Raw genomic sequence first — 144,179 nt, forward strand, 5'->3', positions numbered from 1 at the left:
ATCAATAAATGTCATTCATAGATTTTTGTGGGCTTAAGGGAATGCTTTGATTGCATGTGCTGACCTCATAAATAAATCAGACCATAGGAGTACTATGCATTAATTCCTGTTCAAGTGCAATACCTAGAGCTGAAGTAAAGCGTGTAGTGTTTTATGGAATAAACATCCACTCCCAGCTTTACAGTTACTACTGAAGAAAAATTCACCACCAAAGTTACACAGAATCACAGAATAGGTAAGGTTGGAAGGGACCTCTGGAGATATCTAGTCCAACTCCCTTGCTCAAACAGGGTCACCTAGAGCATGGTAGACAGGGTTGCAGCCAGGTGGGCCTTGAAGATCTACAGAGAAGGAGACTCCATAACCTCTCTGGGCAACCTGGTCCAGGGCTCCGTCACTCTCACAGGGAAGAAATTCCCCCTCATGGTCAGGTGGGACTTCCTGTGCTTCAATTACTGCCCATTTCCTCTTGTCCTGTCACACGGGACAACTGAAAAGAGTTTGTCCCCGTCCCCTTGACACCCTCCCTTCAGGTACTTGTACACATTGATCAGATCCACCCTCCGTCTTCTCTTCCCCAGGCTGAACAGGCCCAGCTCTCACAGCCGTTCCTCATAGGGCAGGTGCTCCAGCCCTCTGAGCATCCTTGTCGCCCTACGCTGGACTCTCTCCAGTAGCTCCATGTCTCTCTTGTAGTGGGGAGCCCAGAACTGGACACAGTCCTCGAGATGAGGCCTCCCCAGGGCTGAGTAGAGGGGCAGGATCACCTCCCTCCACCTGCTGGCAACACTCTTCCCAATGCACCCCAGGAGACCATTGGCCTTCCTGATTAATCCTCTTTACTGTTAATTTTGCCTTCTTTCGTGCTGAAATAAGGTATTGGTTTTGTCATACCTTTGTGTCCTGGATTGAAGAGTTCTGCTATCAGATTTCTTTGATGCACGCGGGTGCTTACAGACACGATCTCTCCTTGGTGACTTCAGAGATGGAGAACTCCAGGACACCAGAGTATTTCCTGCTTTCTTAGCCACTCTCACTGCTCCTCTCCCAATCCTTTCCAGGTTTTTGGCCTTACCCTTAAAGCAACAATATGAGCAATGGACAAATTATTCTGGGAATGGTTTCATTAATGTCAAAAGGAGAGACATTATAGTACAACTCCGACTCACTATTCCATATTTCTATCCAAGAACTGCATTATTCCTTTTGACTGCAGTGTCACCTGGGATCTCGTTAATAGTTGATTATCCACCAGGGCCCTAAGTCTTTTCCAGAGTCACTTTTTCCCAGGCTAGCAAACCCATACCATTAGTGTAGTTTGCATTCTTTGTTCCTATATACATGGCCTTTGGCCATTTGAAGTAGATATTGTTTTGCTGAGACCAAACTCTCTGTATCATTGCTCATTAGCCTTATTCCTCCCCCCTCTCATGTCACCAACAGACTTTCATGGTGATAATATTATTTTCCCAGTCATTTGTGAAAATTCCAAGCAGGAGAATTCTCTGATGAACCTGGGGAAACTTAGGTCCTCAGAGATGGCCCCTTACTAGTAAGCATGTTTCTAGCCTTACAGTTTAACTGCTCTTTAATATACGGTACAATTTCTAGGCTGGTGTGTTTTTTAACATTTTGGGAGCTTTTATCTTTTGAATTTATGAAACAAAATGTCTTGTGGTACCAGATTGAGTGTCATATAGGCATCCAAAAATATTGTATTTATAATATTACTCAATCAATCAAACTCATGAAAAATAGCATCAAGTTAGGTTTGCAAAATCTATCTTCTACAACACATGCCAATGAGTTTTAATTAGAGCTTTTTTTTTTCATTTCTTTATTAGTTCAGTCCTATATCAGTCATAGGATGATCTTGTACTGGTTCACTTCAATATAGTATTTTTTCCCCATTTGGATTTGCTTCATTCCCCTTTATAAAGAAAGAAAAAGATATGTCATGAAATCTGTTGCATTTCCAGTGATATTTTCTTTCTTTTCTACTTGACATTTAAGGTTTAGTGTTGATTATATAGGATATAATTTTTTAATAAATCTTAGAATAACTCTAAATATACCTAACATAATTATATTACTGGTTCTATGGTAAAAGTGTTTTCTTTTCTTTGCTCATTGTTTTGTCTTGGAAAAAAATAAAACCCCTAATTAGTTGCAGAAATGAAATCTGAAATTAACTCCTAAAATATTGAAAGAACTAAAAAGGAAAATTGACAAAACAAATTTTGTAAGATTTTGATAAGAGATGTTTGTCTTTAGCAAAAAGAAAAAATGTTTGTATCTATGAAAACAGATTTTCTGCAGGAAAACAGTGATTAAACCTAAATTACTTTCAGAATCCTAAATACCTTCATATTTCATCTATATTCATACAGTATTAAATGAGTCTAATTACTGCTAATGTTAAAGGAATCTCAGAGGAAAAATTACTTATTAGTGAGTTTAGCACATTTTTAGTATTTGATAATTCTATAAATTTCCATCTATAAAAAAAATTAGTTAGGTCATCTAGTCATTTTATTGTCTTGATGCTTGATGTCTTCATGAATTCCTTGGCACAACAGTGAGATGTCCTATTCCCTCCTCAGGGATCTGTTGAGAAGCTGGGAGTTTCATTTGTTTCTGCAATTAAATATCTTAATTCTTGACAGAAGGAATATGTTCTGAATTTTTGGTATTTTTTCTTAAATTACTCAAAAAGCCTTACAGTAAGGGTGAAATTAATTTCCCGTAACGCTACACATCCACTTCGTAGATGTCTCCATCTGTTCTAATTGCCCTGGGTTCCTTTACAGTCAGTGGAGGTGCTTTTAGGGCACAATTCATCCGAGTGAGCTTAGATATCTATTTTGGGAGAGATGAATTGCACCTTAGAAGAGTCTGTTTTTCTCCTTGATTAAAACGGGAGCCAAAGGTTACCAGCTTAAATGTAGATACATCCACTGCACACGTCTAAAGCCAGGTGAGGTGAGTTGCCACGCTGGGAGACTCCTGGCCTGTTTTGCAGAATGGCTTTTAAGATGCTAAAAGACAGTGTTACTTTTCCAAATCTTCTCACCACGGGATGTCTCTCTGGCACATGGGAGAAGGAAGGACTAGGTTATCTGTTGAAATTTACAGAATATTTGTTTGAAATGGAAAGCTAGTATTTCTTTTTAAGTTTCTCCAAGTGTGCCTAGACAGGGAACATATTCCTAGTGTCGCTAAGTCCTTGAGGATTCGTATTCTCTTTAAAATCTCTTTTGTATCACCCAGAAGTTGAAAGGAAGATATAGTACAAATAAAAAGCACCCTTAAAGGTGGGAGAGAAGTTGATTTTACATCTATACAACAAGCTAAACCATCTCCATCTAGCTAATATATCCCAGAGAAGACTAAGCAACAGTTAACTGCATCGTAAAACTGTGGAAGGTTTCTAATGAAGGAAGAGTATCGCAGGTGAATCAGGGGCATGGAAGTTGCAGATACACAAATTCAAAGTAGAAATATGGTTAAAACATGTTTAACATGGAATTTAATTTATTATTGGAACAATGATATACCCAAAGTAAATTTAAAGGTTATGCTCTAATATAGCTAGAAGTGATTCAATGAAGATACTGCAGGATTAATTTCTACAGCCTGTTAAAGTACATCGTGGTAAGTGGCCCTGTAAGGGTCTTGCAGAAGTCACTGACACAGTCCCTGTAGTGTTCTTTAGGAGTAGAATTTTAGTGTAAGATTATTATACTGAGTACCTAAAAATTTTATAACATCTAAGTTTTGAGCTTTCTTCCAGAATGTGCATATTTTATAGAGGGAACCAGTTTATATTTCTGAGCTAATTTTGTATGATGATCACTGGGCAGAGATATAGATCACAACTATATAAAAATAGCTAACAATAAAGAAACACAATTGAATGGAAAATAGATACCAGGGGACTGTTCCACTGTACATACCACTTATCACATTCAGTAAGTGCAATACTATATAAAATGGAACAGACTGTATATATTCTGAGCAAATTAAAATTCATTTTTTAATTTTCTGTCCATTTATTGAATGTACCAGTCACAGAAGTAAATACTGCTGGAATACACTGTATTTAATATTTTTTTTTTAAGTATAGATTTCTGTGACTTTTAGAATAGCCTTCATTTTAGACGAACAGGGAATTAGGACACATTTGCGCATATGTTTATTTCTGCCTGTCATGTTGTTTGGTATTTGTCTTCAAGACACATGGAGATGGCTCCTCTTTTTGAACAGAACACAAATGTCTTATATATTAAATATCATCAGGTGTCCAGAGCTGCAGTGAACAGTCAGTTTTATGCTTGCCTGTAAGAAACAGCTTTTTGGAAGAAAGAGCAGAGGAAATTCTACGATCTTTAAGCTTTTTTTTTAAAAAAAAAATACATTTATATATATATATATATATATATATGTATATCTGAAATTCTACCATAAGGAAAATGTCAGGAGTATCTGAATCAAGATAGAATAACAATAAGCATCATCCACCTCTAGTGAAAGCAGGTGGTTCATTTCTGTGTAGGCATGGAAAGTGGATTTTCTATTAGTGCAGTATTCATAATACCATTTGAACAGACTTTTTCTAAGTTATTCATTATACTGTATATTGCAAGCCTTCCGTGCAGAGGGAGAGGGGGAAAAAAATAGTTTGCTTTGCTTCAGCGTAGTATTCATAATGTCATTTGAACAGACTTTCTCTAAGTTGTGCATTACTTATATATTTTGCAAGCTTCCCGACTGATGAATAAAAATAGATCTTTTTTTTCTGGTTTTCCAAGTAGTAGGGGCGTGTCCTTGAAATGCAGGCTCAACTCCTCTTTTTCTCGGTTTATGGATTATTGTTCCACCTGGGAGCAATTTAAACAAGTCCTGATTGGACTGTAATCCAGGCAGAATTAAACCATGACTCCTACTCTGACTTGGGGAACATTAGAAGAAAAGATCCTGGACTCCGAACAGGCAACCTGCTTTCCAGCTGATGGTGTTTTTAACAGATTAATTGCTTTTTGTTCTGACGAGGGAGAAGCCATGTAGAAAAGCCACCGCGTTCGCCCGCTGGGAGAGCTGACGGAGGGCTCTCTTGTAGGTGAGAGCTGATCGGCAGTATCAGCAAGGAGACTGAAGGAGCATTATAAAATAAATTTAAAAAAAATGCAAAAAAAATCATTTGCATAAAAAACAGGATACGAAATACGAGTGATTCGCATTTCCATTGTAACAGCAGAGCGCCAAAGGAATGACGATCGGGAAGGACTTGTGGAAATCATCTCCAAGCTCGGAGGGCTGCTTCTTTATTCCGGCTGATTAGACATTGTTTCAGATAAATAAATAAGTAAAATAAATAAATAAATAAAAAGCCCCTGTGAGTGACATTTTCTGTCAGCCCAAGCTGTGCCGAGGATCAACAGACTTTTTAAAATAAAAAAGATCACACCGAACTACTGAATTTCTTGGTAACAGAAAGGATTGCAGTGGCTGCTTCACCCAATATCTGATTAATCTGGTTTATTAGTCTCTTCATTATACTGACGATCAGGAAGAATTTAGCTCTTATTCGGCACTCCATCTGCAATGCTTATATTTTTTTTTCTGCATAATGGATTTTAAAGTTAGTTGCTATGTAGGTATTTTAAGTCAGTGTCACACAAGCAGATAGAAAATAACAAGGTGTACTGCAGAGAATCTATTCCAATTTTGTGTTAATTACTGCATAGTAAGGAACTGAAGAAATGACCTTTCTAAATTTATAGAGTGTTCTGTGCAAAAACCAATGGTATTCTCCTTCAGACCCCACCTATGAGAGTGCTTTCACTAAAAAAATAAGATAGAAAGTTAAGCTCTTCTGAAATATATCCTTGGTTGAAAGATACTGTATTACGGGAGAACCTGGATGTGGTTGAAACTATGGAGTGCTAAAGAGCATAATGAAAAACACAGTGTTTCAGAGTTCTTTTCCAGAGGAGCTCTCAGAGTGACTTGCACCTATAGAAAACTGGCTATATTCATTTGTCTTTTTACTCCAACAATGAATTAGAGATAGTGCTGATTTGGATCTAGTTTTATGGATTTAAAAATATCTTATTGAGGAATAGCAGAGCCAAAGATCTATTAATTTGCAACAGTATTTTGTTTTTGTTGTTTTTTTTTTTTTTGCATAAATGTAAAAAATGTCATGTTATTGCTGATGAAAATGTCATTGTGTTACTGACTGGTGATTTGTGGGAATCATTTACGGGTTTTGCTTTGAAGCTGCTTATATGCCTGGTGCAAGGTGGGCCTCATGCACATTGCACTGGCACCTCCAAATTTCTTAGTGCATGACTCAGAGAGGAGTACTAGCTGTGCACTACAAGTCAGCTGTGAAAAAATACAGCCTAAGAACTTTTTAAGAACCCACAGCTGAGGCAAAAGTGACTGTCTTGGGGCTTGTGAAAGGCACTATGGTCATGTTTATTGGTACGATTAACATCTTATTTCTAACACAACTCAGTGAGCCACAGATACAACTTGTGCAAAAACCTTTCTCCTTCAGTAATTTGCAGATCCCAGAGGACTCTTGTTCTGTCAGCCATGGCTGCTTTGCTAAACAGCCTTCTAATCAGCTGCAGGAAACCCGGAAAAAAAATGTATTATGATGCTTTGTATTAATTTATCAGGTTCCTTAATAAGCTTTAAATAAACAAAGTTATCAAACTAAATAACATTCAGGGAAAGATGACGAATTTTGCATCTGAGGCTGGTTAAAATTCTCCTTGACAAAGAAAAAAAAATGCATTCAACTAGTGGAGAATGTATAAGACGTATACAGTCCAGTAGGTATAGCCCAGCAGTCAAGCTACCAGTCCCGAACACAGGAAATCAGTGTTTGGTTAAACACTTCTGCTACCTCCTTTAAAAAAGCCAAAATGGGCTAGAAACTAGGAGATCAGAATTACAGAGAGAAACTTTTGGGGTATTTTGAAGTACCTTTGCTGACTGAAATCTATGGTCACTAACAATTTCTAACCTGGCTAGGTTCTTTTTGAAAATTCCTCCAAGCTCTGCAATGCATGGTTTGCTATCCGAGCACCAGGGAACCATCAGCCTCCTCGTTCTTTTAGATCCTTACAGCTATCTGTACAGGTATAGATACACAGCATTTCAAGAGAAATGTCGATAATTTGACCAAGAAAAGTGTTCCAAAGGTTTTTGAGGCCCTCAGGTATTATGTTTTTTGTGTAAATACCCAGACTAGATAAAAAACATATCTGTGAAACAGTTAACCTGTTTGTAAAGATCACTGTAATTCCTAAATAGCATGTCAGAAATATACAAAAATATAACATCTATATATTTTTTGTCACTTTGACCATGCCTATGCTATTGAATGTAGCCTCATAGAAAGTAGCAGGTTCAACCTCTCCACTAAATAGCAAAGGTTCGGCATGAGGATGAAGCTGTAGTCATTTCTTGGGCTAATATACACATATTAAAGAAAAGAAAGAAAAGTAAATGCTGCTTGTTTCATGTATATAATAGCTGCTCAGGAGGGATACACCTTTGAAAGCGGGTCATAGCCATGGTTGAAATCAGCACAGAAGGAGAAAGAACAGAGGGAAGCTAAAGGTCTTTAGGAGACTTCCTCTCACTTAAGAGATAATAGTTGTGGAATTACTTTCTCACATTGAGTAGCAGTGTAACAGTTTTCATACTATAAGTCTGGTGTAACATTTCTCGGGTTTCTCATATGAGATATTTGCTCTCTCAATATCATCTGTGGGTGGACAGCACTATCTTGACATTCTTTGTCCCCTGGTCTTTGGCTCTCCTGAGATCTTTGCGCTCATATGAAGGCATCCATGAGGGACAACTAAAAAGCAAATATATTACCACTAGATTCAACTTTGCTGTAAAGGGATCTCTGTCCCTGCAGGAAAATAAGCAAGGTGCTGAAAACTGAAAGAGGCTGAAAATCATTTCTGTGGGTAGAAAGGACTTCTGTTCCCTTCTCTTCCCTTTCTCTCCTTTCCTTTCCCTTCTCTTCCCTTCCTTTCCCTTCTCTTCCTTTCCCTTCCCTTCTTTTCCTCATGTGAAAATGACACAATAATAAAAGAATCTTCTGTACTTAAACCCCTAAAAGATATACTTCAAGGTAAAGGCCTGCGTTAGTAGGGCTACATAGTAGATTAAATATAATTGGTATTTTAATGGAAAATGAAAAGAGCTCTTGAAATTCTTTTCTTTATATTTCACAAATGACTAGATTGATTCTTGTCTGTTCTCCTTCTCAAGAGAAAACAGTCCCCTTCTCATATTATCTTGCCTTAAACGAAGCAATACTCAGTAATCACTTTCCAGACTGCTGTTTCTTCCTTCCTTATGTACATGAGAACTCTTTGAAGATCTTTATATTGTGGTCTGGCATCGACTGGATTCGGTTTCTTCTTCATTCCTAAAGGAAATCAAATCCATTGGAACAACCACCCAGATTATAACACTGTTTCCATGAGCTAGCCCAATGCAGTTGCTCCTCAGTAGCTTCACTGACGGTGTCCAGTTGACACCAGCGGAGGAGCTGAGCCAATGCCACATTGCTGGTGCACCTGTGGGTCTTGCACCTTGTCGAGTAGCAGTGGTACCCAGAGCAATGAGTATAGCCCATAACATGTTGCACTTCCCACTGATAAGACTCCCTTGACCACCAGCCTGTAAATAGATGCAGAAGGACGCTAGAAAGCGTGCAAAAGATCCATATATTTACAAAAAGCTCCAAGAAGTAAGCTTTTCCATGCAACAGTAATTCCCCAAAATTGTACATAAAGCCTTAGACTCTTCGATGCCCAGAAACTTTGTTGTCTTCCATAGTAAACTCAACTTATTAAGAAAGTAGCCAAAAATGTAGTGATCTTTATCCACTTAGAGTTTGCATAAATAACTAGAAAGACAAATGACAGTGGAGACTGATGAGATGAAATAACGCACGAGTCATGCAGCAGTTAGAGGTGATTTAAGAAGTAATGTGTGGAGAGGGCCAACCTAGACTTTGTCACTGATAATAAGAGGGAAACAAGATGAAAGTGACAATGTTGGATCCACACTCCTTTTGTCTGCACGTTGCTCCTCACAGCATCTTCATTACGACAGGAAGGTTTTTGTCATTGAGGTTCTGGGTCAAGTCCTGCTGATAACACAAATGAAGTCCACATTTCTATTGAGCTTTCACCTGGCAGATTTTTATACATGAGATATCATGAATACAATGAAAATATAAAAAACAATTCTGCTTTTAATGAGATTGATCATCAACGAGGCCACAGCTACATTCAGCGGTGTTCTCTGTGGAAAATGGTTTCCTAGCACATTGCCATCACGATCAAGCACCATTACTTCTCTTGAGCTGGCTTCTGCATTTCAGCATGCTACTTTGGGGATTATATCACTCCAGAAAGATTGTAACACGTAATTTAAAAGAATAGGTTTATACAGAGATTATTTTTAACGCAATAATAGCAGATCAATCTAGGACTTCATCTCGGCATTTCAAAAGCATACACACTGGCAGTGTCTAAATGGCACAGCACAACGTGGAGCTGGGAATAGACCAGATGCTGCTATTTCTTACCCTTCAGCTATGCTTCTTTAAATTTTATTAGAACATAATAAGCTCGACTAAAAATATGCTTTAATATGTCTGCATTAGTTAACAGCCTGGTAGGAATTCTAATTATTATTGAGTTTATCATAGACTACTACAATATGCCCTTTCTTTAAATTCCTAGAGACCACTTAAGCTGCAGATTGTTAGTTGTATAAATATTTGTTGATATTAAAGATGCATAATTCATTTGTTTCCCCCCAAAAGCTCTGTAGCTGTTTTTGAAACACTGTGCAAATGTTGCTGTTTTAGTGAAATCTCTGCTGCTTAGCTGGTTACGGTGACTGTGATTCCAGTGGGTAGGTGAAGAGTTAGGAATTCTGAGTTTTAAAGACTGTTCTGCTCTTCTTTTTTAAAATTATCCTAGAGTATTCACTTAAGTATTTTGCCTTTATTTATTTAAAAAGGAAGAAGAAAAAAGTAGCTTCTTGCAAGACATAGGACATGTAGGACATATAATTGGCAAAATAATGTAAAAGCATCATTTGCGTTGAGTGTTCATCCAGAGTTTTTTTTACTCATAAGTCACAGTGGTATTCCTGATATTTTTACTTTTTCACATGCAGGTGCTGTAGTAATTCACTGTGTTACCATTAACCAGGACTATACTGGGGTAGAGAAATCACCCCTATTGCCCTGGGCTGGCAAGGAGAATGCTCTTACTGTCCTATGTCATACAATGCAGCCCGTGAACTTCCACAGAAAGTAGGGTCATTGGGTACTATTTCATTATAAATATTTTTTTAATTACAAATCATAAACAAATGAAGTGTTGCAAATCACCCTTACTGCCTTTTTCTCTTTGTGACTGTGAAGTTCTCCTTGTTCTTTCAGCTGAGCTTTATCTTTCTCTACTCAGTTTGCAAAGATTAATATGAAATAACACAAAAATGTTGATTTTCCTTTTAAGTCTTACCCTGCTTTGAGTGGTGCTACTAACTTATTTTTTTTAATAATTTCCAAACCTTTATGTAAGCTACTGAGCTCCAGTCTTTGATATGAGCAGTCTCTGCACCCATACTAGCCTCAGCTGGTTTTCATATATGATCCTTGAGGGCTCTTTCTCTCTTCTACCTGGAGATCTGTGAACTACAGCTTGTATAAATAAAAAATGCATATATTGCACTTCAAAATATATTTTGATGTAAATGCTGCTTGACAGATATCTGTGAGTCTTTAATATAAAATAATAGTATTCTAGCTCTGACTTTTTAGCTTATTTGCTATATTATTATATGTTCATTCTCTGATCACTGACCCCAGTGGCCTTTTCTGGCTCAAAAAATTACACTTTCACTTCTTTTACTTTTTGTCTGCTAAAAAACATCCAACAATAACCTTTTTAAAAATATATATTTTAGCAGATATGTCCTCTTCAAATAGAAACCTTGGAAATACTCTTGCTTATTAGAACCAAAAGAGATTTTCTCCTCTTTTGAGTGAAGCTTTATTAACTCTTTCCTTCCCTTAGTTATCTAACTTTCCTTTCTCCACGTCTGTCCTATCAACTTTCTTCATTTAGGAAAGCCTGGTGTCTTGCTCCTTTCTCGATAACTAGGAATATTCAGCAAAGAAAAGACAAAAGTGGGATGTGACATGAGTCACATGATGTGATGATGACTTGCCAAAGGAAGGAGAGAGGAATAAAAAAATTCACTATAACAAAATAAAACAATGAAACCTGTCATGTCCTAATGAAAAAAGCTGAAGGAATTTCTCCTTACAAACTAATTCCTCTCTAAATGCACAGCTGAACTATTATTTAGGGGCAAAATTTTGTCTTTCTCTTCTGAATCCCGCTTTTTATACTCATGTTAAACCGTAATATGTTCAGATTATTCGCTGTGATCCACCATCACGTACTTGTTTATTCTCTTCCTTTTGATGTTCAATTTTAATTCCCTTCTCACCCAAGTACTCCTTCACTTGATTAGTCTTTATGTAATGCTTTTACTACATTGCTGAGCTTTCCTTTTTTATTCTCATTTTTTTTCTTTTTTTTCTTTTTTTTTTTTTTCTTCTCTTTTTCCCCTCTCTAGTAATCTACAATGCTCTATTTTTGCTCTCTTCTTTCCCCTACATGTTCTTTTGGGAAATCTCATTAAATACAAATTTGTCTCCCACTGTGCTGAGAAATGACAAATTCTGACTTATGCTTCTCTGCCCGGCTGAAATCCCATGCCAGCTCTCCAGCTTCTCCTGTGGCTGCTCCAAGATGTGCATGACTAGAGCAAGGTTCTCCGTATTTAGGTTGCCTCAATGCCTCCTTTCTTGACTGTTGAAGATAATTTAAAGTAATTTCGTATACTTCTTATCACAACTGACAAAACACAAGGTCATTCACAGCGTCCCAGACAGAGGGAGTAAACTTCCCAAATATGCCAACTCAGCCCTTTCCATGCATAAGCATAGTCTTGGTGGACTTCTGAAACACCTCAAGGCATCAGTCTGCACTAGCTAAACCACAGTGTGACTCAAATGATAAGATAACATTGCAAAAAAGCAGAGGTGGAGGAACAAAATATATCTTTTTCTTTTTTTTTAATATAGCTTTTTCTTTTTTTTTAATATAGCTTTAAATACTTTTAATTGGAGAGAGCTTCAGTGGTACAAGGCAATAGTTTCTTTTCTAAATAATTTCAAGTGTATAGATGCCAAAATGCTGTGTGCTAATTTATTAATTATAATTCATTAAAAAGGCAAATGGAATTTGCACCTTGGGAATTAACTCTTCCTCAGATAGTTCTCAATGAATAGAGTTTTACATACATATTTATTGTAAAAATTCTCTGCTGAGTGCCTAATTCCCTTTCCTTCTATGACAGCCTGGATATATAATGAACAGAGATGTTATGTTACACTTTCTTGCCTTTTGGTGTTTTCCAGAAAAAGTGAAGTTTAAGCTGATCTTGCTTTAACACATTGCAAAAGTACATACTTGTTGAAGAAATATGTTATTGTACTAATATTCAAGGGTTTTTTTATATTGTAGGCTGTGTAACACTGTGCCCTTTTACAAAAACATTTATATATCATTTCTTGCAATCTATAGAAAATTTGAATTTAACACACACAAAATTTTTTGTATATGTCTATAGATGTAAATATATAAAATTCATAGTAGAAACCTCCAAAATACCTTTAAAACAGATATACTGATCAGGTTTTGCCTTTTCTTCTCACCTACGAACAATCTTAGTAGGGAGCAAGGCCAAACAGCTTCATCCCAATTTTGTTCTCACTAGATAGTTTTTGTTCTGATACACCACTGGGATAAGAATGGTAATACCACTTTCAAAACACAGAGTAGAGAGTAGAGCCTCTACATACTACATCATGCCTCATGAGCACAACAAGTTAGATATTGCTCTAATTTGTGGATATCCTCATTTTATTCCTTTCTTTGGAGAACCTTGCCTGCTGAGGAGCTCACAGAGGTTGTCAAAGAGGTCTGGGACCTCTCACAGGAATGCTAATGCAGCAAAGCCTGTGGTAGTTACCAAGGCCATGGACAAAGCAATGAGACTGTTTTACATAACACTCTTTCCCAAAACTATCTCACACAAATATCTGAAATGCAGAGCTCAATATGAAAGAACATAATGAGGTTGCAGTCTCTGGGAGCTCTGGGGCCAGGAGATTCCTCTTTCCTGGAGACGTGGGAGTCCCTCCATCCCAGCCTGAAGGATGTGGCCTCTGCTCTCCTGTCCATAAGTTCAGCCAGTAACAAGGCTGAGTGTGTATCACACACACACACACACACACACACAGAGGACAGTAACATGGCCAACAACACAGACTGCCACAGTTGGGATGATGCCTTCAACAGCACCCACACATACCACTAGGAGAACTCACATAAAACATAGGTACATGCACATGTTAAGTTAGAGGAATATATAAACACACTGGTTCTCCTAGCTGCTGACACGCAGGACACACGGGTTCTCTGACCCATGGTCTCATGCCAGTTGTGGTCCCTGGGACCCACTCTGACTCCAGTTGCTGGTACTACACACAGGTGTGGGAGACACCATCTTCCCAGGTCTGGTTCTAGGTGCTGACCCCAAATTCACTCACTTTTTTCTCTCCTGTTGCTGTCAACTAGACAGCTAGACCTTGAAGGGTTGACATATGGGGTACAGAGTGAGATTACTATAAAGACAGATAAAAAAGGCTGTAACAAGAAGACAGGCTAGATTGCGGTGATCAGGTGCAGGGCTCAGTCAGACAAGCCAACTTACTGACAGCTGCCTACACACAATTGGCCTTTTTTATACTCCCCCCTCTCTATCCCATCTGCTCCCCCATTCCTCCCCAGTCCTCTTCCCTAAACATTCCTTGATAAGTTTTTCATCTTCTTATAAGCCCCTTAAATATCCAAAATTGTCATTTTCATCTTGTTTCCGTCTTATTATCAGCTACAAAGTCCAGGTTGGCCCTCTCCAAAGCTACACTTGTAGTTTTTTACCAGCTTGTCAATTAGTGGCTGAAGAGTTTTGGACTTCATCATTGTCTCTGTTATCACTCATCTATCAAGTTTATATCTATGTGTGTTTTGATCATTGCTTTCCCTTTTTACTTTTTATTCCCTTTGAATGGAAAGGGTCCTTGATCTAATAACTTTAATGAAGCAGATGCTTTCACATTCCACATACCCTTACACTCAGACCATTAAGATAAATGGAGATTGGTTCAGCTGATAGAACTGTTGGGATGTGGATAAATAAGCAACAAAGTCCATCCAAGTCTCTACATCTTTCTGCGGACTATAGCCCACATAACAACTCTGCTGTAACTGGAGATATGTGTGGGAGAAACTAAACATCCCTGACAAGTTCACAGAATCACAGAATCACAAAATGGTTGAGGTTGGAAGGGACCTCTGGAGATCATCTAGTCCAACCTCCCTGCTCAAGCAGGATCACCTAGAACATGTTGGCTAGGATCATGTCCAGGTGGATTTTGAATATCTCCAGAGAAGGAGACTCCACAACCTCCTTGGGCAACCTGTTCCAGTGCTCTGTCACTCTCACAGTAGAGAAGTTCTTCTTCACATTCAGGCAGAACTTCCTCTGTTTCAGTTTGCCCTGTGTCCTGTCGCATAGCACCACCAAAAAGAGTCCAGCCCCATCCTCATACACCCTCTCTTAAGGTATTAATAGACATTGATAAGATAAGCTCACTTGAACCAAGTGTATTTTAACAACGATTCATCAAAGAACCCAAAGTCTCTTAGAAATCAACAAATCTCTGTAAGATATTAAGAATCATATCCTGTCTCACTCTTCATACAAAGAACTAATAGGATCTGTGGAAAGCTATAGGTCTCAGTTTAGAAGAAAATGACATACTGGAAACTGAAACAGAATAGTCATGGAATAATGTTTTCTGTCTAACCTGAAAAAAAATCATCTCTAAAGCCTAAGCAGTATTCATACTGCTTTTTGATAAGCTGAATCAACCCACAATTAGCAAGCAGACACTATATGTGTGGGTTTGCACACTATTTCTCAGCTGGGAAGCATTTCCATAGGAAAGTAATTGATATTTGTCTTGTAGGTAACAGATGGAGTTTGCAATAGAAATATTTTTTTTATATTGCCTGCTACGCTTAATATGATTTTCTACTTTAAAAATAAAGCCTTAAAATATTTTTATTTATGCATAGTAGTTCTGCTACTTAAAGTGCAGCTGCTGCCAGAAAGCAAAACATGTCAGAATGAGTAAGGAAAGGAATTGAGAAGAATATGCAAAGATTGTTCCATTCTACACACCAGTTCTGTCCCATCTTACATGTAGAATAGACCACTAGACTTACACTGACTGTTGCAGAATTTGACATTCAGCAGAGGTGAGTTGCATGGAAAAACTAATGTAAAAGCTGGGAATTTCTACAATGTAAAAAATACAGTAGGCAATAAGGCATGAGATAGTGGAGTTCAAGATTCTGTGTGGAGGAAGCAGCGTAATTCCCCAGACATCTGGAGAGCAGACTTGGACCTCTTCAGGTAACTACTTGGAGGAATCCCATGGGTCAAGTCCCTAGAAGGAAGGGGGTCCAGGACAGCTGGCTAGTATTCAGCATCACTTTCTCCAAGCTCAAGAGAGGTGTCTCCCAAGGAGAAAGAAGTGCAGCAAAAGGGGCAGGAGAACTGCATGGATGAACAGGAGCTCCTGGCAAAACTCAAACAGAAGAAGAAAGTACACAGAATGTGGAAGAAGGGACAGGCTACTTGGGAGGATTATAAAAATGTTGTCAGAATATGCAGAGATGCAAAGAGGAAGGCCACAGCCCATTTGGAATGAAATCTGGCAAGGAATGTCAAGAGCAATGAGAAGGGCTTCCTGAAATACATTGGCAGCTAAAGAAAGACTGGGGAAAATGCAGGCCTGCCGCTGAATGGGGTGGGAGCCCTGGTGAGGAAGGATTCAGAGAAGATGGAATTACTAAATGCCTTCTTTGCTTCAGTTTTTAGTGCCCTCAAGAATCCCAGAACCTGGAGATGAGAGAGAAAGTCTGGAGAAAGGATGACTTTCTTTTGGTTAAGGAGGATTGGGTTAAAGATCATTTGGGCAAACTTGAAACCCGCAGATCCATGGGCCCTGATAGGATGCACACACAAGTACTGAGGGAGCTGGTGAATGTTGTTGCCAAGCTGCTCTCCATTATCTTGGAAAAGTCATGGAGAACGGGAGAGGTGCCTGAGGACTGGAAGAAAGCCAGTGTCACTCCAGTCTTCAAGAAGGGCAAGAAGGAGGACCCAGGCAACTCTAGGCCAGTCAGCCTCACCTCCATCCCTGGAAAGGTGATGGAACAGCTCATTCTGGATGCCATCTCCAGACATATGGAGGAAAAGAAGGTGAGCAGAGGTAGCCAGCATGGATTCACCAAGGGGAAATCCTGCTGAACCAACCTGAGAGCCTTCTGTGATGGACTGACTGGTTGGGTAGATGAGGGGAGAGCAGTGGACATTGTCTACCTTGACTTCAGCAAGGCTTTTGACACTGTCTCCCATAACATCCTCCTAGAGAAGCTCAGGAAGTGTGGGTTAGACGAGTGGACAGTGAGGTGGATTGAGAACTGGCTGAAAGGCAGACCTCAGAGGGTTGTCATCAGCAGCGCAATTTAGTTGGAGGTCTGTAGCTAGAACTGTCCCCCAGGGCTCGGTTCTAAGTCCTATCTAGTTCAACTTATTCATCAGTGACCTAGATGAAGGGACCTGGATGATTCTGTGATTCTGTGATATGTCAAGCGGTTTTATCCCTTTGTCATCTTGGCTGCTCTTTATTGGCCTAAGTACTGTAAATGGAGACCAAACTGGACACAGTACTCCTGGTGTGGTCGTGGGACCACAGGTACCAGGCAGAGGGGAAGAATGAGTTCCCTGACCTCCAGGCAATTTTTTTATTAGTAAAGCCTGGTACGTGGTTGGCGTTCTTCAGCATAAAGGCACACTATTGACTCATGTTCAACTTGTCACCAGGATCTGCAGGTCTTTTTCTGCAAAGCTGCTTTCTATGCATTAGTTCACAGCCTTTGCTGTTACACAGGATTATTCTGTCTCAGGTGCAGCACTTTGCATTTGCCTTTGTTGAACATCATGACGTTCCTCTGTGCCTGTTTCTCCAGCTGATTAAGGTCCCTCTGAACATCTACCCTGAAGCCCAGTTTATTGAGCGCTCCACCCCCAATTTGATTTCATCCAAAAACTTTCTGAGGTGCATTCTGCCCTGCTGCCCACGTCATTGACAATGACTTTAAGAACTGACCCCTAAGGAATGCCACTAGTAACTAGCAATTAGTTGGGTTTTACAATGTTGATCACAACTTTTTGAGGCTGACAGTTGACATGTGATTTTACATATTCTTCTAAAGTATCTGATGCTGGCCAGATATACAGAAATGTCTCTGAACATGATAACCTTAACCAGTGATCCAGTATGATCTTCTAGCAAAGACCTCTGTGTGCTCTCTGTGTGTCATATGGCTTAGCAGGCTTTGACCTCTGGAACTGTATGTTTCCTGATTTTTAGATCACATGCAGAACTATTTAAAAAACAAAATCTATGTCTATTATAAATGTTCACATTTATATGGGATGTATAAATGTTTTGACCATTTCTCAGTCTATTTTTATCAGAAATATTTAGATATTTGAAGAGTCAGAAACATTCAGGTCTATCTTGTTGTCTCAGGTCATAATGAGTGTTTGTGTTGGCTTCTTATCGCAGAATTCTGTGAAACTTATTTTTCACCAAGAAGTTCTGATTGGTGAGAGTATTTATTTCAAAATGCTACAGCCACTCCCTGTCACAAGCGAGTGAGTGTGATTTGCTTCTCTGACCCTGCCTGTTGTTGTACTGCTGTGCTGTTTAGTTCCTGAGAAATGACAGATCGGGATATGAGTATTGCAAATCAAATGTGGAAACTGTTTACTCTGGGGAAATTTGGGCAGTTAGTATAGTATATTACTTTACTTCAATCTAAGCAATGAGCCATTCATTGCTCTTAAAATAATGTAAAAATGAAGCTTAGGGTGATACTTCGACGTGCTGCAAATACTAATATTCTTAAGAAATATTGATGGAATTTAATGTTTCATATACTAAGAGATGGGAAAAAAATGACTGGTCTGTCTTTCTAGTAGTATAAAGGCAAGAAGTAGGATGTGTACTCAACTGTTTTAGTGTCATGATGGCATGGGTATTTCTTGCCATAGTATCTGCTACAGAATCATGTGAAGTTTGTTTGTTCCCCTCCCCAAGTAAGTAGAATGTTATTATTTGAAGTGAGTTTAAATTTGTTCAGAGTGTTTGGCATGAATTATTTTCTTGCCATGAAAGTTTCATTTCAGTTTCATCTAGAAATATTTGTTATTGTTTTTTAGTAGCATGCTCAGGATAGTGGGAGTAGAGAGAGTATTCAAAGTCTTAGCTGGACTGTAGAATAAGAGAAGTTCTGTATGAAAAACAGCTTTTCTAAGATACAGGCCAGATGGTAGCTTTGGGACTTCAAAACTGAGAGAAGGAGCTGGAGCTGTGTCAAGAGAAATAGTTAAACAAAAATAAAAAATAAGAAAGGAATTCTAAAGAAATGAGGCAGGAGGGATTGTCAGGTCAAATCAGCAAAAGCAACTATTTGTGTCACCATTTTCATGTGCATTTTTGAGGTAATAACCTAATAAACAAATCTAAAGCAAGGTTGCTTGAGGGACAAGGCACACACACTGCATGTTTGGAACCCTCCCCTAAGCAAACATCATTCACTGCACTTAGGCTGTGAGATGTTTTCAACCTGTGACATGATAACACAACATTTGAAATTTCCATCAAGTTTGAAGGAAGAATTAAGGTTGTTGCCTACCCAAACCGATGGGATAGAAACAACATACGTATCAAAATGGCAGGACAGCCCAGTGCATGGAAAGACAAGTTATTTTCTATCTATGGACCAAGAAATCTCCTATCCTGGTATGACTGCACAAGTTTGGAGCCTGAGCTGAGGTGTCTCCACTCTGCAATGCCAACTTCAAGTGCCAGAACCATCTTCAAACACTTTGAAGTATAATCATAGAATCAGTAAGGTTGGAAGGGACCTCTGGAGATCATCTAGTACAACCTCCCTGCTCAGCAGGGTTACCTAGAGCATGTCAGACAGGGTTGCATCCAGGCGGGCCTTGAATCTCTCCAGAGAAGGAGACTCCACCACCTCTCTGGGCAACCTGGTCCAGGGCTCCGTCACTCTCACAGGGAAGAAATTCCCCCTCACGGTCAGGCAGAACTTCCCGAACTTCAATTTCTGCCCATTGCCTCTTGTCCTGTCACATGGGACAACTGAAAAGAGTTTGTCCCCGTCCCCTTGACACCCTCCCTTCAGGTACTTGTACACATTGATCAGATCCCCCCTCAGTCTTCTCTTCCCCATGCTGAAGAGGCCCAGCTCTCGCAGCTGTTCCTCGTAGGGCAGGTGTTCCAGCCCTCTGAGCATCCTTGTCGCCCTACGCTGGACTCTCTCCAGGAGCTCCATGACCCCCTTGTAGTGGGGAGCCCAGAACTGGACACAGTCCTCGAGATGAGGCCTCCCCAGGGCTGAGTGGAGGGGCAGGATCACCTCCCTCCACCTGCTGGCAACAGTCTTCCCAATGAACGCCAGGAGACCATTGGACTTCTTGGCCACAAGGGCACATTGCTGGCTCATGGTCAACCTGTCATCCACCAGCACTCCCAGCTCCTTTTCCGAAGAGCTGCTCTCCACAAGGTCAGACCCCAGCTTGGACTGGTGCCAGGGGGGTTTTTTCCCTAGGTGCAGGACTCTGCACTTGCCCTTGTTGAACCTCAGGAGGTTCCTCTCCGCCCAACTCTCCAGCCTGTCCAGGTCTCTCTGAAGGGCAGCACAGCCCTCAGGTGTGTCACCCACTCCTCCCAGCTTGGCATCATCCGCATACTTGCTGAGGAGGCACTCTGTCCCCTCATCCAGGTCTTTGATGAAAAAGTTAAACAGGATGGGACCCAGTACTGAGCCCTGGCGGACACCACTAGCCACAGGCCTCCAACTAGACTCCACGCCACTGATGACGACCCTCTGAGTTCTACCTTTCTGACAGTTCTTAATCCACCTCACTCTCCACTCGTCTAACCCACACTTCCTGAGCTTCTCTAGGAGGATGTGATGAGAGACAGTGCCAAAAGCCTTGCTGAAGTCAAGGTAGACAATGTCCACTGCTCTCCCCTCATCTACCCAACCAGTCAGTCCATCAGAGAAGGCTCTCGGGTTCGTTAAGCAGAATTTCCCCTTGGTGAATCCATGCTGGCTACTTCTGCTCACCTTCTTTTCCTCCATATGTCTGGAGATGACATCCAGAATGAGCTGTTCCATCACCTTTCCAGGGATGGAGGTGAGGCTGACTGGCCTAGAGTTGCCTGGGTCCTCCTTCTTGCCCTTCTTGAAGACTGGAGTGACACTGGCTTTCTTCCAGTCCTCAGGCACCTCTCCTGTTCTCCATGACTTTTCCAAGATAATGGAGAGCAGCTTGGCAACAACATCCGCCAGCTCCCTCAGTACTTGTGTGTGCATCCTGTCCGGGCCCATGGATTTGTGGATGTGTAGCCTGCCCAGAAGGTCTCTAATCCTATCCTCATAATACTGTGATAAAGTGAAAATACCTTAGGAGGTAATGGAATTTTTCTTTTTTTCAGAACTGACAGTCTCATCTTCAGACATAAAAGTCAGCCAGGACTGCCTAGAGTTAACCTTCTTGCACAGATGGGGAGCATTAACCAAAGCAACAAGCTTTATAATCCTCAACAATAGTTAACAGCAATCAAACCACGACTGTTCTAAGTCAGCTGCCATTTTGTTATGTAATCCCAAAAGAAAAAGGTGTACCGATCCTTTTACTTCTTGCAGAAAGTTGCACAAAATACTGTTATAGCTCTATATAAAAGAGTTTTATGGTCAAAGCCAGGTCAATCCAAATCAGATGTATGGCAAACACCTTAAGAAGCAGCCATTGGAAGTGAGAGGTAGCCTTAGCTGAACACTGTTCAAAGCTGGAATATGTTGACGCTGCCATGAATTGATCTGAAAACTAGTGATATGTGCTAGTGAAATGTGAACTTGCTGGAGATGTTTCCAAATAACACACGTTTTACAATAGTTTAAGGATTGATGGCGAGCCAGGAGTGTCTACAGGGCTTAGGGAAGCTAACTGTAGCTGCTGGCTAACTGTTTAATGCTGAGGTTCTACCTAAATTTGTAAGACAAAGAGGAGCAAAAGTTTATGAGTCTGACTTGCTTGTGATAACAAGGAAGGATAACAGTGCGCAGAGTTAGGGAGCTGGATTCATTCCTGTGTAGATATGTCAAACCTGCAGCATTTAGGAGATATGTTTCCTATCTATAAAACTAGAAGGGAAAAATTCCCTTATTGACAAAAGATGGAGTATTACCATCTGGAATTACCGAATGGATTTTCTGAGCAGGATTTTCAAAATTGCTTTGAGCATTTTGGAGAACAACACATTAGGCTGGGGAAGTGGAAAGAGAAGAAGAATTCAGCAGCTGAGAAATGTAAAGCCGTAGCTCTCCTCTGAAATGTGCCGTTGACTCAGAGAGTCCCTGAGCACACCGACAAGGTGTGTGAGAAAGTACTCCAGGGCACGCTTCTGTTTTCACTCTGTGTTCTCCCGTGTTTTAGGAAAAAACTACCATTTCATGAATATTGAGTTTATGATGTGCTAGAGAGGTTATGAAAGTCTTTAGAGAACATATCAATACATTTGCTACTTAATAACTTCAACAAGCGGTTAATGTATTTTAAACGGATATAATAAAAATTCTCAATCAATTTATTTCATAAAGAACTTATTTAAGAGGTGATTTTTTTGCATGATCTACACGTACTTAAGTGAGGAAAAGATTTTTTTGATGATGATGGCTCTTTATTTACTGGAAAGATGTAATAAGTTTCAGTGGATAGAAGTTGGTGCTAGGTAAGCTCAGACTAGAAAAAAGCTACATGTTCTAAGTGAAACTAATTAAGTAAGTGTTTGAAAAAAGATTTCCTAGGTACATAATGGATTCCTTACCATTTAAAGTCTCAAAATCAGGTCTGGATATCTTTCAAATACGAGATAAAAGTTTACATGTGTGTGTTCAAATAGAAGCTGTAATTTGATCCAGGAATTAGTGAGTGAAGCTCTTCACACATGCCTGCGCAGAGATCAGATAGCTATTTTAACAGTTTGTTCTGACTTTAAATCTATAAAATCTAGGAAAACGCTGAATACGTCCCTTTACATTACTCAGAAACTCCTCAGATTTTTGCCCACAATGGAAATGCAGCGACAGCTTTGGATAAGACGGCCGGGGTAAGGCAAAGTGTATGAGACAAAAGAGGTGACACATCTGCACCCTCCCGAGCTTGCCTTCTAACAGAGGTTTCAAGACGGTTATCTGCAACACTAGAATTAAGTTTGCCCTTGCAATGGGTCTCCAGAGTGTAAGATAGATACATGAGTGATCACAACACAGAAGATATCTGCATTTCCCATTGCTGCTCGATTCACTGCTGAATCGTTGGTTCACGATATGGAAATGTTGCCATATCTTAGACTGTAATCCTTGCCATGTTTTCCTTTTCCGCAAAGAGGATAAAAGTGTTGTGATTGCTTAAAAGGAAACTGTAGATATGACACAGAAAGTGATGACGGAGAGTTTTATTACATGGTCAGGATCAGTAAGTCTGTATTTTTTCTTCTTCTTTTTTTCCACTATATCTTCCTCCTGATAAATAAATAAATAAATAAAAAGACTCATGAGATTAGCATTTGAAATACCAGATGAACGTACAGACTCAACCTGAAGGCTAAATCAATGGAATTGGAAATCGGAAGCTTTCCTCACTTTCTGTTTACAGTGTGGATGAAAGGTAAAAGAGATGGTAGATCTTTTCCTCCTATGAGAAGATCCATCAGTATCCACCCTACTCGTTCTGTTTCACAATATAGCACATTTTTAGTTTAGCTCAGTTGATGTACAAACATCCTGCCCACCTTGTTTATTGGCTCCTGATTTCCTTTAGAAAGGATTAGAAGTTTAAACATTCACTTGAATCTAGAAACAAGAAATCTTCTTCAAATCTGTTTTTTAAACACAAGAATTGATATGTCTAACTCAAATTTTAAAGAGATGCTGCATGAAATGTTCAAAGACTTAAACTTTTGTAACAGTGAATGCAGATTAATGCTATTGCTTCCATTTAATGAATTGCAAACACTTTAGAAAGAAGGTCAGACTTGAACCATGCTGTGTAGATATGTATAGAACTTTCTGCATTTTGATTTCATTGCTATTTAAATATTAGATTTTTCCTACAGGAGAACAAATGTCTGTATAGGCAAATTGCTTATGCATATTCCATTTTGGGTGTGCAGCTGAAGAATATCTGATGCAGTGTCACAGAGCAATGAATAATACTGTAATGTACTTCCACTCCAGAAGGTATGAGCTCGATTAGAGCTGACAAGGATGTTATTTGGTCATCACTTCCTTTAGACGTTTTACCTCCTCAACTTTTCAGGGGCCAAAGAAAAGCTGAACTCTCCCAGCTGCTGACCATCTTCAGCTGAGAGGATTTCTTGAATGTGTTGTGGCTCATCTATTTAGTAAATCATAGAAGGTGCCTTTTCCAAATGCATCTTCAAGAGCTCCACACAGTATTCAAGGTGTGAGCAAAACAGATATCTGCAGAGAGACACTATCATGTTGTCTGACTTATTCTCTAATTCCTTTCTATTAATTCCTAACATTTGATTGATTTCTTGACTGTTGCTCTCTCTCACAACCTCAAAGCAACATAATACTTCCTGGTTTTAAGTGTGAAAATTTCTAAATTTTCTCAAAACAAGCATCAAGAAGCACAGAGAAAAACACCATTTTAAAAAGGCCTTAGAAAACTTCCTGAATTCTCAGAGTTGGGACTCAATATTCTTTCTGAAGGAAATACTCAGGGCCTTTTTTTTATTATTTCTTGAGTGCATGTACAGAAGATCCAATCTTATTTGGCTTATATAGGTTTGGGTGTAAAATAGCCTTGCTTAAGAATAGATTTAATCACGGGTAGTATAGCTGAAGAACAACAATATCTGTAAGGCATAATAAGGAAGTTTAGTTTTAAGAGCTCATGTGTTTTCAAAGGAGCTGAACTATCAAGAATGTGCAAAATGGGGAGAAAATTTCCCCTACTTTGAGTTATGAAGGTGGTCACTGAGGAATAAACATTAGGAATCTTGACATATATCTGCTACTTAACAGTAGATATTTTTCTAGTCCATTACATGAGCTCTCCAAAGAGCTGTGGAGGATCAAGTCCCTGAAGTGTCTATTCATCAGTGCCATTAGTAAATGTGACAGGAAAAACATGAATTTCATTTATTTAGCTGAATATCATTATTAAGCACTCAGTTGCATTTAACTCAACTTCCTTGCTTTTTCTTAAATGTTGTGAGAAGAACATCAGTGAGACATCAGTATGGTAGCCAATACTGATCAGTGTAGCCCACGCTCACACGTGCACCATGACCATTCTGGAAGGGTTTGGACTTAGCAGAGGCAGAATTTATCCCATCTAACTTTGCATATCTTACATTGGATCTAGTTATTCAGGCTCCAATCATAATTAAGAAGGAAAAACAGGGAATTTTAAGGTGAAATACCTCTTCTAAAGGTACCTATAAGATTGTCTCATACTGTGACAGTGCTATTCACTCTTCATGACTGTAAAGGGAGCCAAGAGTGATTAGCTCAGATGTAGACACCCAACCTTGGCGAGATGAATTTCACTCTAGGGTCTCTGCTGTCCATACTGTTGACTGCAGAAGTAAGTCATTTTCAGGTTGAACACTTTTGAACACGAGCTTTATACAAAGCCCTATGTCTTTATGGCTTTAGAGTCATTATAAACTCTGTAGTTATCAAGCTGTGTGAGCAGTAATGAAAGAAATCCTGAGCTGGAAGCCCCATTGCTAGAGACTTTTGCATCTCACTCTACTCAGGAATCTTGAGATCTTTGCTCTGTGGTGAATATAACCTTATTTTGTATTAACATTAATTTGTTCTGGTCCAACTCGCAGTCGTGAGCATTTTACCTTGCTATATGAAACTGCAGTACCACAAAAGTCTTCTTTCCAGTAGAGAAAACCCCCCAGGACAGAGAGTTTCACCAAGTTCTGCCACTGTGTTCTCTGCCCCCCAAAGATTACTCTTTCTTTGGATCTCTTTGTGGATCTGTGAAAGCAAATAAATGTTTATTTTGTAGAATTTTCTAGGCTCCTTTTTCCTATAGCTTTTTAACAGTCTTGTCTTCTATACAGTGTTAACTCAAGTAGCAGCTTCCCTATCTGGACTTTGCTCAGACATACAGATCTCTAAAAATGGGACACCTAGGCTATTAACTGGAGCATGGGTTGACATCTGAATGTAGGGATTTTGAAGAAAATGATGCAATAACGTTTCAGCTGCCGAGTGCTACTTAATACGACCCTACTGTTGAAGTGTTAGTTTGCAATATAATTATAATAAGTTAAGAGGAATGGATGCTACTGTGAAAGAGCATTGAGGATGCTGGCAAGAGACCAATTTTATGGTGGTTTGTATGTTGGAAGAAGGTGTTTGTTTGCAAGGAAATTAACTGAAGATGTCAGTTAATCATAAAATGGTGTTCTTTGAGGTATGATCAGAAAGGTTAACTAAAGTTAGTCTCCTAATCTGATTCATTCTCTGGAGAATCCCTCCTTAAACTGACTGTAGTGGAAGCCTGGGGAAATTAGTCGTCCAATTAGGTTAGCCTTTGTGAATACCCCTCTGTGAGATATAGCAAAGCGATATGTGTAAGTAGGTATTATTAGAGTCTTTAAGCAGTGACTGCTCAGTCATATCATACTTAACGTTATAGGCAGACAAAATGGCTGCAATCATAAATTTGTTTCGAAAAAGAGCTCTAATACTTCCCTTTTCAGCACCCCCCCCCCAAAAAAAAAAAAAAAAAAAAAAGAAAAATAAAAAAGAAAAAAATCTAAAGAGGAATCAAAGTGCAAGCGACCTGGCTCCCAGGAGTAACTTGAATGGCAGTAGATACTTATATAGAAGATCAGTTTGTTCCACCTGCTTTAAAGCCTGAAAGTCTTCCACGATATGCTTTTTTTTTTTTTTTTTTTTCCTTAATCCCGTTTGTGTGATTTAGTAACAAAATGGATAGGAGAAATTATGTGCCTAAGTGAGAAGGTGCAGGAGAATGATCTATATATATACACATGTTGATTTGCCAGGTAATTATTTCAACAGCCTTTCAGTTTCATTAGGGATTCTGGTACAAGTCAGAATGTCACTTATTTTTATTTAAAGGTTACAGGAAGGAAAATGAGAACTGACATCTTCTGCAAGCAGGCCTGATTTATCAAGTATCAGCTGCATCTCCACTGTTGCTCAAAACCACGTTAGCTTGGCGTTTTTCCTAGAAGAGATCTTTTCTGAGGGGCAGTGACCGAGCAGTTTGCCTTGTTCGGTTCTGCTTATAACACTTCCCCCACACCACCACCAATTATGCTTCTCTAATTAGTCACTGTGAATATTTATAACAGTGTTAGGTATTGCAGCAGTACCTGTAAATCCAGAGTAGTGCCTGGTGGTGTTAACCCCATCCTAGACCGTGACTGTCTGATTTAGGAGTCAATAACTTATAGTACAAATGTCAGAGACAGCACAGGTGTATATTCTGAAAGGCACACAGCAAATCTAGCATGCTGCTCCAAATTAGGGCTCTCTGAGAAAGCCTTTCACTAAGTTGCAAACTCAGCACAGCCAGGAATTTCATTATGCATTGAAGCAATGCATTTCTGATCAGCATCACCTTCTTTCTTTGAAATGCAGCATTTTCCAGGTCCTATTGAGTTTCTCCCAAATTTTATTTTTCTCTTGATTCAGAGAGGTGAAATACAGTCTGCACGTCACCATGAAAGGCTGGCCAATCCCTGCCCAGAGGTGCTTAGAATCTGAAAATCTGTGTGCCTCTCTTACAGACTCTGTCATTGACTCCTTGTCTGAAAGTAAAGTTGCTTATCTCTATATTTTTAGCTCAGCTCTTTTTGATAAAGATTGTTACGAAGGGTGGAAATCATCACATCTGATTTAAGGTACCTGCGTGGTGTAGACATGAAGGTTTGATGAAGGTACCTCTAGCCATCTGAGATGCCAGGGCCCCCAGCTGCCTTACCGAAAGGATAGTTTCCTGTAGGTCCTGATTTGTTATCTACCACATCTGTAGATTTACTGGGCACCCTAAAGTCCCCCATTTGATGCCAGGTGCCTGTATTAAGGCAAACTGAGTCAAGCTTTCCAAGTGGGATTCAGTGTCATGTTTGGATACTTACGTATGAGATGCGCATGCCTACATGGGAGTATCTACTTGCAAACTGGGTGTCTGAACTCCCAACACAGCAGAGAGCAGAGGTTCAATTCAGTTGCTTAAATCCAGGTGCCCACCACAATTTGACACACATAAGTGCATCCAGGATATTCTCAGGATGCCCGCAATCTTCTGGAGCAGCATCTGGAATCCAGGCAGAAAATGCTAGGACATCTCACACCTATTCAAGACTGGGCAACCGGATCTCTCCATTGATCAACGCAGTCAGGGAATCTTAGGGAACTATTCAGTTCACCTTTAAGCAGACATTTAGGGCATGATGCGGTGGCCTGGACATGGGCGTTTGCTGCCATTCCAGAGGTACTGCAGGTGTATCCAGGACATTCACATGATGCTGGGAGGTCTGACGCAGGATCTCTGGGAGACGTGGTTTCTGGGAATAGCAGCTGAGGGCCAGGTGGGTTACCTGACCATGTTTTTAATGGTAGTAGATCACTATGTTAGAGCAACTGAGCTGAGTCTTTACTGGCTCATTGACTGAATTGCCTTTTACACTCTCTGACTGTAAGGAGAGTGCATTGCTCTTCTAAGGCACCTAAATGTAGATGCCGCCTTCTCAGTTTGAATCCTATTCTGCATCTGAACTAGGCTCCTAATGGAGCAAAATTTTAGAGGTCTGTGTGTCCTGCCCTGTCCATCTCATGTGCTAGGCCAGACAAGGAAACAGACTTGATTCTGCAAGTTTTATCTACACTGTACAGCAGAAGTCCCGCAGAAGTTGTGTCCATCTGTCTGTGCTCTCTTAAGGTGCAAATGAGTGAGCAGCAGTGGGACATAGACGAACTGAAGGAAAAGTCCAGGGAACTTTTGTAGCATGCCTCTAAGAACCTATTCTGAAGGGTGTTAATACTATACATTGTGTGGGTGTATCAACTACAGCAAGAAAGGATACAGTTTTTGGAAAATATTTTTTTCCATTCACAAGGAAATTAAGTGTAAACACCTGTGAAAGAAATGAGAAAGAGGAAAAAATGAAAAACACGGAAAGCATGGCTTTGTTTGACTACTAATTCTAAACTGAGTTCCAGTTGGGATCACATTACGAAGTAGCCCCTTCCCATCAGAAATGCTTCCTTTAGCAGTGAGATCATGATGCAAAGTTATTCATACAACTTCTCACCCCTGTTTATCTTCTGATCTTGTCCATATGAGGAAAAAAAAGAATCTCTACTGCTTCAGTAGAACACCTTTTGCAACTCCTGAGAATTCACTGCAAAATTATCAGTCAATCAGTCTTTTTTTTTTTTTTTTTTTTTTTTTTTTTTTTTAGCTATTGCTGCAACTCTCTACTTCCTCTGGAGGTCAGAGGTACTATTTTAGGAGGGTGGTTTTCTATTTTTTTTTGCAAATTATTGTTATAGATAATGGAAAATGGCAGCAGGTTTTGCTCGCAGTGGGATGTATCTGTAAGTAATTATTGAGGAAGACTAGAATTTAGTATGCCTGATTGTCTCTTCTTTTAAACCTATAAATAAAAACTAAGAGCAATTAGGGCTAAAGGGCAATCTGGATGTAATTTGTGTGCAATGCCTAACACAGCAGGACACTAATTCAAATGGTGTTGTATACAGTGATATGATATTTCCACAATTCTCTAATTCCCAGATTTGAGCAAATGCTATAAAAAGTTATTTTTAACCAAAATGGATCTCTGGGAGTGCTTGAATTGCATTAATGTCTTTAGAGATATTTAGTACAGGTGGGAACTTAAAAGATATTATCAAAGCTCTGGCAAACATGATGACTTTCTGAGACAGCTTTAGCCCAAATAAAAACCCAGCTACTTAAAGACTGACCCATCTATAAAATACAGTCACCAATGCAAGGTCTAAAGGACAAAAATAATGTATTCAAAAGTTAATTCTCTCAGAAAAAGCTATTAGACTTGCAAGAAAAGTAGAATATAAAGAGGTAGGAAAGCCTCCAGCATCAGTGGAAACACTAACAAGAATGATTTATTATAAATAAAAGACATTCTGAATGACATATCAAAGCACAATAGCCTCTAGCTGTGCAGGGAATGGGCTACCCAATTTTGCAAGTCAGACTGAAAACAAATGGTGTTTGATGCTGTTCATAACATGTTAGATACTTAATTCTGAACTGCAAAATGTCCAACTTTTTATGTTTGAAATACAACTGTATAAATTGGAACTAGCATATAGTATTTATACAGTTTAATAGTACAACTGGGGGAAAAAAAAAGTTGTAATAAAAGATTGTACACACGAAAACATAAACTAACTGATAGAAAAATTTTGCATATTTGTGGCCTGCAATTTGTCTTCCGTTTAAAAGGTAGAATGAAAAAAAAATCTTGCAGCAGGCATCCTTACATGTTTAACTGCTCTGCAGTGGCAGAGATCACCCTATTGTTTCAGAGAGCATGCAGATCACTATTAATGACTACTACATTTTTTTTTAACATATAAAACATACAAAGTTTGGGTGTTGGTAGATGTGGATCTGTGACTTTGGTCCAGCAGTGAAACTTGACGTTTAGGTTTTTGTTGAAACTTTTGCTTTCTCATCCAGCAAGTCAAGAGGCTTCTAATAAGCAACTTCGACTTGCTGAAATTTGTACTTGTTGTGATCAACTTCTGAAAACTCAGAGGCAAGCCAGATAGCTCAACTGCCTCAGCAAAGCTTTGGAGGTTCTTGTGCACAGGATGAGGAATCTCCCCCACCTTCCGTTTTTTACTCCATAATGCCTGTCACAAACCATCTAATAATAGTTCATCTCCAAAGGTCAGCAGTGGGGAGAGTAACTCTGTTTTAGACCTTTAGATTCCTTCTTCATGTAGGTCTTACTCCTCTCTCCTGGGGAGGCTATAAACTATCCTTATTTACACTGTGATCTGTCTTTGTTTATTTTGTTTTTTCTTCTTTTCTTCTGCCCCATGTAAAGCTAAATGCAGTTACTCCAGCAGGTCAGCCCCCAGCTTGTACTGGTGCAGTTACTTCTCCCTAGGTGCAGGACTCTGCACTTGTCCTTGTTGAACCTCATGAGGTTCCTCTCCACCCAGCTCTCCAGCCTGTCCAGGTCTCTCTGAATGGCAGAACATCATGGAGCAGCTGAAGCGACCACCTTGGTGGTTAACAAGAAAATAGCTCCATGACTGTCTGTAAGGTCCATTTCAATGAGTGAGACAGGTGTCAAATTCGACATCAGTCCAAATCCTGAAATCTAGTTTGCCAGTCCGACCGTCCGAGGGAGGGTTAGTGACAGATAACAACAAGGCATGTCTCCAATGATCCTACTCTTGTAACAAGATGTTGTGCAGCAGATGTTCTCACTGTGCAGGTGGTTCTCATTTTCTGCAAGCCCTTATACAATCTCTGATTGTTTTGCTTACCTATATCCAGCCTAAGCAACCTGGCAGCTTTTAGTCTTCTACTGTCTGGTGATGGCTGGATCTTCTCAGCAAAGTATATGGGGAAAACCCATGTGTCTATGTGTAAGACTTGCATATCGTGCAAACATACTTAATGCAGGGAATGAAAGCTCATCCCTTTACTGGAAATTTAAAGTTTTCTTACTGTTTACCAAGGAACCGAAATACTATCTAGAAGTTATGCATCCGCGGCCAGATCTCTGCTTTCTACAGTTCTGCAGACTGAGTACTCTGAGAGCTGCAATGATTCTCATGTTTTGTTCCGGAAAAGGGATGGAGAAAAAAAGGCATATACTTTTCTTCCTAGCTATGACTGGCCTGTACTGGTGCTTAGATCTGAGACAGGGCTGATATGCTGTCTCTAATTTATTTTGGCCATCTGCTTTTCCTACTTCTAATTGGTGTGTGCTGAGGAGGGGGGATGGATATTCTTAAATAGCATTTAGGCTGAAGATGCTCTTGGACTCACTAAAAACAGATTGAAATGCAATGTTTGTTCTTCAGTGGGCAGACTAGGCCGTATCTCAGCAACCGTTTCATGTTTGGCAAGATTATTCTTTTTGCATAAAGTGGGCACACGTGCTACGGTTGTTATTGGTAGAAAGGATGCATTAGTAAAAATGAAGAAAGAGCTGAACACATTTTTTTTAGTGGGTTCAGCACCCTTATGAAATATTTATGCTGTGGCCTGCAAATACTGCAGTTTCTTTGTAAATATTAAGCTTTTTGTGACCTCTTAGATGTAAGGTGCTTAAGATGTAGGTGCTTAAGATGTAAAGAGTATATCTAAGCAGTGGTCCTGACTACTGGTCATGCACTCTGTTTCCTGGCTCTGAAACAGCAGACGGTCTACGAGTTGTTCCCTTTACTTCTCCCATCAGCTCAGTGCGGACCACAAGAAAGGTGCTGAAGTTTGTTTTGCAGTATTATCCTTACCATACAGCCATGTTTTCTTTCAGTGAGAGCTATTAGCATTAAAGTCTGAAGCCTCATCAAAAAACAAAGCTTCACAACTATGCAGCAGCCCAAGTTCAGGACCACTGCCACCTACCAGATTGCAGAAGCAGAGGGCAGACAAACGCAGCTGAAGTAAAAGCTGAGGATTTCATCATTATTAGATTGTTCTTCTTTTTTCTCCTAGACTTTCTGGGTGGGAATCAAGTTAACTACCTGGCAGTCCAGCCTGAATTTTCCTCCTCAGCAGCCTATGGGAAGACATGAGCATTCCCAGAGGATGAAGCACCTCATCCTAAGACAGTTTTCAGATATAAATTATATGATTTGCTTTCAGAGGTGCTTCTGTATCAATTTCAGAGGGGAACCTGAGTGACAAGCTTAGGCAAAGCTTTAGGCAACTGCAACTCAGCAACATAAATCTCCTTTTTTTCTTTCTTTCTTTTTTTTTTTTTTTTTCCAAATCAATTACAGTTTTCTGGGGAGATTGCCATTGTCTTTTCAAGGAGTACCACACAGTAGATGGAAAAAATGCAGCTTTCATCTATTGTATGAAAATATTTTTATTAATATAGATTGATCAACCTTTTTTGACATAGTAAAATCCACGTACCTGTCATTAGTTTACCGTGTTATTTTCTCCTGGCTCTTCCTCTCAACAGTTTTCCCAATTAAAATAGCTTGCAGAAAGAGCTACATTCTTCTAATAGAGGTGATATGAAAATTTTGTAACTTGTCTCATGCTAATACTGTATTTGGATATATCATTCATAATAGCCTTCAAAAATCTATGGTTTATTCTGTCTCTATGCTTTTACAGGACCCTGGAAATAGTATATGGATTCTGTTAAAGTATCGCGCAAGCATTGGATGAAATCTCTGACCAGCAAACAGCTGTACTGGTAAGCAGATCATATACTCTTTCTTTTCTTTTGCAATATTCAGCATTGATCTATGAAAGAAAGGCTTCGATCATATTCAGTCAAATGTCAAAATAATAAAAAAATACTTTAAATGTTTTCAGTTCCCTTCGCCAAGGAATTTCAGCATCACCAAAGCTACGTGCGTGCTCTCCCCTAGAGAAATGTTTTCAGTCGTTGCCTGTCAGCCTTTCGTGCCGTTGTGCATCATGAGGTTTTGTATACTGCTTTATTTAGCTATGAGGTGGTCTCTCATAAGGAAAGCGTGAAGTTCAGTTTCGTAGATTTGTGCAAGAGTAAGAAAACTTCTATTCCCCCCCTTTTCATATTTAGAGTGTTCTGGTTGTATTCCTTGTCTGTACTGCTGTTTTGGTTAGTTGTGATACTAAAGAATGTTTGTGGAGCTATAAATATCAATGCAGTTTTTATTCTTAGGTGATTAATGTATCATCTCACTTATTAAGGGTATCTAATTAGAGAATATCAAGAAAATCACACATCTTTTAAAGGAAGTAGTTATAAGGTCGGAAGCCTGGAAGACCTGAGCTCTAGTCCCATTACTACATCTGGTTTATTGTATGACCTTGAGTGAGTCATTTCTGAAGAGGGAACCGTGTTTCTGTAAGGGGACACAGTAATGTATGAACTGAATTACTCCTCTTTACATAACTGGGGAACTCATTAATTAGCTGTTAAGGATGACTAAACCCATTAAGCGCGAGTAGATATTTCTTCCAAAAAAAACAACAAAAATGAAATAATATAAAATATAATGTTATTTTCTAATAGAGTTGATTTAGCTCTTGATTTCCAATGCTGTCCTCACTTCTGATTGCTACTTCTATCAATTGTGTGTAAAATCCGCTCTTTAGATGTGATCAGGGATCCTGTGTCTGACACTAAGGCAAAGCTTTATGGATTTACAGTGAAGAGACCCAAGGTGAAATCACCAGATTTGACTGACCAGACTGCTGTATCTGGAGGTACATATTCCACACGCTGATGAAACGCAAAGGACTTTATATTAGACATCAGTGGCCAAAATATTTGCCACTTTGAAATGACATCAGCTGAAAACAAATGGGTCTTCCCTTTTAAATTTTTACTGAGACGAGAACAAACTTCTTGAGAAACGAATTTTCCCTACAGTTGTGCACATTACCTGGATCTGTATAAGGAAAAAGACATATAAATCTTTACTAGATAGAAGGTTGTTTAGTTCCACGTGCATAGACTTCAAGCTCAATTGGTCAAGTCTCTGAGCAACCTGATCCAGTTAGACCTGTTTTGAGCATGGCCGGACTAGGCCTCCAGAGGTCCCTTCCAACCTGAATTATTCCGTGAATCTGTATAACGAGCATGATATATATGATGGCCAGGAAGCCAGTATATGACATGTACTCACGGACATATATAACTTAATCTTTGAAAGCAATTACATAATTAGATGTCCAATGGACTAGATCAACTAAACTCTAGAGGTCCTAGTGCTAGGGAAAAAAAAAAAAAAAAAAAAAAAGAGGAACAGCAATTTCTTTAGCAAGGTTAGGATCCAACTGTGGGAGATAATTAGGTACCTAATAAGATAGGTGTGCATATAATTTGTCCTGCGGTTTTTGGATTTTCCTTTAAACGCTTTTGTTTTAGAGTCTGACTTGTTCTCAGAAGTCTGTGTGAACACTGACTGCTTTGATCACTGGAGGAAACAGGCTTTTACATGCTGGGCATAACTTAAGCTCACTTTGGGAACCATGACTGATTTTACAGAGGAAACTGTGGCTCAGTGTCCAGGCTGTCTAGCAGGGGGATATAATACATCACAAAGCAAAGCCAAGGGAAGAGTTACCATGCTGTTTTTAAAATGGAAAAAGTCTGCAAGAAATGTGAAATAATCCTGCTCTGCTTAGCATTGGCACAACCTCAGGGATGTCCATCCTAGAAAAAGAAAGTATACACCAGCCGAGGATAGCCCTGAGAGGAGAAACAGGGATGGGCTATCACAGGTTTATGAGTGAGACCTAAGAGAAAGGTGGAAATGCTTGCGATGGTTTAGAGCTTCAAATGTGTGAGAGACTGTTTTTTTTTTTCCTAAAAAAAAAAAAAAAAAAAAAAAAAAAAAGGAAAAAAGTGGATATTCTATTCCTCATATTCATTCTGGACATAGCAAGAGGAAGCAAATTTAAACTGAGCCTGGTTCAAGCCAGGTAGCAAGAGAAAGCTAAGAAAGGCTGGGGAAAGTAAAGTGCTGCAATAAACTGCTTGGATGTGCTGCAGGGGCTCTCTCTCTGGATGGCCTTCAGAACAGGTTGAGGAAACTTTTGTCAGGTATAACACATCCTCCTTTAGACAAAGTGGTGGATTAAGTCACCCCTTGGGGTCTCTCCCGGTCCCCGCTTTTTCTGTAATTGTCTACCTCTGGATCTGGAGCATGAAGTACCAGATGCAAAGTCACTACTCCTATAGGGACAGTTGTACAGAAGTGGTGGGAAAAAAATTGCCTAACAGGTGGTAAAGTTCATCTCTTTAATGTATGCTTCAGCAGGTAATCAATTTAATTTGCAACAGGTAAATTGTCTAAATTGGAAATAAACAGTATCACTTTGTGTTTGGTGGAAGATGAACCCTTGACAGGATGGAGTAGTTTGCTATCAGAAGGATTTCTCAAATCGCACTCGTAGTGTGTTGAAAACGTAAAACCAATGTATTGTTATCCTGTTTACCTTAAAATAGTGCGGCTGAGAGACCTTATCTGAAAATAACAGCCCTCTATTCCATCCATTATCAGACTTGACATATCTAATGATTTAGGACATAGAAATCATGCTTTGAGTAGCAAGCCACTGCCATACTGCTGATCAGAAGACTTCTGGACGTCCCACAGAACTGCTACGATGAACACACAGAGTGACTTCACTACACAAGTAGTCATAATACGCTTTGGGACATACAATAAATGAGTATCATGGCTGGAAACTAAATTGTGATTAACTCAATAAACCAATAACAAGAAGCAGCTGCTGTGTTTCCAAACACTAGGAATCACAGTCTCTTTAGTACACAATAGTGTTGTTTATATGCCGGGCCGTTAGGTGTACGAATTGATAGATGGCACACATCTCTGAATATCTCAGCTGTATAGAAATATAAGCAGGTATAACAATCCCTTTCTTCTTTACTAATAGAATCTGAAACTTCTCTGAAAAGGGCTCTTCAGAATTGAGCTCCAGCTTTTCATTTTTGCACTCTTTATCTGTACTTCAGCAGCTTGAATAACGCCAATTAGAGCTGCTGCTGTACAGGCACCTTTTAATTTTCTGCTTCTCATACCTTAACATACTCCCAAACTTGGGTGTTGACTGTTCCACTGGATCGTTTGAATAAAAAATCAATTTGAGATAAAAATAAGTACTCTTTTTGTCTAGGAGATTTCTAGCCTTAATAACCTTGATGCTCATCCAGCACTGGTGCTCTGCTATGTAATTACTAGAAGCTTAGAATGAAACAGTGAAATAGAAAGGATAACCTTGAAAATATTACCATTACATCGGGTAACAGCAGCTATGAGATTGCACTAAAGCTGCATATGTAACATATTTTTTTGGTCCTTTACTGGCTGATTGCTGAAACTGTGGCACAAGTAGTATTGACAATGAAAATAAAAATTCAAGTATACTTTCACAAAACATTTTCTTGAGTTGCAAATGACTGGAAAGAGACTGCAGCTAAAAGTAGAGATTCACTCTGCAGATATCATAGTCAGCCACACCTGAAAGCCTTTCAAGATTGAATCCATTGATCAAAATGTTTTCAGCACATTCCCATTTCCTCACAGGCTAAACAATAATAAATATTGAACAGAGAATCTCCAACTACAACTGGAGCATTTTCAATAAATAAAGAGTTAAATACAACCTCGGCCAGAGGCTAGGAGCTCTCACCAATACTTGTATACTACAAGCTGGTTCCTATTTTATAGCAGACCCCAGGTCAAAGGGAAGTGATCAGTCCTGCTTTTGCTGAAGCCAAAGATATAGTTTTCCGCTGGAAATGTTTAAAAATGAGGTTTTACTTAGAAAAGTTACATTTATCATCATTGCTGTTTTTCTGACACAGTTGTATGGAACTTTGCTGCCTGATGATGGATAGTCTCTTTCTCTAGCCCAGCACCACCTGTAGAAGTGCATTTTGTATTTGCTTGGAATTTAACTTTTCACAACTCCCTTGCAGCACCATTGCATTTGTTTAGATTGAGCACGGTGGTCCATTCTGGCATTAGCATTGCACATATGGATAATGCAAACCACAGAAGCCTTCTACTTGCCATATATTTACAGTAAAAGCAAGGGATAAAGTTGTATTTGCTTACTTGAGTATAATTGGAAAGATAAGTATAATAACAGGCACCAGTTAAAGTAACCTGGCATGTTCTTGTGGAACATTTCAGCATGACTGTGAATCTAAGTTGACTTTAGTGCTTGTTGTTAGGTAGATAAAGAGAGTTGAGAGTATCAGTGCTAGGTTCAAAACTCAACAGCAATACGGCTTAGCCTGTTTTTCAAAGACACATCTCTTGTACCTTCTGTCTCTTATCCACTTCATATATAATCAAACAAATTCAATTCATCACAGTCTTAATTTAACTTGGAGAAAAATTGATTTTTTTCCCCTTCTGTGGAAAATTTATGCCAAATGATAGTGAAGTTAACTTTTCTTGGACATGTGTTATATATTCAAAAATACCTGCTGTCAGTTTGAGACGATGGGTGTATGGTACAACACCAGAAAATCTGTTTTTAAAAAGTGTATTTGGACTTGTGCTTGGGACTTCTTGAAAAGTGATAGTCCTTTCCAATCAAAGCAATGCTGTGAGTAAACTTTTCAACCAATTCTATGGAGTTAGGGGTGAGGTGATAGCTTAGAACTTTCTTACTCCTCCTAAACAGAAAATAGGTCTGTTTTTGGCAGATTTTCAGGAAACAGGACAATTCCTTTAAGGGTAAGGGAAACAACCCGGTTGCAGGTCACTGTCACACGAATGCTTTGCCCATTGTAACCTGGCAGGGAAAAGAGGCAGTCAAAGGAGAGGTAATTGCATATTGCTGGGGTTTCCATCCACGTGTGCACCCATAAGAAAGTATTTGACTGCACAGGATTCACGCAACGCTTTGCTGATTTAAGCGCCTCATTTCTGTGGTTCATATTCCACAGCTTGGGAGCTTCAAAGGTAGAAGATTTGGTAGAAAACACACTCCTTCCCCAGGCCGTCCTGAAGGTTCTTCAACCAGGAAAAGGAAGAAAAAAGAAAATATGCTCTCGATTAGATCTAATCCACCTAAGAAAAAAGCATATATACTAAGGTGGTGGGCTTAAACAGAAAGGATTATAAAACAATCAGCAAGCAAGGGGGAAATGATGAGAGAAAGTAAAGCGGGTTAGCAGCATGTTGGTTTCCTGTGTTATTTCAGAGCTCTGAAGATATTAGCTTAGATTATAGGTTAGTTTGTAAGCAAGGATGGCTCAATCTCACAAGACATCTGTTTCTGAAACTAAAAAAATAAAACCAACAACTGCAGGATTCCACAGTGTTAGCAATCTTTGCTTAATAGAGATCCACGATTCAAAGAGATATGTGACTTCAAATCTACAAGGGAGCATGAAGCAATTAATTGTTGGAACTTTTTATAGCACCTTTTATCCAAGGATCTCAGAACACTTTACTGGCTTTAATTAGGCCTCACTCCATGCAATATCCTCCTGGAATAGAAAAGTGCTTCTTCTTCCTCTTTTTTTTTTTTTTTTTTTCCTTCCCTACATTGAGAAACTTTAGGTGCAGAGGTGAAATGACTTGATGACGATCATGTAAAAGCAAATGGCAACGATAGGAATAAATCCCAACTCCCTGGCCTTCCAGTCTCATGTTCCAACCACCAGCCACGCTTCCTTCCTCTGCATTAAAGTCAAGGCTCTTTCTTATCTGTCCTGTAACATGTATGAGTCTGAATACAGGATCAAAACCTAGGTAATTGGAAAGACTTTAATCCTTTCTGGAAAGCAAAAAAATATTGAAACAAATCAGTAAAAGATCACTTTCCGCTCTCATGTAGACGAGGAACAATTGCTATTTACTGCAGTGAGAGCTGAGAAAGATACGGAAGAGCAGAGTCTAGAGGTAAGTTTGCTGACTTTGGAGATAATAAATAGCATTTGTGTTTCTGCCTACCAGGAAGAAAAACTTTTTTGGTCTGGTTTTGGTTTTTGTTTGGTTTCATTTGTATTTTTGGCCTTTTTTTTTTTTTTTTTTTTTTTTTTTTTTTTTTGATAGAATAAAATGCAAGGAATGATGCCTGCAGTATGCCAGGCTCACAAACTGGCTTTGGGCTGTGAGGGAGATGCTCTGCCAGGATAAGACAAAAGAGATTCACCGCATCCCGGTACATCCCCTGAGGCTGGAAAGAGCTGCATGAGAGACAGATATCTACTCATGCAAAATCTTGACTTTAGCAAAAGCCAGGAGGAAAGGAGGTCAATATTATTAAATTAGTGAGTAATAGAGATAATTCTGCTGTTGTGTCTCTAATAGTAACCTGGCTGAGGATACAGGCTTAGATAACGTGATTGGTTTCTTGTAATTTAAGATATATTTTGAAAATGGTAAAAAGAAGGAAATAAGCAAAAGAAGTAGGTTAATACTAGTAGCTTGAAAAATAGCTGTGTTGCTTCTCCGAAATGTATGTATATGTTGAACTTCAAAGGGCCTTAAGCTATTATTTCCAGATGTGATTGCTCGTCAGATGTTGTTATTGATTATTTAAAAGAGAGAACCTAGTTCAGACCTTACACAGAGAAAACAAGGTGGTTCCTGAAAGCTTGATTCACCAGACCTAGGAGAAATGTCTCCACCCTTGGCTTTGTGCCAAAGCCCTAGAAGTCCGAATTTGTTGTTTTTCTCCCAGTAAGTGACTCTCACTGTAATTTCACCACCATAACACACTGAATACTCGAGCTGGCCAACCACTTTTAAACATTTCTTACCAAAATAAGAGCAGTTCTGGGCTAGAGGATCATGAAAAATCCCAGACATGGGTTTTGTGGAAAGAAATGTCCAGACAAACAGTGAGTTTAGAGTAAATGCAGAAACTCTTGCAGGTATTGAAGTGTTTCACTAAGCTAAATGATTCTGAGTATTGTTATCCGGCAAGGGTTTAGCAACATCATCCAGTCATAACAAGCCAGAATATTCTTATTTCAGAGGTGATGTTTGGGATTAATTCACAAAGGTTTGCAACCAAAAGCTACTTGCTTGGTGTTCTTTGAGAATAAGCTAAAATATGAAATACACAGTTTAAGGGATTAGAAACTGCTTACACACCACTTAACCACACAAAAAAATAACAAAAAAAAGGGGGGGGGGAGGCACTGAGGTGATTTCACTGTTCACACTTTGCAGGATCTGCTGAACATAGATTTGACTTTTAAATAAATAACTAATCCTTGCAGTTCTCATCATAGATTCTAAAAAGGCAGATGCAGCCATTGCAAATGATTTTGCTTGGTGTTACATTTGTCAAAAGCTGTCAGAATGTAGTAAAAAAGGTGTTTATACACAGTAACATTCTGCTTGAACTTCTATATGTCTCCTAGACTGGAGATTTTAGACAGTTGATTAATAAGAGCAGGGAAAAAAAAAAAAAAAAAAAGGAATCCAAAGAAGGAATCCAAAGGGACCTGCTAAGATTCATTTGGCTAACAAAATAGCCAATATTTTCTGGCTTTTCTAATTGATATATCATGCGCTTTTTCTGCATATATGTGTAATAACTGCTAATGCTCAAGGACTAAATAAGGAATCTGATCAGTTAGAAAAAGGTCATTCTCCTTCATAGAGAATTATGTCACCAATATAGTATTTCTAATGATGTTTATTCTCATTTTTTTGCAACTGTCTAACATTGAAAATTATTAAAGAATCATAGACTCATAGAATCAGTAAGGTTGGAAGGGACTTCTGGAGATCATCTAGTCCAACCTCCCTGCTCAGCAGGGTCACCTACAGCATGTTAGACAGGGTTGCAGCCAGGGGGGCCTTGAAGATCTCCAGAGAAGAAATTCATAAGCTACTCACAGGCAAATTTTGAAAGGAAAAAGAAATTGTCAGGAAAAAAAAAAAAAAAAAAAAACAGTATTTGGCCAGCTGGTCTAGCTACTATGTTCATAACCATGCTAAACAAGGAATGAGCTGGTAAGAGAAAAGATACCTTTAGGACCATGTGAACTAGTCTAGTTTAGTACAAAAAGTATTAAAGCCATATCAGTGCTTAGGAACTAGTCTTTCTTATTTGTTATGGTTCGAATTACAAAATTGATTTAAAAGGTTTCTAGAAAAAGAACCTACTAACACAGGATTTCCCTTTTCTAAATTTGAAGCATGACAAAAAATATTATATTTCTCTTTTGATACCTTCCCAAGACACCACCTAATTGCCCAATTTTTCTGAGATATTCTTGGACATGTTACAGGGGCATAAAGGCCTCAGAAGTTCCTGAGATGCAAATTGTGAGAGATTAGAAGCTTCCTGTAGAGAGAGGGGAAAATCTCATTATGGAAATGCTCTATTTTTATATCGTTGCTATAATCATGGTGTGATGGACAATCATATTACATTTTAGAATGTAAGACTACCTCTCATTTGAAATTTTCAGCAATTTCTTCATTTTCTGTTGCCTTTTAGAAGACTTTGGTAGAGATGACGTTCTCCAAAGTTTGCTTTCTAAATGCACTTTTTAGGGAGAATTATTTTCTACCATAAAGACAGATCAAAATTGCATAATTGAGCTTTATTTGAATTTTATGTTTTGAAACTCAAGCACTTTGTTAGACAGGAAAATGTAGTGTACCTTCCCAAAATTACAAATCTTATTTCACACACAGACAATATACCTTCTGAAAATGTGCAAGTTAATCTTTACGAAGCATAGCCATGTTTCATGTTTTGTCTTCTATCATGGTAATAATGTGAGCCTTTTCAATTCCCCATATAGCTAATATACTACTTTGTGCAGTGATTACATTTGAATACATTTTTTTAAGGTTGATGGTATTTTTTTGCCATTATTCTAGGTCCGTTGACAGAGGATGATGAATAACATTTTTAAAGAGGATATCATGATGAATGGCCTCCTTAGAATTTATTTTATTGTTCCTTATTTTTAATGATTGCATCACAGGTCAAGCCTAACTTGAGCTCCTAAGGATAGGAGCTGGATGCACAACCTCCTTTCCACATTCATACCTCTATTTGGAATAAATATGAGTGTATTGCTAGGGAAGAAATCTAAGTGTGACCATAATCAGAAGATCACAGGGACAATGACTGCAAATTATAGTGTAAATATAGCCAATGTAACTGAGCACAGGAGCCCACCTTCAGGATGATCACTGCCCAATTAAGATGTTTAAAAAACACCCTGTGAAAGTCCTAAAATTCAATGCAGTCTTCTAACCTAGACTGTACTTATTACAATCATCTAGGCAAATTTTGACAAGTTCCAATCTCTTTCAAAGTCTTGCTGACTGTTCATTTAAAACTGTCATTGGAGAATCGCTAACATCTCATATGCTAGTAATTATTGTTATGGAAAGGCACCATTTCTAGCACCAGCTTAAGTATTCAACACCCTGTGCCCCATCCAAAGCAGAGTCAAGCAGTTGCTTAGATAATTTATCTGTAATTTCCATGTTTTTGAAATATCAGGATTTATCTTTGCTTTAGTTTTGGCCCCCTATATCAGAACTTTTATTAAGCCTGAGTCACAGAGATATTTAGGTTCTCAGTTCTGACTAATTTACCTTATATCCATGTTCCAGAGAGGGTCCTATAGCCTCTTCCATACAAGAAGAATAATTGTGGGTTGTAGATTATGCACAGGGGACAGAAGTGGTGGGCTGAAGGCAACTCCATGGTAGCTCAAGGCTCCTGTACCTCATAAGGGGGTTGGACTGAAATGTTAAAGCATGTCTGCATGATGTATCTCTACTTCATATTTCTAGAACCGGCATCAATCCCAAACAAATAGGGTGGGATGGGAATCTCATGAGGATTAGTGCTTGAGGACCTGAATATTTGGAGAACATTCAGAGCTTGTCACCACACCCAAGGTATCCACAGCACACCCTGTATTAGTTTCTTATTGCTTTGAGCAGTACAGAAAGACCTCCTGAGGTCTGCGACTGCTGTTGTCTAAAGGAAAACATACCACACCAGTCATGGTGAGACCATGGCCAGACACATCAGCTGGGTGAATAATTACAGCAGAAACCCATAAATAATAAATTCAACCTAAAATATCAGTTGCAGTGCAGGCTGTCTCTGGGAATGCAAACTGCAGAAGATAAAGTATCTCTGTTGGTGTTGACTGCACGATATAGCACGGTCCTTTTCTTCTTGTGTTCACTAAACTTATTAGCTCATTCAGCTCCACAACAAACTCGCTGTTTATTCATTTCTTTGAAGCCTCAGTAGCCCATTCAGCGCTAACACGCATTTGAAACATGCTGAATGTATAAGGCATGCTCGGTAGAAATAAAAGCATGATTAAAGAGGTAATGTGGCAACTGTCAGTCACCTTTTGTAAAGTTATTATCCTGTTGCAGACCTCATTCTCTTTAGCAGGATATACATAGTCATTATCACTGGAAAAAAGAAAATGATTTGTTTTCTCTTTTGACATTAATTAGTGTGTGTGGATGTGTGTGTCTGTCTGTCTCTGTACTCATTTTTCTTTCCTTCCTCAAAATGTAACTGCATGCAGTCCTTGAGGAAGCTAAACCCGTTAAGCCAGTCGCAAGCATGCAACGAGTTCTACAGAAAACGTGCCATTTAATCACCATTACACGGTGACTGGAAATACAATTTATTTTTTCTAGTTGATGGATGCCATACGAAAAAAAAATATTAAATAACAAAAATAACAAAAAGTTATGAAAAGGATGACACGCAGGCTGAGTGTTTTCTTCAACTAGTGAAAGTTATGTGAACCCAAGCCTCGTGACTAAAGTCAAACCAACTGTATTTACTGATTTTCTGGTGCCTTGAGCTATGGGAGCAATATCAATTCACTGAGTCAGCCCTTCTGTAAGCATCTCCCCCGTCCCTTCTCCCTTTGACAGGAGGTTTTATCTCTAAGGACACTGCTGTAGGAAGGGGTAAAGGCTAAATCTTTGCTGTAAGCCGACGGCTGACAAAGCTAGACACAAGGTTGTATCTATTTAAACAAAAACTGTTAACTAGTAATACTTTTATTATTATTATTATTATTATGGTTGTTCAGTGAACATTTATGATTAGATGCCAGAACTAACAGTCATCACCTCGTTTCTAACTCTGCTAGGATTTACCAACAATAACTTCCAAAGCGGTGGCAGATCAGCTGTTTTACTTTTCTCCATTGAAAAAAAAAACACATGTAGAAAACTGAATGTCTCTGGCTGCCTTTCTCCGAGAGAGAGGACTACAGAGGGAAAAGAAGAAATATTTTTACAGAGGGAAAAGAAGAAATATTTTACATAAAAGATTTTAAATCTCCACAAATATCTACACACACACACACACACACAAAAAAAAAATGTACTGAGGTCCTACAGGGAGTAGGTTGGAGACATCTGGAGCTCCAAGTGAAGTGGAGAGCTCCACCATTCCCCTGGTGAGTAAAACTCTGCCAGCTCCCAGCTTTCTTTCTCAGGACCTCAAATTTGAGTCCCTTCAGTCTTCTCAGCTGTTGCCCTGCCCCAACAAGCACAGAAGTGATTGCCTATGTAAAAGCAGCCCCATATCATCAGAAGATACATGAGTATTTTGCTTTGTGGCAGCTGTATTCAGCATCCCAGGGCATGCAGGATCTATAAAAAGAATTCCAGCTCTGGCAATTAAAATGATCACAGACAAACGGAGATAATGAAACAAGTTGTGCATCTGAGTTTGGAGCTGGCTTCAGTTGGTGAGTGACAGAGGAATGGCTTAGCATGTAATTCAGAAGACTCTTATTTGCCTTCATAAAAAAAAAAAAAAAAAAAAAAAAAAAGAAAAAGAAAGAAAAGATTGGTATTTTATGAATATTTGTCTAATTTGAACTGAGTTAAAAAAATCTCTATCACTGATGAGAGGGTTCAATTTATCAAGATTTCTGTAAAGGATAAAATGTAATATTGCATGGGAAATCTTTACATAAATCAGAGAAAAATGAGGCTAGTTAGTGTAAGTACAAAGGTAGGTAAGGAACTGGCTGCTGGGGTGTATAAAGGGGGTGTCAGAAATGGAACTATAGGCATAGAGGGAAAACACTCGTGGAGTTACTTAAGTGTTGGATTTAGGGTTTTGTTTCCATTTCATGAATAAATTAGCCACAAGACCAACCTGATGATGATTTTCAGTTCAAAGGCTGGGCAGAATATCATGCAGGGCAAATTGGAACCTTTTGAGGATGGGAATAACAGAAATGGGAGGAAATTTAATAGTAAAAATTGAGGCTCAGATCTTTAGGGATTTGGAATATAAAGACCCACTGTAAACTTGTCACTTAAACGTGATAACGGAAGGATGAATTTTGGTTTTGCCAGTTATAGGACATACTTCAGTGAAAAAAAAAAGTGATAGGACCATGAAAAATGGCAAACGTGATTCCAGGATCCTGGGAAGTGAAGTATTTATAATAGCAGCATTAGGAAATGCAAGTGCCTTTGGAACAGGCATTCTTGTCCTAGAATATTGTGCTCAACTCCTAGCTAGGATATTCATATTTAATAATTTTTAATACAAATTGGAATAGATGCAGAAAAAGGCTATGCAAACAATATGGGGAGCAGAGAAGACAGAAGGGTTGATTTATTTGGTCTGCCAAAATGAAAGCTGACAGAGGGCATAGCTTTTGCCTATAAATATGTCAGAAGTACGTACCAGGGAAAGATAAGCGAATATAAATATCTTCTGCTTATGAATTAACTTTGAATAAATATTAGGAAAAAATATAGCTTTTACAGGACCAGAACTTCCAACCAGAGTAGTGAAACCAAAAAAAAAAAAAAAAAAAGAAAGAAAGAAAAAGAAAGAAGTTTTATTTAAGATGCGGTTTGAGCAATTTGTGAAAGGAATTTTACAGTAGTCTGATACAACCTAAAACTTGAACTTGATGATCCAGTCCCATTTTGCATGCTTTTGATGAAAACAGATCAAAAACTTTTCTTAAGAGAATATCACTCTTAACATTTCACAGAAGAGTCTGGCATCTTCTTCTGTAAGATGACCTATTCGTTGATCTGAGGAATAGACCATGAATGGACCATCCCTCTTGACTCATGTGGTACTTCTTCAATAACGTCTCTTTGCCACCTGCAGGGTCCCTTACGCTGGTGAGTTTGGGGCACCATTTCGCATTTCACCAGGGACCAGGATGCAGGATGGTTCATCTCATTGACTTCCCAGTGCTGCAGGTTTCTTTTCTAGTTCTGTTGTGTTGTGATGTGGTTCATCACACAGCAGATGTGATGTGGTGGAGAAGGAGGAAGGCCTGATGGGTTGGAAAAGGGGACAGATTGCTTGTCCTGTGTCCAAACCACATAACCTTGTGGAGTAAAAAAAAAAAAAAAAAAAAAAAAATGAAGGCAGGCGGTTGAAATATTTTCCGTTAAAATGTAGGTTTTAAAAACTCTGATCAAAGCTAAGAAAAGTCCTAACTATCCAGTATTTGTACTAAAAAGGATCTTTGTATTGGCATGTATCAGTGGACAGTCACTCAAGCAGCAAAGCTCTATTAGATCACCTCGTTAATCTCTTTGATAATACAGTATTGTTCCCTGCTGTACATTTATTCAACTCTTGTTCAGTCTACTTTTAAATGTCAAGAAATGGGGCTTACATTATTCCCCTTTGGAGATTACTCTACGGATTAATAGGTCTCATTCTCTTTCTTCCTCCCTTTTCCCACTTCCCCTCTCAACACTCAGCCATTATTTTCCATTTCTCAGTTTTATCCCATAACTCATAGTCATACCCATTATTACACTAAATTAATTCTTACCCTTTTTTTAAACTAAAACCTTTCAAATAGCTGTAGGCAGTTATCATTCTCCTCTCCACATCTCTAAGCATGTTGCTATTCTTAAAAATAGCGAATAGAAATATAGTATAGTGAATGGAAAGCAAAATCATTTGGTGATTATAGCTCTTGTTTTCAGATTTTTTTTTTTATGTTACCACATGCAAACTAGCATTGCAAACAAGAGATCACTTATGCAAAATGTGAGAATAGAGATAATGAATTGCTTACAAAGGTGATTTATATGGTAACAATATGGAAAATTGCATTTTGCACATCTTCTGCATAAAAAATGTATTTGTCTCATAGAAACCAGCTAATATGTCTTAGCAATTGTGTCCTAACTTAATCTGCATACATTGCCTCAAATGAAGACTTACTGAACTTTTGCCCCCTTCCTTCTTATTACCTAGTAATTACAACATTTAAATTGCTTTCCTTCAAAATATACTGCTGTCACAAATTTCTTATTGCCCTGGAAAGAAAATAAAATATTCAATTCCAGTAAGTAACATACAGAAGTGAGAGAGTAGAGAAAACAGACAGTTATATTTTTACATAAAATGCAGACAGTTTCCAAATTCTTTGCAGACACATTGCAACAGATCCTAACCTTCTTTTCTTCGAAATAGAGATATATATCAGTGAGTGAAACTGATAAGAGAACACTTTTTGTTTGTTTGGTGAGAGCAATTTTATAATATATTATAATATCTGATAAGAAACAGACAATGTGAGACTATGTAGAAGTTCGGCTCAATATTCTTAAATAAATACCTACTGCTGCATTATACAACCGCCCTATTAAAAAGGGCTATGCAGTTTTTTTTTCTATAGAAATCCCTGCTACCATTCCAGGTGTCAAGTGCTATAAACCATTAATGAGGATGTCATATTCTGGTCTTTTATTCAGGAGTGAAGAGATCCTGATGTAGATTGCTTGGTCTCTTAACTCTTTGCTATAGAAAAATGATCGGAAGATCTGAAAGAGAAGAATCACATTCTATTTTTATAAATATATTTCTACATATATATAGCACATATATATATATATGTGCTTGTGCATGCATATACATACACACATACATATATATATGCACTTTTTCAAGTCTGATTTTGTTGATTGTATAGGCCAAATCAACCTCCTCATTAAATCAATTTCAAAGGGAAATGAATATATTTAAAGAGTGAGACATGTCTAGCATTTTTCTTGATGAGCTAAATCCATGCTAAGTATATTAAAATCATCAGAGCTGCCGTGGGGATGCAGTCACCTTGGTGTTCGCGCAGGATTGGGAACGTGTGGGGCATTTGCTAAGTATCGGTCCCACTAATTACGCTCACTACTTTTCACTTTTGCTGCACTCCAGCAATTGTTATCTCTGTAGATAACACTTCTCCATCAGGTTGGACAGGGTTTCTATGGACCTAGAAGACACAGCTTTGATAGAAATAGTTTAACTATGCAAACAGAGTGTATGGTTAGGCACTGAAAAAAAAAAAAAAAAAAAAAAAAAAAAAAAAAAAAGCTTTGCACACCACGTTTAGAGAAATCTATATTAACATAGTAGGAGCAAGATTTCTTCCAAAATCCTTATTTTAGTATGGAAGTATCAGGGTCCTTTGTCCTTTGCATGCCCTGACCTCCTTTTGCCTGCACAGCCAGGAAATGGTAGAGAGATCAGATGGTCCGGGTAACTCATGCTCTCAGTTTGGTGGAGAATGGATGAAGCTTTTCATTTGCCAACTGCTAGGCAGCTTATCAAAACGGGTAGGGAATAGTTTGGCTTTGATATGGAATCTACTGGCATTTGCCCTTGGAAAAATGTTCCTGGGAAAATCTAGTTTGTTCTCACATGCTTCCTCTTCTCTTCTACCTCCTTCCTGTAAAATCACATTCACCCCAAGAAAACAGTCCGACCTCGCAGAACAGAGACAACGCAATGGCAGTGACTGACACAATTTTCTGGATTTTTTCGTACCATTTTTTGCAGCAGTGCAGCCTAACATTGCAAGGAATGATTTGGTGTTCAGAATAAGTAGTGCTTGGTCCAGTGCTGTTGGAAATCAGAGATTCTACCTGCCTCCTGTGATAAGCTTATAGCTTAAAAATCAGAGATATGACAGAGAGAGCAAGTAAAGTATAATCCAGACATTGTATAAGTTAATGGATATGATTCCCATGTTTAAGTAGAAGCTTAAATGGTTTGGATCATGAAAAAAAACAAAATGCATACAATTTAATCTATTGTTGATTTGTATTTTTTGGGGGGGAGCAGCTTAAAAGCTTTGTAATCTGTTTTTTTTTTTTTTTTTTTTTTTTTTAAGAAGACAAGGTTTGTGTTATTGTACATTTGTTTCTGTCACCCCTCAAGCTGATTCCTAACATAGTGGCCAATTTCAACTGGATCTGACAGAGAGAGAGACATAGATAGCAAATCCCTAAGCTTTAGCGAAAATTCCTGCCTGGGCACAGAAAAGAAACCTAAAAAAAAGCACCTCACTGAGGGCTCAAGGGTGGGCCGGGTGAGGCCACCACATCAGTTGCATGGCCAGTTTGTGCAGACCAGTTGGTGTATATACATCTAGAATAGCTTCCTGCTGCACTAGTCATGATGCGAAGGTGCCTCGGACCCTGTGAAGAACTAAAAACCAACGTCATCCAATACTTTACTGAGAATATGAGGACGGCAGCTGGATGTTCGGCATGTTTAGAGTTGCTGGGCACACAGTCATAGGGAAAGAAGCTTCATTAGTGCCATTGTTCGCTGAACAATTTACATGAATCATTTTACAGAAGTTAGTGTGTGAGATGAGCGTAAGAACTGTAGTGATCAAGATTTGATCTCCAACAAAAATAGATGCAGATTTGTCTTGGTAATCTTTAGCATGTTGAACTGAGGGAAATAGTTAATAGTCTCCTGATAAAGCAAAACAAAATGAAAGGTTAGCCATCATGGTTTGGAAGAGGTGATGCAAAGGAACCGTGTATCATTCTGAACTCATTTTTTACTTCAGGTATGCAGATCTGAAACTTTCTCTGATGCCATTTCCCATGGCATTTTCATTTGGAAGCTAAGGGAATACAGGATGGATGAACAGACAAGGCAAAAATTGGCTGGGCCACCAGGGGAGTGACCAACAGCTCGCTACCCAGCTGGCTGCCCTTAGTGAGTATCCCAAAGGTCAGCGCTGGGCCCTGCATTCTTCAGCATGTTCATCAAAGAGCTAGACAGGGGTAGAGCGTTTCAGCAAATTTGCAGGTGGAATATGAGCCAATGAATATGCTCTTATCCAGTGAGCACAGTGGATTATTAAACAACACGTCCAGCACATCAAAGGAAGCTCTGCTTCTCTCTGCTCAGCACTGGTGAGGCCCCACTTAGAGCAATCCAATTCAAGAGAAATGCAGAGAAGCTCAGGTAGGTTCAAAAGAGAGCTATGAAATTCATCAGAGGCCAAAGGGACATGGCCCATAGGTAGGGATACCTGGACTTGTTCAGTTTAGATAGTAGAGGCAAATGAGGGCATCTAATACCAGCCAGGAACTGTGATGATAGAATAAAACTCTGCTCAGAGATGACCGATGGTAAGATAAGGAACAACAGCCACAAGCTGTGGCTCAAGAGATTGAGACAAGGCATTATGGAGAAAAAAGGAAATCACCAGGGAGGTGGTGCAGCACTGGAACAGGTCATCCATGTAGGTTGTGATATCTCCATCCTTGGAGGTTTCCAAGACTCTCCTAGACAATGGCATGACTGGCCTGCTATAAGCAGGAATTTGAATGAGGGACCTCCAGAAGTTCCCTCCAGCCACCTTTTCTGCAGCCTATTGAAAATGTGTTACTCAGATGAAAACAATGAATAGCAGTAGACAAATTAGCCACATGAATAATTCTTGAGATGGAGTTTTCCTGCTGTGGAATTAGACCCCAGCCTGTTGTTTTTAAAGTATATAAACTATGTCATACCTGTGGGTGAGAAAAAGAAGGCAAACCATGAGCTTATAAACTACTGAAAAAGCTTGCTTTAAGATTTTGAAAATTCTATACCTGTAAATAGATTGGGACATAAACTACCTCAGCTAAGGTGAAAATTGGAAATAAAAAGGACAGAGAAATGATATGGGCCTAATTAAGGAGAGAATAGTACAGCACTTGGAGAATAGCATCATAAGCTCTCCAAAGGAAAATAGCATATCTCTGACCTGCTCAGATTCCTTGAAAAAGTTAATAAAACAGTACATAAAGGTGACCCAATGTACATAACTTACTTTTATTTTCAAAATCCTTTTAATAGGATTCTTCTATAAAGGTCTATTAAAGAGAATAAATCTCCACAGGGTAAAAAGCATAGTCTTGTAGTGGATTAAAAATCAGTTAAATGAAATAAAACAAAACAAATGATTCTCAGGAGAAAAATCTTTGTGTTTAGATCACCCTGGGTCACTTTGGTAGTTACATTTTTTCTGAGAGAGGAAACAAGACTGAGACTGACATGTTAGCCAATGTCACTAAAGCTGCCTTGGTTAGTAAAATGTACGTATATGCGGAGGAAATCCTAAGATGCCCTTAATAAATACAGCTGTATTATCACTCATCATTTATACTGTGGTAGCCTCTAGTAGCCTTCACTGCTATTGGCTTGCTGAGATTGCTGAGACTCTATGCAGTGTAATATTAACAATCATGTTTTCTTCAAGTAGTGATCTTTCACAAAAGGAGTAGCTTCATGACAGTAGGTAAAACTCAGCTTAGCAAAATGCATCAGTAAACATGGACAATATTTCTTAAGGTTACTCCTAGGGTTTCAGCTGCTGGGTTCTTCATCAGGAAAATGTACGTGGTTTTTTGTTGCTTGGATTCCATGTTGTTTAGTAGCCTGAAGCAATATAGAATTTTGAATCAACTTGCTATAACCATGATTTGAATGCATTTCACTACCACTTTGCATTGTCTATGTAGGACTGAGGCCAGAAGAAATCAGTCTCAGAAACATCAGTATTAATAAGGGCTGTGACAAGTTATTGGTCATTCTACTCGGTAGTTATGAGCAAGACTCCTTGTCCATGGTAGAGTTAGGTCTTAAAAAATTTCATTGCTCATAATGGGTCAAAATTGGGTTTGGAGAGTGCTCAGGCAGTACTGAAATCTTATTTTACATGTTTTTTCATAACACAATAAGTTGTCTCCCCTTCCCTTTTCTTTAGGATCATAGGTATGTAAATAAAGACAATTTAATTCAAGCACCTTATGGTAAGAGTCATCTTTCTGACTCTGTCAGGTGTCCAATTTGGTACACAGCATACAAAAAATGTTTTGGTCACATTAGCTACAGGCACAAATCTGTACTGCTATAGCACCTCGATGTGAAGAACAATCTGATACTCATCATCCAAAGAAAGACGACATAATTTCCTTTATGTCTCAGGCTGTACCGTTTAGGAGCAATTCATTTACCAAGACAGTGGTAGTGAATAGAGTGAGAAGGGAAGTCAAGACTGTTTCCACTTCCAAGAAAAGTGTGAATTATGTCACCGCATTGTAGCTGAGAATGCCCCCGGTTTCGAACACGGATTGTGTGGCCTGTGGGAAGTTGGCCATAATAGATGCTCAGTGACAGAGGTCTTTCTTGATAGATAGCAGGCAAAAAGCAAGACAATTGTCAGACTTTGTCAAAACTGTGTCAAGTTGCATTTGATGGACCCCAGACTCAGCCGACAGTATCGGTCATGTTGTGAGTTGTTGACTTGGGCATTGCGATAGACGTCACAAAAATGAGTCTAGGCAGCTCCCATCCAAGATGCTGGGAAGAGAGAGAAGGGAAGGGAAAACACATCACACAATTTGCTTTTAACAAAATATTTAATAAAAATTATTTAACAAAATGGAAAACGTAAAATATTTAACAAAAGCTATTTAACAAAATATTAGCTTAAGGTACAATAAAGTGTAAGGTACAATAAAATTCCTGGATAATTTTAAAAAGAACAAAAACACTTTCCTTGAAACTACTGTTTAATAAGTGGTTGAGATGAAAATGGAATGCCAAGACATTATGAATAAAAGTAATTTGGGTCTTGTCTTCACTTCTGCATTTTCATCCTTTCTCATTTTATCTGTTCCTCATCCCTTCTTTTTCCCTAGATGTGCATCTTGCAAAGATCTGAGTCCCTGTTGCTACCTGACTTAATTTTTCAATCATAGAATCAGTAAGGTTGGAAGGGACCTCTGGAGATATCTAGTCCAACCCCCCTACTCAGCAGGGTCACCTAGAGCGTGGTAGACAGGGTTGCATCCAGGCGGGCCTTGAATCTCTCCAGAGGAGACTCCACAACCTCTCTGGGCAACCTGTTCCAGTGCTCCGTCACTCTCACAGGGAAGAAATTCCCCCTCACGTTCAAAGCAACCCCTTTGACTTGAATGCATAAGTTCACATTTCTCTGGTTGTTATTCATCATTCCTGAAGAGCAAGCACTTTTTTCTTCTCTGATCTCTTGTGTCTTGGTTTCTGCTATGCCATATGCAAAGATCTAACAGTCACACTTAAGCTTCCGTTTGAATTTGGCTGAACAGTCTTAGGTACAGCATAGGAACAGCACCAAACTGGTTCTACCACTACAGGCTTCTGGTACAAGTCAAGCAGGCACCAGCTAAGTGACAAAACTGGTTTACTGTTCTCTCCCTTTTAAGCTAATTGCAAGATACACGTTCTATTTTCCTGCTTCTTGCAACTCTATTGCCGTTCTCTTTCCCTTTATCATACTACTGTTTAGAGATCCAGCTGAAACTTAAACTACTCTCACGTAAATGAAGTGGCAACTCAGTCTTCCTACAGTAGTTAGCTACTTTGCAAAATCAACAGAAATTAAGAGATACATCTGAAAATGTCCATTTACACTAGGCATCTCCCTCTTTCCACTTTCTGGAGGATTTTCTGTTTGTGTGCTGAAGGCACACTGCTGTGAAAATCTTGTTGTAAATCTATGCCTCCAAAAGTAAGATAAAGAAGAGGTAAAATCTATTTGTGTTTACATGAAGCTTTTGATTTTTCCAGTGATGGTACACAAAGCCTTCTCTGGGGATAAACAGTCCAATCCAGAGAGCAGAGATGAAAAGGGGCATCCCAAAGATCTCAGTCTGCATCCATGACAAAGAAATGTCCATGAGTACGTGCAATGTCCACCCAAAATTCCATGTGTAGGATACATTTTTTTGTGTATTTTCTTCAATGCATATTCAACATGGAATCCTCAATGTATATTTAACAAGGAAAAATATCATTAAATTATCCCAGCTTTGGGATCACCTCATTTTAAGAGAACACAAGGAAAAGGGGAACTTCTCTGCTGTCAGTTACTGAGAAGTCTAGTTCTGTTCACAAGCTGAACACAGTTTGAAGTACCTATTGTTATTGATCTATAGACAGAGACACTCAGAAGACATTTTCAGTTTCCTATTACATTTTCATTAAAATTCCTCAATGTATTAAAAAAAGGGGGGAGGGAAGAAAGGAAAATGTTAAGGATATATATAATTGATAAATTTAGATAGACCATCTCATTTGCTAAGAGGCAAGAAGACAAGCAGAGGGTCAGATTCACCAGCAAAATAGCTTTGTGAACATTGAATCAGGATTAATTTATTTGCATGTTCCTGCTTTCCTTTTCTCCATTTCTGATAAGAATCACAAACATCAATAAAAGCGATAATTTCCATGATAGGGACAATTTAGACTAAGTGAGCACAGCTGACATAGGGAAGTAAATTTCTTTTTTATCGTGATTAGACTGATTACTCATATAGAAGCTTATCCCTCTGTGTTGATATAAAAATAATTCTGTCTAGTAGATACATATTTATTTATAACATTATACAGGAAGTGGTGGTTGTAGGTAGCACTGTAAATTAGCTGTGAATTCTTTTTTTTAACATTTTTTTCCTTTTTTTTATTATAACACAAAAGAAACACGTAAGGCATTTTTCTCAGCTGAGAAAGATTCAGATTTCTTTCAAGGCCAGAGCGCTTCACTTGCTGGCGTGAATAATCTCACAAATACTTCTAACGTTCACTGGCTGAAGAGGAGAATTTGTCTTTTGGAGTAGAGCAGTTGCAATGAACCGGCAGGTTCAAAAAGCTTTTCTTTTTTTCATTTGTTCAGAATCAAGGAAGCCCACTGAAAAAAATGAACAACTCCTTACAGCAACACACTGCTGCATGACACCTCTTTTCACTGTAGGACGGTAGAGCTATTTAGCACAAAGCTTACTGATTGATGTTTGAGTGGGTGCAGCATAAAAAAAAGCTTTGCTTTTAACTTATAGGTTTTGGTGTTGTGACAGACTTTGGATGTGTTCACCTTGGAAAGCGTCAGGAAAGGGTGTTTTCTTCTTCTGCCTCTAGCCTGAAACTGAGGCCAAGGTCCTGTCACGCCCTTTGGCACAGCTCTTCCACCACTGCCTTTCTCATCATGGGATTTAGGTCCATAATTCCCATTTGGATTCTTAACTCTCAGTGGAAACAGATTCTTTGAGGGTCCCTGGGCCTGTGAATTGTTGAACACCTGCAAACTAGGCGACCTACTCCAGCAAGGTAATTTGGAGTGCCAATTACATCATCCCAAGAGAAAGCCTAGGATTCACTGCAGTTTAGTAGCTACCTGGAGTTATTCTGTAAGGAGTCCTAGGTCCACAAAGTTGTCTGAAGACCTGGAGTTTAGGCTGTACAACAGCTTTTTTCCATCACTCAGAATCCATAGCATGAAGTCCTCTAGTGAAATTAGACACCTGGAAAAGAATCTTCCAGTAATAGCAGTCATTTCTGCAGTAGTAACAGTAGTGCTAAGGTGAGAGCAAGAAGAGGAAGCGATTCACATTTTTTTCTGTAATGCTGTTCCAAGCTATTTCAAGTTTCTGAGCTTAAATAATTCCCAGTTTCTTCCAGTTCATGGGGGAGTATTAATTTTAGGTTAGAGATAAAACTGAGACTGGAACTGAGAGAAACATTCTCTGTTTAGTCTGCTCCACACTGCTACCAGGAATGCAACAGATAAAAGAAAACAAGATAGAGCAGAGATTTGCAGTCCAGAGACAGGAAACACTTTCCTGGCACGTAAGAGTTCAGGGTTTTGGTCTCTGCTCACAGAACTGCTCCTATATGTTACCTTTAGGAGACACTGGATGAGATACAGAATTCATATATTTAGCATGTTGCTAAAAACGTCCTTACCACAATCCAGAAACTAAAAATGCCCTTGCCTCAAGCTGTATCACTCTCATATCTGTCTGGCTCACAATCAGCTATAATTTTTTTTTTTAGATATAACAGAACATAGTAACTAGAGCCTGAAATCTCTAAGCCCCTCATCTGCCTGAAGGCCTGAAGTCAACTTTTCAAGATGGAGTGTGACCTTCCTTCTCAGTAGACTTTCATCGTTACGTAGCATGTTTACCCAGCAATGGCAAGTGTTCCCCACAAGATTCACTGCAGAGCAAGCACATATGAGGATATACAGTGTACTCTGAAAAGGAACTACGCTTGCCTTGCCATCCTGCCCATTTTATGGAATACAGCGCAAACAGGACTAACAGCACTAAAATCAATAAGAACATAGCATTTACTGCTGTCACAATTTAAACAGCCACAGGACAGTCTGTTTGAAGTCAGCGCATGACAGAACTTGTAGTAAGTCTGAAATACAGAGAGTGAAGTTCACGTAAACAGGCTGAAGCTAGCTTTAAACCAATCCTGGCATCAGGGCAGCCATGGGGCCAGCATGGAGCCTCCTGCAAATAATCGTCAGGGTGCCCAAGCCTTGGGCAGATTTTGCAGCCTGCATCGTCCTAGAGGCAATTCAGCTGGTTAGTTTGAGCGTATTTAGCATTTCTTTCTGCATCACACACTAACATCCCTGGGAATTTTCCCAGAAGTCTTTAACCAACTCACCCGACAGAAAAAGTGCAACAGAAAAACCTTTCCACCAGGTGGCAGGAGGTGCCAGACACTGGGGCGACTTCAAAACAAGAGGTCACAGCTCTTTTTAACTTTCACATTTTCAACCAGTGAAGGATTTTTGATGTGTTTTTAAACGGTGATATATAAGTTTGAACTGAAAAAGGCTGTAAGAAGCAGAAACTGATTAAGACCGGGTGATCTCCAGCACAACTGGCTTGTGGATAAAATAGAAAACTACAGCTATGACTCTGTCATGGAGTTTAGAGTCTCAAAGTCCACTAGTTTAGTATCTGATTGAAAAGTTCCTTTCATTTGCTTTGTTTAGCACTTAATTGTGTCTGATTCCTAAGTTCCAGTCGGTGAACAGTCTGGCTACTGTGGGACAGTGAGAGGGTGACTGTACGATCATGGAGATAGCATTGATGGCACTTAGGGATTGGGAATGGATGTACTTTGACAGTAATTTGGCATCATCCTGTAAAATGCGTGTAGGAGAAATTACGGATGATTATAAACCACTGAATATTAACTGATGTGTGATTAAGGTTTTTGGCAATGGTGGAAGGGTGATAGGATAACTTCCAGCAGCACTCCAGAGAAAGCTCTATGCATGGAAATCTGATGAAAAACAACATGGAAGGAAAAAATAACCTCAGAGTCAAGGGCAGGTCTTAGATTTCCATCACTGCAGGCAAAGTGAAGGATGACAGTCATAGAGTTAGAGATATTTGAGAAGGATAGCTCTTTATCCATATTATTCCTTCAGGCTTTGAATCATTTGTTAGGAAAAAGTTATGGTGTAGCCATGACATGACAGAGCCAAGACGTGCAGATAAATGGCAAACAGAAGGATAGGACAATAAGTCAAGGAAGATTCAGAAATGGGTATCATCGAAGGAAAAATGATAGCCTATATAATCCTAAATATCCATGGCCAGAAGCCTGTAAGATACTCTCATAACATTTTCAGGATATATTATCTGGAGCATTTTCAATTGTTCAGTCAAATGCCAAACTTAGATCTTAATATTTCACATTTTTATGAAGGCCTAAATATGACAAAAGTCCAAAAATCATTGCATGTAATGGTCAGCAGAATTCAGATTGGCATGTGTTTTACAATCAGAAAAAATGTGACCTTGGGCCAACACATTCCTTCTCGTAGCCATATTCCCTTAATAGACTTACAAAGAGGGTGGCATTGGTCTTTTTCTGTCTGATGCAAAGGCTTATTACTTAAAGCAAAAAAGGAGGCAGAAACTGAGACAGAGAGAATGTGGCTTATCAGAAGTCGGGGAATAGCTGGTGTCATATATGTGGTTAAAGTCTGCAATTCTTGGTGTCCTCATCTGAGATCAGTGGATAATGCCTTGCTCAGATATGACTGAAGAAATCCTACAAGAACATGGAAATCCTTAAAGATGACTGGTTTGTACCCAATACAGTGCAAGCATTTGTAAGGTTTTTTTCTGTTATTTGCAAGTTCATAAAAGACATTCATAGACATAAATAACAGTAAAAAAACCCCACCATTTTAGATTCAAAATATAAAGAAAGTAATAGTTTCAAAGGAATACTAGCTGTGGAAGAAAGTACCTATAGGAAAACAAACAGGAAGAGAATTTTTTGGAAGGGAAACTGCAAGGAAATTATGAGTGTAGTTCAGTTAAATGAGAAAGGAGAAAAACACTGCTCCAGGTCATTCAGGGTAGCAGAGTCTGTGGAAGCATCTCCATTGGGACAACAAGTCCCTTTGCAATGCAGGGCAACGAATCATAATTCTCTGAAATCTCTCTGGTTGGTGCAATACCCCTTGTCAAGCACCAGAATCCTGTATAAGTTGTCCATTGAATTTATTGTATGTGTGTGGGTTTTAATTCTGAAAACAAATGAAGGGGAATTCACGGAGCAGCTGGCTGAAAATGTATCTCTGAGCACGTAAAAGGCAGGTCCAATATCTGTGAACATTATTTTGTTAATCTGTTAAAATAACTCTGGCAAGTCAACAAGTTAGAACAGGAACAACAACAAAAAAAGCAGATTTTTTTTTTCTTCTTCTTCTTTTTAAAAATTCAGTGGTCCTGGCACTGTCATTTCTTCTTGCAAATAAGGGCCCTCCCCACTTCATTTGCAGTTACTTGTGCAGTGCATGTGGCTGAGGGAGTAGCTGGCCCTGGAGGAATATGAAGACAGGCTTGCCAAGAATCGCTGTTGAGCTGGTGGAAAAAGGCTGATTTTGTTGTTTTCCAAAAAACTGCCAAGTGCATCTGAGCCATTTACACTATAAAAATGAGTTATGGTGCAAAAGATTACTCTTTTGTCAAAATTCCCATATATACAGTTAGATTTGTTTATAAATGGGTTTGCATGATGTATATCACAATGGTCTATATCATTTCTAGGTACAGTTATTAATGCAGAGTATAAAGAAGTAAGATTTTATTTTTATATAAGATGGAGTTTCATTAGCAAAAAAAAAATCCTCTTCTTCTAAATTTAGCTATTTCTTATAAAGAAGACATATTTCTAACATATCTGATATTATTACTGAAATAAAACAATTTAATTATTATTTATAATTTCCTGGGGTTTGATTTTACATTTGGAATATGAATATTTGGTGTCTTCTACTTCATTAATAATAAAAATGTTATAATTATAACTATATTCACTCTTCATTGTGGCCAGGAAACAAAATAAAAGGGATAATTTAATCCCTATTAAAGACTAATATTCCTAAAAGTGATTGCAGCTTTGAACTGCTGATTTGAACATAACCTGTTATTGATGCACAGACTTAAAATATATTGAAAGGCTCTTTCTTTTCCCTTAAAAAGAATCAGGTAATGCCAATCTTTCTAAAGCAAGTGTCCCAAATTGAACCAGTATTTAAAAAAAAAAAAAAAAAAAAAAAAAGAAAAAGAAAAAGAAAAGAAAATGACCAATCAAATTTCTAATTATACCTGCCTAAAATAAGTGGCTTAAGTACATCCCTCTCCAGCCTCAAGAAATAACGGTAAAGTAAAAATAAAATGTATGCACTGGTAACATGCATCACTTGGCTACTGCAGGACAGTAGCATAATCCATGGATAATTAATTGCTGTTCTCCCCATGCCTGCTCCAACTGCATGCCACTGTTTGAGATAGTTGAAGGTGACTTTTATCTTTTTTCCTTCTTGAAGTCACAGCTCTGTTGGTGTCTATGGCCCTCTGGTACTGAGTAAAACTGCAAAATATGGTGCTGAGGGTTGATAATTCACATTTTGTTCTACGTTATTAGTCAAAAGGGTAGAAAAGGGAAATTTGAGTGCTTTCATAAATCCTATAAACTGAAGATTATGCTGGTAACATTTTTATTATTATGATATAAGCTGGTAGTCAGCTTCCTGAGCTTCCTTTTCTTAAAGAATCCATCTCCATTCATAGGGAAATGACATTTCTTTCGTATGGATGGTTTTGTACTGCATTAAAGCCCGTCAGCGGTCAGTTCCTTCCAAGTTCTGCTGCCCAGGAGAAGATCTAAGCAGGTCGTTCGGTATGATTTGAGGCCTAGTTTCAGCGATCTGCCTGCCTCGATGCCTTTGCAGAACTGAGTCCTAAAATGGCAAATAAAAGTGAGTGAATGGAATCTAAGCTGTAAGGACTGTTAAAAATAGTACACGACTCTTGCTGTACTTAGTTATGTGAAAATACTGTTACACACCTGCTAGCGATTTTCCACGAATGCCATGGCGAAAAGACTCTAAATTTCTGAATACACCTGCATGAATAAAGCTTCGCGCATCAGATGGTTGTGTATTTCGATTCTATATTCACTAAGGATGCCCAGATTATGGAAGGTGAAGAAACCTGGCAAATAATAAGCTGGAGTAATGGTCCTAATTCATCAGCCACACCACTTACCTCTAAGCACTGGCTCAGATGATAACCAAATAGCATGCGGTACCCTATGATACCTCTCTGCTGCTGTCAACGCTTCCAAGCTTTGCAGCCCATGCTTTTAGCTCCAGCCAGTCTGGAGTGTGCTTGCCATGAGGGCTGCTGTCATGTCGAAGTCCCATTGATGGCTCTGTGGTGACAAGATACTAGACTAGTGCTAATCACGAGGCAAAGTCAGCAACCGTGGGAGAAGGGGAGACAACGTTAGTCACGTGCATAGGTATCTTGGTGAATATAGATAAAAGCAAAACCGCTGTTAAATTCTCCTCTACGCACCATCTTCAGTCAAAAACCTTCCTTATCTCTCCATCAGCACCCCTCTAACCATCAGGCAACCCCTCTTTTAAACAGGGCATTAAATGTCTTCCAGAAGTCCATCCGCCTAGCAGGATTAAGATGGAATCATGTCGTGCTTCAGTATGGTATTATTCTGCACGAATATTTCAATAAAAATAAAGCTGACTGTAATAGGAATTCTAGTAGTCGCAGAGAACCACCTGCAACACATCAAAACGAGATAAAGCATGAAATCAGCATGCACCTCAAATGCTTAGGGAGATATGCAAATGGCAGAGGAGCTACAATCAGAGCCATTGCGAAATCACGAGCAGCAGGGTGAAAGGATGGAGTTTGTAATCTAGTCATCATGCAATGATTTTCTTCCTGCCGCATAGCTCGTTAATTACAAATCTATCAATTATGAGGCTTGAAAAGCCCTGCCTCCCTAGTACTCCATGAACATTTTTGGAGCCCGAGTGCCACTCTTATCTCCTAGTAGAGTAAAGAATATCAGCTTTGCAGGTTGGAAGTTTAATACCACTAGCTAGCACCGTTTTGGTGTCCTGACAGGGAAGAAGAGCCTTCTCTTTAATAGACTTTGACTGAGGTTCAACCCCTTGCACTGCTACGAAGTTTCTCTATTTTTTCAGTCTGGTTTCATAATCTCTCTGGGAGAAATCATAGCCTGTGGAGATTAATGGCAACCTCCTTGCCTCGCTTCCCAGGCGGAGATATGGAGATGGCACCCAAAGGTATTGTATAAAGGAATTTGGGCTAAGTATATGCCCTAATTAACAGATGCAGAGCTCCACTGCAGAGATCGTCGCGTTTAGTCATAAGTGAAACAGCTCCTGAATATATTGCACAGCTCATAAAGTGCTTAGGGATTTGGAAAGTGAAAGTTTACGTAAAACGATGTATCTTTATTCTATGATATAGGCAAAATTACATTCTTGCATTCAAAGTCTGGAATTGGAGAGAAATTGTGCAGGGTCATTTCTTAATCTCTTATTAATGGAGTGCTCGCTTGCTCGTAGCATTATATTTATGGAAGCAATAGATGCTTTGAAAAAGCAGATCACTATTTTATTCCCCTATGTCGACAACCCCATCATTACGTAGGCATCCTCAGATTCAGTAAGCAGATGTGCACTTTGCATGAGCTGAGCTCTGAGGGTTGACAGACTATGGTAAACATCTACTCAGCATGTGCATGGGAATCTTTTTGATAGATGGGTGAAGAAAATGGGTAATGCGTATTCAAGAGGGACAGGAAATAACAGTTCTACAAAGCACTATAGAGATTCTTTGAGTGTTCCTTCAGCAAGTACACAGTTTATAGCAGGATTTCACTAACAATCCTCCATCTAATTAGTGTCCACAGTAAAATAATTTGTTTTATTCCTGACACTGAGGAAGAATTCAGGAAGAATTCTCAATTTGTAAACTGCTTCCTGAGTGAAATTTGTATTAAAGAGAAAAAGGAAATACTTTGAGAGCTCTGTATAAATTGCCCAGCATCAGCCAATTTGCATTCGGAGGTTTATTGCCTAATAGTTTTTCCCTTGACTTGATTTTACCATTATGCCCTAAGATGGAACAACTAAAGTGGCTATTGACTATGCTGTGGATTTTTTTTTTTTTTTCTTTTAAAGTTTTAAATTACTTTGAATTGGCCAAACCACATCAGTTGGATTTTACTGAAATACTAGTATCAAAAATGATGTCTCCCAGTTCCCATGTGATGTCCTCCCAAGTCTGCGCTTGTGCATGTGTGTTTCTGTGTGCGTAAGTAATGTAGGGGAAAAGAGCCAAATCTGCAGTTTCTCCTTCATATGCACAACACCCATCTCCTCAGGTGTCCTCTGCTGTTGACATCTCACTGGGGCGATTCCAAGAGGCTTGTTTTCTTGTTTTATGTTTAAGTAGGATTTTCAGTGAAAGATTTCATGACGCACATAAGGTGGGTAAGAAGATGGTGCCTCGTTTCTTAAGTAACAAATCAACCAAAGTGAAAAAACCTGAAGTGCTCTCACACGAAAATGTAGTAAATCAGGGACAAAAACTGGGAGTAGAAGACTATATTTCCTCTCTTCTAGCTATAATTAGTAATAGAAGAAATTGCATTTTGAACAAGGGAAGATTGATTCAACACCCTTTGTTTTCTGTCGTTCCTGGCATGGGAGTGAGAGGGCTAATTGTCTTCCCAAGGTTAAAAACTGATATCTGAAGTATACTCTCTTCTTACCATCTGCTGCAACTGCATGTTAGTCTAACAACTGCAGAAGTCAATGGTAACTCTTTCATGGACTCCAGTGAATGCAAAATCAGACACTTGCTATCAAAGAGAGGATTTATAATCAATGTCTAGCGTGGATAACTGAACGTCCACATCCATGATGAGTCCTTCTTGTTTAAGCCAATTGTTATTTTCATCTTATTGTTAAAGGGTACCTAGGAAAGCTGATTGATCCTTAAAAGTTTCTCCTAAATTAGAATCTCACAATCCATTTCTACAGTGGGAAGGTATCACCTGAAACCACATGAAAATATTTCAAAGAAAAATAAATACAAGTCTTTCTCATCCTGTATTTTGCTCTTGTCCATGCCAGAAGAAAGACTTTCATTTTTTGTAATACGTTTTTCATAAATCAAGGGGGGGGGGGGGGGGGAAAGGCTAAACTCTGAAACCACCCTGCCTTGCTGCCTGCCTGACCAAGGCGTACAGAAACATAGAGTTGTTGGAAGTAGAAAAGTCTCTTCAGTGGTGATACAGAACTGAGTGATAGGATGTCAAACAGAACTTCTCTTCATCACGGTTGCTAGCCAGCATAAGCTTAATGGTTAAAATAGAATTTAATGTAGGCCAGAGCAAATTTCCTGATAAAAAACAAAATTGTATTGTCACCTTAAATCTTGCTAATAGGCCCTTACTCACTTAAGTGGTCTGAATATTGAATTTGTGACCTATTCATCAGGTAGAAGCTGAAATGAAAAACAGCTCTTTTTCCATGACCAAAGTAAACTCTCATTTAGTCTCGCCTACTCATAATCATCTGGATAACAGCCATAGTCAAGAATTTCTCTTCCCTCTGGGGTAAGCTAGTTTACAGTCAGCAAATGTAGAATTGAACTGCTTTGTTCTTTTTATATGTAAATCTGTACTTGGAAAATCATCAATTAATTTTAGCCTGTTTGGGTTGACATGGTCTCAGTGCCAAAAGTTACATTTGCATACTAGTTTGGCTTACTTATTCTATCCAAAAATTGATACATCCGTGTATGTATATATATATATGTGTGTGTATGTATGTATGTATGTATGTGGATAGATGTGTCTACATGTGTGTGGGTACAACTGTATGCTGAGGAGCTTTCACTGAGATGGGAGACTCTGACCACAGCACAGAATTCATGCATGAAATATTCTGAAATGGGGATTTTGCTAACAGCTCTCTAATCTCATCCCATCAGTGCTGAAGCACCTGATCGTTTATAGCTGTGCTTCGCCTCAGGAAAAATCCTTAGCATCCATGTAATCACCAGTCCCATTAAGTTTAGCTTCCTGTTAAATATAGCTAACACACACCTCAAAATATGAAATTTCTGACTTTTATCAGCTACAAGTAGACCTGAGTTTGACATGCATTCCCTAATGCCTGGAAAAACTGTTGCAGCCAGGCAGCCAGCCCTTTGCTCTTCGGTAGCATGCACTAAGAAGGAACCTTCAACTTATCTCCTCAGGACCGTGTGTTCTTCACCTTCATCCGCACTCGGTGTCTCAAGCCTATCTTAAATATTTCTGGGAAATTGTTCTTTTATCATTTCATGATCTATTTATATCAAAACAATCAGAGAAGATTTCTCTCTCTAGATGATCTAGAAAGCTTAAAAAACAGGGCAAGAAAAAAGAATACCTAAAGGATTTGGGAACCGAGTTTGACTCATTTCTAGTAGGACTGATATCCTCTTGAATAAAAAAATAGCTGCCTGCTCAAGCTATAAATATTCTTTATCCCAGTACCAGAGAACCAAGCTCCAGAAGGGTATGCCTATAATTTTTTGATTCTCTTCAGTTTTGTTTTTCATTCTGATAGTTAGCCTTTTCCAGCGATTTGAAAGACAACAGTGAAAAACCAGCTGATGAGGAGGTGACTGATGACATTGAAGAGAGCTGTTAAACCTTTTGAGCAAGCAACACTGAGAAAAGAGCTGGGTAGTTGTGATTGCATTTTCATTTAATTTGTTTTGTTTTACTTTTTAATCTCAGTAAAGCAGATCAGCTGTGGCATTCTTTGGCAAAACAAAGTTTTAAAATATAAAGCTGAGAAAAATGTTCCCAATGAAATGTAAGCTCAACTGACCGCTGAGTTTCAGATGCAATTACGAGCTGATATCTCAGCCACACATCTTCAGGAAGTTGACAAATCTTTTTAATTTCATGAAACCCAGATCATTTCACACACAAAAAAATATATGCTGAATGCAGAGTTCTACACGGGTTTGACGTGAAGCCAGGCAAAACAAAGGTTTTGACTTGCTTTGTTATTTTCCAGTCTAAAACTCAAACAAAACAGAGGAAAATGACCATGAACCTATGCAGACTGAAACCATGGAAAATATTTACATGTACTCCTGAAACTAGAAGTGTCTGAGTTGCCCCAAACAACTCCCTCAATATGATTGATTCAATGTAATGAAATTAAATAGCGAGATACAACTACTACAACTATCAACTACTCTTCATGATTCTAACTTCAGTGCATTTTAGCAGGTACCTTGCAGCGTCCTTGTTATCACAGGTAAAGAATAGTACAATTCTACTGAAGTAAATGGTAGGTAGGAGCATTTGGCACCTGCGGAAACAGTACTTCTTCAATTTGATTTCCTAATGATATAGAACAGCTACTGCAGACTCGCAGAGCCTCACCCTGTCACTGGAAACTCAGGGAAGATGCTGTCAGACAGATGAATCCGATTTGGGATTTTCTAATATTCTTGCAGTATTGCGCCTGATACGGTGGAATATTTCAGGCTAGATATTCTTTAGATATCAGGATCTGGGATTACTAGCTTTTCCTGCCTCTCACTTTTAGCTTGTAACCCGCAACGTCTGCCATGGAGAATTGTAATGTTTATGCATGCTGCCTGGCACTCTGTCCTGCCAATCTGCAGTAGGATTGCCAAGTCCTATTGTAATAAGAGAAAAGATCACCTGATGAAATCTGGTCTGGATCCAGGTTTTTACTACAGATAACTAACTCCATCTTCACTTTTTGGGGGGTTGCCATGGAAGGATGTGACAGGAGAGGTGGCAGGAAAAGGAGAGCTAATATTATATTTAAATGGCTGTTCGCTTCAGCATTTTGGTGCAATTCCTATAACTGTATAATCATCGTTCATGCATATGTACTATAATCAGAAGTAGTTGGCCCGTGGATTGGGTACATTGCATTTTGTGTATTTTGGATAACTGATACGGAGAGAGGAATTCATTGATTAAGTCTCTGTATTTTAAGTGATACTATATTTACTAGATAACAAATTAGAGATTTGTTAGACAGCAGGCTAAGTAGCTGTCTGTGAATCATATTTATTATGCATGACTCTTTCAGAGTCATTAGAAGTTGAAAAGAAACACTCAGTAGGATGTGAAGGAGAGTTGAGCTCAGAACTGCTCAGGGACCACAGCGATGTGTCTAAGCAACAGTCACTGTTAATAACAGTTCCCAGGTTACAATCCTGGGACTTGCATATGAAGTTTCAGAGATATTTGCAAACATTGATATTATCATACAAATGGATAGACTGGGGCACAGAAAGGCTTAATAAAGTTTCCAGCAATGCTTTCAACATCAGTGCTATTGGAAGCAGCAGAGAACAGAATAAATCAGATTTCCATTCTTCTTACTCGCCTGATAGATAGCACATTATATTTGTTGTATGAAACTTCTAGAATTTAATGTAACAGGGTTTAGAAGCAAAACTGAAGACCATTTTATTTCATTTCCTTCCATTTTGATGTAACTGTGAGTCTCATTTGGTTTCTTGAACCATTTTGGGGTCCTGTTAAACTTAGTGGTGCTCAGCTCCTAAGGTGGCAGCCAGGTAAAGGCATGCAGTGATACTACCATAAAAGCTGGGTAAGAAATAGGAAGTGATATTGGGCCTCTGAGAGAATATAGTTAATTAAAAAGTGATAACTACTACTAGAACTGGACCAGACTGCTGAAGAAAAATTCTGGAAAGAGCACAGGTTTTTCTCCTTTCTTAACACAAAAGCAGTTCAAACTAAATAACAGCTCATGGTGAATAGAAGAAGACAGTAATTATGCTTCATATCCAGCTTATTTCCCCTAATCAGAAGCCATCAAGTAGATGATTACTGAATCATTTTGTGTTTTTGAGGCCAGCTTGTCTGGTATGACTGACAACTGGGAGTTTTGCATGGACAAATAGGTTTCATTAACGTTGGGTTAGTCCTTCTCATCACTGAAGCTGTTGCAATTAGCTACCAGATCTAACAGGACTTTAGGGTGTCTGTACCTTAAAAGGCAAAGTAAATACAAATGAAATGAGGAAACGGTGGTGATTCCTTCACAGCTGTCTGACACACAGTAATCCTGAAGCTGAGATCAGTCATAGAAAATCTGTGATTTTTTTCTGACCACGGATATATTTCAGACTAGACCTTTTCCTATTCAAATTCCATCAAACCAGTCGGTAAGAGTCAAGATACAGTAGTTGACTATAACATGACATTTGACCTTCAGTAATCAAGTTCTACATGTCTAATGGCACTGTTACAGAAGTCAAGTAGGTAGAGTACTCCACACAGAAATGAGTTGGAAGAGCACATGTGCTTATGATTAATCAGAGCTGAGCTCAAGTGCCCAATCAACTGGCAGCCAGATTTCATCCACCATCATTAGCAGAAGGAAGTGTACGAACCATAGTAGAACTTAAAATATAACCTTTGAATTGATTTGAATCAAAACCAATAATTACTAAAGTTAAGAAGGTCGATGGATTGTTCACGGAGTGAGCTAAAACATTGCTGTCCCATGACTGATAGAAAAGGTCCTTATAAGGAAAGTTCTTGAGTGAAGTATCCGGATGTACACAATGTAGAGGTGACTGTGTCCATTAAATGATCTTTATTATCTAATATGATATTTCCGTAAGGAAGAGGTCAGGTCCCACTACAAAAAAATACATAAATTGATTAATTTCAATGATTTACTTACTCAGATTTCTGTAAAATATAAGTAATCTCTTACTGCTCAATAGCATATATAAAAATGAACTTAAATCTAGTTAATTAATGGACTTGAAATATTTTGTATTAATGTGGGTGTAGCTTTCGATGACATATTTCAGACAAGCAAGGATACTCTAGAGGTTAATTCCTGGCTCAGTGATAGATTGATCATTGATAAAAATAAAAATGGTATAAACTATGCTGATAGCCTTGTGAAATGACACATGCTAGGGGAAAAATAAATAATAGGGATAGGTCAGACATTCAAAACAATCTTAGTTAGCTTAATACATTGAACTCGTTTAGATCATGCGTTTTTATTGTTTTCTTTTAACTTAATTTGTGCTGAGCCAAAGGTACTCATTAGTCCATGGGCTGTCAATATTCCATATCAAATACTTGTTGTGTTTGGGAATGCATTGAATTCAAGGTGCAGTTGTAGTGGGAAGGAGTCACAGCTGAGAGTACAGTTCTGTTGAAAAAACTACTGTTAAATAAACACCGTAGTGGTGTGGACCCTCTAATTACACCATTACTATGTTCAACTTTCAGACAAGATCTTGAAAATGTCTAAATCAGACATAATGCTAAAAAATACACCAAGAGAGGAGGGGAGTGGCATAGCTGGTGTGTATGAAGAAAGTCATACTAGATGGTTTTAACTGGTCTAATTCAAATAAAATATTTATCTGGAGAACACCACACAGCAAGAACAGACAAGTATTTTTTACAGTTTCCTTCCTCACCTCTGTACCAAGCTAAAATTTCTCTCTCTCATTCACCTTAAGAGGAGTTTAAATTGAGATATGCGAAATTTGGTTTTGATTTGCTTTCAGCCTATTTTCTCATTTTTGTACAACTGTTGTGAGTAAGCCTGCTGTCCTGCAGATGACTTTGCTCTGACAGCCCAACTTGAAGAAGGCAAGCTGAAGGGCATGGCGATATGAGAAGTTATACCCACACTCTCCAGCTTGATAACGAGTGCATCTAACCGTGGGCAGTGCTCCCAGTGCAGAAACAGAGAACCCAGGGACAGGATGGTAGAAAAAAGACCAGGGGACAAGGTTTCTCTGGTGTCTGACTTGTTAGAGAAAGTACCTGTAAGGCTGTGGTGGCTCGCAGTCAAGAAACCAAGAAATTAAGAGTGACAAAGCAAACTATGCAGAAGGAAACAGAGCTGTATTTCATCTATGAAAGTTTAAATGCATTTAAAAAATCTTCATCATATGCTCAGATAAAAATGGTTGTATCAGGTTAGATCAAAGGTGCCTTTATCCCAGCATCCTGTCTCCAGAAATGCCCTGGAGCAGCTGCCTGGGGAAGGCTCTAAGAACAGAGCAAGCATGTGCTGATACTCTTTCCAGGATGCTCTACCAAGCTCCAGCTCTTCACGGGAGATTTTATTTCCCTCTGGATGACTTTGTCAGATGTGGAAGCTAAAATTGCCAATTCAAGTGTAAAATGGGGATTTTAAGGTTAAAGGCAAATCTAGCTATGGGATCTCTATAGAAACCTCTGCAATTCTGCTACTCCGGTAAGAGCAACCAAATATGAACTCACAATTTCTATTGAAATCAGTTTGATTTATGCATGAGTGTTTGAGGGCAAAATATGTCCCTGTGAAATTTCTCATCAGTATATAAAAACAGGTGCTTTCCCAGAAAAACAACTTTGTTTATATCTCTGAGATCCTAGTATAGTCTTTTTTGGTTTAATCTTTTCCAGGACACTTATATTAAAAACCTTCTTAGCAGCATCTATGAGAGTAATAATATCTGTCATCTACAAACACCTTACTTTCATTACAAGTAATAAAATACATAGTATTTTCTTATATGTATATATTACATTTAATTCAAGGCACCAACAACATTTTTAAAATAAAATTTAAATGGAAGAATTGCTTCACCAATCAATTAAATGGACTTTGGGGGGTGAAATACAACAGTTGCTTAATATCACAAGCATCAACACAAAATCACACACAACATCACAAACAATAATCAATGCAACATCAATATCGTTGAATAATTTAGATCACAAATTGGAGAAGGAAGGAATATTTATTCAGTGGAAACTCCAGACAGAATTTAGGAAGATGGATTGTCATTCCAAGCAGTGTTACAATTTTGACGGGGGAAAAAAAAAAAAAAAAAAAAAAAAAAAAACTTAGCCATTCTTGCAATATTTTTTGCTCTCTCATAAAGTGCTGTAGAATACTAGATTGTAATAAGATTTTGTCCATTACAAAATAAATCATTCTAAGTCAATCATTATAAGACTAGGCAACTTTGTTCCTTTTTAGCATGACTCACGAGAGTGTCTTAAGTTTATGCCAGAAGACAAAAGGTTATAAGAATATTGCGTTAAATTATTGGTTTATTTAAACTTTTTAATCTTTTTTTTTTCCTGCAGCAATGGCTGATATCAGCTATTTTTATTACTGATATGAGACAAAAAAAAGAGCAAAAAGGTATTACAATGTATTATCTGCAATCATGGAACATGCTGTTGAGAAAACTTACTCCTAAGCCTAAGATCAGTTAGCTATTGACTTATATTTAGTGTACGTCCCTTTTTTAGGTTAAACCTCTATAATGTGACTATGAACATTTGCATAAATACTATAAATATCACTGGAATGACAGATGTTTGAGCATGTTCTGTATAATCTTTATTTATATTACTGTTGACCCTGTAGGTATGTTCAACACAGGCAGATGAGAACTTCCACAAGCAATTTTCTTGTATGCAGCCCTCATGCTAGTGGGGCATGCTGTAGCTTGATAAGCCTAAAATGAACTTTGACTGTGTTTGAAATTCAAATGGAAACATGCCCCAGAAAATCTGATGCTATATTAGATCATCAATTAGTGAGACCAGTTTTAGGGCAATAAGAGCTTCAGCTAGTCTTACCCAACCTGTGTTGCCCTGACAGGAACATGCATCTTTTTAATCCCAGAACTTCCAGTAATCAAGTCAATCTCCTGAACGTTATTTAAATATAAGTCATAAAAGCCTTGGGGCATGGAAAATTATTGTGCATTATGGATTCTTACAAGAGATGGGAGGAGCAATGGAGTTTTAAATCTAAAGAGAGAAAACTTTTTTGAAAAATGACATATAAATTTTATGAAGTAAGGGTCCAAAATAATGCCCATAGGAAATTTAGAGAGAGCTAAGTGTGTGAGGAGAAGGGTGAGGAATAGAACAAGTGAGATGTTTTTGCCCTGGAAAGATAAATGTAAAATGGAAATGTAAGCTAAGTGTTTGGACAAGCACACCCAGCAATGTATTATGGAAATATTTGTGCTGTTCTGAAATTTTGAAACTGGTCTACACACAGATGCACTTAAGATTTGTGTGTGTAATGCACTGAGTTGCACCCCATTAAAAGGTTTTGGTTCAAGAATTTCTGAATTCCTTGGACATTTCCATCCTGTGAACATGTTGGCAGGTGTGTTGGGCTATTCTGCTTTGTCCTGTTATACCTGTAGTCTGGGACTTCTGAGGGACCTCTTAACATCAGGGTCCTAATCTCTGTAAGATCCAAGGTAATTTTAAAACATACTTTCATGAGAAAGGTTTTTAAATAACTTATAGAAGCCAGTTTAGGTTGTGAGGACAACTAATGTGCAATATTAGGTGCCAATATGATCATTTGTCCTCTGATATATAAACAGAGCTTGTAATTCATAACACAGACCAGTCCCACATTATACAACAGTATCTGAAAGGTACTTTGTGCCCCAAAGATCTTACAATCCAAGGTAAACTACCAGTAATTGCAGCAGCTGAGGAAGCAGAAAGTAGTAGTGAAATTATAATCAAAGTGATAAGTTACAGTCAGAAGGTCATCAGCTCGTAATACAAAATATAAGATGCTATCTAACACTGTCAGTATCAGGCAATTCTTGTAAGAAGCTTGTGACTTCTAGTAGCAGGAAAAAGGATTCTTCTCTGCCTGCAGATATCGGATGTGCGCTTACAGGTGTGATTTTCTGCACTAACAGTTGCGGAAAAGGACCAGGGAGGTTGCGGAGGACAAGTTGAATGTGAGTCAGTTGTGTGCCTGGTAGTTAAGAAAACCAACAATGTCCTGAGATGTTTTAGCAAAGGTGTTGCCAGCAGGTCAAGGAAAGTGATGATTTCCCTCTGCTCAGCAATTGTGAGATACCATATGGAGTATTGTGTCCAGTTTGGGGCTCTCCAGTACAAGAAAGACATGGACATACTGGAATGATTCCTGTGGAGGCCACAATGACGTTCTAGGGAGCTGGAACACATGATATAAAAGGAGGTCTAGAGAGAACATGGGTTTGTTCAGCATTAAGAAAGAAGGCAATGGGGAAAACTGCTGTCTAGAAGTACTTGATGGGAAGATGTAGAGGAGATGTATAGCAATAGGATGAAAGCCAAACTGCAACATAGGAAATTCTGATTAGATTTAAACAAAATAAAAATCACCATGAGGACAGTGAAGTATTGAAACAGGCCCAGAGTGGCTGTGGCATCTCTGACCTTGAAGATATTTAAAATATGGTAAGATCTAAGCAACCTCACCTAACTTCCAAACTGGCCATGCTTTGAGCAGGAGGTTGGACAAAATGACTTCTTAAGGCTCCTTCTAAGCTACATTATTCCATAATCCCATCAAACCTGAAACTGTATAGAAATATGGAAAATTATTTTAAATCTGCAAATACTGGCTGCAAATGAGCACTGTCAATAATAGTAGAAAAAGTAATTCAAAGGGTAACCTTGGCTTTCTTCTTCCAAACTGACCATGTTGGTGTCCTTCTGACTCACCTAATAACTGTGAAAAGATACTTCAGAAAAAGATGCACTGTACTCTGTGTAAAAATGAAATGCTTTCAAATGATTTAAAAAGAGTGTAAGCTTACATAAATAACCCTGTTAAAGATGAAGCTGAAGAGCTCATCCCATAGTTTTCTGATTAGTCTCTAACATGAAACTGGATTATGACTGGAACAAAAACACTTGAAAACGACTAGAAAAGATTGAGTTAATTTTGCAAGAAAAAAAGAAGTAACTTCTTAGTTCAGGGTGAAGCATACAAAAGTTATTGATGGTGGTAGCATAAATGTGGATGAGAAACCTTACTGGTGAAAGATGGAAGAACTTGGGAAATGCAGAGATGAATGAGAAGAACACCTGGAGCCTCAAATGCTGAGGTTCAGAACAAACTAAGGCCATGCTGAATGTATTAGGAAAATGGGATAGACCACAACAGATTCTTCCATTTTGCAAAAGTTTCAAGCACCATCATTGTATGCGGCTGAGGACAGCACAATATTAAGATAGTGCCTTATAAGGAGAGCTGCAAAACGAGATGAATTGACTGCCAGCCTGAAACCAAATGGGACATGTATAACTTTTAAGATGGATGCTGATGTAGAAGTCTTTGTGTTGATGGAAACACTCTGCAAACTTTAATAGTAGAGCTGCAGATTTTAGAAGGGTAATTAAGTTAAATGTTGATTTTACAATGGAAAGCTTGTATTCTCCAAAGGTATATGTGTCTTAGACTTACTGCACATTGGAAAAAAAAAAAAAAAAAAAAAAAAAAAGAAAGAAAGAAAAGCAGGGAAGATGCAATCTATAGTAGTATTAAGATAGAGGAAATTCATTTTGAGTTGAAAGTTCATCTTATTGCTGTTCTCAATAAAACTATCTTTGTTGAACGTGAGAACTGAAAGGAGTTTTTAAAAGTATATTCCTTGGAATGGGTAAGCTATTAGCATGATAAATGTAGCTGAAAGAGCCTATTCTTTCACACTTTATGAAAAGTGAGAGTTAAAAGTTGAAGTACATAGGCTTGTTCATACTGAGAATTATAGCAGTGCCTAGAAGAAATGGAGCATCTGTTACTGCAGAGGAAGGAAAATCAGTGCCTTTCGAAGACCCAAAATAATTAAATATATTAAAAATATTATTTCCTCTGTTTAGCATGTTATGTTTCTCAGGGCTCTTGGCAGATGCTTTTAGAAAAATAGACTTTATGTCTATGTAAATTCAACATCCTCTTTGGGACAAATGCTTTACCCAAGATATTATTTGGGGTTTATGAGGTACTCCAAGTATTTTTTCAGAAAATTTGATCCTCTGGAAGGTTTTCTTGGAGGGAGCATCACCAAGGTCTCCAATGTGTTTTGTCATGAGTCAGACAAATGAACAGAAAGCATAAACAACAAAAATGTAAATTCTATATTCAAAGAAGTGTTACTGCAGCAAGGTATATTGAGTAGGTTATCATAGATTTGAGACCACTGCTAATACATCAGCCACATAGACAAGGAGAGAACACATACAGTCCTTGGAACAGTAAACATTATAATAGACATTTATAGCTAATTTGAAAGCTTTCGATCTGAAGATTAGCATGTATATGTATTCATTGGCATTGGATACAATTTTAGAGGTGGAAACCCCCGAAAATTAAAGCTACAAAAGCCATGAGGTGCTGAGCCAGTACAAAACTATGATCACACTTTTCTCAAGGTATAATTAGCATGTTTTCTCCATTACAGGCAGTCACAAGCCTGCATGTCAACACAAACAAATAACAAGAAAGTCTTTGACCTTATTTTATTGGAGTTAAGATGCTCTGAAGGCTTGCTGAACCTGGTGAAAGCATAGGCCGCATTACCATGAAGCCTCTGACAGAGCAGGATAAATTTGTTTATGCTGAACGGGGAATAAAAATAAAGTTTTGTTTGTTCTTTATCAACTTTCCCAAGATCGTTGAATCTAGAAGATTTCACAGCAAAGGACAGGTCTGAAGTCCAGTTCTGATGGAGACAGTGTGCTTCATAGAGTAATACTTGACAGGCAGACGCGAGTTAGGGGGCACTGCCCGGTGCAGCATCAGCACGAGATCATGTAACATGGGCGAGTCTGTGCCACTGCATGTCCTCTTCTGCTTGGCTTGTCAATACTGCAACAGGCTAGATGTTGTCAGTGAGCTACATTGGCTCTATTTGTAGTTCACTCTAAGTTTAGATAAAAATAGTTATCTAGAAGCTCTTTTCTGAACTTAGTTTCTTTGATGAGACACTGTAGGAAACAACATATTGTTGATTTCTAGCTGAAATACCAAATGAATGAAGCCATCTAAGTCCTTCTGAGCTTGTGCTGCACACAGCTCCCAAAGCCTCTTTGTCTCATGGAGTCAGCTTTTCCCTGGAAGGAGGCAGCTGGATGGACATGCTGGGCAGCAGGAGCAACGTACTGTCCTCTGGCAGCTCGGCCACTGTGGTCTCTCCCTTCCTCCTCACACGTGGGTTTTGTAGTCACACACCTGGGGAATGTGTGAGCTGACAGCTCCCATTTCGCTTACGCAATGTGTAAAGACAGCTGTTAGCACTGTGACTACCAGAACAGAAATGTTTGCATAGGTGGGCGTGCTGGAGTCCTAACACAAACAAGGCAGAAAAGTGGACCAGTGAACATGGCAGCGGTCTTCCCACCTGCACTGCTCATCTCTTATACCTCTTATTCCTTCTCTCTTTACATTTTGAGGCAGCAATTAGGCCTCTGGGTGTAGCATCCCATCAATGGGGATAACGCTGAGGCTCAGCTCTTGACAAGACTGATTGTTGGACAGCAGGTTTCCAACACTGCATCAAAGCAGGAACCATCAGATATGGTCCAACTCCTGGCCACAGGATCCTTGTAAGTGTGTTAAGTTGGAGATTCAAAATGACAATTTTATGAACTCATGCTGCACAAGCCATGATCGCCTTTTTCAATTAGATCACAGGCACTGTCTTTTCCTAATTCTCAGATCCCTTTTTTTAGCCTAATATCTTGTTTTTTAGTCAGCTCAGTCATGCATGCTCCATGCCTGTTTAATCAGATGAAGCTTGCATATTGGATCCAACGAAACCCAATTTTGTTTCATCTGCCACATTTATCTTAAGAGTAAACTAACCATCCACCTTTCTTAAGGATTAGTGTGACAAGCATTTGAGCCAAAAAGACATTCAAAAGTCTCTAGACCTCAGTCCTCAGGACAGCAAATCAAAACCAGAAATCACAAAGCTTATTCTCACTCTTGCAGGACAGGCAGGATCATGAAGAAAATGTATAATTAAAATAAAAAATGCATACTTTTATTGTCCCTCACACTATGACTAAATCAATTCCCTTTCCCATTTGCATATTCACAGCAGTTTGAGGGTAGGGAGTGTAGTTGGGTTGGTTTCCCCTAAATCCGAATCCAGAGAAAACACTCTGTTCCTACAGTAGCAGATGGGTTAACTTTTATGCAACCAGAAAGAACATTATTACTGCCTGGTCTTCTGTGTGCGATCCTTCCTCATCCTTCCCCCACCACTGCTCAGCCTCACGCTCTCCTCTATGAACCCTTTGCTTTGTTCAATATCTGAAATTAGACTCAGATTTAGATAGGCCATGCCTTAATAATGAAGTGCCTGGTGTGCTTTTGCAGAGTGCTTTACCAGTGGAAATGCACTTGAATGTACGAGATATTTGGATAATATCCACATGTGCTGGAGCTCACATAGCATGTTACCATCAAGTAAAAAAAGGACCTGAAAATCACATCTGACACTCAGCCTGAGATATCTTAAAGAGTGTTCAGCTTTCAAAAAGAATAGAGCATCTACCCATCCTTTTAGTTTTGGATCCTTGTAAGTGTGCTAAGTTGGACACTCAAAATAACATTCTTTTTTTAAAAAAATTTTGGCCAGCGTTTTACATTCTGTATCCAGTTTATTGCAGCTGCAGTAAAAGAGGTCTAATATGTTGGCTTGTCTGAATACGGCTTGGTTATATAAAGCCATGGATATTGTCCTGGCAAAAGGTTTCTTGATTACATGAAAAATACAGTGGCCAAAGAACAGAATGTTTAAATACTAGGTACCATGAAATGACTCAAATATAATGATGAATATACTAGAGCTTTTATGTGTGAGGAGGGAGTAATGTTGAGCCTGTTCTGTTTTAAGAGCTGTGATATTACAGCTGAAGTATTTAGACTAGAATGAAAAATGTTTTGAAAAAGCTTCATAATAGGTTTGGGGTTGCTGGACCAGTCGGGATGAGAGGAGATAGCTTTAGAATGTACTAATTACGCTTTCAAAAGCTGTAGGAATTCTGCTGTTGATCTTAATGGGATGCAATGCAATATGGCTGTGTGAAAGAGAATGGTTATGAACTGCTTTTAAGGAGGTATTGTTTTACAGGAGTCCTGAACAAACAAGACATCCGTTGTGAGAATTTTAAGCCAGTTTTTACTGTCTATCAATAGCCAGGAATCTTTGTGCTTGAGTAGGAGCTCTTCACTGACGGTGTTTTTCTCCTTCCTGTTTGACTGTTTAACTCCATTTGAAGAGCCGGAACAAGACCTAGGTAAAATTAAAGTCATGTTTAAATCCCTGATTCAAAATTTTAAGTGCGATGAGGTAGTACATAGGCCTTTTGCTAGTACAGAAGGCAGCTTTCTACCATTTTGTAGAGGAAGGATTGTGATCTGTCTCTGACACACAAAAAAATAAAAATAGTCACAAGTTTACAAAACTTGGAAAACTCCCAGGACCAATTCAGTATCACATATGAAATATATTATACCTATACTTTGTTCATAACCTAGTTCTCAGCCCTGGGCTCCACATTGGTGGGGTCTACTGGCCTGCTGTTTCTGTGTTTCCAAGGAAAGACCTAGATAAGTCTCACTTTATGCTCACATTTTGTACATAGACTCTTGACACCCTCCCTTCAGGTACTTGTACACATTGATCAGATCCCCCCTCAGGCTTCTCTTCTCCAGGCTAAAGAGTCCCAGCTCTCGCAGCCGTTCCTCCTAAGAGAGATTCTCCATTCGTCTGATCATCCTCGTAGCCCTACGCTAGACTCTCTCCAGTAGTTGCATGTCTCTCTTGTACTGGGGAGCCCAGAATGGCATCTCAAATGGCACAAGACAGCTCTATCCTTGGGCAACTGAATTCAGGTTGTTGTCTTTACTGTCTAGCTACCGTGAGCTTAGACACCTGGTGCAAATGTATCTTTAGGAGTCCCAGTCTGTTACTGAATTGTGCTTCTGAAGTTGGATGAGATGAATTCCTTCTTCTGTCCCCAAAGTCACACTTGTAGCTCATGTTCTCTGGATTCAGACAGAGCAAATCTAAGCCAAAACACTGTGGCTCTGTTGCAGCTGAGATGCCGTTAGAGAATAACTGGTGGCTGTCAGATGCAGACTTCTGCTCTTCAGCTAATTGTGGCCACCACAGGCTGATGCCTGAATGCAAAGGGCCAACTACTGTGGAGTCAGAGGTGAGTGGGACAAGGCAGGTAGCAAGTAAAAATTACTTATCCTTTTTAATAATCATATGGTTTCCCGCTATTTTTTTCTGATAGACATGACTGATAGTTTTCAGCTACCAAATTAAAATAGATGATTGTTGAGCTTCTTCAGTGTTTCAGAAATCTTTTGACAACTTATAATGTAGTTAGTAAATGTGATTTTGGTTAGAGAATTAGATGAGGTTGTTCAAGGGTAGATGCATATAGCAGGAGCCAGGGTTTGGTCTCAGTGTGAGCTGAACGTATTGCCCATGCACACACTCCTCATCAGTGCAGTGTGGGATTGCACTGCATGGGACCCCAACCTTGCTTCTCATTTAATGGGGGAAAAAAAACAAGCAGACAAAAACAAAAAGAAAAACTTTCTGTGCACTCAGACCCTTACAGCTTCCTCCCCTTCGCAATTGCTCCCCCCTGCGCTCCCCTGTCCCCTCCTTTTGCTGAAATAGCCGCATCAGAGAAGCAGCGTAAACCACATTTCTTGCATGGTGCAGATTAAAAATAGTCCTCGTAAACCCAAATGTTTTGCTGAACATGTTTACAGTCCATCACATGGCTGACTATAAGAATGGCTATATGGGTTCAAACCACTTCTCCCTTTAGCCCTATATCCTATCTATAACAAGAGAAGTAAAAGTATAAAGAAAGTATAGAGGTAAAAGTACAGCACACGGGGAAACTCTATACAATACGACCCCTGAAAAACCTCTCAGTCCTCAACCCGGGGACCACCTGCTCAAATAATAACACAGTGTTAATTTCCCTGAACATTTTTTTTGTTTTTCTTTTTTTTTCTTTCTTTTTTTTTTTTTTTTCTTTTTTTTTTTTTTTTTTTTTTTTGATTACAGCTATGGGAATGGTAAAACATAAAACATAACTTACAAGTGGAAACAGAGCCATGAGAGAAAGGATGGTGGCAAGAACATGAGTTGCTATACTGCACCTTTTGCAGTTTTGGACATACAGGTCAAAGAAGCCAGTTATGTACACTGATTAATATTGCAAATATTTATTCCATATTTCTTTTCTTATTAGTATTTTTTATATAAATATTGCATACAATGAAAAGGAAAGCAAAGAGAGTCATGTGGCTTCTGCTTCAGCTAGGCAGCAAAGCCATACCCATTTTGCAAAAACTCTAGCCAAAATTCCTTCTATTTCCATTCAAATGCATTTCACTTCCTGAAAAAAGTGATAAAGGCTTTTACAGGTGGGGATTGCATCATTCTTTGTGATATTACAGCTGCTTTGATTGAAAATCCGTAACATTTTTCATCAGCCTTGACTTTGAACCCGTTATGTTTCTTCTGTTCAAAGTTAAAGCAGAAGTTGCGGATGAACAGAGACAGAAGTGTTTGGAGTACGGTTCTGAAGGTAACTTCTTTTAAAGGTCATGGGTCAAAAAAAGAAGCCAGAGCAATCTGAATGTTATTAAATCTTCCGTACTGCAAACAGTCTTCTAAATATGTATATGTACATGCACAGGCTGGCTGCAGCCTGAGTATATTATCATTCATTACCGCCCATTGGGGACCATCAGGATAGTCTCAGAGAAAAGAAGAACAAGAGCAGTAATAAGACTTCGTGACTATGATGCCAGGAGTAGAGTACAAACCTTGCTGAAAGTGCAAATAACAATTAGCTCTTCAATCTCAGGGGAGCCAGGAGGTAAAACTGATGGAACAACTGAGAAAGGATTCCTGAAGAGACAAAATTGGTTAAAAACCTTAAGGAAATTTTCAAGAATTAGATGTTTATGTTATCTTTGACATTTTTAAAAACTAAGAAAAAAGGTTACCTTCAGATCCATTAACATTTTATGAATTTAAGCTGTTATTTATGCTTTCTTAAAGGCAAAACTATCCAAGGCAAAGTTTTGACTGTTTTCTTGTCCTCTGTGCATCCTTCCACATGCTTGCTCTCTATGAGAGAACAAAGGAGGAGAAGAAAGAAAATAAGTAAGGGAAAACATTTTCAGCCTTGAAAATTGAAGCCTATTTTGGATTTTCCTTCATTTGAAAAGTCAGTGAGTCCGTGAAAAAAAAAAAAAAAATCAAGTGTGATTTATCAAAAACATGTAATACTTTCAGTCAGCTCTAGCAATCACCATCTATGGAAAAAGGTAACTGGTAAATTCTGTTTTGAGAATTAGTACCTAGGATGTGTTCCCATTTCTACCACTGCACCAAGCTGGAGGTTCAGAATTAACCATGTCTTTATGGCACAAAAATAAGTTCTGCATATTGCAAGGAAGAGTTCAGACATAAAGGTGTCTTGCTGTCACTCCAAAGCACAGGTTTAAAGAATGATATCTTAAATTTATTTCTTAGTGAAATGAATAGATTTGTGCCACTGGAAATTACATGCATATAAAACTGAAAAGGAAGACAGTATATTCCAAAAGTAAGTAGCAGAAACTACTGAAAACTGCATTGCTAGGAACAAACATGAATGTACCTAAGTAGACATCTGTGACTGTCACTTCAAAATCAGGTAGAAATTGTTATGTTTTTTCGCGTGTTGGTTGATACTGCACACGAGTAACAAGGCTCTCTTCTGCTTTGGTTTCTATGAATAATGCAACTAATGTAATTCCTAAGCGTACAGAAATATGAATTTGTTCAATAAATAGATAACATAAGTACCAGCGAGAGACAAATTAAGAGTTACGCTTCTGAAATGAAAAGCAGCACAGGGACAGCACCTGTTACTAAACTAGATAACATTTTCTTACATAGCTCTGCGTTATCACGTGTTTGAAACATTGTCGTTTCCACTTGCATTTCCTGACGCTTGGCATTTGCCTTAAGTGCCAAAAGATGTAGATTTTGAACAGATTGGTAGCAACAAGAAGATGAAATGGTCTGCGCTTGGTGCTCCATACTAAGGCTTATTTCTGAACTGACAAGAATTCTGAAATGTAGTTTTGTGAGCCTAACTGCAGTATCGTTTAGCCAGTACATTAACCACTACTTTACATGGTATACATATTGTTGTTCGATTTAATGAATTAAAGCCATGGTAAGGGAAAGAGTGGGAAGATGGGAAAGGACAGGAGAATGAATAACAATCTAGACTACTTCATTTGCCTGAAACCAGGAAACAAAAAAGGAATATTTGCTATCATGTAAAGGGAATAAGGCTTACAAAATACTTTATTTACTTGAAACTTTCCTCCGTTAAAAGTCACAATAGGATAGCTGAGTTAATGAAGTTATCTCCGTCTGTAAACTGAAAGAAATGCTCTGCCTTTCTAATCTTGCTGCATTGGCCAGGGTCGACTTTTTAAATGCTGAATGCAGTTTATGTGTTATTTGATAGAAGCAGATACCTCTTAAGTACTTAGCTGTGTGTGTCAAGATTCAGTCTGGAATTGATTTCCTTACAGCTATATTATAAAACCCTGCAAATAAGTTTTTTCTGGAAGAAATGCTGACAGGTCCTTAACTAGATAGTGCTATTGAATGCCAATATAATTGGCTGGGCAAATCACACAAAGTATGCAGACTGTCACTCATTTCTGGCACAATTCGTATTATCAGCCCTTACTAATTTTGCACCTGTCTCTTCTGTCTTCTCAGCTGGAGACTAATATTGTAGATATTTTGACTTACACGGCTGATAACTCCAATTGCCAAGAGTGTACGAAGTCCGTTCAGACAAAAGTCACAGTGCCGTGGTAATTTGTACTTATGTTTTTTCTACTAATGTTTCTTTTTGCTTTCAGGCTCTCACTATTTTTGGTAGGAATTAGCAATAAGAAGTTTGTAGATTACTGATAGCCACTTAGTTCCTCCTGGCTGCTTTTTTTCTTTTTTCCTTTATGGCTGACTCTTGCCTAACAATAAAGCAGTACCTCCAAAGCTAACCAAATTCCCTTTCTGATTTAAAGAAACTCAAGTAGATGACATTTAGTTATTTAAATGTTAATCGCTAGTTATTCAGTTGATCCACAATAAATGAATCTGAATCTAACATCTGAATCTGAATGTGATGCCATCTGAAACGCAGAAGTTACCTCTGTTATGTGAAGGTAAATAGAGATTCTAACTACGAGGTAAAGAAATAGACTTGTTTCCCAAATCATTTTGATTTCCTAATTCAGTGATTCTGTACTGGAAGTATGATTGCAACAAGACAGAGAATACAAAAAGTTTCCCTAAGACCATTTTTGTTATCAGAAGAGTGATATTTTTTCTAGCTCATTCTTGCAGTTGGGCAGTAGTTTTAGGAAATCAGCCCACTCGACTGCAAAAGAAGATCACCAGATAGCCAGATGATGGGCTCAGGGAGAGGGGAGTAGTTTGTTCGGTTTAAAATGTAGGTGACTGCAGCAATATTCATCCCTTTTGAGTTTGTAACCTCCCCTGTCTCATTCCTTCACCAGCAAAAGCTTTGACTTTGTCCTATGTGCTCTAGGTATCTAAGTTTTACTGTTAGGGTGCTAAAGGCATAAAATGCAATTTTAGTTTCTCCGTGTGTGTTCTGCATATGCCTTAAGTATAAGACTTTGTTTATACAGTATAACTGTATTGTATATGTGAGCTACATCTAATCACTTTGCAAAGCCAAATAATGACATTTTCAATTATTTTGATAATCGTGTTCTATTAACCCTTCTGGGAATGTACTACAGACTATATCAAGGCAATAACTCTCTTATAAAAATCTGCCTTATAGAAATATTTTCTGAAGCATATAGCTCTTTATTAAATTCCTTTACCAACTTAAAATTATCACAGAAAAGTTCTGACTCCTTAAATATTTTGTGCAAGAGAGATTGTTCTTTTTTTATTATTTTTTAAGTGACTTCTAGAGATTTCTATTAGTTCTATCCCTATTACATTTTATGGGACTCTCTTTTCACGGCAGAATGAGCTATGCAGACAGTTAGCTGCTCGTTGGGCAAATTTTCTGCTGTTGAAATGTTGCTCAGTAGGATACCACTTTCCAGATTCTATCTGTTTCCTTAATTTCACACTGTTCCCCAAAAAGGCCCACATTAGTAAGGTTCACCAAGCACTTCCCATTCCTCTCCTCTCTGCATGGCTGGTCACATCTGAATTTGCATCATCAGTCAGATTCATCGTCTCTCTCTTCTCCATCACAAAAGTGAAGCACAGAACTGTAGGATTAATGAATCCTGATTAACTTTGTCTTCACTGATTTGGAAATGTCTAGTTTTCTTTTCTTTTTTTTTTTTTAATCTCTACATATTGTTAGCATAATTGGGTAGAAGCCAGCTACCTTATCATTTGGTGAGTGTTTGTAGATGCTACGTTCTGGATAAAACACTGAAGACAACCACGTTATATTCATTATATTTTACAAAGAAATGTCTTTGCGCTGTCCTAAGTACATTTTTCTACACACGTGGATTTTCTTTTTAATCAAACATTGCAAATTTAAAAACTTTTAAATGCATATGCTCTATATGGATTAGGCGCAGCTCTTTGTAGCATGCCAAACATCACTTGAATCAGTAAAAATAAACTACTCGTTTAATAAAAGGGGTTTTGGGAAGAGGGGAAAGGTGCATGGGAAGGATCGGTTCAAGAAGAATTCATCCAAGCAGATGGCTATTCCCACGTTGAAACTGAAGATATTTTGACAATCCATCTCCAAATTTAAACTAGACAGCGACCACCCTCCCATGAAGGTTTCAGCTGCCCCTGCAGCTCTCTGAATCGAGCAAAGATATACTCTGAGTGCTTAAAAACTGAACGCAGAAGGGATTAAATTAGTGTCTATTAGTGCTCACAGTATATTTTCCTTCTTCATGTCCCGAGCTGATCTGACATTTAGCAAAACAGAAAACAGAAAGCGCTAAATATCGTCTTACATTATATAGGGTCCTTTGGCTACAGGAAACGTGCCTCTAATCCGCAAAAGCGCGGTAGAAGCAAGGCTGTACAGTCTCAGTAACATGTATATTAAATTAGTTAAGAGCTTGCGAAGATCGGAAAACTCGCTGCCGTTTAACTAAATCAATTTGAAACCGATCTAACCCTCTAGCACAGACCAGATGCGCTGAGGAGCGTTTTAACCCTTGCTTGAACTGGTTCGGTAAGGGTAGGGAAAAGCCTGAACGAAGCCGGACAGACGCCAACGCTGGTTCAGCCAGTTTGACGTACATCTGCATTAGGAGTTTGCACTGCCTGGTAAGAGCAGTTCAAAAGCTGACTCCAGTGGCAAAAATGCCTTAATCTTCCATGAAAATAAAAAACAAAGTTGTTATGTTACCCCTTTTCTTTCTGCTGTCTGTTGAAAGGCTTGCTTCACCGACTCCAGTGCTAGAAGGAACTGTCAGACCACAGGACGTGCAGATCCACAGCTGAACTGCCGTGGTTTAAACCACCCCCCTGAACGTGAGCCGCAGTAAGAGCTGTGGGGTATGCTCCCAGCCTGCTCAAAAATGTGCTTCAGCTTTAACTTCATCGAAAGGCATTTTAGCTAAGTTACAGTAATTGGGAGCATACTCATAGGCAGTTACTGACCAAAAATACATTTTATCTGACCCACAGCAGCCTAACAGGCTCCTCTAACTCATTCACATGCCTAAGCCTCGAGTCTTACCTCCTTTATAACATAAGCCATAAAATTTCAAGGAGTTACTGGTGTGCTGGGCCCCCTGTAATCTCTTTCGGGCATGAACCATCATTTAAGCTGCAATACCGAGCTCAGTGTCACTGCGCTCCTCGCACTGATGAGCTAATTCAGAGCCACGCTCACGATGCAAACCAGGCTTTCTGCACGTCTCAGTCTTGCAGACTAAAGTCTTGCAAGTTTAGCGGGGAGCTTTAACCTCCTATCGCATTGCACATCAGCTCCTCCATCCTCTTTCTAGTAGTCTCTGAAACCGTTGGTTTAGCTAAGCCAAGAGACTGACAGAGAAAATGCCCCTGCTGAGAGAAGGCAGTGTGTTAAGGTCAACCTCTTCTTAGATACTAAAAATCCACTGGGGGGAATGCGTTGCAAATGAGCTGATAGAAAAAGATGTAGGCAGAATTTGCATCTTATCTTGTCCCAGTGAATGCAGGGAACCATATCTCATGTTTGATTCAGCACAAAAATCTGAGTGAAACCTTCCTGGCAGATAGGAATGTCTTTCTCCCATTTAGACTGTCTAAAAACTAAGATTGTGGGAGGTATCATGCTGTGGCCTGCTGTAGTTCTCCTTTTAAAAATGATTAGCCACTGTACACCACAACTTGAGCTAGAAAACCTTTCCTGGACCTGAATTACATGCTACGGCAGTATCGACAGCAGGGAGTGAGCGTGTAAACAACATTTTGACCATGTTGTGCCATGCACATGAAGATGTAAAAAGTGTGAAATGTGAAGTGTCATGACCCATGAAGTCAAGCAGGATATCCAGGCTTTCTGGCAAAATCTTTTATTATCAATGATGTTATTCAAGAAGAAAAGATTAAAACTCATCATGATATTCCACGAAATGAGAACATTTTTCTCTGTTTTCCCCTTAGCTCCCAGGAAGCTCCCAACAAATGCAGCGTCTTGATGTGAATACGTGTTATATACGGCTGAAGTTAGATGAGCTGCTGCCCAGCCAGAGTGCCCTGTTTTCGCTCTGGTTTGGTAAGGCTCCATTTCCAGCATGCTGCCAGGTGATTAATTCACCACAAATGTGCTGGAAACACCTCCCAGTAAAACAACCATCCTCCGCAATTACAGGGTACTCTATAAAATATGTGTGTGTGTTGTGGGTTTGGGTTTGACTGTATACTAAATATCTTCATATTTATAAAGCTGTTAAAGGAGCTTTATTTATACATTTTCTGAAGACTTTGTTAATTTAAGAAGATTAAAATGTTGGGATTTCTGAATCCAATCTTGTGTTTTGAATGAGTGGAGTGTGCTTATTTGTACTGCTTAATAATTCAACACAGACCCTCCCCTAACTCAAACTTGAATTGTATAAAATGTCACTGTGTGTGACTTGTGAGATAGGTATGATTCTTATTATTACTATTTTTTGGTCTTTTGGCATCAGTTTTGGATGCAGGGTTATAAATATGGCATTTTGGAAGAAGAGGCTTTGAAGACTGTTTGTCTTTAAGGAGAAAGATTGTGGAGGTAGGAACATAAGAAGAGGGGTGGAAACTGATGCTCGGCAGCCTTCAAATTTCAAGTTACTTTGAGGAGTGGATTTTTATTGAATGTGTTAACTTTAAGAGACAAATGTTGCTGAATACAGCTGAAATCAGTGGAATGGTGTGGGAAAAATATGTTTAGCAAACAATATGCACCTGAGAAATCAGACAGTCCAGAAATGCAAAGGTGACTTTCAGGCATCCTGTGCGTTGAGTGGGCAGAAGACAAAACATTCAAGTGTGCACTTAGATATATTAGTGGAGATTTTGTTCAAGTGTGTAGAGCAAGTGAAGAAAAAGCAACTTTCATGTATTACTTCCCCATGCCTCCAAAATGTGCCAAATATCCTGTCTATAAAAAGAAGGGGAGGAAACAGCCGTGTATAATTGTTGATTTTGAAATGTTGCCACTTAAAGCGTGTTCAGGCGCTTTTTCAGATGCCGAGGAAGAATCCATCAGGTGTTGTTAGAGCAAACAAACTGTTGTACGCTGGATGGTGCGGAGTCTTGCTTGTCACATCTGCTTCCAGTCCTCTGGTACTGATTTCTCAATTGATTTAGAGAGGTCCCTTTTGTAATAAATTCCTTCATTCTGTATTCACAACAGGGGGCCAGCTGCCACTGTTCACAGCACGAAGGACAAAGCTGTGTATCTAGATGGTGATGTAGGCAGATGTGAGGTTTCTAGTCTTCTTGAGATTTGCTGCCAGTTTGGGTCTCGTCTTCCAGAAGGTCTTGTTCCTGCTTCATCTCCTCCTCCTGCTCCAAAATTCATACTGTGAGCTGAGTATATAAAAGGTCATATATAAAAGTATAGTATATACATAGTATATAAAAGCTGAGCAAATGAGATTGAATTTTTGGTGAACTAGATCCAATACTGGACATTTTTCTAGTCTGCACATTGGTGTCTCTGTTTAGAGTGGCCATTTACATCCACATCTTTATCTTTCCTTAACAGCCATGGTAAGCTTTATAGGCAGTGCAGAAATACAGGCAACAAGAAGTCTATTAAGGAACATCACAGTTTCCAAAGTGGAAACTGAAGCTATCTAGATGCACATTTCTTCAAGGGCTCAGAGATATTTGAATTTCAGAAAACATATATGGTCTGTCCCCAAACCCAGAAACAGCAAGCAAACTAACTGCTCTTGCAGTTATCTTAGCTGAGCCAGAAGGCAGCTTTGCCAGAAGTCACTATAACTGCAAAACCCAGCAATTTCATTGTGCCAAAAAGAAAATTTGGAAGATTCCTGGTGGCTGAGGGGAATAAGCTTCACAGCTGCAGTTCTTGTGACTCTTCACTGGTTTCCATTACTTTCAGCTCAGCTACATGAGCTACCGTCCACATAGGTGTGTCCCACTTCGTCTCCAGGTGCCAAAACTCTTCACCAAGGCTTGGCTCCGATTCCTAGCTACTATTGTGAGCAACTGGATCAGTCAGGAAGATACACAATGCAATGACAAAAGGTAGCCTGGGGGCAGGTGACGGAGAACTAAGGCAGGTCAGGGCATTTAAAGACGGTATTTCCATTCAGTCTGCATGCAGATCACACTCATGGTGGCAAGGGCTTGGAGACCTTTTGCAGCATGCCTCTCATAAACTGGTTTTGCAGAGTAAACTATTTTTTCTGACTCACAGGAAGAGGCAGTGGACATGCAACAGCAGGGAGAAACGGAGCCACGGACTGAGTCACTGTCACGTCTTCAGGAAGCTCTTCTGTAAGAGCTGCTCCACAGCCTGGCATATCACTGAAGCTCTTAGATAGGAAATGAATGGTTTTAAATATATTTTATACCTGCACATGCTTATTTCCAGCCAAAACAAATTTTGTAAAGCTCTTGCCTAAAGATCACAGCATACAGAGATGACTTGCAGTTTTGCTGTGTATTTGCCTGTTTCCCTGCCCTCCTAATTGAGGAACAAGCCCATGCAAGCACGAGAAGAAAGAATGATCTTCATATTCTTCATTACTCACTAGTAGCTTCACCTCCTGTGAGTTATGACTCATTTTCTCACTCCTGGGACATCTCTCATATAAACCGATCGTACAATAATTCACTAGAGGGGTGAAAAATTAACTTGTCTTCTTAATACAGAAGTTAAGAAAATAGGGTAATATTTCATTTCCCTAGAAGAAACCAATGCAATAGGATGAGTTGGGTCATACTGTGGAGTGCAGGCCAAGTGCTCAGCTAGACGGAGGGACTAGAGGAAGAAAACCAGGCTGAGCTTGCTGGATACTCCTGAGCTGCCTCCAGAGTTACTTTTTACCCAATGTTATTTCTTCCTCCCTTCCACTCCCTCACTTTTACAAGCTTCTTGACTATGGCAACCGTAAACTAAAGCCCCTTCCCAAGCATGTAAGTACGGAAAACATCGTCACTGACCCTGAATGACTCCTACAAGAGGCATAATTTCTGCAATGGAGGCAGTTGCCCCATACTGCTTTTATTTCTTCCTTTTCTGAAGTCTTGCATTATTCACCATGGAAGGGAGATATTCTGCTGGCCTGATGTTAGATTAGGATGACAGACTAATTTCATGTCAGCCTCCAAGCAGGGATCACCTGGGACCACTGAAACCATCCTAGAAGAGATATTTAGTTCTTGATAGGAAGGTAAAAGTTTTTCCATCATTTTGCCGAGCTACCCAAGGCCGCGTAGTTCAGCGCACCACGTTTCCAAGGAGCACACCCAGCTTTTGAACTCAGCCTCCCCAGAAGGGTAGATTAGTTTATGAGCGTATATTTCCCACAAAGGGGAAATTAAATAATGAGACTTTATTGTGAAAGAATACAGCCTTCCTTGTCTGTTCCTATTTATTATATGATCTTCCGGGTGTGATTACAGGTGGCAAGAAGAGTCTTGCGGCTTCACACCGAGGATTGCTGTGACAGGGAAATGCCACTCACAAGCACAAGTCCATTAAGTTTTCATTAGACCCTCTTGCCCTTTTTTTTTCCTCTTTCTCGTCTCCTGCCTTCCCTCTTCTCTTTTATATTCTCACTTATCCCTATCTGGTAATGCTTCATTGCTCTCAGGCCACTGTGAGTACCTGGCTTCACCCTTGTCCTGGCAACCAGTTTGTTGCCCATTTTAAACTTCTTTCACAGGCAATGACTGCTGGGGGTTACGGGCTGCCATGTCAAGCCCTCACAGCTGGGCCTGTGTGAGAGGCAGCTGAGTGTGACAGTAAGCTGATGTTGGAAGAAGCTGCTGCCTTTGCTTACCTGTGTAGAAAATGCAGCTGATCTCTTTGGAGGAAAATGCTTCTTTTGCAAACGAAATCAGTGCCCTGTATATTTTTAAGAAATATTCAGGAATTCTTACAGAGAATAAATTATAGCAAACAATACAGGCTCTTAGTATTATCATTTTGAATTTTGATTACATATTTTAGCAATAAAAACATGTGATTGTCTCCATAATTCAATATCCTGGCAAGACCCAGGGACCCTCAGATGAGTTTTGGCCGCATCGTGCTGTACAAGCTCAACAAAAAACACCGGGTCTGTGAAAGGTACAGCACTGCAGGTTCGGTCGCTGTTGTTCTGGGGTTTATTATACAGCCAGCACAAAAGTATGTGCAGTGCTCGCACATCTCTGGGGTGGAGCAGAACATCTGTTTATCAACATACAGCAATAATGAACTGTCACAGAGATACGAACTGAAGGAAAAGCCTCGTTCAGCTCAAAGTACACGGGAATTTAGGTCAGGGGAATATCATTACTCAAACTGGGATTTATCTGGGACACCAGGACTAGTAAAACTCTTCTCGGACAAGTGCTATGGAATCATTAATGACCACAAGTTGTCATGACAGTTTTTCTTGCATCTGCTCTGAGAAATTACCTTTCCCCGCTCGAAGGCCCCGGTCCTGTGCTGGATCACTTTGCTTGGTCCATTTCCAATTCATTTACCGAAGTACCGTTTTCTTCAACCCTCTGGTTGTCTTCCATGGGAATACTGCCCAGACCTGAGACTTCTTAGCTGTATATTATCTAACAGGATCTCAACCCTGCTAGGTATGACCTATATTTTGCTTGTTCTCTTGCATTTAATTTTGAGACCTAAAAGCTAATTTTCTTTTGTGCTGAAAGAACATATGGGTTCATTGTGAGAGAGCAGAATTTTTTGAACAGTCTATTGAAGTTGGGTATTTTTAGGTGCATGTAAGATCAAAGCTCTGATATCTCTCGATGCAGTAATACATGTACTAATATATAGCAGCAAAAGAATCTTTTTCCAAGTCTCCATTCAGAGCATTTTCATTACATTTTAAAGCTGTCTTTGACATTTTTTTTTTGCCATATATAGCTCTTTAACACAGCATTAGCTGGTCTGACGTATGCCAAGCCTATTTAAGCACAGAACGTGTAGATATGGAATGAAACAAGTTTTATCAAGAGACAGGAAAGCTTCAAAGTTTCCAGAGGCTGAGCTTAGATAAACCTTATTAAAACATGATAACTGTCGAAACAGAATTCAGGCTTTCTCAAGCAGTTTTTGGTAAAACTTGTTTCTCAGTCTTCTGAAATGTTGGTTAAGGGTATTTCACACATTAATTCATTCTGTCTGCTTCAAGTCCTGGCTTCAAGTCAATACAAATGCATCCAAGCTGTCAAGTTTACATCCAGGCTTTGCCAGAGTGTGAAGTTGTTTATATCTAGAGTTCTGGAGCCAGCTGACATCTACACACTTAGGAAATTAATTCAGATTAATTGGAGGTGTGAACTTAGAGCATCTCAGTTCAAGTGTCTTAAAGCCCCATGTGGAAACTCTTATTCAGATGTAAAGTGTCCTCAGTTCTGAATATAATCTTCCTCAAAGATGAGATATATCCAAATTCACAGCTAAGACCCAGTATCATCTTTAAAGCAGTAACTGTTGAGAAGGAAATTTCACAGGTGCACAAAATAAGTGATAAACAAACTACTTCAGATTTAGGACTGGTTTGGTTGTCATAAAGTAATAAAAAACTCACAGTCCTCATATGATCAAGGAGTTTTCACCTATTCCAAGAGAGAGGAAATAAAGGTCATGTTTTATCACTCATTAACGGTCATATTTTTAATCTGAAATGGTCTGAAATTGCAGTTACATTTTTCATCTAATATATCAAAAATCAATGGATTTTCAATAGAAAGTTATTCCGTTTAAATTATTAAAAGATCAAAAGCTACAGTAAGTGAATAAGAACATCACCATTCCTTCAGCACAACCTTTTTTTTCCTCTATATCATATTCTAGCAGGTGACTCGTTCATCATCAGTTCTGTTGTTTCCTAATGTGATAAATACCAGAGTTGGAGCTTCAAAGGTACTTTGCTTGAATGTGCTCTAGTTCACATATTAATTGGTGTCCATAAACTTTAAGCCTGGGTGGGATCTCAGCACTGTTTCCTGTTTGCGGTCCTAGAAGGGCTTTTACGATTCAGATTTCCTGCCTGGCACAGTGATTTTCAGTGATTCTCTGTGATAATCCTCTGGGAAAGGGGAGGAAGATATACGTTTTCCACTCTTTTATTACTTTTTTTATTATTATTATTCTCTCCCTGATTCCATACAACTCTATCTGCCTGAGTGTTTTCCCCATCATGCCTGTAAAGAAACAAATGCACACATTGAATAAGTGAGGGAAAGTGAAGACCAACAGCTCCAACCTGGAGTAGGAGAATCTTCTTTGTGCACACCTGGGACTAGCTGTCTGGGGAAAGACTGCATTTTAACCATGCATTTCAAGTGATGTCCTGCATTTCTTGAGTTATTAAACATAACATATATTCATTCCTTCTCTGTGCCACTCCATATTCTATAGATTTCTATGCCATTCTTCCCCTTCAAGAACTTCTCTTCCAGACTGAACAATTCTATTTAATTTTACCTTACACAGATGCTGTTCTATAATTAGGTCATCCTCTTTATCATGTTTTTTTTTTTTTTCATCTTTCTTGTTTTCTTTATCTTTTTTTTCAATATGAAGAACTGCATATAATATTTGAGATGTGAGGATCCTATAGGGTTATACTGCAACTCATGATCCATTCCATTATATTATTTATTCCATTCTTAACAATTTTTAACATTCAATTTGCTTTTCAACTGCTCCTGAGCAGTAAGCTGGTATTTACCCAGAACTATCTGTTAGAGTTCCAAGATATGGTTGTTGAATATTGCTAGATCAGAGCTAACTGTTGTGCTTGGAAATTTCAGAATTATTTTTCCTCCTGTGTATCGCTTGTCATTTATCCACAATGAATTTTTGATGACAAAGTGGCACTCATGGATGATCAGGCCATAGCAGAGAAGCTCCATCGATTATTTGTGTCAGTGTACACAGCTGAAGATGTTGGGAATATTTTCACATGTATTGCATTCTTCACTGGAGATAGGTCAGAGACAGATCTGTCTGAGGTTCTTGAATATGCAAGAAGATCTGCTGCCAAAGTAGAGGAAGGACTGTCCCAACCCCTTCAGGTGAGCCATAACTGTGGATCTCGCCCTCGTTCAGGCACTCTCAGCTCAAGCAAATGAGCCTTTTCTCCCGGTGCCAGGAACTCCTTGTGTTGTGTAGACAAATCACTGAGCTGAACATTTTAAAGTTTCTGGAAGCTTATTTGTTTAGCTTCTCCTTTCATGACTAAGATTACCCTTTTCTCACTATACTCTAGCCAGATTAAGCTAGTAAGCAGCAAGTGAAATGTACTGAAGAATGTGTAAGAAAAACCTTAGAAAGCAGCAAGAGCTCTCATAGATTTGAGAGACATGACTTCCACTTTCCAAAGCCATATTGGACCTTCTCTCTGTCTTATATTTTTCTATTTTCTCCTGATTCCATTCTCTATTAAAATTTTTTATCAAATTACGTAGTATTATTTTATTGGTCTGTGATTCTCAGCATCTACACACCTTTTTTAAAACAACAACAACAACAACAACAACAAAACATTGGCATCTCATTCTTCTAGTAGTTTTAGGCAAAAGATTCCTCAGCGTAATTAATAGTAGAGCAATTTCATACTTGAGTTCCTTTAGAACTCTTGGGTGAATACCATCTGGTCTTGGTGATCTGATACCATTCATTTTACTGATTCACTCTTAAAAACTCTTCCATTGATATTCCAGTTTCAAACAGACCTTCCAATTCCAGGAAAATTTCTGGTGTGGAAACCTCCATAAGCTCATCAGCATTGATCAAGAGGAAGATATTTTTTATTCTATAGTCCCATCTTTGTACAATATTTTAACTTCTTCATTATGTCTGCATTCTACAAAATCTCTCGCAGAATTCTTGGTTTTGGTATTGGGGAAAAAAAAGTTTTCATTGTTATATTTTTAGCAATATGTTCTTCAAAATGCCTTTTTTTTTTTTTTTTGCCCTACTGTGTTATGCTTTTGTATTTAACTAGTTCTTTTCACTTTACCCTTTTTGGAAAGTTTCATTCAGCTTCCTGAAGGATATCCTATCACTTCAAATAGTTCCTTTCACCTTGCTTGTTTAACCATATCAGCTTTTTTTTTTTTTTTTTGGTCTTTCTAGTCGTTAGCCTTTTCACAACAGTATCTACAATTCAGCTCCAGCCAGGATGTGAAATGACAATAGAGAAGGTAAAAAAAAAAAAAAAAAAAAAAAATCCCAAATCCAAAATAAGTCTGCAGTCTGACATAGATATGTACAAAAAGCCCCCAGTTTCAAACAGGACTTATAAATTGTACAGAAATTCCCTGCTGAGCTTTTAAAATGATTCTCACACTTTCCGTACCGTGGAAGTCAGCTTCTTCCAAGGACTGAAATTAAACAGTAATAAGTTTCCTTTTTTCCCCTTTTTAGTTGTTTAGATATTTGATGGAGGTTCTGTTTCTACAAATACACACAGCAATTGCTTAAAATTGATTCCATTGCTTATTTAACATCTTTAATTTTCACTGAGGGCAGGGCTTAAAATGCTAGCACATATTGTGTTTGCTGGGGTCAATTTTAAGAATAACCTGATCTGCTATATTTGCTTCCTTTTTAGTTTATCTTTCCTAGTGTAGGTTGAAAACTGCCCTTGAAAGTGTGTATGGCTCCCATTAATGTCAATGGGAGCCATGTGCCTGCACTGAAGAACAAAATTTACCCCCTAAACACTTCCTCCATAATGACTGAGTGTCTTATTACAAAGTCATTTTTTAATTACCAATTTTAGCACAAACTTTTATATATAAAATAATCTAACTGATAATACAATTAATTCACTGAAGTAACTGTCATTGCATAGTAATTGGAAATAGCATTAGTATTTTCATGCATTTTCCACAGTCAAACTACTTTACAAATATTTGCTTTTTTTTTTCCTTGTAGCATTTTTTTTGAGTTAGAGTGGTGTAGCCAGGTGAATATTTCCTAATTTTATATTTTAATACTTGCCTACAGCTAGTGCTCCAAAAGTATGGCAGAATACATAATTTTACATTGCCTGTAACTGTTTCCTGATTGAACTTAGTTTTGCATTTTTGTGTTTTACAGAACTCTGCCACATCCACATCTGTGTTTTCATTCTGAATTGGATTCCTTCACAATCATAGACACTGCTTGCAATTAAATGCATAGGACCTGCTGCTTTAATTGAGTTCAGTCCAATTTGTCACTTCAAACTTTGAAAATTATGTGTAAGGAAAGATTTACTTGCCAGTTTGATTCAACTAAAGTTGATGGAAAACCTTTTGATCACTCAGCCATTAAACACATTTCAGAGTTGTGCCAAGCTAATTGCTTGAGCTTGCTTGAGTTTATTTGTACTTAAAACAATCTAAGTTGATATTTTCCAGGGCTGTGGAAGCCATTATCTTTGGCTGTGCTTATGTTTCCTTTCCTAAGAGTTGTGGAGGCTGATTCTGCTCTTACAAACCCGCCGGCGTAAATCAAGCAGAGCTCTGTTATCTTTGAGAATATGATGGGGAAAATGGGGCAGTAGCAGGTGCCAAGCCAGATTTGCACGTCCAGCTGTTATGGGTGCAACCAGAAAGTGGCAGAGCCATAGCAATGCCACGGTGCACCTGCTTCTGTTCTTGACCGTGAATGTAACGGTGCCTCGGCAGCTGAAGTGTGGAAATGCCCTTCAGGATACTGTGGGACCAGTGTGAGAGCACTCAGTGGGAGCACAGCTGTAGATTACTACTAACAAGGTCTTTAGCCTTAGGGGCTCATGGTCAGGATCGTTGCTACCTTGTGCCTAAGTGTAATTTTGTTTTTAATCTAGTCATTCCTGAATAAAAACAGTAATATGAACTGCAAGTCAGCTTTAGTTTGGTCTTATTAGTTTAGTAAAAGGCCATGCTGGACTCAAAGATGAGAGTCTTTGCCTTTAAGACATCACTACAGATCATGCAACACCAGCTTGGGGATGTTTTGTTGAACAGTAGATAAACAGTTTTTATCAGTCCAGTTCCTTGGAGAAAGATAATCACAAAACAAGAATGTAGTACTTAAACTGGGAGATGTTATAAACAGAGTGGAGCTTCTGGAAATTATGTCAAAACATGATAAACTTGCAGGCTGAGATATAAAAGTATGGGATATATATGCGAGAGAAGGTGGAGGGCCATTCCACATACTGTTTCTTGTGCCTACCTTTCTGAAAATAAGGACTAAAAACTACCAGCTTTTGGCTGAATTGCAAAGATGGAGATCTAGTCTTCCTCTAATCTGATAGTGGCCTATAAGTTTTAAAGGAATTAAAACAATTAGATTCTCATCAAATTCCCTTTGAATAGTTTCACACCTGCAAGAACTGAGAAAATCTTCTGTCTAGTGGACTTCATGAAGGATGGTAACGCAGGATATACAGCTTAGGTTCTCCTCTTCCTAATCAGACTTTTTTCTTTCTTTCTTTCTTTTTTAGGAAATCACTGGCTTTTTATGCCATATAGTTGTTCTTATTTGTAGGAGGGGGATAACACTGACTCTTCACTTTAGAGGCATGTTCTTAGGCTATCAACAGAAGTTGGAAAATTTCTTAGGTATCTTCATAATGTACAAGGTGATTCAGACCAGTAATGAAAAGTGAGAGAAGAGCAAGAACTCAGATTAAAGATCTGAAATTCAAGATGAGAGGGTCTCGTCTCAACCGACAAACTTGCAAAGCTGTTCGCTCTCTGGCGAAAGATGTGCTGTCTCGTTGTCAGGCTCTCCTGTCATGTTGGTCCACAGCTGACATGACAGCACACGGACAGACACATCAGATCTCAGGAACTCAGCACACAGCTGGCAGTCCTCTCCTCATCCCACCACAAATTTAAATTTAAGAAATCACATAAAGAGAAAGATAATTCTTGCCAATGACATTTCTGTAGTTCCCTTTTCCACCCTTCATGAAGTAAGCATAAGTTTCATTAGAATTGCAAGTTGTTCATGAATTTCTTCCCAAGCAATGTTTTCTGTTCAGAGTCTAGTGTAGTGGTACAGGCTGGTACAGAAATACGAGTTTCATCTCAGTGTTCCTTAATTTTTTTGAGAAGTTTGTAGTAGTTGTTTAATTGGGTTTGCACAACCAAATGTCTGTGAAGACATCTTCTTTCAACTGTTTTTAAGGATAAAAAGAACAAATGACACAAGAATGAATCAGGTATATTGTTTTAGGCTGACATTTACACTTTTTTTTACTATATTCCAGATTACAATATTTATAATCTTGACTTACTGGACATGGTCAATTAGGATGTACATGGCCTGGGGCATTTCACTTAAAGGCAAAGTTCTGAGTATTTAACTACCATTAGACAGATAGTCTAAATTACTGGAAGAAGAATAAAATGCTCAAATCCAAAATCTAATGGCAATTGTGTTTTGAACCCCAAGAAGCATCTGGTAAAATGTTCTTAGCAATATTTGCATTTTAACCAAATAAGCAAGTGTTTACGAGGAGCAAGAGAAGAAAAATAAAAGTTTGGCTCCATCCCAGATAAGCAGTCAGCTCAAACTGATACAGATAAAATAAAAACGTCTTGGTCTGGAAGAACTACAAAAACAGACTCTCACAGTATTTTTGAACTCTTCTGAATATTTCAAAAACTGAAAAATGTCTTTGTACACAGAATTTCTTAATGTCCTGCCTTCATTTTCCTGTTTTTCTTTGTCTTCCATTATCCCTTATATAAAATCCACTCCAACAAATCAGGAAACTTCTTTCAGTAAAGTGCAAGTCACTTATGTGGACTTACTTGCCTAGACTAGCATCATTTCCTGTAGGCTTTCCTAGGAGATCTCCATTCTTAGCTACTCTGTTAAAATTATTGTGGTGGGACTGGTAGTTTCTCATCTATTCAGAGGAGGTTTAGACGGTCTAGTTGTTAATTTTAATCCTTCTGCACAATATTACTTATTCTTAGAGTCTATATTTTGCACCTGGGAAGGTTACATCAGGAAAGTAGATTTGAAAAATATATAATGAACTCTACAAGGTTTAAGTGCTCGGTCATATGAGAGCTTACCATGTCCCTTACTGGCACATCAGCAAAAGCACATAACCTGTCTAGAAATGGGGCTCTATAAACCTTCTTATGGTAGGACCTGATACAGGAGCAGGTACTAACTTTGAGACTTGTCATGTTCATGTCCTGGACACTCCAGTAGTAGATATAACTCCAAACTAAATGAGATGGCTCTGCAGCTATGTAGTCCCTACGTCATGAGACAGGAACTTGTCCCTCCGTGCCCATGGCTGTTGGGGATATTCCCGAACTCTTCATTGTTTTCTTTTAAATCTGCACCTGATTTTTACAAGATACTGTGGATTTACTGTGTTTTATGTGCTATGTATTTAATTGTATATGAAAGTTGAGGGAACAGTTCTTTGCTTTGTACTGTTGGGTCCATAATCGTGTAACAAGATTCCATAGCAAGGTTATACCTTCTACAAGGATGGCAGACAAGGATGGTACCACGGAAAGATTATACAAAGAAAAAGAAACTAGAGTGAAACAGAGTCTGACATAAAGAATGTGCTTGCTCTTCTGGGAAACAACAGGTATATGTGCATGTGTATGTGAGTGTGCGTAAAGGTATGAAGGAGAAAGCAATGGTGGATGGCTGGGCATAAGTCTCCTAAAATATGTTATTACTTCTCTGCTTCCATGCTAAAGAAAAAGAAATAATTAAAAAAAAATCACTGTATCTAGTCATTCTGTTGCATTGGCTGACTGCCTGAATAATGAATGGAAGATGCAGTTCCCTGTATTGACCCATTTCTTAGTTCTCCAGGGAGACTGGAATCACAACCGCTTTCCAGAAAGTTTTGCCTCCTTCCTATTTTTCTGGGATGGGCTGTATCAATAACTGATCCTCCACTGATGCGATATCCTCATTTCCAAAGGTAGCTTTCACTGGAGCCTTCCTACCAGTGAATGAAGCTTCAAGAAACTTTTTTCAATATTTCCTTAAGTGCATCTTGTATCCACTCTTGTGAGTGCACAACAGGAATCTTACTGTAAGCTATGAAAATACACATGAAAACCTCATTTTTCCTCAAAATAAAAAAGATTCTTTCCTGCTGGAAGAGCAGTTCTGATGGCTTTTAGGCATTTTTTTTCCTTGAAATTATATAACATAGAGGACAACTGCCATTTCTTCAATACTGGAAAAAATGTCAAGAAAACAGCCTTTTAAACTGAAATCTTTCACTAATTCTAAGGGTTACTGCAGGAGCAAGGAAAATTCTGACTTCCTCTCACTGTTTCCTTAGCATCAGTAAGCCACAGCAGAACAGATAGTCCATGATCTCTATAATCAATACAGCCATGTCTGCTGAAAATCCACTAGATACTGAAATTATAGCATGGATAAAAGTGCTAAAAGCATAGATGAAATAGAGAAAGAAAAGTGAAGGAATCAGCAATAACACTGTGTGTTTTGTCAGTTTGAGAATATGTTGATTAGTAGCTTCCACATCTTCTTATTTCTATTAATTTACACATATACATTTATGTGTTAATGTATATATAAAAAAATCTGATGAATGTATAAAAGATAGAAGCTTGCAATGTCTAATTCCACAGCACAGTTAAGGCTCTAGAGTAATTTCATGATCCATCAAGAATGACAGGAATAGGGCTGAAGATAATAAGTCACATTTGTGACTTTCTTGTAGCCATCCTAAAAAGTATGTTAACTTAGCCAGTTAACTCACATTTTAAGATTTCAATGTAGAAGTGCTTCCCAAAGTGCTTCTTCAAGCAGCGTCATGTAGTTTTCCCATTTAGATTCCTCAGGCTGATGTAAACCCTTCCCAAATTTTTCTTTTTCATGAGAAGGCCATGGGCAGTCTGAGTATATAATGGGAATTCTGTAATGGAATTATTAAAGCTATAAAACATCTCTAAACAAATTAGACCTTAGAAAATAAAATAAAACAAAACAAAAACAAAGAAACAAAAGCAATCAGCCACATTAATTTCACAGCATTCCTGAAATCACTGACAGTTATTTCTGTCAAACCAATACTGATGGAGCATTTTCCTAGTAAGATGCTTAAGGAATATGTTGCATGGAGACCTGGAAACTGAATTTATCACTTTCATCTTTGTAATAAGAAATGTGAAGCTGCTCTCTTTGCACCTGTGGCTAATTACTATAGCCTTAAATTGAGGTTATGAGGCATAATGGAAAATTTCCCAAGAGGAGAGTTAGAGCTTTAGAAAAGCAAGGATGGATAGCTAGGGAAAGATCAGTCCCCTATTGTTCATTGCACTTCCCCGCCTGAATGCCAAACCCAGGGGAAGACCTGGGTGGAAAGCCTGGTTCTTATAAAGTCAGGGAAAGTCTTACCAGTCGGTTCCTGGAGACCTGGTCTTGGTGGCCAGAGAAGAAACGATCTGAAGGATAAATCATCTGTTTGAGATATCCATAGGAAAAGTCAGGGCAATCAGAAGTCCCAGCTTTCTTACTCCTCTGGAGAGAGACTTCATGAAGACAAGCCTATGTAAATCATTCAGCCCCTGCTGTCCATGTACCGAAAGGGATCACACAGGATGTCTGTCCCATTATAGGTTGGTCAAGGCCACTTCTTAAGACCAGACTTGTCAATCCTTCCTCCTGCCCTGGAGAGGGTTATTGCTGCTGGCTGGCCTTCGACTTCTGGAGCTCCCTGAAAGAGAAGAATTTGAGTGTTTTTCAGGCCTTTTTTGCAGTCTGTGACTTCTGTCTCCTGTTATAAATACAGGTAAGGCTGAGAGTGCCCCAGTTTGCTGAAATTCACCTGTTTTTATCTAAACATCCACCATTCAGGTGCCTGTAACTGCCAATTTTCTATCGCAAGAATCATAGTTCTACCTCAGACAAAAGGACTATTTGGCATTGAACCAATGGTAGATGGCAGATGCTGATGGAAAAGCAAAAGGACAAGGCAGGCACAGAGCAATTCTTCTTCCAGCTATTGACGATCTGTGGCTCAGGAAATTCCTGAGCCAGAAGTAGTTTCTGTTCATCTAGCAGTCTTCAAGGCTCCCTTTGTAGTCAACAGAAATAATTAGGTTTTTCTAAAGCCTAATTATCTCACCATAAGGTAGCTATTTAAAATCAGCCAAATGAATCATTCTCTACAAGGACTTGTTTCTTTCTCATGAGTGTAAGGAGTCTCCTACTTAAAGGGTGAAAACTAACTTAGATACATACATCTACCTTATAGAGGAGTAAAGTGAGGTGAGATGACTCCTACTGCCAGGTCTAGTTGGTCACTCAGCAGCATGGAGGTAAACCTCTTTCTTGGAACAGGAAATATTTAAATCAGTGCAGATCCTATAGTATAGCAATTACTCACGGCCTCCTTACCATGGTGCAAAAAGTCAGAGAATGTCTTACAACCACTGCTGTCCTTGCTGTGTGCATGGAGCACACTGGAGAAAAACAGATAGAAATAGCCGCCTAGAGGAATAAATGAGATATCTCATTCGCTGGAGTAGGAGGAAAATAAGTTATAAATTGATCAAGTATCCAGTGAATACTGCACAATTGTGTTATTACTTGAACTTTCAAGAATCACAGAATGGCTGAGGTTGGAAGGGACTTCTGGAGATCATCTAGTCCAACCCCCCCCCCACACACACACACACAGCTGGGTCATCTAGACAGGGTTAGATGGCATGTTAGACAGGGTTGCATCTAGGCAGGGCTTGAATATCTCCAGAGAAGGAGACTCCACAATCTCTCTGGGCAACCTGTTCCAATGCTCCGTCACTCTCACAGTGAAGAAGTTCTTCCTCATATTCATGTGGAAGAAGCATGATAAAGTTGCATATTTCATAACTCATTTGAGAGCTTGTCTGCAGGTAAGACGAAGAAGAGACATCTTCAAGCTCTTTGTTCCATTAGTAGTTCCTCTGATTCTCACTAGTTTTCATGTGCTCCCTCCCTCTCCCCATACACTTCATGTGATTTAAAGAGCAAAACTCTTGCTTCCTCAGCTTTGAGCTGCATGGCACTCATTTGCCAGGCATCCCAGGGTGCATAGTATGGCAGTACACTTCACCAGTCTTTTACTTTTGAATGGGTCTTGGAACTGGATGATGTACCCTAGCAGAGTTCCACTTGAAGACTTCTCAGGATCTTGTGTCTGATGAGTTTTGTATTTGAGGGGGGTGAAAGCAAATGTTTTGAGCCAGGTGGCTTGTTGTGGAAAAGTGTTGATTTAAAGGAGAGAGGGTGATTATTTTAAAGTTTGTCTTCTCCCCGGTGACTAATTCACCCAATTATAAGCTGACAACTGTTTGTTTTGTCCAGGAAATGGGGCTTAGATAAAGAAAAACAAGCAAGGAAAACAATTACAGCTTGTTCCTCAAGTAAATTCTCAACAGAAAGAGGCCTAGAAATATCAGCATTTCTGTCTTCAAGAGATCTCACTTGTTAGATAGGCTCTTCAAGTTAGGAACTGTACTTCTATTGTATTTTTGGGAAGTAACTGGTGTTCTGGATTCCCCACTCATGTATGTCACTTTTAGGAAGTTGCAGTACAGGCAAAATAAAGCAATGAATCAGAGATTTACACTCTTGTTGTGCAACATAAAGGGGATTGAATTAAATTATGAGAGATTTCTGTTCACCTTCAGCTTTGATTGTCAAAGCAGGACTAACTCAATTAGTCCGGAGGCAAATGCCACACTGTGGTGTGTGACCACGATGAGAGGCTTTGAGTTAAACGCTTGTTCATATTTTCTTGGCTTCATCCAAACATAAAAATCCAAATTCATAAGAAAGAGCAAAATCAAAAGAATATTTCTCTGGCACGGTTTTAGAAGCTTGGCTTGTTTTCAAGTGAATGCAAGAAAACAATAATCTAGGCCAAAGCAGTGCTGAGTAGAGAAGGGTCCCAATGTGAAAAGGTAGAGAAGTAATGTGCTCCGTCTCCGTGATTTCAGCTGCCCCACTGCCACCTTTGCTCTCCCCAGAAGCTCCTCTCATTCTGAAGACTCACAGGTCACTCCTAAGTTTCTCTCTAGGCTTTTCACCTCTGTAAAAGCTATGTGTACAGAATTAAACTCCTCTACTTCATTAAAGCAAACCAAGGTGAAGGTAACTGTAATTGCATATACTTCGCTTTTTTTCTGTTCCTTAATCATTAGTATTATGGATATTGTTTCCACAGCTGCAGTAATGAGTCCTGAACTCTCTCTTTTTTTATTTTTTTTTTCAAAAATGGGGTATAATGAGTCTGCTAGATGACTGGGGGAAAAATGCCTTTCTCTAGGCATCTAGTTCTTCCTCTGCAGAAAATTTCACTTTTAGGTGGAGATGAGAGGGTTTATTCCTCACAAACATATTCTGTAGACTACACCCAAGGAAAACACAGAAGAAAATAGATGATCAGCTGATCATGATCAGGCAGCATAAAAATGAGTAGTTCAAGCAACTGATATTTTTTGCTATTATCTATTCTGAAGCCCTTTAAAATCTACTGCATAAACCTCAATATATCAAGGAGTCGAAAAGAAACATTGGAGCTGCTACAAAATAAGCAAGAAGAATAATCCTGGCGGACTGCAGCCTGTTGTATCATTTTCTTCAGGGTCCACATAGTCTAGCCCTGGTAGGATCGCCCATGGCACAGATATTTTTGCCACTCCTAACCTATAAGTGCAGGGACCACAGCCGTATTAGACACCAGTACTCTATCTCTGTTAATCCACCCGCCACTGCTACCACAGGGTACCTGCTCCAGAGCAACTGAAGGTGTGGGAGATGTTTTTTCTGAACCCAGCAACTGGCCGCTTTAGACAGCTTGGCTTCTTCCTGCTCCTTCTCAAGGTCTTTTAAATGCAAACAAGACCATTAAATATTGAATTTGACATTTATTACTTTCAAACATTCATCAGTGATTCACTATTAAGGAAACACCTACTGCAGAACTCAAGCTTGACTGAATCTCTCACTGTGTGCCTGTGAATTCTTAGGCATGAGCACCATGCAGAGCTGTGGTATGAGCTCTGAAATATTATCTTTGCCACCAAAGAAATGAACTTCTTATCTCCTGAAGGAGGGGCTGGCTGGAGTTCTGTCCTTCCCTAACAAGACCATCTTGTGGTACACAGCTAAGAGAACTCTTGATCTAAACTGTTCATTCAGAGATGACTAAAATCAGAAAATACTTTTCTTACCTCTTCTAGAATCATAGAATCAGTAAGGTTGGAAGGGACCTCTGGAGATCAGCTAGTCCAACCTCCCCACTCAGCAGGGTCACCTAGAGCATGGTAGACAGGGTTGCATCCAGGTTGACCTTGAATCTCTCCAGAGAAGGAGACTCCACAACCTCTCTGGGCAACCTGGTCCAGTGCTCCATCACTCTCACAGGGAAGAAATTCCCGCTCACCTACAGGCAGAACTTCCTGTGCTTCAATTTCTGCCCATTGCCTCTTGTCCTGTCACATGGGACAACTGAAAAGAGTTTTTGGCTGTCCCCTTGACACCCTCCCTTCAGGTACTTGTACACACTGATCAGATCCCCCCTCAGTCTTCTCTTCCCCACACTGAACAGGCCCAGCTCTCGCAGCCGTTCCTCGTAGGGCAGGTGCTCCAGCCCTCTAATCATCTTTGTTGTCCTACGCTGGACTCTCTCCAGTAGCTCTATGTCTCTCTTGTAGTGGGGATCCCAGAACTGGACACAGGACTCGAGATGAGGCCTCCCCAGGGCTGAGGAGAGGGGCAGGATCACCTCCCTCCACCTGCTGCCAACACTCTTCCCAATGCACCCCAGGAGATCATTGGCCTTCCTGGCCACAAGTGCACATTGCTGGCTCATGGTCAACCTGTCATCCACCAGCACTCCCAGGCCCTTCTCTGCAGAGATGCTCTCCACAAGGGCAGACCCTAGCTTGGACTGGTGCCTCGGGTTATTTCTCCCTAGGTGCAGGACTCTGCACTTGCCCTTGTTGAACCTCAGGAGGTTCCTCTCCGCCCAGCTCTCCAGCCTGTCCAGGTCTCTCTGAATGGCAGCACAGCCCTCAGGTGTATCAGCCACTCCTCCCAGCTTGGGATCATCAGCAAACCTGCTGAGAAGGCACTCTGTCCCCTCATCCAGGTCTTTGATGAAAAGGTTGAAGAAGGTGAGACCCAGTACTGAGCCCTGGGGGACACCACTAGCCACAGGCCTCCAACTGGACTCCACGCCACTGATGACGACCCTCTGAGCTCTGCCTTTCAACCAGTTCTCAATCCACCTCACTGTCCACTCATCTAACCCACACTTCCAGAGCTTCTCTAGGAGGATGTTATGGGAGACAGTGCCAAAAGCCTTGCTGAAGCCAAGGTACACAATGTCCGCTGCTCTCCCCTCATCTACCCAGCCAGTCATGCCATCAGAGAAAGCTATCAGGTTGGTTAAGTAGGATTTCCCCTTGGTGAATCCATGATCTGACTGCTCCTGATCACCTTCTTTTCCTCCATATGCCTGGAGATGACATCCAGAATGAGCTGTTCCATCACCTTTCCAGGGATGGAGGTGAGGCTGACCAGCCTCGAGTTGCCTGGGTCCTCCTTCTTGCCCTTCTTGAAGACTGGAGTGACACTGGCTTTCTTCCAGTCCTCAGGCACCTCTCCCGTTCTCCAGGACCTTTCCAAGATGATGGAGAGTGGCCTGGCAACAACATCTGCCAGCTCCCTCAGTACCCGAGGGTGCATCCCGTCTGGGCCCATGGATTTGTGGATGTCTATCCTGCCCAGGTGGTCTCTAATCCTTTCCTCCTCAACCAAAGGAAAATCTTCCCTTCTCTGGACTTTCTCCCTCACGTCCAGGCTGCAGGATTCCTGAGGGCTGCCCTTAGCAGTGAAGACTGAAGCACAGAAGGCATTCAGTAATTCTGCCTTCTCCGTATCCCTTGTCACCAGGGCCCCTGCCCCATTCAGCAGCAGGCCCACATTTTCCCCAGTCCTCCTCTTGCTGCTGATGTATTTGAAGAAGCCCTTCCTGTTGTCCTTGACAGCCCTTGCCAGACTCAACTCCAACAGGGCCTTAGCCTTCCTCGCCGCATCTCTGCATACTCTGACTGCATTCCTATAATTCTCCTGAGTAGCCTGTCCCCTCTTCCACAGTCTGTGTACTTTCCTCTTCTGTCTGAATTTGGCCAAGAGCTCCTTGCTCACCCATGCAGGTCTCCCACCCCTTTATGCTTCACTTCTTACTCATAGGGATGCACCGCTCTTGAGCTTGGAGGAAGTGATGTTTGAATACTAGCCAGCTCTCCTGGACCCCCCTTCCTTCTAGGGCCTTAATCTAGCTAATCGCCTTTGAGTTATGTGGGTTTCCTCATATACTTTGCTGATTTCTAGCTCTTACGTCCTTCTCTATTCACAATCCCTAGTATTTCTAACTCTTTCTTGTCTATAAGCAAAGTCTTTTTCTTCTCTTGCTGCTTCTGCTTCCACCCACCTCCTCTCCTTATCGCAAGTTCTTTTCACCATCCCAGCTCCCCTACCAGAGTCTCTGGTCGTTTCTTAGACCAACATGCTTGTTCTTGTCCCACCACAGAAGTAGCCTATTGATTTCCATATAATTTCAGAAGTGTCTAGATCAGCTAGATGGATGTCAGAAGCTCTGTATGCCTCCACCCCTTTTCCTTTTTCTATTTTCTGAGTTTCAAGAAAATCAGTTTTTTCTGTGACTTTTTGCACACTGCAATCTAAAGTAAATGCATTACGAACAAAGAGAACATCTATCAAGCTGTCTTTATTCTTACTAGCCCTAGTTAAGGATCCACGACATGCTCAAACTAGAAGTACAAAGAAAGTCCTCAATGGCTAAGTGTGGATTTCGAACACGTGGAGGTCTTTTGCCTTGTACAGAACATAAAAGGCAAACAGCCTGGAGTGTGGGCAGAGGTGACTTAGTATATGTTGGAGCAGCCCTAAGGCTGCTCTAATTTATCTTGGCAACTAAAACCATTTCTGGAGTAGATATGTGGCATAAAGCCTAATTTGCCTTCAACCCACCCCCAAGCAAGCTATACCAAATGCTGTGAAGAAATCAGGAGAGAATCAAGGTCTCACTGTCACAACTGTTTCTCTGTCTTTACTGAAACATTGTCTTTGTAATAACATGTCTACACTGTCCTTTCTTATTATATTATTGTTTTATTATATTATATATCTACTTAATAAATCTTTTGTCTTCTTCGTAAAACCAGCACTCACATGCCCAAGAGCTATTTTCATCAGAAAGTAACAAAAATGCATAGCTAATTGAAAAGATGTTGTTCCGCTTGGATAACTGAGAAAAGAATACATTAAATAATATCGTCTAATAATTTTTCTTCAGACAAGCAGGAGACTGCTTAAGCAAGTGGAATAATATTCTAGAGATTAGGCTATGGAGGTTCTTGGCAGTGGAGAGGATCTTGGATCCATACTAGAATGCACATGCAAACTGGAAATGACTAATCCTGAAAGCTGAATTCAGCAACAACAGAAATCCAAAAATATTCCACTTTGAGAGCTGTTTGTTATAATCAGAGCACAGGATTCTCTCTAAGACTTTAAAACCTTTTCAAAGAAGCACTTCTGCAAATGAAGCTTTATAGAATCCTGGTAGAGAGGATCTTACAGCTATTTTGTTTTAGCACATAATTATATGTAATTTGTCTAAATATTTTGTTAATTGTTTAAGATGTTAACATATTGCAGTGTGCGCATTCTTTTCCAATGCTTTCCCATTCACTTTTTAAATAAGACAGAACATGTCATGTCTGGGTTCCTCTTTTAAATATATACTCCTTTTGTACATGGTAACTTGATGCCCTTGACTTAAAACCCCTCAAATTACAAAGCATGTGCGTTCTTCAGGAAACATATACATCCCCCACACACATACGCAGAGTATATCAGATGAAATTGCTTTAAAATAATCCTATAATTTCTCCTGAGCAATGACAAGTTTAAAAAAAAAAAAAAAAAAATCTGTTCCCAAGAGACATTTTGATAAGAGCTTTAAGTTGATTACTTTTTATATCCTGTGTCCTGCTTGGCTGATAAGCTCCCAGTCTCCATCCCTTCACATTGTTTTTATCTGCCTGTACTGAACCCATCTACTCAATGTCATCTTTGCAGTTGTTGACGGGAAGGTGGCAGTGGAGGGGAGAGAGAGGGGAAACACGAGAGTGGCACAGTCCAGGACCAGCACAGAGATTAGGGGTCAGTCTGCCCACAGAGATAACTGCTCCACTCTCAGGAATTAAACCTGGTAATCTGTGGAATGCTGTTCATCTTTCATTAATCATATAAGCCAAAACAGCGTCTTTGATCTAAATGCAGCATAGCCAGAAACCTCCTGCTTCTTTCGGCTCCCATCTATGAAATCTGAGTTGTTGGGAGGAATGTCCTCCCCCCTTCTTTTAAACCTGTCTCCTATCCCTCTCCTGCTAGATTTACAGAGAAACAGGATGGTTTCTAGGTTAAGTCATTCTCCTGGAATTTCAGCGGTCTGGGTGCTTTTCTCGTGTGGCCCTAGGCAAGCGCTGGCTGTCAGCAGAAAGGTGGTGCTGTGGATTGACAGGTGTCTATTCAGTATCGATTTCTGCTGGAGAGTGTCTGAACTGCCTGGTTTCAAAGGGTCACGTCTATCAATTTGACTCTGCCGAGTCTTGTGTCCCACCTTTCTGAAAGAACATAGAAATCTTGTCGTAGGTCACACCAAACTCGATACACTTTGGTTTAAATCATGTGATTTGGGTGGTGACTTGTGTCATTGGTGTTAAAGGTCATTGAGATGTTTAGATGAACCATGTTATTGGAGAATAATTTTATTCATTTCATCAAGTTGGATATACCCAAAGTCATAGAATTAACAAAGAAATAAATACTTTCATCTGCTGCGTCCCCTTAACTGCGAGCTATTCTTCCTAAAGAATTTCTCTTTACTCTATGTCTTATAGCTAGTAGTAGCATTCCTCTAGGAAGAATGAATCTTGATATTTAATTTCACTCTTTGAACAATCTAGTTTAAAGATTCACTTCTTTGATCATATTTAGCAGCCATAATAAATAAAAGCTCTTGCCAGAGCACCGATTCACTGAAAATATATAAGTGCCGTCTCTTACATTTTCAAGTAATATAATCGATATTAATTGTTACACTGTAAAATAAGATTCATTGTTCACTACGAATGGGATGGAATATGAGTTTCATTAAATCTTCTCTATTTCAGTGCAATACAGCAAAAGCCAAGTTTAACTGTAGCTTTGAGAATTTCTGCAGATGGTACAAATGGAATATATAAGAACTTGTTTTTAAAAAGTCATGTTTCAAAAGTGTCAAAACATAATTCAGCGTGTTTAGAATGGCCTTGTAGAAGGAGAGAAAGAGAATGAGAAAAAATAATCAATTGATTCACGATAAAGACAGAACTGAGACCACCAGGTTTGCCCTTGGCTCTGCCACTGTTTGCGATGAGTGACTTCTGGCCAAGTCATTTCATTTCATCATGACTCAGTTTCCCAGTTGTGAAACAAGGAGTAGTTGTGTGCCTACAGCACCCAGTGTTGTGAAGATCGTTTCTGCAAAATGCTTGGATAAACACAAAAGCAAAAGAGTCCTGTAAGGTTGGCAGTGTGCTTTTTGCAGATTGTCTGAGTCTAGGAGAGACAAGACGATGTGAATAAGAGAGATGTTAAATGTCCTTCCAGAGGGCTGATTCCGTTCTGCTTCGGGAGCTCATAGTGCATTCAAATTTGGCAGAATCTAAGGGATTTTTTTTCCTTTTTTAAATCTATATTTAAAGTATATTCTTTAGTTGGGAAGGAAAGCATCCCAAATGTACAGAGGAACTGACTCAGTGTTTATTTTACTGAGTCAACATCCAAAAAACATGTCTTTGGGAGATGCACATTTCTCACCTCTATTTTCTTTGAGATGATGAGATAGAGCTTAAGACTTTCTCTTATTGTCATTAACTATGAAATTACTGATCTATTTATGAGGTAAAGGTAAAGCCCAAGGTGGGAAGCTGAGTGTTGCTCTAATGAAATGTGAAAAGACAAATAAAGGGAGAGAGATGAATAAAGTGAAAGAGAAGAATGACAGAAAAGAAAAAGAAGAATATAAAAGCTGTGACTGTGAAGGTGAAAATACTTTGGAAAATTGGGCTACCTGAATAAGAAAAATTTGTCATTTGTTTAGCAAATACTTCATTCTTGATCACTGTGCAAGCCTTTCAGTGGCAACAGGGGATGACTGATCCTCAGTGCCAACCTGTTTAGCCTTAATGTTATCTCACCTTCTGTTCACAGGACCCACATAAAGAAATGTAATTCAGCCGTCTCTAAAAATGAGTTTTAAATCACTGACAAAGAATAATAAGTTCCAAGAACCATTGAAATGTGATGAATTCCTCTGCTGCTTCCACTTTTGAGGGATAGAGTCAGGTGTTCCTGATTAAAACAATATTTTGAATGTTATGGTTGGGAAAAAGTCTCCACTGTGAACATTTTGGAATGATGACAAAGCCATCAGCCTAGGTTTAGCTCAGAAGTACTCACACACCATGGAAATGTATCTGAATATATTAATCTATTCCTTATATTTACAACGCCTTGTTAATCTTTTCTCCATATTTACATATGCAAGAGGATCAAATCAAATCATATTTCCTACTGCAGCAGGCACCTTTTTTACCATTAATTTTGTTTGTGAAACAAAAGCCACTTTTTCTCCTTTCTGAATTTTCCTAATTTGCCCTTTTTCCCTCCCACGTAGGTGGCTGTCACATCATTTTCAACTTTTTGAGGTAGCAGAGCTCAGTAGTCTGTTCGTGGAAATGACTGGCAGCAACCCCTAAATCTAATACTCTTCCTCAGACACTTCCCTGTTAGACACTGGGACATTCACTCAGCCTCTCTTTCTCTCTGTTATGTTGGCTGATCGGAGGTGAAGCCTGGAGGATTGCATCCAGAAACGATGCAGGCGTCTTGCACATACCTTACGCTGTAGTTAGTGCTATCATCCCTGTGAACGATCCTGAAGTCGAGGCAAGTGTCTCACTGTCTGTGCTGCACCAAGGAGTGCGGTGTAGGGAAGATTGACTTGGGAGACCGCAGCAATCTGAAATTTCTCTTGCTGCGTCACATCTTCGGTAGTAAGTTCATTTTCCACGTGCCGTCGAGCCATCGGCACATCAAAACGAGAGCAGGGGCTCTGCTCTCCCACAAAGTGCTTGCATCACGGAGCAGCCCTCAGACTCTTTCACCTTTGCAACATCTCTTGCTATCTAAACCTTGCACTCTTTCCTAGATAGTGTCTCACCTTCAGCTGGGGGAGGTAACACACCTTCAACAGCCTCTGCATTGAGGACACTCTCCAAGGCTACAGACTGGACTTCCCACAAGCTGAGAAGATTGTTTGACCGAAATTCCCCACATGCTAAACACTTGTCCTGGCCATCAGGCTGAAGCTGGACGTCATCTTTGGTCTTTCACTTGTCCACAGTCAAAGAATTAGCTGAGACTTAAAAGTGTTGGAGATGGTTTTGGCACCAAATTCCAGTCTCATATGGGCTCAGGCTGGCAACAAGGAGCCTAAAGGAGGCTGGATTTCAGGTCTGCCTTCACGCTTTCTTTTTGTCTAATAAAGGCATCTTCCACTTCAAATCTGTGTTTTCAACTTGAATAAGAATTGCAGAACCCAGTCCTTTCAAGTGCTGTATACACCCCAGAATTACTACTGGAAGGAGAAGGGGTCACTTCCATTAAGCCAGCTGCCAACGGAGCTAGAGAAGTGCCTGACTAAATACAGTTACGTAGCCGGCTGTGCTGCATGCAGACTGAACAAACAGGACAACAAAGCCAAGCCAACGAGGTCATAGGGAAAAGTCCAGTGGTTAGAAAAAAGGATTAGCAGGTATGAAATGCTGACATCATGATGCTCTTGAAAGCTGGATCAAAAAGGAAGATAGGAGATGTGTTTCTCATGTATCGAAAGTATTAAAAGGGATTACTGGTTGAATACAGTCCTGTCCTCTATCATAACTGTGCAGGCTCATGGAAATTTAAGCCAAAATGACAGCAGACTTGCTATTACTTGAATGAGTTAAGAGTCTTCATGGTATTGTCTTTAAAAGAGCATAGTGTATAAAGGCACAAGATATAAAGATTTGCTCTGAGTTGGAAATTTGTTTCCGGTAGGAGCATTCAGCATTGATCTGTTGAGCTATTACAGCTAAGTTATGGTCATTCACTAATCAACACTACCGTGTGACTCCACCAAGTCTGAACCTGGTCTTAATCTGTTAAATGGGGAAAAGATTCATGGTGAATGGAGGTGGGACCAAGCCCTGTTGGTAAAATGCCTTTCATTGCTTACCTGTTAAAAGGCAAATGCAACTTATTTTGCTTGAATTGTAAGAGATTCATGTTGACAGCAGAAGTGATGTATCTGAAAATAATAGAAGAGACCAAAAGGTTAAATATTCTCCTGCATCAAGTTTCCTCTGGCAGAGGATGAAAACAGCCTGATGAGTAAATATAAGGACAGGAGGGATTTTTTTGATGCATCTATGCAGTGTTAATATAAAAATTATTCTGGTTTATGACAGCCAGTGAGGGTCTTAAAAAGTATTTTTGGAGCGTGATCCTATTTCAACCTAGTTGTCCTCACCCTTTCATGTGGATTTGGATTCCACATGGGATACCAGGCTTGCTATGCTGATTTTATGATAAGTGAAAATATTTCCCTCTCCTGTCTGTTCTGAGAATATTTTTTTAAAAAGTTCAATGCACTTAGAAAGAACTGAGGAGACAAAAATAAGGGAGGAAATCTGTTACTGTGTCATCAATGAGGCCAAGATATAGGAAAATTTAATGACTATAAAATTTTGAAATGTGACAGAGATATAACCGATGTGTTAATATGTTTACCTGAGGTTGTGGCTGCTGTCTGCCAGGTATTTGTAAGCAGTACTGATACTAGGGACTAGATTTTCAAAACAAGTAACCATTTTGGGTATCCAGACTAAAATACTCTAAAAATGCAGTTACATATTATCAGGTACAGGAGTTCTGAAAATTTCATTCTCTCTTCACTCTAACTCTGAAAACTGAGTCATCCAAATATGTTAGTGTTTTGAAAAGAATTAATCTTAACTAATATCGTTCTACTTTTAAAGTTCTAAGTACATAGAGGCCTGCTTCTGGACTGACATACAAAAGATACAGAATTTTCTATGTCTCCCTTTTGTAAAATGTGAATTTAATCAGGACATTTTTTAAAAAGGAGAAATATTTCTTCCAAACGTCTTTAGCTGATGTCCCAGAGATATTTCTTCATTGCTTTCACACCAACCCTAGTGAAGAAGTCTACTTACAGTGTCTGTTGTATGGTCCAAGGTGTAGAACAAGGAAGCAGAACTCATGGCATCTATATTTAAAATTATTATTTTCACTTTTTTCGTACCACTGTCCCACTCTCCACAGGTAAACCAAAGATCTAGACCATTAATATAAAAACAGCTTAAAAAGTAGCCATGCAAACCAGGACACTCACTATCAAAAGCATAACAATGTTGGGAAACCGTAGGAATGCTGTAGAGATTAGCTGTGTTTTGAATGCAGTCTATAGAAAATCACTTTGGGGTGAAGTTCTGGCTTCATAAAAGTGACCTAACCATTACTGAAGTCAATGGGGCCAAGACTTCACTTCTTCACCTTTCTCCATCTCTGAAAGTAGAGAACTATTAATGAATGAACGTATTAATTAATGCTAACTTAAGGATTTGAAGAGGCAGTGTCCCACCACTCTCACTATACATCTGTCGTCGGTAATCTCAGTGCTGTCCTCCAGGTCATCTGAGCCGTCCAGCAGCAGCACTTCCACCTAATAAAATTAATTCTTGTCCCAGAGAAATTAATCAAAATCTTCCTACCACCCTTATTTCAAACTTCAAATACATTTTAATCTGATTTGGTTCTTGTGCTATATGGGGAGGGAGGAATAAGATTTTTTTAAAAAAAACGGACTGCACAGAAAAGTCCTGTAGTGTCACAGACAAATCAAATTCTGTAGAACTGTTAGTTACGATGGTAAAACAATAAAGAGAGGTATTTCCAGGTGAACTACAGGTTTGAGTCTATTAGACTTTGGCTAAGCGTAAGCCCCTGCAGCCCCTTTCCTAAACTCCTGAGAAAAGAGGTGCTTGAAGGAAGTCGCCAGGAAGCCCTTAACTGGTGCGACACCAGTGGGAGCTGGGAGGTGGCCTTGCGTTTCTTCCAGGGCCTGTCTCTCCTTGGATACTGCGTAGGGTCGTGAGGTATTTGAGTGAAAAGCACTGAGATGGAGATGACACAGTAAAACAGAGAGAGAGAGAGAGAGTGCTGAGCTCGAGGGAGTATATAAATATATTATAAAGTCCTGGAACACTCAATAATTAATCTTGAGCAAGAAGTCCCTCTCACTTTCTCTCTCTTTCTTTTTTTCACAGTGGAAAGACCAACAAAACAAAAACTTAGGATCTCCCTTCCCTCTCTCAACTCAGTCGGTAAAGCAAAGATAGAAAAGAATTTAATTTAACCCTTGATGTTCTTAAAGTTGTCTTATCTGTGGTTCACTCACACATCTTTTCTCTCCGCTCCCAGACTGCTTCTCCTTTGCTCCTCTTGCAGCTTTTTTAACCCATGACAGGAGATTTGCCTCCTACTTTCACTCATGCTGTGCTGAACAGGCTTTCATCAGAATTTCTGGAGGAATCCCAAATGCTGCTTGCCCTTGTTTCCTCTTGCAGTTTAATCTTATGCAGCAGCTCTGGCTTTCAGCAATGAGTGCAGCAGGTGACGTTTGCATCAGCCGTTGTGCTGCTGAGCAATCTGGATTGCCTCACTCTCAGTTCTCCTTCCTGGGCTTTGTCCTCTTACTTTGGCGATGAGGCGATAAGGCTGGAGGAGGTGTCTCAGTGTAGCCCTATGCAGCTGCTCCCAGGCTAGATTCAGAGACGCCAATGTCGTTAGGTGACACTCACAAATTTGTACCACCTGGAAACACTAACCTTGATCCAGAAGTGAGACTGCGGCATCATCTTCTGTGAGTCCATGCTTGCTACCAAGAGATGTGCATTCTTGGGAGTTTGGTTGGCGTTGCAGAGAGTTTTTGTGCTGAAATATGGTTACTCCTTCCCAAGAACCTCTGTCTGAACTTCCTTCTTTTCCTCATAAGTCATCTCTCAAGTACTGTGTTTGAACATGCATGTGCAGAAAGAATCTCTGGTAGTTCGGTCGGCAGTACAGGTAACCTAGCAGCACTGTTACCTGTCAGAGTCTGCTTTTTGGAAATCAGTTCTTTTTAATATTGACGCTGTTTATAATCTCCTTTCCATTAGAAAAAGACACCCAGAACTGGGTCTCTCTTGTGCTAGACAAAGAGAATGAAGCAGCCCTTGACCTGAGAAAGATCTTTGCAGTCTAAAGAAATAAAAGACAGAGGAAGCAGAAGGAACTCCTGCAGAAATGAGCGGAAAGAAGAGTTCTTTTCAAATGTCATGTTAGATTTACAATGCTGGTACCTCTCATTTTTGTTTGAGCTGAATTGAACCTGCCTTTTTTTTTGTTTGCCCGTAGGTAGATTCTATTGCGTGCCCTAGGCTGACTCTGGGTTTGGAGAGAAGGTTGAAGTACATGGAGTTATTTTAAGACACAAATTTAGCAGAGTTATTAATCAGTTTTGTCTTCAAGATGCTCCTTTGGTATTTCCATGCCAATCTGGTATTTACTAAAGAAAAAACTGTACATCTGAAGGGGTTGGAATACAATAGGAAACAAAAGATAGCAGTAATAAAATAAAATACAATGAAATAAAATAAAATAAACCCAGAACAGCCTACTGTCGCTACACAACTCTTGGGGTGGGAGTGAGCATCCATCTGTTCCACCTCGGATCAGCTTCTTGCATTAGTGATATTGTAACAAATGTTTTTTGGTCTGTACTCTGTCCGCACAACCCAACTTTTTGCATAAAGCCAGAAAATCACTAAAGATTTTCTTCCTGTTCTTGATGTTAATACTGAACATGATCAATACCTTAATTGTCAGGTCATGGAAAAATAAGTTGAGAATAAGCTGACAGTAATTCTATTCAAAAGCATGATGATATTTATTATCTTAAATATTTATGCAACCAATAAGACATTTTTTCTTTTTTTTTCTTTTTTTTTTTCTTTTTTCCTGAAAGGTCATGTAGTGTAATGATCCTAGGTTCTGCTCGGTTCACACCTTTGCCTCAGCTTTCCCATACATAAAACACCCCTAATGACAAGCACCTTTTTGTGTGTGTGTGTGTGATGTGCTTGGAGATTTAATGATGAAAAGTAGTATATAAAAAGAGGTAGTAGGAACAGAGCATAGGGCCTGAATTTAAAGATATTCAGAGAAGAAAAAAACACATCACCATTGATTGACATACAAAAAAATCCTTCAGGAAGCAAATGCAGTATGAAAGAATTTGAAATCATTCAGCTGAGTTTCCTGTATCAAAAATACTTATGTCTGATTTAGACCCTGATTTTTTTTTTTTTTTTCACAGTGGCTGTGTGCTCAGCCCTGCAGAATATGCAGTAATAGCTTTGGTCAAAATGTCTTTGTTGAACCGTGTATCATTGCAATTAATGCTGCAAGTAGCAGCTAGGTTTTATTAATTGTATAGGACATGACAAGAGACGGAAGAGCAGGGAACTGTCATAAGCAAGAAGGAGAGCTGCAGCGATGTGTAATCCTTGTTTTTACCAACATAAGCTCTTCAGAGATTAGGGATTGTTGTTATATTTGTGTCTTGTAAGGCTGAGTACCTTGACTGTGCTGAATAAATAATAAAATAATTAATAATGGAAAATATCTAAGACATGAAGAGAAGAAGAAAGATCGTGGAATTAAAGGTGAGAGCATTTTATAGTTCAGCCACAGTTAGTCATGTAGGAACAATGAGTTTTTAGGATTTTCACATATGCAAAATAAAGTGTAAATGTTCGATTTTGGCCACCAAAGGTGATTTCACTAGTTCTGCATATTCAGCTGAGCGAATGTTAACCAGGAAATCAATAAACTGTGAATGTTTGTCAAATCACATTTGGACCTAATGAGAGAGAAAGCTGATCATCTTGCTCAAGAGAGGGAGGATAAATGATGTGGAATCCAAAACATGATGGAAAAAGAATTATGTTCTACTCCGCTTCATACCCAGCCTTTATCCCTGCACGATCTGAGTGTTTTCCAGTAGCGCATTAAGCAGTATGACTAACATCTGTCACATCAAGATCTCTTCTCCCTGTCACTTCTTCCATCACCACCACTCCCCTTGCAAAGTGGGAGAATTTGATGTGCAGGAGACAATCTTATTTTGGTAGAGTTTTGCTTGGTTATTTGAGATTTTATGGTTTTGCTGTTATTGTTTTTTTCTTCCCCCAAAATGTGTCACAGCTGTCTGTTTAGATTGGAAAATGCAGTGCAGCCACATCTGAAGTGAAGGTGGTCAGGTTTGCAACAATTCTGTAAGTGTATTTGTTAGGCTGAGTCTGGTCCTCAGAGAGTGCTATCACCTTTCTCATGTTCTTCATTTCCTGAAGACGGAAGGTTTCTCTGTCTTTGAAGAATTGCTCACCCATTCGCTGCTCATCCCACTACTGTTTTCTTAGACCTTTGACCACAGTAGCTCCAGAACAAGCTCTTGTACATCTTAAACAAAAAGAAATAGATTCTGAATCAGGATGGAGAATATCATCCATGGAGAGAATCACACTGGTGTTATAGACCTGGACATCCTATTGGCAGGTTGTGAAAGGACTTTGGGGAGACTTGGACAATGGGTCAAACGCTGAGGTTCAAACTCGGCCCTTAAGTCAGAAAAAGTTTTACTTCTACAGGAAAAGACCTTGGATTTCACAATTTGGCCTTGTTAATGATAAAGCTGGTAAAACTCCAAGGTTTGTAGCTACCGATCCCTTTATACTCTGTTCTTCACAGATGATAGTTTTCAAGTGCTGATGCTGGTTTGAACTGCATTGGCATTCATGAAGTTATTCCTCATCTCAACACTCAGATTACTGGAAGCAGGACCAGGCTATCTGAGTTTCAGCTTTTTCCTGAAACATGATTGTTTGGATTTTTTTTTTTTTTTTTAAGAACAAAATCTATTTGATTGGACTATGAAAGAGGAAATAATCCATTCTTGTAATTTTTAACCTTTTCTGATTTGTGAATCGTCAATATCTGATGGAGATATACCTCTCTAACATTTAACCTACTAACATTTCACTTGTTTTTTTTGTTGTTGTTTGTTTGCTTGTTTCTCCTTAATTTTCTTTTGCAGACCTGTTAGAACTTGTCTGCAGATTATGGGATCCATGGTCTGATGTTGTAAATCATTGATCTATATGGATTAAGCCTTGCATAGAGATGCAATAGAGAAGAGATTCAGTCTAACTCACATGATTTTACCGCAAATTTTTCTGTATTTGACCTGTTCTGTGGAAGTCTTACTTTCACAAACCATGCATTCATGTGAAGATCTGATCTTTCATTTATACATAAAAAAGAAAAGCTTGAAAATATGGCCTCAGTGCCGCTTTTTGATAGATCATTGATGTTTTCAGGAAAATAATTCATAATTCTGGAATGTTTAGGATTAACAATACTGCAGTTACGCAATATGTCAAGAAGGCAAACTGTTAAGGGTAAGAGGTAGAATCAAAATTCAGAAATTATTCCCACAGTTGGGGTCGTACCTAGCTGTGCCATTTTGGTCTACTCTGGAAATATCATGTACATTTTTTGCAGTCAGAACTGCCAGTGAAATTGTTCTGTCTTGGAGATACAGTCCAGAAGGTACAAATTCTCTCCCTAGAGAAAAGTAAGGCAAAAGATATGTGAAAGGAGGGCATCAGAGCTTCCCCTCTCCTATTCCATGACCAACAGTAAAAAAGGCAGAAAGAGTAGCTGATGGTACAGTCACAGAAAAAGAGTGAGTAGGAGGTATCCAGGAGCCTGGAGAATCTCATATGTTTCTGGTTCTTCTGTCCTTTCTAGGAGACATGAGCTAGCTCTTCATAATTCTTGATATTGAACTCGAGACTGTAATGTATTAAGATGAAAAAATGGAATATTAATTGATATAGTGAATGATGAAAACTCAAACTGATATGGTGGAGGGGATAGGGATGTATAGTGATCTGCTGCAAGGCTCAGGGGCTGGCAGATACGAGGTTAGAGAAACGCATAATTATTTCTCGTTGGGCATTTTGATTGGAGGGGAAAAGGTGGCTACACCATCTGGCAGCTTTTCTGTGATTTAGTCCCAGCTGGTTCTTCTAGCGCGGGTTCCCAAAGAGGCTAGAAAGCTGGCCTCGTTCACTAGAAACTGTTGTGAGTTGGCTCATGTGCTCCAAGTCAGAAAGGCTGTTCAAAAAGCAAAATCTTGGAGGCTCACTCAGAAAAAAAAAAATAATGATTCTCAAGCCAAATCTCATGACTCTGGCAGTTCAGCTCACCAGTTCTGGAGTTCCTGAGATTGCTGGTCTTCCTGCCCTGGCAAGGCTTAAATATATGCTTACTGCCATGCACTGAATATAGCCCTATAAACATTGCCCTGCACATAGATTTAAATGTATCTTTGAGTGTTTGCAAGAATGGTGTCTTATACTGTAAAACACTCCTTTATAGAGCTACTAGAAGTTGATATCAGGCGGTTTATTTATATACGTGTTATGGGAAGAATACTGGAAAATGCATTGAAAGGTATACTTTTCCATGATTTCAATTAGGGACTAGTATATTTTTATGGGGACTTTTTCTACTCATATTTGTGTCTGATTCCTGCAGTGCCAAGGTGGTGGAGTTGACGGCTTATCCTCCTTTGTAAAAGTAATAACTGAGTTTCACAGTCTTTGTGATTAATACCCAACTACTACCTTCCCTGTTTGCCCCCTGTAAATTGCACTTTGCATTTAGTCCCTCTTAATCCTATCCAACCTGCTGCAACTGAAGCAGTCATCATTGCTTCCTGGTATATGCAACGCCCTTTCTTCGCTCTTCTCCTTTCATCCTTAAAATCATGTGCTGGCATCCAGTTGTTTTGCACGAATTTCAAGCATACCATTCAGGACCTCGCAGAGCCCTCCCTGGCCACCAGCTCATTTCAGCTCACATTACTTTATGTGCACTGTCTCTGATGCCTAGATTCGCCTTCACTTCGTGATGAGATCCACCCTTTGCATCTCCCCATCCCTTTTCAGCTGCCACCTTGCAGGCTGGCTGCTCCCGGAAAGCGATCGTCCTCCCTCTTAGCAGTCATCCCTCTGTTGGTGCTGACGTGGTAATAATTCACTAAGTGCAAAAGCTGAACACATAAAAAGAGGATTAAAAGAGATTAAAAATAGCTGCATAATTAAACGAAACCTGTGATTTCTTGTTTCTCTTACCCTTGCCTCTTCCATTTCTGCAAGTGTCATTTAGATTCCTACTCTTGCATTGCAGTTTGGGATTCGGTATAAAAACAATAGAGAGGTGTGAGGGGGTGGGGAGGGAGGGAGAGCAGTTAGAAACACAGGACCAAGCCCCAAGACCTAGAGTGTGGAAAACGATTTGTAAGACCATTCATTTTTTTTCTTCCTAAGGAAAATTATGAGAGTGCCTTCTCACTTCGAGTGCCCAAATTCATGTTGAGTAAAAGTCATTGCATGTCCATCTGTTTGCCTTTTTTTTTTTTTTTTTTAATTAGTTAGACTGACAAGAAGCTGCCTGCCACATTTTTTGTTGAATTCTTCATATTTAGCACGGGTTGGCTGCAAAGCAGCTCGCTGCTTCAATCAGATGGAGACACCTGGCAGATGGGACATCTTTCAAGGTCATTTTTGCATGTGTCTGAGGGTAGATATGGCCAGAATAACCCTCTGTGTGTCACTACTATTTAAACACTTTTTTCTTTAGCTATAATATACTGAAAGCACCGTAACTCAAAAATGTTCTGTAAATACAAACTCATTTTCATTGCTTTGACATCTTTTAAACATGTCATCAAAGTTTATTTTGCTAGCGATAAACCTTAAAATGTGATAATTTATGGAAGCAGTGATATCAACGTATGAAATTAAGGAACAAGTGGTGAGCAGAATCAACAAGAGAACAGAGAATTAGAAAAGACTCCAATTTTTGTTGTTTACAATCCCATCCATCTCTGTCCTTAGGCAGTGACACTTGTCCCCAAACAACAGCAGCAGCTATTCAATAACACACAGGTATCAGCTGCTCTGAGCCTGGCCAGCCTGCCTTGCCCAGGGGCTTTCATCCTAACGATTCCCCGCTACTGATACAATTCTTCCTTCGTACAAGATATTCGTAATAGCAAAGTTTTCCATTGACTCTACCAAGTCTTGTGTCCTTGGTGGTGAACACTGGGTGACTTACAGCCTGGGATCTCTCACCATCTTTGTCTAACGATAGTCCAGATTTCTCTTAGCATCGCAGGGTCCTTTCAGAGAGTCAGCAGTAAAGTACTTTAGATGCCTACAACGTATACGATCGTGACGATGTCCATACGTACATATGTGCTCACGCTCCCGCAGCATGTCTGTAGAAAGGTGCTTTACAGAAAGGAAATAGATTGTTACTATTTGTAAAACATATACCAGCTAGAGGAGCAGAATATCTGTTCAGGGCCAGCTGGGAAAGAATGCAAAACCCATTCAGTTTTTGTGACCGAGCAGAAAGATTATGGATCATTGTATTTTTGAAGCGCAGGTCTAGGTAAAAGTTAAGAAGATAAAGACTATATCATCTTGATCCTCAAAGAGAGAGTCTGTTTGCAGCTGATGTGGGAATCCCAGGATGACTCTGTGTGTCCCCTGGAAGGTCAAAAAATTTTTTTTTGAGCTATTTTAACTTGTAAAAGAATACAGTATTTCTTCCTATGTGGTGACTCTGTTCTGAAATAAAAGGTATAAATGTATTTATTCATTCTTTAAAGTGTTTCCAGTGGAGCTACTCAAAACCTGTTTGTAGTGTGGGAAACAACCAGAGCAGGTCTTTTATACATACATACATACATACATACATACATACATACATACATATATAAAAGTTAGTCTCATTTCCCCATTCTTTGTTTACAACATAGCCAACATCACGGAATCTGTTTTTAACAAAGCAGAATAAGGAAACCCAAATCTAATCAAATGGATTACTAAGGATTAACTAAAATGGATAAGGACCTTTTTGCAGGCTCGTAATCACGTCTAGTTGCATAATATTCCTATTATGTCATACAAAATAGGAATTATTTTCACAAATTTATTCAAAGTCAGAGCATTTCATAAGCTTTTATCTGAGCGTTTTCCATCTATCCGACAAGAAAAAAATGACTTATTACTATTCAGTAAAACTTGTTTTTGACAGTGCGGATGAATGAATAGACTAATAGATCCTTTTAATTTTAGGAATAGTCTGAAAAAAGATCTGTACATTTCTACTTAGGAGAATTATAATTTTATTTCATATAATAAGTACGTATGCAAGTATATAAATGTAGACAGATATATGCATACACTTATACACACACATATATACATACATTGGTTAGCTCTTGATTTTCTTTTTTTTTCTTTTCAGTTCCAAACAAAATAATGGAAGAATATTTGAAAAAAATTACACTTGAAATATCTCTGATAATACAGAAAGCTCAATATCTACAAACATCCAAAAGTGCTGAAAGCAGCTATGTCTTTGGAGAAATTTCTAGTCGTAACTGGATAGATTTTGACCATCTCCACCTATAAGAGTAATGTTGATGTAAAATCTGACATAATCTTCATTCTTCTCTAACATTCGTTCTATAAAGCATCAAATGGGCTTTCTTCTAGACTAGAAAAATGAGCTGAGTGTAGCAAACAACTCGCATATTTTTAATCACCACTTTTTACCAACTAAACAGCACTACTGGAAAGCATACTATCTTCTATGCTTAAACAGTAAATTTTCAAGTTATCAATCCCTGTCAATGCTAAGTGATCAATGATAAAATAAAAAAAAAAGCACCAACATATCAGGTAGCCTTCTCAGCAGATGTGCTTTTCTGGTCCAGACTGAACCAGCAAGTACAAACTGCTCCATCGTATCCAAGTCCAGCAGAAAAGAAGTGAGCTATCATCTTTAAAGATGCAAAATACATTTGAGCAAGAACCAAAATAATCCTCCAAACCGACTTCCCAGTGAGGGACTTCTAAGACAAGGGTGGTCAGCTACCCTCCCCGGGTGGTAGGCAGAGCTGAGCATTTCTTCCCTGGGTGCTGGGTGATGGTGCATCCTCCAGTGCTGGGAGCTAGAGCGCTAGCCTCACTCTGCAATTTCTGTGCCGTGACTACAACGTCTCTCTGCACGCCTTTTGCCATTTCTCAGTCTTGAGTCAAACCATTTAACTGAGGCAAAAGTGGCACAAAATCCAAATATATAGATCAAGCTAGCTGATCACACTAATGATTTAGTCTGAGCTCACCTACCTTCATCTTCCATTGGGCTTACAGTTTGTTTATTTTTATTTTTGCTAGATTAAAGATCAGTTTACAGTCAGAAAACCCTTCCTTATCTATGTACATACAGGTTATGACCAAGTCCTCTCTGGATCATCTACAAACAGACTAAATGGATTTGGGTAATGTGACTTCCCCTTAAAGGCATGTTTGCATATCCTTCATTATTCTTTTTAAAGTATTTTCCACAATTTATTTTAATTAGCATATTTTTCAAAGTGTGACTATTGGAAATAGTCCAGAAATTTAGCCTGCAAACTCTATCAGATAAAGAAATAGCACTTCTATACTCTAACTTGACCTTAGGCATCCAAAGATCCTGTTTGCATTCTTTATTACAGCATCACACTAGGCTTATTTCAGGTGGTTATCTGCAAAGAAACGTTATATCTTGTTTCAGCATAGCACATCCCTGCCTTCTAAGTATGGTCTAAATCCCTGGTTCCTAGATGGAGAATTTTGTATTTGTCTGGATTTAAAAGCTGTGTTTTTTTTTTTTTTAATGAGTCACTCTTAACAAAATACCCAGGAGGGTCAGGGTGTCTAAGCACCGCTTTCCCTCCCTCCCTTTCTTAGCTTACTAATTTTATCCATAATCTGACTGAGAGGGTAATGAATTTTAATGGTTTTTTTAGTAACTTCTTAAATTCATTTCACTATGTTTAAAACAAATGCTAACCTTCATTTCCTCTCCCCAAAATGATGTAATCAGACTATTGAGTCTACGACTTGTTTTGATGGCAGATAGTCCTTGATTATTATTAATGCAAATAGTTTAATACCCCCCAAGCCACAGCAAAGCTGCGTGAAAAGAAATGTTCCATGGCTATGATGTCAGAAAAGCAAACAGAGCTGGACTACTCATTGTTAATTTGGAAAAGAAAGCAAAAAAAAAGTTTTCCAGCTGGCCACAAATCTCTCCTATGTACTTCAAGCAATGTTTGAATGTTGCTTTCTTTTTTTCTTTTTTTTAACGTGCAAGTGTGATCCATTAAAACTCCACTCAAACTTACTTTGAAGCGTATTTATCTCTTTAGGAAGGCTTTTTCATAATCAAAATATTATCTAGAGGAAGCAGAGATACAGGCATTGAACAAATTTACAAGGTGGCTTTGTTAACATAGATTTTACTACGAGAGGTCCTGCCAAGGGCCAAACCTTTGCTCCCTGGTTATATGATTTCCTCAGTGCTTGCTCAGCTTGTTCTTCCTCCTGGTCTCTCACAGCCCATTTCTCAGGCTGGTGGTGTTTTGTATAAGCTCCCGTTTCAGGCGATATAAAGTTGGTCACAGGCCGTGTGCTCAGTGCTTTGCTGCTCTGTAAGGTGACTGCCCATGCTGGCATCTGAATCTGGGGGACATAAGTCTTTTCTTTCCTCCTCAGTGCATCCAGTTTCTGCAGAGTTGGTGTTTTAAGAATAAAACCTCTCCTTACTCCCTCTACAATAAAGTCCTGCCCCTAAAACATAGAGCAAAGTGCTTAGGACAGCACACTGCCACTTTGAGAAGACCAGGGCAGACACTACGGCCAGTCATCACTTAGAGATCTTCCTTTATTTATTGCACGGCAGCAGGTTTCGCTAGCACATCTGGGATTTTTTCATGCTTTGAGAGAGTGCAAATGTGGTAGGACCTATAGGAAGGACACAACAGGGTTAAGGGTTTATTGACTTTGGACAAACAAGCAAAGGTTTAGAGCAGAGAGGCTGATGTGCCAGAAAATCTGTAGTGTTTGGCTGACATCAAGCGCAAGAGGTCTACCTCAGCTCTGCTCGCCTGGCATGGGGGCTCTTACCTTAAGAGACTCTCTAATTGCTTAATCATTACTCCTTGCTTAGGGGCTTCCTTGCAACGCAAACAGATGGACCTTTTTGATATCCATGTGGTGATGACTACTTTTTTTTTCTGCTCTGAGAAGATGTTTTTAGAAGAGTCTTGTTTGCTTAATAAAATATAATTTATTTTTTTCCATTTTCACCTACTTCTTTTATCCGCTTTACCACTTTTCTCTTTCTTTCCTCATGCTTTCTTCTCCATTCCTCTCTTTGGAAAAGGCTGCTTTAATACATTATGTGCATTACCTGGCACCTTCACAAAGAACAAAAGGAAGGCTAGGTGGTAGGAGAGAGAGAGGATGCATACAGAGGGAGCTCAGCATTGTTATCAGCTATTAAAATGTTCCTATATTCAACACTAAAATTGTGTATCATTTGCAGCAACTGTAGAGATAAAAGGAACCTTAAGGTTTGACTTTGTGTCTCAAGGAAACAGCAGCTTCTCAAGGCTGTACACGTCTATTGTCTTCAACATGGTTTCTCCTGCTCTCAGGGTTTTTCTGAATTATAAGGACCAATGCTGAGAACTGCTGCAGATCTTCTGTAGTTGTTGACTCTTGATGAACCGAGAGCCCCTGGGTCCTTGCAGGATGCATTTAACGGCTGATCATTAAGTTGATAAGAACTGCCACTTTCTTTGAGTTGATCATTTTTCTTGTAGTGCTGATCCTTCACACAGAAAGGAACACAATTAAAAAAAAAGTATAAATTGGGATAATTAATCTCAGTAGAAGGAAATATTGGACTTGATTACCTTCCTGTGACTCCTCATTATTCATAATTTAAATATTTGGAGTGTTTTGGATAGGAGTACATAAACAATGGATAATGAGGAGGCAAAAGATGAGAACTGGCATGGCACTTTCTCACTGAGCAGTTCAAAAGTTCAAGTACTGTGCATCGTTTTCCCCTTTGTAGCTCACTGCTCATCAGATGCTGAATTCATCTCCACACGTCAAAGGCAGTGTCTCCCACAACTGGCAGTTAGATGTGAGACTCTAAACCTGATCTACAAGCATATTTTTTTCTATTCAGAGATCTCATCAAAAGGTCACAACCCCCCTTTTCTGCTAAATTCAATAACGATGTGCTCTGTAGTAGTTCCTAGCTATGTGTTTTTTTTTTTTTTTTTTTTTTTTTTTTTGAGGTGAAAGCATTTTTTATCTTTCAGTATTTGCTTTAAAGTTCTGCTACAGAAAGTGTTAGGAAAGAGGACAATGTCATTTGGAGGACCTCCTTTTTTGGACGCACTTAGACCAAAGTAGAGTTTAATTCATGATAGAGCAATACTCTGAACTTGGACTATTGCAATCAACTGAAAGTTTTCCAGAGCTTCATCCAGGCATATCTCCCAGTACTACGAAACATAAATTTCTAGAATATGTCACATTAATTCCTAAGACCTTTTTTTCATAAGTGAAGCTAGCTTAAAAATGTGCAAAAAAAGCATTTTCTGTTCTGTCGGATTATACTACCCATTTTAATTTTATCATTTGCCCAATGTAAATTCTGGTGATTTTAGGAAAAAACACAACTTCTATCTTTCTCTCTTTCATTTCATTTCATTCCTACTTGTGCCACGGCCCTTTTCCTCCCCTTTTCTACACATTTCAAATGTCTGCCATGCATTAATATATTTCTATCTTCCACCCAGATCCTACCGAGGCCCTTACTAAACCTCCCATAAAAGTCACGCAGAGCCAACACAGGGCCTTAGTCATCGCTTTGCCAAGTTATGCAGAGTTCATTTCCTCCTGCCTTTCTAATTGTTTGAGCTGATGCCTCTGATACTATCAGCCCTCTGCAGTTATGGTGCATTTCAACTGAAGGACCCTCCAGATGTTGTGCCACTGGATCTTGGCAGCACCTTGCGCAGAAACGGGCTGGCAATTCTCTCTAGGCAGTGTGGAACAAAGTTTTAGTAGATTATTTCGGTTGTTTATGATTTTCAGATTTGTATCTAACTTAACACGTGCTAGAAACAAGCAAATAACGTGCACGCTTTCAGAAGGTGCCTGAGATGCTGCTACTGCTTACCGATGCTGGTTGTTTCCCTTGAAATTGTTGCCTGAGTTTTAGAACTGCAGCTTTCTCTCAGCTTTTTATTCATCGTTGTGAGAATCTGGCTGAAATATTTAACAGCCTGAAGCTTGCCTTTTTCTGCCCCATGGTGCTACTTGTGTCTCCTTGTTTGGTTTTCCACAAACGTTTGACCCATTATTTGACTTAGGTGATGAGCACAGATCAACTCTAATATAAATACTTTATAAATTTTAAGGCCAGAAAGGAACATTATGCTCATCTAATCTGACGTCCTGCAATCAAAGGACCATAGAATTTGATAGGTGGCTCCTGTCCTCAGGTTTAGTTAAAAATACATATTTTAGAAAAGTCTTGTCTCAGAGATTTGCAGTGATATGGAGTCTGCCTTATCTCCAGATAAGATATTCCAATGACTAATTGCTCTAACTGTACAAAAAACAAAGGGAAGAAAAAAATATCTAGTATATCTAGAGATAATTAATCCAGGTTTAGAGTCCAGTCATTAGATCTTGTTGTTTCTTGATTTTTTAGATTGCTATAATAAATCTCTCACCCATGTAAGCAACTGCGCTTGCAAAGAAAATGACAAACTCAGGGGCTTAGATATATTGTGTACAGATGTGTGTTAAGCAATAAAAAGAAGATTTAAACTGGGGAAAAAATAACTTTTAATATTAAATTGTTGATCTGTTTGTGAAAAATGCACTTTCCCCATAAGAGCATTAAAAAGGGTAGATAAACTGTTCATCATAAATAATTGGAGAATGTTGACTAATGGTCTAAATTTTCTTTGGCATTTCTGCTCTCCTTCTCCTCTTGGAAGTTATTACTTCAAAAGTTGGGGGGTTGTTGTTTGTTTTATTATTATTATTATTATTTTCCCCAGATATAGTTTGATTTAATGACAACTTCCAAAATAAAAGAGTGAGTTTTATTCTGAAAAGAAAATGTGAAAGAGAAAAAGAAATCAAATGTTAATTTTTGTTCACATAAACTGATGGCATCAATGAGAAGTAAATTTGAATAAAATGTAATTCATAAATACAGCAGGGGTCTGGTTTTCTGTCACTGTGGAATGTAATTAAAATGGAGCTTTCACAGATATAAAATTTGGAGTAATCAGAATTTTCCATCTGTTACAGCATCCATTTTTGAGTGGTTCCAGAGGCAAGGAATCTAGTTTATTCAAAGACAGTTGTTTCTTTACTAAAGCAAGTTGTCCAAGCAATGACCATTCCTAATTAAGAGCAAGCTGCATAAAAATTATCATCTACCTTGAGATCGACTGCCAAGACAGGTCTTCTCAGCAGTAAATGAGGTGAGCATGTGCTGAGTGTGTTTCCTCCCAGAATAGAATTTCATAGTTTTTTTTTTTTTTTTTTCTAGCTCTATAGAGCCTCTTGGGTTTTGGCTAACTGTGGGTGGAGCTGTCAGCCTCCAAACTCCATGCTAAAATCCTGCACATGAGGCTGGCAGTAGGTAAATAATGACCTGAAGATCAGCAAAGGGATCCACGGGTGGTCCAACCTGAAGGTTCACTTGGGTGGGTGGGAGGATGGTTTTGGACCCTCACATGAAATAGCTGAAATGTCTGAGGTGGGAACATACCTGAAGTGCTCTGCTTGCAGGATGGCTAGTTTGGTACCCATGTCCTGCCCCCCGTTCGCTTTGTAAAGCAGACAGTGGTGAGCGCCCTGTCCGAAGAGCTCGCAACAGAAATTAAATTATGAGCAACCAGCAGGAAACAAACCCAGAGAGAGGCACTAACCCAGAGAGAGGATGGAGATTGCTAGAGAGGTACAAAAGGGGTTGAGTCCATTCATGGAGCATAAGGACACAGCTCTTGTGTTATACCTAGACTGGGTGCCTGTGGTTTAGGTATACCTGTGGTGTCTGAGTCATTAACAATCGTTAGATAAAGCAACATTAATCCGATCCTATCATGTTTAGCACCTTTCACCAGACCATGCTATTAGATCAGAACAAAGAGCTAGCAAAAAGACTGTGATGAAAGCCACGTTATGAAAATTTTAATGGATTGGATTTAAACCCAGCGGATTATAGGACTTTATTAAGAGCTCACCTGTAAATCCTGATAATTTTCCTTTCTGTGAGGATCCAATGTAATATTTGCACACTCTGGTTATAAATTTTGAAGAAATAGCTTATAAGTGTGGTTAAAATGCAGCATTAAAGCAGTTAAACAGCCTCCTTATTAGCATTAGAACCATAGTCAAAACACATTATACTTGGCTAATAAATTTATTTTTATGTAATGGAAATGCCATCAAAGCATAGTTAATCTGAATTGAATTAGATTATAATTGGAGCTCTTGTGCACAAGGAATGAAAATGATTCTTTATTGTTGCAGACTGACAATGCAACATTTGTTACTCCCTCCCCACTATCCTTCCCAAGAAAGTGGCAGCTGGAGTATTAGTGTGTGCATCTCATAAGCCTTGCATATAATATTACTATGTTTCTGAGCATGGAGCTTAGCAATAAGACAAAGGGAAATGTATTGTGCTGAGTATTCATCATACTTCCACCCCGTTCTTTCAGAGGTGCATGCACGTGAGAAGCGGTCTTGTGCGTAAGGATCCTCACTATTTGCCCGCACTGCTGGCTACGTGCGTTAGTATGAGAGGTGTGAATGTGTGCTCACAGGACACAGAGGAAAAAACTCAGATCCTCTTTTGCAGGGTTAAAGGCTGAGTGCTAAATGAACACCCCAGACCTTATCCATGCTCATCAGACGTATTGACCACTCATGCAAATAGCTGCAGCATTTTCCCCAAGCTTTTGTGCATACCAGTTATCTCCCAAGTCAAGAAGATGTGATAGAGACATGCCATGGAGCACCTGGTGTCCCTTCCTTTCCTGCAGGGCACTGTGCAAAGGTCCATGTACTCAGGCAGTATGTGCAGGTTCACGATTTTACTGTACAACTGGGGGTCACACCGTGGAGGAGTGATGAGACTGGGACAACATGGGCAACACCCACAGCAATTTCTTGCCCAAAACCATGGGTCCCCCTAAGCACACTCAGGTGTGTGGGCCATGGACAGTCTGGGGCTGAGTCATGATCAAAGGATCCCCATCCAGAGGTGGCCTTCCCATCCTATAACTATGTTTGTGGTAGGTAGTACCCAAATGGGAGACCGTAACAGCCTTTTGACAACTTCTCCTCTCTTTAGGGATCAGGAGAGATCATATTCCCTCTGTTCTTCCATGAGCCTGATGCTATTTCATATTATCCTGCTCCTGCAGAGCCAGAAGGTGACTGTCCCCACAGTCTTGCATGTGCTCTTGTTTCTGCTGTGGGAGGAGAAGTGGTGACAGCCACAAGAGGAAATCTGAGGCAAAAATCAGAAGGTCGAAGTCCCCATTCAGGACACTGCCACACTCATCACCATGGCACCTAGGCACGTCGTCAGGGAAACAATGCGAGAACCCTGCTAGCAACAACTATGTTTAGTCACATTTACACTGTCACTAATATAACTCCTCTCCCAGTATGGATATGAGGTCTGAGAAGGAGGAAAAAAAAAAAAAAAAAAAAAGGAAAGCAGCAAAGAGTAGTTCTCTTTCTTCCTTCCTTTTTTTTTCCCTGTGCAACATCAAAACAAATGGGTAATATGCACTTTGGCCACTAGGAAAAAAAAATCTGCTACTGTAAACAGAGAGAAAGCAAGATACAAAAACAGAGTAACTTAACTCAAATCTAGAGGAACTTCTCCGTAAGCCCATCTGATTTCTGTATAATCTATCCCAAATTTACAATATGGTAAATTCTAGCTGCTTATAAACCGTTAAAATTTGCAGCACAGTAAGTAGCTAATGTAATTTTGCCTGCAAGTGGTATCATATCTTGGATCCACAGGGAGATGAGCATACTTACGCCTTATCATTGGTGTCTGCAGTAGGTAAAAGTGCCCAGCGCTGTTGGGCTCAGGCACAGTGTGAGTTAGCTGAAGTTCATTACTGACAACCTAGAGTTCATTTCCACTTATCTGCAAGTTCTCATTTAGCTTGTATCACTGCAGCATCAGAGCATCTTCCAAAAAAACACATCAGGCAATCAGATTAATACCCAGCACATCTGGCTTTATCTCGCTTTTCCCTTTCTCTCCCTAAGAATAACACAGGGTGGAGAGGCACTTTACTCGGAAGGACGACATTGCTACCAAAAAGCAGGAGATATCCTGAGTTGGTGTGGCAAAATGCCATTGATATTGCAAAGTCAAACGCTGAAATACCTAAGATGTCCAAAGTGAAGGTTGCCTGTGAAATATTTCCTGTCTCTAGTATTTAGTATTCATTAAATATATAGGGTTCACTGGTAAGGGTTTTTTTGGGGGGACTCCTTATTTCAGTGTATGGAGGGTGCTTAGAAGTTTTTACCTTTCTGATTTTATTTTGTGTTATTTATATATATAATTTTCATCCTTTAAATGGCTTATTGACTAGAGGCAAATAATTTAATTTTCCTGTGTTCTTTTCTGAGGTGTTCAGCTGTCTAATCCCCTAGTTCTTGAGAAAAGTTAATTAACTGGTATTTATATCTTTCTGTAAGGAGAGGCATTGGTTTCCATCTTCCCTTCCTCTGCCTGGTGTCTCAAAGCATTTTATGGCCTAGATTCACCTCATCTGCCTCTGCCAGTCCTAATTTGCTCTTTCCACCTCCTATCCCAGCCTCCAGTTTGTGTTCCAGTTTTCTGCTTTCCTTCTTTCTAATTTGACTTTTTTCCATTCTGCATTTGAGCCAATGGCACATTGCAGCTTTGATGGTGGCATGGGGTCAAGAGGACCATAGTTCCTGACCCCAATCCCGAATAGCTGAGAGTAACAAAGCTTTACCCTGTAGACCTGGGTTGAAAATGCTTAGCCAACCCACAGCAGTGCCATACTGGGAATCTAATCAGTGCTAGGAGCTGTGAAAGGGACAGATATGTCTAGTAAAAGTGTATTTTATGAGCAGGACAACGTTTGTTGTAAGCTGGAATGACCAGTCATGCTGAAGGTGAGCGCTTGCCTTGAGTTAATGCTCTTGACTTCATTCAGCTTCCAGTGACACTTGTGAGATGTGAGTATGCTCAGCATCTTGCAAGCTTTTGCCATAGAGAATGTGTTTCCAAAAGTTGAATGTTATTTTCTGGAAAAGATTTTACAATATGTTTAAATACTTCTATTAAATTATTTTCTTCCAAGGAAAGTACTTAGTGTTCATTCAATTGCTTGAATTTATTGCTAGAACAATTTTGTTTTGTTCTGTTTAATCTTGTTTTCTTAGTAGCTTAACCTACAGAGGAATAAAAACTAGGCAATGACAGAAAAAGTCTGATTTTCTTAATTTTCCTGATAAAAGCAAAAAAGTTCCATGGACATTAACTGAAACAGAATGGATACATGCATATACCATGCAAATCCTTCCTGCTGCTTGGTGATGCACCCATGAGCCGCCCAAGGCTTGAAGAGCTTGAAAAATTGTGAAACTAAGTACTCTGCACTCCATCATCCCATTCCCGGCAGTTCCCCTACATCTGCACCCCTTTCTGTGGGGCTGCAAACTACTCTGCTAGAAAGTCAGTGCTAACAGAGATAGTTTAAATATATTCAAAAGCCTTTAAAGTTCAATTCTGAAAACATTTTTAAATATTCTGAACCTCCTCTCTATTGCAAAGGGATGGAGAGAGAGAGTCTTAAGAAAACCTGGGCTAGGCACCCATGGGAGTGCAAGATGAAAGGTACGCCAGGTCCAGATAGCTCCTCGGGGGTTACAAAGAAGCATGCACAACTTCATATTGCATCTTTGCCCTGCTTTTTAGAGCTAAATTTACCTATGTCTGGTTTTCTGGTCCTACTGAACAGAGAAACCCAGCTACTGGAGCACCAGACATTGTTATTAGGGGTTACTGAACCCCTTTATGTCTTTGCCATAACACCTTGCAAGCACTGGACTGATGTCTGCTGTACTCTCACACACCATTTTGGTAAGTTAGTGGGGGGTGGGAAGGTCTGAGAAACCTCAGATCACTTTGTGGCCTTCACTTTTCAGTGCCTCCATTTAGCCACCCACACACGCTACTACTGTCTGTCTTGTCTAATTTAGAGTGTAAATTCTTCAGGGCAGGGACTGTCTCTCACGGCGTGTTTGCATGGTGAGGCCCTGATCCTGATTGGCAGCGCTGAGTACACTACAAATCTATTTTAACATAACCCCAAATTGAAAATTCTGTGTGTCTGAGCCTTAGGGGATGTGGGACCATGTTCAGGAAAGCAGATTCTGAGAAAGACTGAAAGGTCATTGCAGACAATGTATTGAATATGAACTGTAGATGTGGAGCTAACGGCTAGGAGACAAGGCTTGAAACAAATTTTGTTCTCGGTCAAATGAAGGCAAATTAAATAGGACTATGGAGGCATCACTAGCCCTCTATCAGGATACTGGAAGAAGCTGGGGCTGACATGTGTGTCCATTTCTCATGTCTCTCATTTTGGAAAGTCATTGAGAATACAGAAAGGGTTTAAGAAAGAGATGACTTAAAGGCTGGAAATCTCACCAAACTTGAGTCACCTAAATGACATATTTAAGTGAAGGTCATAGTTGCCCTAGGATACTCGCATAGTTACTGGAGTGAGACAGGCACCTCCAGGGGATATTCACATCTGAGATGAGTTGAATTGCTTTCTAGAGGTGTCTCCCCTGATTACGCAGGGACTGTCAGGCAACTAGGCGCAGGTAGTTGTCTAACTTAGGTACCATCAATCTTCACATCCCAAGAAAGAATAATTATGACATGGAGTATGCTTAGTTTATGGGAAAGAAGGTTGAAATGAGACTTGCTGACACTCTGTAAAGTACCCACACAGGAAGACAGTTTTCAATAGGATATGGCTCTTTCACCAAGCAGATAAAGGTATAACAAGATCCAGTGACTGGAAGTCAAAGATAGATAGATTCAAGCTAAAGATAAGGTGCAAATTTTAGCAGTAAGAGTAATGAACCTGGGGAGCAATTTACAACGGAGGTGTTAGATTTTCCATGACTTGAAAGCTCTAAATCAAGATGTGATGTCTTTCTAAAAGATATGCTATAGCTTAACCACTAGTTATGAAGCTACAGAGATTGCTAGGTGATACACAGAAGGTTACAGTAGATGGTCATAAAAGCACCGTCTAGTGATAAAATGTACCAATCTAGATAATTGTACTAAGTATTCCTTCATAACAATTTGATTTTGCATGCACTCTACCAGCTGAATGTTACTCAGTTAAAATTGCCAGGGCAATTTTAAGGGCCTGAAGTAGGTGAATGAAGCAGTAGGTGAAGCACGTGTCTTCCTAGGCCTCTCCACAATAGGCATGTATTCTTCTTTCCCTACAGACTATTTACAGCCTAATCCATCATCTCTTGAACCTTTCTTGAACCTCTGATCCTTTCTCAGTGCAGTGGCTGTAATACTGCTCATTCATACATCTATATTCATCTATATCTCATAAAAGGAGTTACCTCCTGAAATGCTGTAATTCTCCTGGACTATGCTCTCCACTCTAGATGGAGTGTATGGGGACAAGCAGCTTGAAGAACTGAAATTAGAAAAACACTAAAGGTGAGGAACACGTTTTCCTGAGCTTTTTTAGTCAATGAAGCTAAAGGAGAACCATAATCACAGGACTGACTTGTAGTATTTCCTATTTCACCCTGCCTACTGCTGCAGCTGGTTTCCATTGCACAGGTGGCTACCAATGAACCCAAAATATCCACTGGAGTTGAGACAATTTGATATTTCCTCCAGAGCATACCAGTGGATAGCACAGTGTGTGCTGTTAAGGACTGAAGCTGTCAAAGTACATTTGTCTGTGATATAGGGGATTAAACTCTGTTTTGCTAAGCATGTAGGACAGCTGTCAATCATATGTGCCTGAAAGGTGTGCAAGGTATGCAGATAGGAGGAAACCACAACCAGCCACAAAATGAGAACAGGATTTCAAATGCTAGGGTACTATGCATATTCATTAGCATGCTTTTTGGTTTCCCATTTTTTTTTAAGAAAAGGATGAATTTGAGGAAAATTGAGCAAATAATTGCTGTCTGTGACAGCTGCAATTAATGTGCTAATAAGCTAAGGCTTCTGAAGCCCTTCTTTCCCAGTAACTAAGAAATTTCAAATACTTATCCCATTACTGCATGGTGTCAGTGAACATTCTGCAGTAGTTATTTGGGGAGTGTAAGTTCTTTGGAAAATGAAGCTTAAATAACAAAAATAAAGTTTCCTGACAATGCCTGCTATTATTAATCCAGAGGGACAAGGCAACTGACAAGAAGGAAAGTCTTATGGTAATGCACTAACCTGGAGGCCAGGAGATATGGGCTTAGTCACAGCATCTAATTCTATTCCTTCTGATCTTGATGAGGCAACTCAACCTCTTCCTACCCTTAGTTCCATATTTGAGAATGGCAGTGGTTTTCCCCCAGTCTACTCCGACATTTCTAGTCACAAGCTCTGTCTCACTGTCCGTCATTGCTGTGAGGCTGTACAGTTCCCAGCCCAACAGGCTTAATATCATATGTTGCACACCATGTGTATGAAAACTTGTGGGAAAGGATGCAAATGAAAACTTAAACATTGCCACCAGTAGCAAATGTGCTTGGGTTTATACTCTGGAAGAGAAAGAGCTTCTCTCCATGGAGAGAGTAAAAACAATTAGCGCTCACCATAATTTTCATCCCTGCATCTCAAAAGCACTTTACAAAGGCTGATGAGTACCATTAACCCCATTTTTACAGATGGATGGGAAACAGCATCATGGAGCAGCAAAGTGAGTTGCTCAAGGCCATACAGTAACTCAGCAGCAGTATGCAAATAGAAACCAGGTCTCCTGGTGCCAAGCCTTATTCCTTGGCCCATGCAGCTTTGACACAGGAGACCTGACCTCGTTCCAACGCTTGTGAAAGCAGCAGCTTCCTTCTCCACAAGCCGAAGCAGGTAGGAATAGGGAGTCGATGACTGAGCCCGTTCCCCCAGCGCTCACCATTCTTGTGCAATAATTGCTCCGCAGACATTTTTTTGTGAGCTTGATGAATGTTTTATTTACATGGAAATGTCTCAGCTAACTCCCACAGTAAACACAAGGCGGTAGTCAAAACGTTACTACATCTATTATCACAGAGAGTGGGCTGAAAGATATGCCTGCGTCTGCTGTGAGCAGGCCTTATTTTATTAGAATTGTGGTACTTTCACTACTTGTTTGAGAGATGAGCCATTCATTTGCACATGATGGTGACCATAATTTAAGGGCTCCCACCCCCAGAGGCTGCTTGTTTCTCTGTTGTATAGTTGAATTCATTTTTAAATGACATTTACAATTAAAACGCTACAGCCGATGCTTATTGGTAGGGATGGTGCATAGTAAACCAGGTGCCGGGGCCTGGTACAGCTGTGACCTGGAGCTCAGGTAGGGGCTTGGACCCTTCTGCGGACCTTGCTCTGCAGGAAACCCAATGTGACCATTGCAGCAGCAGACGGGGAGCCGAGTGGCTGTTTCTTCCAGTTCTGGCTTTGTTATGAGGTCCGTGTGAGTCATGTAAGACTGGATCCACCCTACCTAATTTTAGAGATTTTACTGAGCAGCCTGATTTTGGAGACTCAAGGCTCCTCTACTGTGGATAAATCTCCCAAGATCTCAGTCTCCCATTGGAGCTGCCTGTCTATATCCACTGACAAATTTGCTGCACTCATAATTAGTGTGTTCCCTGCAACTAATGGGATTTATACAGATGCAGTCTTTAATGTTTTATTTTTTGACTTCATAGTGTAAATTTTCTGTGTTAAAGGTCCAGATAAGTCTTCAAAGCTTCCCAAGCTGAGTACTCCCAAACTGAGGTTATTTGGACTTTACTTCTTTGGCACTCCCTCCACGCTTTGCACGCGTAAAAGGGGCACAATGCCATTCTTTCTAGTTCAGTGGAGACCTGCAGCACAGGGGAACAGACACCTACATTATGGGTACGTTTGTTCTAACCCAGCCTCTACAGCCTGTTTCATATTAACAGCATTTCTGCAGAATAGCAGTAGCTCCAGCAGTAGTTCACTTAATGACCAATACCACATGCTCCAAAAGACCCAAAGAAATGTAATGTGATAAGGATTAAAACCATAATAGTTTCCTACATTGGAGGATATCTACCAGAAAAAGCGTGGATGCGTAGAAAGCTTCTGCCAAAATATAACTCCATGAGGCATGGGAAGTGCTATGGAAACGCTAAGTGTTATTACCATCTGTTATTACAGCCACACTGCAAGGTGGTCATTTACTGTTGATACATGCCATCCTTTCCCTTCTTTCGTTCTAATTGCCACTTTCAGGTTGCTAATCTGCTGGCTCTGTATTTGTATGTGTGTGAGTGTGTGCTTACACACACACAGGTAATGACTGGCATAAAAGAAAGCAATGGAAATCTGTAATATTTAATGTGGGAAACATAGGAAGGTCTGCATGGTCAGCAGTCTGGTCCTTCAGAATTCAACTATACAAGACAATTTATAAACATATTCGCCAAGAGAAAAAAGCTGTTCCCAAACAAAGTAATACCGAGTATATGTGATACCCTGGGGTGATAAGGTGTGAGTGGGGGTGGGGGGAGGCTCTAATATGATTTGGAAAATTTCTTTATTAATGGGAAAGCATCTACATGACTCATTCCTAGTCTGTCTGATTTTTATTTGTGGATGATATTTTTCTTTCCACTGACTAATACCTGTCCTTCTCACTCAGTGTTGTTTTAGAGTTATTAACATGCCCATTAGCTGTGCTGCTATTTCACAGATCTTCCTTTGCAAAATTCGAGTCCTTAAAAATGCTTTAATATTTTAATAGTATAATATTTGAGGACAATGCTTTATTTCAGTGCTGATACATATGACCCCAGGACTTTTCTTACCAGGTATAAACCAGGGTGATATGGACAGACTTAAATTTGTCGGGAAGAAAAGGATGTAAACATAAAGGGTCAAAGAGGAGATAAAAATAAAACAACCAGGCCATTCTTGTGAACATTTTAAATGGTTATACGCTAATGTAAGATGTATGGGGAATAAGCCAGAGGAATTGGGAATCTTATTACATAATTAGAATTATGTCTTAATTGGCTTAGCAGTGGTTTGCTAGGCTAATGCACATGACCAGAATATTGATGTAAAAACGTAGGGCTTGTTCAGAAAGGACAGCCAAAAAGAGAGAAGACGCTGCTGTGTACATATCAAGGACACATCATTGGCTCTGAGACCCAGCATACAGCGTGAGATGGACTTGCTGAAACCATTTTGCCTGTATTAAAAGGGAAGCAGCTGTGTGGTGGGTTGGGTTTGCAGTGACCACCAGACTGGGTAATTCAGATGATGGGGTGGTTTTGAACAACTCGCGGAATTTGTCAAATCCCAGGTGTTGGTATCAGTGGAGGATGATGACACCTAAACATCTGCAAGGAAGAAACACAGCACGAATAGCAAACTCTTGGATTCCTCTGGGAACAGCCTTTTAACCCAAAAGCTAATACAGTTAATTAGAGAAAAGGCTCATGGCAATTCCCTTCTGACTGGTATATATATGAATTGTGTGAGAAAATAAAGTAGGAAGAAACTAGAAGAATGATGATTATCCTTATTCTTAGGAAGACAAGAGGCAGAACCAGAAAGTAAAATAAATAAATTAATTAATTAAATTAAAAAAAAAAAAGTCTTTAAGAATAGTGACATAAAACAGTCGACAAACTCATACACTTGGTAGAAAACAACTTATGGGAAGCAAATCTAGGGGCAAAGTGGCAAAGTGACCCAAAGAACGCTGAAACAACTTTGGGGCCTGAGCACAAATTATCCTAATGTAGAAGAAGGTTTAGGAAGATTCATAAGAGCTTTTCCAATTCATGATCATCTCCATTATATGAAACGTAGGAAGAAATGATTGAGAAAGTGGAAGGTAGGTCAAATTAGTGGGAAATAAAACAAGCACACAGGAACAAAATCAGAGAAGAAAAATGTCACATACAGAATTTGTAGCAATATAAAAACATATTAGGTAGCTGCATTAGTAATAAGAAGAGGAAGAAATAACTCAGCAAAACATGTTTATTTTTTACTTGAATCAGTGAATTTGTTCGCTATGCACTTCTGCAAATTGTTGTACTTGCACAAATGAGTGGTAATGCGAGGGAAAAAGAAATAACAAGGGTAAAGGGGGAGGAGGGGCCTACAACAGTTCTATCACTAAAAGAAATGTAAGGGTAGGACCACTATTCAATAGGCAAAGAAGGAAAATTACTGATGGATGTGGCTGAAGCATTTAATGCCTTTTGGCTTTAGTCTTCACTAGAAAGATTAACTGTGATTAGGTAACTAACAAAATGAATACTAAGGCTGAAAGAGAGTGAGCTAGCAGTAAAATATAGAAAGAATGGTAAGAGATTGCTTGGATAAGTTAGATGCTTTCAAATCAGCAGAATCTGATGTAATTCCTCACAGAATATTTAAGAAATCAGCAGAAGCACTCTTGTAGTAGTTATCTTTGATAACTCCTGGATGACGATAAATTCCCAGAGTAAGCTCTTTTCTTTAACTTCAGTAAGGCTTCTTATAGGCTCTGAGGTATCACTCCCATAACGAATCTAGGCTTAGATGAAACTACAGTACAGAGTGCAAAGGGATTTGCTGTGGTCAGGCTGTGATCTGATTCCGTTCAATATTTCCATCAATGCCTACGAGGATGGAATAAGATTCATTTCCTAGTATTGCAGATCACGCTAGGAAAGGAGAGCTTGCAGACATGTAGAGAACATGATAGAGCTGTAGAATTCAAACTGACCTTGGTAGATGCTCTGGAATAAGAAAGACGAATGTGAAGAGCTACACTTAGGCTCAATCAGCTGCAACATTACACAGAGCAATTCTGCCTGTCTGTAGCTGAAGATTAAAGGAAGTTTGGGGTTAAAACTGCAACAACAATGTCATGTGAAACAATGTCATATTGAAATGTGTAACCAGATATGCAAGTCAGATAAATTAATTGCTTCTAATTACTACCTTAGAAGAACTATCACAACCAGGTTGGTACGCTATATTTCCAAAAATACTGTATAAGCAGTAGGAAAAAGTCAAAGGAAAGGAAATGAAAATTATTGGAGATCAAGAAAATGCGTCTACTGAGGGAAGGCTGAAGAAATTAGTTTTGTTCAGTAAAGAGAGGGCTGAGGGTCAGTCTCACAATTTATAGCACGGAAATGTTGCTGCAAAGAGAACATGAGTACTTTCAGTATGTATCCACCAGCTGTTGCTGGCGCAACCCCTTCCAAATGAGAACATCTTAGTTAAAAAAAAAATCTAAAGCTAATTATGGATAAACACTGAATAAATTTCCTAAAGAGGTAATGGACAATCTAAGTATGCATCTGTCAGGAATGGTTTAGGTATGGCTCAGACAGGAGATGGATTAAATAGTATCTCAAAGCCCATTCCCACTTCAGTGTTCTACCATGCCATAATTCATATCTCATGAACGTATAAAAAAAGGTTTTGATGCAATACCTGGAGTTCAAAAGAATTATGAAAGGCTACATATTACACTGCATTTTTCACTTGCTTATCTCCAAGTCAAAAGAGACAAATATTATTGTCTTAACGGGCACTGATAGCACAGAGAAGCAGTGCCCTCTTCCAACCAAGTAAGACTAGATTAAAGTTGGGCCCACAGTCCAGATTTCCTAGGTTCTCATAGCTTGCTGTCACCATTGTCTTTACCAGGATAAAATACATCTCAGAATAATTGCTTGTTGGATTTAGCTCAGAGAAGAAAGGCTCATCTCACATATCTTGAGCCTTCAAAACCAGGTAGGATGTAGCATGATTTTTTTTTCCCAGCAGGATGACATATTTTGCTAGTTTTAGGCAAACAATTTAGTTTGTTCGTTACTGATGCAGTTGGCCTGTCCAAGTATTAGATAAGAAAGGGTGATTACCTCTGCATCTGTGCAACAGCAGACCTAGGTTTAAATCGACAATTTGAGCTAGGCAGTGAGGAGCTGAGGACTGTACTGGCAAATACATTGCAACATGGAGGAGCTTTTACCAGAAAGTATGTATGTAGCCTTCTGCAGCATGTTAACACATCCACAGTGGTACCTATCTCAAGAGTGATGGTCTGAATTCCACCTTCCTTGAGCCAACCTGACTTGTCACCACCTCTGCAAATGGTCCTACTGAAAGGGCATTACCACACTGCTCCCATGGACAACCCATCTGTCCAGTCCAAAAAAGCCAAGAGTTAAGGTAAAAGAGAGTATTTGTACATACAGGAATAACCAGGCTCTCTTTGCAGTCAACAGGGGACGACAACCTATTGAAAGCCAACAGAGATTCATTCAAGGCAAACTATAGCTGCAAAAGGCTGAATGTTTCCCCACGCATATGTCTTCTGTATGTGTGTGTGTATGTGTGATAGCTCTCAGCATTAGGAAAGGAGAAGGAGCAAGAGGAGGATATCTATAAAAACACCCATCTTCCACAGAAGATTGTCTGGGGACAGTAAGACCTGGAGAACTGCAAAAGAAGTCATCCTCAGGAAATTTCTAGCCCTGCTTTACAAAAAAGGCTTTCACAAAGCAAAGAAGCTGAAATCTCAGTTACTTTGCATGTACTAGAGTTGAGTATAACCTTATAAACTGTAACAACATTGGCCCTGTTAAATCTCTGTTTTCAGCATAGCTGTTGCAGGAGTGGAGTAACAGTTGGGGTCCTGCAAGACTCCTGCAAGCCCCAGAAGCTGGCAGCTCTCACAGCACACTGTAAGACTTCTATTTTCCCCAAAGTTTTGGTCTATGATTAATTGGTTTAATTTTACTTAGCAAAGTTCAATTTATGCTTTATAGGGACCATTAGTATTTGAGTGTCTGCTTCTGTGGTGATGGATGCTATAAAGAGTTGGGTGGGAAATGGTTTTCCTGTCCCCACAAAACTACTCAAAATTTCAAAAAAAAATATTTATACTGAAATGAAACCAAACTCTCTTAAGAAGAGGGGGAGTGTGTGCAGACGTTGTGTCATTACTAGCAATTTGATTTTCGGAGCAGCAGTTTCAGATGCCAAGACCCCTTGAGCTGTCCCTTGAGAGCATGTCCTCACCTTCTGGTTCCCTGAGGCAAGTCTCTCTCTCTTTCACCCTCTGTTGCTCAAGCTCTTTATGTGAATAAATATGTGTTTATTGGAGCAAGGACTTCAGTGTGTGAATTTCTTATGTCCTAAATTACTTTTTAACCACAAGACTAAAGAGCCTGTCTCTTTTCTGGCCAAATGAATATTTCATTATTTATGCAGCTGCGGTAGGACCTTACTGGTCACCAAGCAGCCAGGTCTTTTGGGGTGAATGACTTTTTGCTTTACAGATGCATAGCTATGTCCAAGAAAGCTCCTTCCTGACAAAAGTTTAAGCTGAAGTTGATGTGTTTTTCTGACTGGTTCCAGTTTCAACAAATTAATATTTTCATGCAAGACAGAAAGGGAGAGATTTCATTGAAAATTCCAGGCCAGATGTCATGTTGAGTAGCAAGTCTCCTGTGAATCCGTGGTGACCATGGTTTTGATTGTGAAGGTGTTATAATGTGGATTATTTGGAAGTACAACGGACATACGCAAAGCTCCTGATAGCCAAATCTAGCTGCCCTGGGGCATTTGAGAACTGCTGTTGTAGAAAATCCTAACGTGGATTGGATGTGGCAGGTTCTTGGTTTAGCATCAGCCAGCTCTGTGAGTTAAATCCTATTTACAGTGGAATAGAGTGCTTGCTCTTTAATTGAGTATAGTAGTTAAAAGATTATCACATCTCATAAATAACTAAAATCTTCAAGTGGCAAGATGGTCGGGTGAAAATACATTTAAATTTATTTTAGTACATTGTTGCTGTGCTCCAGTAATAAAATGTAAAGTACAGGAAAGCAGTAATTTCAGCGGGAGTTTTTAAAGAGGTGAAGTAAGCGCTGCTGTCATACTGTTACTAAATTCTCGTTCCTGCCCAAAACAATGTGATCTGAAACATGGTGGGTTTGTTCATTTTTTTTATCTGTTTATTTATTTCTTTGTCATGGGGTCCTACAAAGCATTTATCCTGTGCTAAATGATTGAATTAGACAGCACATTTCATGGCAAAGTCTGATGACAGTGTCTTTACATTGCATTAGCACCTAGAGGCTTCAGTTGAAATCAGGATCTTCTGTGCTAATTAGGCACCTACACGGCTATAGGAACAGATGAAGCTTGTCTGATGAGCTAACCACATAATTCAGCCAAAGGTGCAAGAAATAGTTGTGATACTTCTTCTAAAAAGGAGGAAACAACTA

The sequence above is a fragment of the Rhea pennata genome, chromosome 1 (genome assembly GCF_028389875.1).
Source record: "Rhea pennata isolate bPtePen1 chromosome 1, bPtePen1.pri, whole genome shotgun sequence".
Lineage (NCBI taxonomy): Eukaryota > Metazoa > Chordata > Aves > Rheiformes > Rheidae > Rhea > Rhea pennata.